Below are 142,275 nucleotides of genomic sequence, written 5' to 3'. Positions count from 1 at the left end.
AAGGTGATTCCTCCCGAAGGGGAAAAAGAGTGAAAATAGCAAGTGGGTTTTCCCAAATTCCTCTATCTTCTACGGTTCTGCTAATCATGGTTACGGGGCTGTCATTGAGAGCAGAATCAAAGACGTATTGGGAGGACGTAGACGTTCTGAAGGAGCTGAAGAACGGACTCGACCATGGCTCGGTGAGTCCAGGTTCATAAGTCCAGAGGTGGAAGAAACCTGCAAAAAAAAATTACAACGAAGATTCCTAAAAAAAATTAACAGCACTGGAAATTCAACAACTTTTTGGACACAGATGAAATTAAAAATCCCCAAAAAAACCCAAATCACGCAAGCCCTTTTGACTAATTAATCAGGCAAAAGCACCAAACATAAACTATCTTCCATTAAACAACATGAAAACAAAAGCCAGATGCCCATTGCTCACAATATCACTTCAATCCAACTCAAATTACCCCACAAAAAGAAATGAAATTGTTTCAAAATCAACTAAGCCAGATGCTAGGTTGTGGGCCGCTGGACCCGATACTCTTAAAAATTTGCTTGGCTCTTCGTCAAATGGACGCTACTAGACCCGTCGGTAATCAAACCCTCTAAAGATGATTAGTACCTTTCTCTCTGCATTCAATTAGACAAAACATTTCTCTTTTTAAGAGAGAATTTGGGAAAACCCATTTGCTATTTTCACTCTTTTTTTCCCCTTCGGGAGGAATCACCTTGAATATGCAGATTTTTTTCCCTTCAATAGAAATCTTCATACAATTTTTTGCTTCTATTCACCTTGAATATCCATCTGTAAGTTCGAACATTCAATTTTTTGCTTTCATCAGCTTCTATGAAGAGTTCCTCTGACGCTTGGTTTCTTTTGTGCATTGTGCAGCTGGGTTTCCAACTTTCCATCTTGCAAGTCTAACGGCGTGAACCCTTAAAAAATCTTTTTATTGACTCTTTGCAAAACGGCACAGTTTTGCATGGACTGTTATGCAAAACTGTGCCGTTTTGCATAACAGCTTCTATGCAGTAGTTTTCACTACCGCATAGAAGCCGGATCCCTAGCATACTTGACTGATATATTATAATGAAAGGATTATGGGACCACAATTGGAAAAGCTTAATTCTCTGCTCATCATATATATGCAACATCATGGTGACTTGACAACCCAAATAAAAGTTACTTAAAAGTTTAAATTGTAAATTTTCTATAATCCAAGCATTTCTCATTCTTTCTTCCCCGTATATTGGATATTAATTATCAATACTTAATACACAGGAAGAGAGAGCTAACCCCCCCTCCAAAAAAAAAAAAAAGGGTGGCCATCTTACATTAGAATCAGCACATCCAATATAATTGACGATCACATTTTCTTTCTTTATTCTTTCTTTTTGCGACCGAAACTTTTAGAGTTGATGAGTTGTGATTTTACTAATCCAACTAACTAATCTAACTGATAACTAAATCAACTAATAATTAGAACGCAGAGCATGTTATAAATATGGAACACACTATACATCGCTTAGCAAACTATAAACAATTTCCTAATTAAGTAGTAAGACATATGGTTTGTGGTATGAAAAAAAATATGTTACATAAATTCTTTGATGTTGCTTCAATTGATAAAGTGAATATGCTTCCCCACATGGTTAGTCGAGTAATGCTACACACACTCTGATTTCTTCACACAAATTTTTCTACACTCATATATGACTTTTAAAACTACCATTGAATTAAAATTTAATAAATGTCCATCACAAATTTAATGATAATTTTGAAAGTCACCCATGGATGTGAGAACATTGGTGTGAAGAAGTGAGGCTTGTTTGGGAAGCCTATTTTTCCCAACTCTACTTTTTTTCTTTCTTTGTTGGTTTGACATCTACTTTTCTCAGCTCAACTCAAAATTTTCAACTAGACTAAAAAAATATCATTAATAAAATTTTAAAAATTCAAAAAAAAAAATCAAATATATATTTAGGGTATAAAAAAAAACTCCATGTAGTATAATTAACAAAATAATTTATAGGTCCCTGTAGTTGGCCTAAATTACAAATCACTCCCTATGATATAAAAAATAATTTATAAGTATTCACGGTAGACCAAAAACAGTTTATTCCCTGAATTCAATTTTCGTGTTAAGTAACTTAACAGAATATGTTACTATGTCACGTCATGCTCAATAAAACGGGACATATGTTATTATTAATTTCTGACTTTAAAAAATAACAACTAGGATTTTTCACATTATTTTAGGACACTAGTTAAGATTACACATCAGCCCTCACTCCAAGTCATACTACTACAATAAATTAACATAATCTCTTCTATCCCCAAAATTTTTCTAGGCATAACTCTCTCTCATTTTTATCTTCTTCGCCACGATTTGCGAGAATTTGACGATCACATCTTCTAACCATTGAAAAATAAATAAAACAACATTCAAGTGAATAAATTGTGACAAAGTTTTCATTTAAATTAAGTTAGAGAAAATTGGTTAAGTGCACCTATAAATTATTTTTTATACCACATTGAATTGTTTGTAATTTAGGCCAATTATAGAGACCTATAAATTATATTTTATATCACATGGAGTGATTTGCAATTTAGGCCAACCACAATGACTAATTTTACATTTATCCCCCTAATTAAATATCTTTTTCAATTCTTTTACGACTTCCTAACACATGGCAGTGTGTGATTAAAGGGTCTTAAATGTTTTTTAAGTGGTTGATGTTGCTCCAATCTTTTGACATATGTCAACAAGTCCTAAAAGAGTTACTTAAAATAAAATAAAAATAAAGTCCTAAAAGAGTTTGAACCCAACTGAAAAATCACAAGAACAAACCCACAACAATTTAAAACTAAAATCAACAAAATAACAACACACCGAAAATTTCCAAACAAAAACACCCATCCTGCCATAGGGTCAAAGCCCAAAAAACTAACCCAGCAACATTTTTTAAAAGCTCAATGAATATTCTTTTTTGACATGAGCTCAATGAATATTCAAGAAGCTTTTGGGGAAAGATTGGAACCCCTAAAGGGCCAACCTGTGCACTTCTCTCTCTCTTGGTGTGAACCCAAAACAGAGGGTAGAGGATCCTCTCCAGTTCAAAATAGACTAAAAAATATTCAGTTAATAACTAAGATCTCTCTAAAGAAATTTTAATGCAATAAATGAGACATCTGCCCTATTAACAAAAAAAAATAATAATAAAATAGTATATATTTTAAAAATTATTAAAAAAAAAACAAAATAATAAAAAATTAAGGAGTTGCTGGCCACCCCCAATGGCCAAATCAATAGAGTGGCTGATCCACCCCCAAGGGCCATCGGGTGGCTCTGGCCAACCCCAAGGGCCGATTGGGGGTGGCCCCAGCCACCCCATGGCCCTTGGGGGTGGATCGGCCACCTCCAAGTGCCAAATCAATTTTTTTTGGCCCTTGGGGGTGGATAGGCCACCCCCAAGGGCCAAATCAATATATATTTGTTTATTATTATTATTATCATTTGGCCCTTGAGGGTGGTCCGGCCACACCCAATGGGGTGGCCAGCCACCCCTTAAGTTTTTAATTAATTTTTAATTATTTTATTTTTAAAATATATATAATGTATTTTTTTATTATTATTAATGAGGCAGATGTCCTATTTATGGCCTTATGATCTCTCTAGAAAGATCTTAACCATTAACTGGATATTCTCGAGTTCAAAATTGACTAGAAACGATCCGGATCCAAAACAGAAGAGGGATGCTTTCTATTTTTTTTGGCTTTGTTCGTACGGCCCTTCCTCCTTGAACGGCATCAAAAAGAAAACTAACGAAAAGTCTGCTTCTATAAATAGTAGGTAAAAAAACAACAATATTTGAGTTAGTTCGAGTTTGGTTAAATCTGAGCCCTTAAATTGTTGTTGTAGTTTTAAACTGGAGCAAATAAGCCAGATCCTTCTCGTGATCACTCGAATTGAATCAAACTTCTTAAAATAACTTAGTTCTAAAATCGTCCTAACAAAACAACAAAGATGGTCGGCCACCCATAAAATGATGCTCATTTTTTTGTTCATAAAAAACATTGATTTTTTTTTTAAGAAAATGTTATTCTATTCCTCTCAATTTTTTAGTGCAATAACTAAAATATTTCTCATTTTAGGAGAAGTAATGATGCGCAACCCCAAATAAGTGGGATAACTATTTTATTCCAAGGTCCAATATTCCACATACCAAATGTGCCATAATGCTCTTTTATTGAGAAAACTATGCATATTTTTTAACAAAATATTTGGTTTCCTCAACTTCAATACAATTGTGGCACAAATTAACCCTTTTGTGCCCACTAATCAGAAGGTGACATCTAAGCCCATCACACTAAACCTAAGCTTAGTCAAAAAAACACAACCACACATGATCATACCAAAATATGAGCCATAAAAATCTTAAAAAACAAATTAAGTTTTTTTTTTTCAAAAAAAAAAAATAGAAGGGGTGGCTAGCGAGCCACCCCAAAGGGAAGTGGGGGCGGTGGCAACCGCAACCCCTAGCCCATGGGGTGACGCACGGCCCCCTAGATCTGGTTGGGGGTGGGTGGCCCGCGGCAAGCCACCCCTAGGCCAGGGGTGGCTTCCGAGCTACCCCCAGCCACCTCAGGGGTGGCCCATGAGCCACCCCAAAGGTGGCGGTGAACCGCCACCACCTCCCTCTGGGTTGTCACACTTGGATTGTTGATAGCCTCTAAATTTGTTTTTTTAATTAAAAAAAAAAAACAATAATTAAACCTAATATAATTAAGTAGTTGTGTTTATTTTTCTTAATGCATTCAATGCTTAGGTTCTTGATTGGGGCACAAATGAGTGAGTTTGTGCTACAACCTTATTGAAGTTATTCCAAAAGACTTCTTTAATATTTCCTAAACCAAAGGAAATCTGAGGGGACCAAAAGTGTTACCTTAAATCTAAGGCTGTACTTTACCTTCATTTTAATAAAATAAAATAAAAAATATGCTTTATTTTTTCTCACTTTTCTTTTTCTTTTTACTATTATTTATTTGAAATTATATTTAAATGGTATAGGTAAAGAATAAAGGAAGGTATCGTGAAGTTTATTTGAATATAAAAACAAAACGTAACTTATTCTCTAAATTTAAGGAAAATCCACGAAAAGCTATTGTAACTAAAAAAGTACTAGCTATTATCTCTACGGAGTTAGATCCTTACAATTTCTTTGTTCAAACAGTTGAGGCGTGTTTTAAAAAAAAAAAAATTATAAGTACAAAAAATTTGTAAGGGAGCTATTGAGGCGTGCTTTTGCGGCTTTGCCTAAGCAGTTGCTCGAGCAAGGGAGCTCCTGCTCATAACCCCTGCCCAAAGAGAAAAGGTTAAATGCTTGGGTAGGAGAGTCCTTGTTCAAGCAAGAGATCTCCTCTTATTGGTTTTGTTCAAAGAAAAAAGAATAAGAGTAATAAACCGTGACCCCAATTGTAAGGGGAATGAGATCCTCTCCATTTTAATTGTAATTTGTTTCATATTATTTAATTATTTTTTTCAAAAAAAAAAAAGTGTTAATATTAACTTCATATAAACCATTAAATACACCAATTAAAATATAAAGTATCTTATTCAAAATTGAGAAAATCCTTGTTCATTGTAGGTTCCTGCTCCAGTCTCTGCGAGCTACCACTAAGTTACTAAACTACCAAATACAATTAAATTAGGTTGGGTTTGGTTAAGGTTGTAATTAGAATCCCCTTATGGGCCCAAATTGCTATGATCAGTGAAGGATTTGTAGATGTCTCGGCCCGTTTGTCTTTCGTTTGGGTGCTTGTAGTAAGAGTCTTAGCCCAGCCAGCCCACCCCATGTGTCAATGAATGCCCAAGCCCAATATATCATAAGCACATAACCTCTCACTTGGTAGTGGCCCAGTAAAAGTCTTAAAATATTAATTAAATAATTAATTTTTTATCAATTTAAGTTTTTGAGTTTTTAAGATAATTTGTAATACCGCACAGACACGTTTGCAGTGTGAGATATTAAGTATTTTTGAAAAGTGAATAATATATATATATATATATATATATATATATATATATATATAAAATTTAGGGTAAAGTTCATTTAACCCCCTCAAACTACCACCACAATGACAATCTACCCCTCAAACTATCAATTGCGACAATTTACCCCCCAAACTACCAAAACAATGATAATGTACCCCCCAATGCTAACAAAATGACAAAATTATCCTTATGAAATTTTCAATAAGACAAAAATACTCTTACAAATTTGAAAGAAAATTAAATTTTAGTATTTTTGTTTTTATTTTAGTAAGGGTAATTTTATCATTTTTTAAAACTTAGAGGTACATTGTCATTGTTTTGGCATTTTGGGGGTAAATTGTTGCAATTAATAGTTTATAGAATAAATTGTCATTGGGGTGATAGTTTGAGGAAATTAAGTAGACTCTATCCTATAATTTAAAATTTAACTAAACCTTTAATTAGTCCAATTGGAATCCCTATAAAGTTAGGATTGCGTATTTGGTAAAGTTATCTGCTTAAAGTATGCGAAGATATTTACACTTTCCTGATACGCATGGTGGGATTTACATTGGGATTAGATGGTTCTTTTAAGGTTCCATCATGCTCTCTTGAGGTTAAAATTTAGTCTTGAAGGACCCATGAGGGTTTTCTGAAAAATTTTGAGAGGCCAAATGAGATATTTATTTTTAGACAGGAAGTTTTTGAAATGATCCTCACACCCTTTTAAAAAATAATTAAATACAAAAACTTTTAAACTTGGAGGGTGGAGCCTTCTTGCTGCTCTAGCATATATGTGGTACTTCTTTTTCAATGGAATTGGATTGAACTTAAATTATTCGATTACAATTCTTTAGAGGCAGGCTCTCCAGATCTGTTTGGACACGTGAATTCCATCAAAATGTCTTTCTTAATTGCCGAGAAATAGACAATTGTAGGAGATTCCGATCCTCTAAAGTTTGGGTACAATTGATAAGAAAGCCCCTTCCCTAATATAAGTATGGATATTATTGAGGCAATTAACACAAATATTGTAGCAAAAAAGTAACTTTACCCATGCAGTTAAAACCATGAAGTTACAACCTCATATATATGTAATGTAGTGTAAGCTATGTAAAGCTATTCAAACTCCCATCTATTACATTCTCTGTACCCGACTTTGAAGTCAACTAACCTCCAACGGTTCCTTCATAGCTTTCCACGTACAAGAGTCAGCCACCCTATTTACCTCCCATGGTCAACAACAGCTATATATTGACATAAAAGTAAGTTGGTCCTTCTTGCTTCCTGATTTGCAGCATGTAATTAAAGATGATTTTGTCTACCTTTTGCGCTTGGACTTCAGAGAGGTCACCGACTGTGAGTTGCTGTGCCAGTTGCGCTTCCTTTGGTTGATGAACCAGTTGTTGATTTGCTTCAGCTGCAACCCTGTCTCCTCTACAAGTTTTGCCTTGTCATCTTCCTGTAAATGTTAGATAGCTACATGGGTCATTGACAAATAACATTAATGGCTGTTTGAAAGCTGATAATCTTGAAAGAGAGTAGCCTTTGTGTGTCATACTTCCTGTTCAAAATCTAGCCATTTGTATTTGGCATTTCAAATGAAGTCTAATGCTAGTCTATTTGGCAACATTTTCGAAAACTCGTTCACTTTTCAAATGCTGAAAACCAGTGGCAGATACAAAGGGGGTGGGCAGCAAGAATATGAACCTTATGATTGTTCAAAATCATAAACAAAGGATGAGATTGATAATTGCTTACAGTTGGGTAAGGCCACTTTGAGTGTTGCTGCCACCAATTTTTCAACACACTAGTTGTGTCACCTGGTAATTTCCCTGCCCTTCTTTTTCTTAGGATCTCCTCCCTGACATCTTCAATTCTTGACTTGAAACCCTGCAAAACAATGTTAGCAAATTGTGATTTAGCCTCGCACAGTAAGATTGTAAAGCCATCAGTCATCACTTAAGTGGCATTTAAAGTATTAATTCCATATTTCAGAAAGCAAAACTCATTGAAAATTTTCCCTCTATATATAGCAAGAACGTTTAAATCACCATTTATCTTAAAAAATTACGTTAATAAAAAAAAATTAATTATTTAAATAAAATTCGAACAACAACAGACTATATGATCGTTAATCAAATGTTGCATGTCTTGTTTAAAGTTTGCACTAATCAAACGTGTCTATAAACCAAGGAAAATTATCTTTAAGGACCATTCCGAACAAAGTTTTAATAATATCACCTGCTTTAGTTCAATCTTCAATTCCTGTCGAACTCTGTCCATTAATGACCTTTCAGATTCTGTCGGAAGCAGCGGACCAAATCCCATCATGTCATGTCCATCAGCACCAGATTGATCAAGAGAGAAATCCATCTGCAGATCGTCCTCATCATCTGACATTGTTGCACCAGTACCTTCACCTAGGCTCACTCCTGGAAAACAAGTCACGCCAATAAGCCATGCATCTTTGTGACCAACTGGAATCATACGATATCTTTTTATCCCAAATTCTATTATGTACACACTTATACTCCAACACTATTTATAAATGCATATTCCAACGTTGAAGAATGTGCACTTGAGAGTATAAGAATGAGAGTGTGTAGCATATTTCTATGTCAAAAAGTTCAACTCATATATTATAACACTTCACGGAAGTAACGGGATTTCATACTTCAAAAAAGAAAATGTAATGTAAGAGGAGTTTGGCTCACCTAATTTAATGGTCATAAGATAAGTTGAATATTTATTGTTCAGAGAATTGAAATATAGAATAGAGCATACCATACTAGTACTAAAGAATAGGGAAACCAGATCAGGACGCCTAATACTTTTAATTATTTTGATTTTAAGATCGCATTTCTTAATTTAATATAGATTTAAAAGCTAAGTTTGAGCCATTTCTAAATTCTAGACTTTCATAAGCTTTTAAGCCGATAGATAACATAAATGGATGTAAAAATACAATTATGCATCTGATAATTTTTTAAAAATAAAATAAAGAAAAAATGTTAGGCCTAGGAGTCACCCACCCTAGTCACGACAGTGGCCGTGAGTGGCTCGGTCATCTCCTAGCCACCCTTTGACCAGGCGGGCTACAAACCCCCCAACAAAGGTGTGGTTCGTAGCTTCTCCTTAACAGTGAGGTGGCTCACCACCACTGTGTTTAGAGGGGGTGACTTGTGACTACCTCATTCAAAGGGAGTGGTTTCCTTTTACTAGGGTGGCTAGGAGCTAACCCTCTTTTAAGGGGCAGCCGTGAGCCTCATTTTCGTTAGGAGGTGGCCACAAGCCACCCCCTTTGTTAGGGGGAGGGGGGGGCGGGGCGGGAGGGAGTGGGCACATTCAAGGGTGTTTGGGAGATGACTGAACCAACAACGGTTACCTTTGTGGTTGGGTTAGGTGACCCTAGGTCCCAACGCTTTTATATTCTTTTTATTATTATTTTCTTATGAGGGGTATAATTGCATTTTAAGAATCATATCTAATATCTCTATTAAACGGAAAGGGTGATGGAGGTATCACATTTAGAATAAATCCAAACTCAAATCTCAAATCTATTAAATTAAAAATTGGGATCTTAAAGTCAAAATGACCAAAAGCATCCGGGAAGCTCATGACCTAATTTCCTAAAACCAGCTATACAAGTATATATAGGTTATGTGAAGAGTAATGTTAGAATGAAGACTTTTGTCGTAGGATATGTGAAGAGTAACATGAAGACTTTTGTCATAGGTTATGTGAAGAGTAATGTCTCCCCCCCTTCTTCTTATTTCTTCAAATGTGATATGGCTTTTAAAATTACTATTAAATTTAGAATGGATTACTATTGAATTTTGATCAAATGATAATTTTAAAAGTCACATTATCTTTAGAGTGATAAAAGAGAAACAAAAGATTTTCTTCTAGCATTACTCTTATATAAATCCTCTCTAAAACAAAGTCTATCTATTAGCATCAAAAGTGTGGTGTGTGTGTGAGAGAGAGAGAGAGAGAGGGGGGGTTACAAAAGGACACTGGTCCATGAACCACTATGATCCATTTTAGGTCTAGGGCATTAAGTTATAAATTTAGGAAAAGCTTTACTTACTCTCATTAGTATATAGATAGTGAGACACTTCAAATTATATTAATTGGAAAGAGTTAACCCACGTAAGTGTATACAAGATGAAACTGGGATATCAAGGTGACTATATATACAGGGAAGCCTAGCTCAAAAGTGACTAGGATCATGATATACGGTATCATAGCCAACTTACTAGTTATCTCATGCTTTGGATCCATATAATACTTTTTTTTTTATTCTAAATTAGGTTCAAAAAAAAAAGCCTCCTTGCAGTTGTACATGAAATGCATAGTTCTTTAATTTTATAATAAAATATACATACTGGTCTCTCTCGTTAGAAAGGCTTTAAATTGTGGTGGTCTTAGATTACCAAAGATATATAGATAGTTTATCTTTCCAATCAGGTCATTGGCATCACCCGTCTTTGATGGTCTAAAAGACAAAAATCTCTACAATTCCTTACCAAAAGTAATAAATGAACTTTTGACCTTAAATTAACTCCTATAAAGAAATCTAAACTTACAAAACTTATAACATTATTACAATTAATCAAATAAATTACTTCGAATGATGCACCTATTGGGCTTCTTTTAGGTGTGCATATAGCCATACAAAAGACCTAGACGATGATGGTACTTTGCTCAAATCATGGCATGTGGTAGAAGGTGTATTTTTCATACCACAAGGCATGATTTATATCTACTTGAGTTCTTTTTAATTAAACATAATCAAAATTCTGGTTGGTGATATTTAGAGTTTTGTTAATAAATTCTACTTTAGATTTGATATTTGTGATATTGAATATTCTTACAATTTGAGGTTATATTTTTCATTAATTTGAAATTTTGATTTCTAGGCTAGCTAGTTTAATAGCTAAAGAAAATGACCACGAACATTTGCCCTCAGCCAATTTGAATAATGAGCTCAGATTAATTGAGGATGATTTGAGTACTTCAAGTGCAGTACTGACATATAGAGCAGAGCATGTAAAAGGTGACCAAGATGTAAAACGTTCCTTGCAGTCACCAAACCTACTATATTATATGCATAGCTAATATTTCTAATCCTTCTATGCAGATTGAAGCCATATGTAGAATGATAGTTTCATACCAAAGGAGCATTGCATCTAATGACATTAAAGTATATACTACATGCGTATATATATAAAGGAGATCGAAAACTAACACTACTAAAAACTATGAAATATTATACTGAAGAAATTGTCAACGATATCCCTTTCATACCTTGTTTAGTACTTAACTCAAATTTAACAATAGCAATGGCATAAATGGTGCCCTCTCTTCCACTCAATCATTTAGATTGGATTCCACTAGAACATAAATACTAGCTGAGTATTGCTATATATGGTTGCTTTCACTTACAAGCTGATATTGCAATCTATATATTCACATCAATTTCTGGATATATATTAAGTTGTTGATGCATACATATAGGTGGTCACATCAATTTGTAATAAGTTTCTTATAGTAAAATTAGTAATGCCCTAAACATTTCCCATACTAGATTAGGATGATCATAAATTTAAGGTCCAAGCAAAATGAAAAGTTCTTTACTTTATTTATGATCCATGATTTCCTTGATTGATAGTTGAAATATATAGCAAGTATTCAATGCTAACTAAGAGTTATCGCATGTAAATAATAACTTCTTGACCGATATAGAAACCAAGCAAGAGTTTAGTCAATGCTCCAATCTGGATGTACGGAAATATAATAAGGTTGCATGCGTCCCTAGGCCCAGACACACCTGGAAAACTCAACGAATTACTCGAAATTTTATGTCAAAAAGTCTTATATATGCAAGCATGGTAATATAATTTTACTTCAAAAAACCATCATCAACAGCCAAAAAGATGGATTACATGCACTATGATCCTCATTAAACACATGTTTTTTTATGATCATGTGTGCTGAATCTCATATGTATATATTGCCATAGTAGTTATAAACCTCATTACAAATAAACCAATCTAAGGCCTCTAAATCTCTAACTTATGAAGAAGCAACAAAGTTCATGCATCATGCAACCTTGGACGGCTTAAAAGTATTATTCGTTGAAACCAAATATTCTTCAATCAACATTATCGGTTGTTGGTGGTGGGAGTACCTTCTTCACCGAACTAACTAACCCTTTTCCAATATATCTTATATAGATATTTTCTGGGGTAGGTCCTACAGCACCCACCTCCGACTCGGACACCCAACTTTGCAAGAACCCCAAAAAACCATCTCTTATCTGTCTACCTACCGAACCCATCAAACATCAAAAGCAAAGAAAGATAATCTCAACCAAATGGTACGAACAAAAAGAAGTGATTTTTCCTGAATCTACAAAAGCAGCTAAAGATTGTCATATATGATACAAGGGTTGAGGAAAAATAATAACAGAAATAAGAAATTGCATTGAGCTAAAAAAAAAAAGGACATACCAGTGAGGGCCTGCAAGGTATTTTCGATTTCACGGCAACCCACGACAGCCTCAACGGCATGGACTCTGACATGTTGCTGAAGCTGTTCTTTGAAGCTACACAAAACCAACAGATATTGTGCCTGTACAAAAAAATAAAATAAAAAACAAAAAACCCTGAAGTTAATTAAACCTCATAAGAAATCAACAAAATAACAGAAATATCCAATAAAAAAGAAAAACAAAGAAATGGGTAAGCATGAAAAGCATCTTACCAAGAAGCTGTCGAGCTCCTGACGCTCATGGGGAGATATGGAATGGCTACGCTGCGAGGCATAGGAGCGCAAAAGATGGTGAGACTGTTGTATCTGCGCGTCGATCAACGGCAACTGATCAATCGGAGTGGCGACACGGAGGCAGGCCACGTGGGCCGACAGGAGCTGCTCATATAGCGGGTGAGTAGCTATCTCCGCCTTGAGCTGGCGGTTGTGGTCGCCGGAAACTCCCATATCGCCACCTAAACCGCCACTACTACCGCCAGCACCGCCTCCACCCATCATTCCCAGGCTTGTTTCTTGTATTTCTATGTCCATAAAAAAATTTAAAAAAAAAAAACGAAAGGGAGAGAGAGAGATAGTGTGTGTAATTTAATTAAATGGGTAATAAAAACGAAAGGGGTTTGAAAAGGAGATGAGGATTATATAGAGGAAAGGTGGGGTTGTGGGTTCAGTTCTCAGGACCACAAAAGAGACTCTTGTGTAGTTGTGGTGTTTGTGTGCGTTTGATGGAGAGGCAGAGAGGAAAGCAGACAGTTTTATCGTTACTGGTGTATATGAAAGCGAGAGAGAGAGAGAGAGAGAGAGACTGTGTATATCGGGATCTGAGACACACAACTTTCTGCACCACGTCTGAGAAAAACAAAGATTTTACATACACAGAGAAAGAGAAAGAAGCAACAAAGACATGAAACAGAGAGAGAGAGAGAAAGAGAGAGAAGGGGAGGGGGGGATTCAAGTTTTGTAGCGTTTTAAAGACCTTTGAGAAAAGAGTTGTGAGAGAGACAGAGAGAGGTGGCTGTAGAATCATTACTATGAAAGGGGTTGGAAGCGAGGTCAGAAAAAGAAACAAGATAAAGCTGCTTCTGTTGTCTCAATTTTGATTGCTTTTTAATTCTCCTTTCCTTTTTTTTTTTTTTTTACTTTTTTTTTTTTCTTCTTTCTTTCTCTTTTAATTTCTTCAAATATTTTTGTTTTAATTTCACATAAGCTTAATTGGCAAGTGGTTCTTAGCAGGAAATGGTGGTTTCAGTCTTTCATATTATCAAAAGGCAAATGGATTCATTTTATACCGATTGACGGTTGACGTAACTTGTCTTAAAACAGGTTATAAGACATCAATATATATATATATATATATATATTAAAAGCACATGCATTTTAGATCGATGTTAGTTTAATAGATTGAATTTAAAAAAAAAAAAAAAAAAAAAAAAAAAAAGAAGAAAGAAAGAGGTACTCTAATGTAATTTGCATATAAAAAAATGAAATTTAAAATTCAACCGACTGTTTGTTTAAGGGTATGATGGGGGCACTCCACAATATGATATGTATGTGGAGCACCCCTTCAATGATTAGAGGGCATATGTAGACTAAAGACATAGCTTTCATTTGCAGTCACTGTTTGAAGTTTGCTGGCTTTTAGTAAATGATCCATCTCATTGCCAATCCAATTTGTGTACTAAAACTAACCTACTTTCTAGCTTAAGTCCACATCTATCAAGATGGGGTCAGCATCTTTCTCATTCCAAACAAGATAAGAATTTTTTTTTTTTTTCTTTTTCCTTTCTTTTAACTATAAGTACTTTGATTAGGAATTTGGATCATATAATCAATGTCTAAATTATTAGTAATTTAAATAATTATTGTGAGAGTTTATCTAGAACTCAATTATCCAAATAAATTTCGAACTGGCCCATCACCTACTGAACAAATGGGTCTCATCTCATATAAACTCTCTCAATCTCTCTGGGTTTCACCTTTTTTTTTCTTTTTTTTCTTTACGTTTTAAGGATTATTTTGAGTTGTTTGGTAATTAAAAAAAAAAAAAAAGGCTGAGGTTGAGCAGTCGATGTTCCACCTCCCCCATGACTGGTGGTCTGTGGTTTTCACTTTTCACCTCTTTTAGGGTTAAGTGAAATTAATGAAGATGAAAAATGTGTGTGTGTGTACGTAGATATATATAAAACGCACCGGTTTGTAAAAAAAAAAAAACATAAATGACAGCCCACCAACTATATGATAGAGGAGTTACGTCTCATGCAGGCATGGTTGGCGGGGGTGGCTGGCTAAACTGCAAGGAATCCAACATGACATCTGATGGGATTGTACTCCTGACTGTCGGATCATGCATTTTCCTACCATCTTTCTTATGATTATTGCATTATATATATATATATATATATATATATATATATATATAAGATGGGATTGTACTCCTGACTGTCGGATCATGCATTTTCCTACCATCTTTCTTATGATTATTGCATTATATATATATATATATATATATATATATATATATATATTCATTATTATATTCAAATTATAAATAAATTTTTTATGATGTCATAATATCATTTTATCATTTTTATGATAAATTGTCACCACATTTTTTAAGCTAGTTTTTAAATTATTACTAATTACCATGTTTTTGAGTTGCCCAATGCATGCATAAAAATCTGCCATTATTTATGAGTTACCAAATTTTCCTGCCACAATAGAGAGGTGCCCCGAATGGCGGAGTAAGAAAATTATTAGTGTATGCGCCAAATTAAAAATATAATAAATACTTTAAAATAAAAATAAGGTAATTTATCGTGCAATATGTGTATTATTAAAAATATATTTATAAATATGTGTCAAAATTGATATATTAACAAGGTAATTAATATGCCCGTGCACACTAATACAAAAAGATAGAAAGACGAAAGGTGTCTAAAAATGCAATCAATGATCTTTTACACGAAAAGAATGAACGTGAAGCTCTCAATGAAATACAAAAGAGAAAACAAAACGTGTGTAGGGACTATTTAACAATCGGTCCAAAATCGTCCTTATACATTATTTTTTTATTTTTTTATTTTTATTTTTATTTTATTTTTTTAACAATTTGTAGGGCTACAACCCATACAAGCCTCCATGTGGCTTTTCCACTGGGTGCCCCACCTGTGTGGTATGCCCTCTAAATAGGTAAGCACATCCACCCCATTGAACAGATCAATGTGGTCGTGCAATCACCCCTTTAAATAGATGAGGGTGATCACATAATACCCCCTTTAAACATGTGAAGGTTGCGTAGCCTTCCGATTGAACAAATAGGGGAGGCTAAGCTGTCACCCCACTAACCCTTCTGAATAGATAAGAGTGTTTATGGAACCACCCTCTTTAAACAAGTCGGGATGCTCATGTGGCTGCCCCACTAAACATATGGAGGTAGCCGCACGATCACCTCCTTTGAACAAGTTAGGAGTACTGACCAACCTTCTCACTCCACAAATGAGGGTGGCCGCATGACTATCTCCTCTGAATAGGTGAGGGTGGCAAGCCACCTTAGTAAACAAATGAGGATGATTGTAACTTGCGCGACGAACCCTCTAGATACATGAGGGGTGACCCTACAAGTACTACCCATTCGAACATTTATTGTGTCAATTTTATTTTTTTTATTTTTTTTATTTTTTTGAAGTAAGAGTAATTTAGTAACTCAAACGCATGTGCAAAGCACTGCTACCATTTTCCATCTCTATTAATTGTCAATTTTAACACAGAAGGCAATTCAAAACATTATGATAATTTATAGGTCCAAGCTACAATAAGTTATAATTTCAAGACTAACCCGAGAATAGAGTGGTAGTTTGGCGGGCAAAACTATATTGTGAAAATGTCAAGGAATAGGATATGTTAGATGTGTGCTAGTGACAGTGGGCCAATTTTGAGGGTTGGTTACAATGGAAACAATTTGTTGGGCATTTGCACTAGAGTCTAACCTAAGCAAAAGAATGAAATGGAAATATTCTTCTTTCTTAACTTTTGTTTTACGTGGAAATATTGTTGCTTTGGGTGCAAGGAATCCAAGCATTATATATGTATTTATGGTTTAATGTCCATGAAGTAGCTGAGAAGCAATGCCCCCTTTCTAGTAATTTTTTGCAATTGTTTCTTGGAAGTGATTTCATAAAGAAAAATTATTAGGTTATGCTAAAAAAAGTCGGTACTCATCAACTTCTATTTAAAGTACTGTCTACTCATTTTGAAAAACTATATTTTATTTTATATTATTTCGTATTGTTTATGTGACAATTTTAACCCATTTTTAGATTAATTCTTGTAAAAAATGTGGTTGGTTGAGACAGCCACAGTGTAATTTAGGCAAAGAATGAGCTACAAGACCCACCTGCTTCGGGCAGCCTAAAGTATGGAGGCCTACTGCCTCCATTTTTGTAGGGTGCCCAAATTATAAGTAATTATAATCCGTTATAGTTTTAATTACTACATTCTCCTTATAAATTACTGTGGCAGTCCACATGATACTGCCATATCAGCGACAATCAACTTTAATTGTTTAGTTGTTGACGTGGTATAAGTATCATGTCAACTTATAAATTAACGTGGTATGTGTCATGTCTTGTAGTAAAAATTATAGCATATACCCTTAACAACATTCTTCCTTGATAGTCAACCCAAACTAATTAAACCCAAAAATTAGAAATTAGAAAAAAAAAAAAAAAAAAGGAAGAAGAAGAAGAAGAGAGAGAGAGAGAGAGAGTCTACTTTTACAAAAAATGAATGATCAACAACCATTTAGTGTTGTATTGGTATCAATCAAGATCATCTTAAGGACGGCAGTGTTAATAGCGTAACCAAATGTTGATGAACATTATTTTCTCAATTTTAAATGAATTGGATAATATTCAATTAGTTATAGTAGATGAATATTTTTGTCTTTTTATTTTTTGAGGGGACAAAAATACTCCTCCGCTATAATGAATTGGATATTATCCAGTTTATTTAAAATAGAGATAATCCTAATTTCAAATATTATATTTTGTTGCTCCTCTAATTCAGAGAAATTTATGCATGCATGTGAAACGTGCTAGTTAATTATTACACATGGGACCTCTCACGACAACTCGGTTCAGCTTTGATAACAATCATTTCCCTCGTGATGAGACTTGTGAGTATACTCCCTTCTAATAAGAGTGTTTTGAATGTGATTCAAAATTGGAAGATGCACCATGTCAAAAGATAAGGTAATTATGTGGCACATGGGCTAGCTTTCTTCTTCTTCTTCTCTCTCACTTTTTTTTTTTTTTTTAATTAAAAGTGGTAGGAGAGGGCAACTAACTATGGTTATTCTACTTAGGTGTGACCGTGGTAATGTTTGTCTACTGCGAATTGCTTAGGAAAGGCATAGACGACAGGAACTGCAGACACTCCCTCAATATCAATTTAGTTATAGCCTGACTTAATCCCACCAAGACATCAGTAATTCTCAAAGCGACTAATACTAATCAAACTTGTATAAGTTATTCTTCATATCGGAGAGGCGAATTTATGCTTTAATACATACCTAACTTCATTGAGTTTTTTTTAAGACCACTTAACCAACGCCACTGATAATACATGGAGTAGCTAAATCAGCAATTAAACAGATTATGAACAAAGGTTTTTATAAATAAATAAAATAATAATAATAATAATAAAGATTTCTAATTGTATGCTTTATTAGAGAGCCCCACGCCCTTTCTTCTTGAGTAGTAATGAAATGTGAAAGTTTTTATTAAAAATAATAAAAAATAAAAAATAAAAAATAAAAAGACAAATTTACAGCTATATTATATGTCACGAGATGGATTTTGTGAGGCCCATATATGGACCAACAAAAGGTAAAACCATCTTATTTACTTCTATAGACCAAAATGGAAAAGGAAAGAAGGTACGTTTCACTAGATGCAATGAGGATTGAAATCAAAGACATCCAATGCAAGGGAATGATCCTTAAAGGCTGCGTTTGGCAATGGCCAGCGAATTTAAATATCAACAATTACTATTTATTAAAAAAATTAAACTTTCAACATTTTTATTTTTTATATTACATTAATTATTTTTTATTACTATTTAAATAAAAAATCACTATAAAACAAAATTTTTTTACTTTTTCGTACTAAACATTCTTACTTTTTTTTTTACAATTTTTACTACAGGCCAATGCTAAACGGAGTGTTGTAATATGGCAGCTATATGTGAGAGTCTGTCTAAATAAGTAGGTTCAAATTATTCAAATATCTGTCTGAACATGCAAATCCTGACAAACTCACAAAAATTATCTTCTTTTTTTTAATTTTTTTTTTTATATAGCAAATAAGGAAATGGCAAATGGATTAAAACACTAAAAATGAGGTAGGTTCCCGCAAAACATACTCAAAAAAAAAAAAAAAAAATAGAGAGTGAGAAATACAAGTAAAAGTATTAATTTGATCATAAAATGACCCGATCCTCTCGATAAAGGCCGCTAAAAGCAATTTAAGCACCAAATGAGAACAACCTTATTATATGTCAACTTTACACCTGTTAGAATCCAATAAGACAGACTTATTGATGAGATTCTATCCTAAAAGAGTTTTATAAAGATGGGAATTTGAGCTTTTTGGTAAGAGTAGAATTTTGCTTTCTTTTTTCTAGAGACAAAAGAAGGGCTTCTCATTTTGGCAGAACATTAATAAGAAAGCAAAGGAGAGAGAGAGGTATTGGGAGTTGGGAGGATTGTCCTTGTACCAGACTTCACAGGACGAAATCCAGTGTCAAAACTTTCTACCTTTACTAGCACATAGAGTTGCTTAAGAGGCAATTCATTTCAACCTTTTTGCTCAGCTCAAAAGTCATTGGCATTAGCTAGAGCCTAGAGCTCATCAGCAGGCCAACCAGACTAGCCTTCAATGTAAACCACCATTAAACCTTTTAGGACTCAAAATTCATATCACTGTTTTCTATGGGGGCTTTTTGCTGTGGAAAAAGAACAATTACAAGGATTAAGATCTTCAACAATTTCAAACTCATTTGCCACCCAAATCTGAATATAAAATTCACATATCCGGTAAGTGAATTTTATATGGATTCTCTTATAATTACTAACAAATTGGTAGAGATTGATCACAATCCGAATTACAAGGCTTATTTGTCCCACACAAATAAATTATGTATTCTTGGTCGTCCGAACAATCCGAATTACAAGGCCTACTTGTCCCACACAAATAAATCATGTATTCTTGGTCGTCCGAACAAACTCCACAGCTACTTCTCATAAACGGTTCGAATTTCACATAAATTAAAACAGTCTATAGTAAGAGAGACTCCTATCCTTTTAGCTAGAGTTCAAATTTGGAAATCAGTGTGGAGTAGGTATTGCACCACCTTTTGGCTCTAGTATTAAAAGAATAGCCATTTAATTAAATAAATAAAAAGGCTCAAGGGGCCAACTTCCATACCCGACCCTCAAATTGTCCAAGGAGCCAAATCCCTTTTGTTTTTCGAAGTGTTAAGAGCAAAACTTGGCATTATCAAAACTCCTAAAACTAGGAAGATGGAATTCTTGTCGTGCACATATACTATAATGCAAGAATGCCAGCCACAAAGACAAATGCATCAACATCATATCATTATATTATCATTGTCGTTTATGTCTTTTTCTTTTCTATATTGGCGCTACCACTCTTTTGGCCGATTTGATTGTTTTTAACTCCTTAAATTCATAAACCCATCACTCCAAACCTGAAAGACTTCAAACTTTTCCTTATTTCATGGTCCAACATTAAGTTTTATAGCTTTAATGGTACACTTTTAAATGAAACACACAACAAAATTTTGACCCGAAATATATCATCTCTCCATTCCACTTAAAAAAGAGAGAATCCTATTCCTAAAAAAAAAATGTTTTGGGTAGTTTAACTTTTACTACAAGTCCCTTACAAACTGATACGGCAGTCTATGTGACACTGTCATATATTAGCCACAATTAAATTAAATTATTTAACAACTAACGTGATAAGTGGTACGTAAATTTACAGACAGACACAATGGTCAACATAACACTGTTATATCAGTTAAAATCAAATTTAATTATTTCTTCCTCCAAATTGTTGGACACATAAATTTTTTTTACTAATCCAATACCGCCATGTGATATCGTTTCCTCAAGTGTTATTTGACTTAAAAAGGTAATTGCGAGAACATTCCATTTGGAGTCTATTAAACTTGAATCACCCTTTGCCTGATTGCTCCAACAGTCCAACCCATTAGCGCCGTACCAACCCGATCCCACTAGGATCCAAGATTTAAAATGAAGAAAAAAAATATGGTAACACTTGGAGTAAGAGAAATGATGCATACTCTCCTACTCACTTTTCCGCTCTCTCTTCGATGTAATACTAAAAATTAAAATTTAATAATAAATCATCCAAAATTTAATAGTAATTTTTAGTGTCGTGTCAGAGAGTGCATTTGAGAATGTAAAAGTAGAAGTGTGGCCCTTTCCATCATCTGAATTTTAAAAAAATAATAATAATAATAATAATAAATAGTAGAAGTGTGGGTAGTAGTTTTCCTTCAAAGTAATATTACTTTTCACATTCATTTTATATGACTAATTTAACATGTGTAACTGTGTAAGGTACCTGTAAACGATTTTGATCCGATATTATTTATCTCACTTTTTTATTTTTTCAACATTTTCTTACTTTTTACATCACATCAATCACTTTTTATTACTATTCAAATAAAAAAAATCACTACAAAATAATTTTTTTTTCTTCATTTTTTCATATCAAACATTCTTACTTTTTTAAAAAAAAAAAAAAAAAAAAAAGACATTCTTACTTTTTTATTACATCAGTCAATTTTTGCTACTAAAATCTTTTAACATACACAACCCCTAACATGAGAAATCTTTTAAAACACGTGTAATTTATTATTACACAATACTTATCCCACAATCCTAATCAACCCTTCAATTTTAATTTTTTAATAAAATAATGTCTAATCTAATAATTAATTGAAATTGGCATATTAAATATTGTAAAATAATAATTTAGAATATAATTTTTTTAAAAAAAAAAAAGAAAAAAGAAAAGAAAAGACAAGGTCAAAACAATGACCTGGATAAGCATACACCTAATATAGGGATTGACCTTGTTCCATCAAAGCAGCTAGCATTAAGCCCTAATGTGTGTTTTGGAAGAGCGTGCCAAAAAGAGGCGACGGCGTGATTTACAAGAGAAAATAAGGTACCCATCGACGTCCATGGTGGGAAGTAGCAGTGGGGTCGCCCTCACAGCTGTAGCCTTGTCGTATTCTCCGCCCTATTAGATTGCGACCTGCCTAGCGTGGTCCCGGAACATAGTCATAAAAGGAAAAGAAAAAACAAAAAACTTGGAGAGGGAGAGAGTGTGTGGTCCCCCCACTCCCACTGCTTGGAGATTATCCGGTGTTTCGCTCTCATGCGGCCCCCACGATCCTGACCTTTCCTTTTCTTTTATCTTCCTTTGATCATGATATTTTATTTTCTTTCAAGTACCACCAAAGTCAATCCAACTGCTAATCACGATTAGATAGAAAAACAAAGAGTTAATAAAACCCCATTTCTCTTCTCTAATTTATTATACCAATTGTTATGGGAAACAATGGTGGCTTGGTTCTCCTGCAACTCCAAGAGAGGTTGGATAAGATCAGAGATTTGTAACTGTTGGGATGATTCTCCTGCTTAAATTTATTTATTTATTTATTTTTATTTGAACGATTCTCCTGCTTAAATTAACAAGAGTGATTATCCATTTCGACTTATTGGATAAGGATCATGACAAGAGCAATTTTATGATGAAGGTTTCATTTGATTTCATGTAATGGTGTATATATATATATATATATATTTATTTTTTAAAAAATTAATTAATTAACATAACAATTTATTAACCATGTGATATTATATACACCGTTAAATATATTAAACATTTAATCATAAAATGGCTCATAATCGTGTTGTCGGTTGGTTGAAAAGAGTTCAATATAACGTGTCGATATCTACACCCTTGGTTGGTTGTTGATTTTAGGCCCTACAAGAAATTAGGTTAGGTTTGATTGGTAGCCATGCCTGCTATTCTTTTTTAGGGCCACCATAGCAACATAGAATTTTGACACAACCTGCACATTGTGGCCTAGTGAATGAGCAATGAGGGTTTCCTAGGGGACAAGTATAGTGCCCGTGGAGTGCAGGCACAGACCAACTAGATTTTTACATTTCGTTGTGCTAACGGCTAAAGCAGTTTAACCTACTATGGAGGTGGCTTTTTTCCTCACAGATGTGGCACGCAAATGTTTGATGTTAAACATGTTGGCCCGGGGGCTGACCACTCCAAAATGTCCACAGCCTCTGGTTATCATTTCACTTCAAATTAAAATGATCTTTTTCGAAATGTGTTAAGCAGACCAGACCACCCCAATAGTACTTTTGGAGGCACTTTGGCCAACCCCAAGAGGTGTGGTGCAACCACCCCCATGGGTGGTCCGAACACCAACTAACTTTTTGTCTATTTTTTTTTTTTTTTTTTTTTTTTTTTTTTTGTGTTAATGTAACTTAGTTTAGACTAAACTGTTTATTTTAAATGAAAGACCTAAATTCCTCAAATTGCGGACCACTAGAAAATTGCAGAAAATCTTAATCCATTTTGGACATCATTTATTAAATGTCCCCCCCCCCCAAACTAACCACTAAAGAGTTTGACACTAGGAAGCATGAACATAGCCTAGGGTTTCCCACCCAATGGCAATAGGGGGATAAACTATTAACCCCGGTTGCATGACGAAAACTGATGAAAAGAAATTTGTCTTGTTTCCCTGCATGTAGCTCCTCCAATTTCTGTTTCAAAAACCACAAGATTAAAGAGTTGAGATATCAGGCAACTACACGACAAGGAATTATGAACACGACGAAGTAGTCAAACTATTACGGTAAAGCTAAAGCTTAGGACTATGGAAGTCGTTTTCGTAATTAAAGGTAGGGCCACAGGCCTAGCTCCTTGTCGACGAGGAAGTTGCTAGACATGACGGATACTGAACTTACAAGGGATTTATGGAAGATGCATGCAATCAAGCTTCTTCTGCTGATCGCCTGTCAAAAATTAAAACCCAACAGAGTTCGTTCGTCAACTTGTCATACCGCATAAAATAAATATCTGACCTGTAATTTGATAGTAACGTTAGTGTAATAAACTTTTGCACGTGCGCATTAGATTGATATTTCTTCTAAACATATCATTAGGATTGATGGCATAGTTGTAAACAGAGTTTGCATAGACAAGCTTGTGGGGGCGGGACATGGTGGCCATAAAGTGGTCCTCCGTATGCGATTCCCCCAACACCAAGGCTATCACACCAAGACCTAACATTATCTTGAATCTTTTCCAGTTAGTCAAGCGGAGACCAGTCTTAATCTGGCTATTATTTCCAAAAGGAAAATAAAATAAAATAAAGTAAATGTGGTACTATATACTTGCATTATTTACAGTAAAAAAAAAAAAAAAAATGTAAAATAACATATACGTCGAATACGGTTGAGTAATAGCATGGAATACAAAGGGACCAACACACCATTTACAAAAAGCTTCCGAACTGCCTGCGTGAACTTCACGCACATTCACATCACAGTACACTTATCTTTTGATTTTGGTTCAGGCTTGGACGATGCGGATGAGGATGAGGACGGGTTCCTGCCATTGTTTCTTGGCACCTGCAAAAAGCCATTGGGTGAAGAAATCCACATATTTTGTTTCCAGAATGGAAGGAGTCCATTTTTCCCCTAATATTCAGTTTTCCATTCTAAAAAAAAATAAATAAAAAACTAAAAAGACAGAAACTTTTCTCTTTTTTAGCTTCAAAACCTAATTCAATGTTATAACTTCAACTTGAACTACTTCACATATTAACCCAATAGTTCACTTCCCAAGGCCCGACAAACTGATGCAACAAAGACCGTGGCAAAGAACTGTTGACAGATGGTCTCAAAAAAAAAAAAAAAAAAAGAATTAGATGGTCGAAAAAATGAATTCTACCTGGGGACCAGTGACCAGCCTTGAACTGCCAATGGATGATTGCTGCTGTGAATTATGACGTTGTGGTTGTTGCTCAAACTCCTCTTGTTGTAGGGCAATTGCCAATTGCAGGTCAGAACTGCCAGAAAGAGGTATAAACATTTTAACTGCAAATTCTAACTCCATAGGCGAATTTTAATCATAATTTAGTAAAAGAAAAAGACTCCTCGGAATAATTTTGAACAGTTGGCCTAAAATATATAAAAAAAAAAAAAAAACAAAATAATCGAGATGATGTTTTGATTTTTAAAATTCACCCCTTCACACTTTTCTGACTATAGTCGAGCATTTCATTATCTCATTCTGAAATAATAAAAATGAAGCAAAAACATTTATTGCAAAAGACAGATAGCAGCAGACTGTGATCCAAAGAGAATCGAACTAAACATCATCCATCTTATCTATTATAAAAAATATTTTCTTAAAACAAAATATTAAAAATCAATGGGTGCACCAGTAATAAAGTTGAGAAAATTACTTTATATTCAAACCCGCTTGAGCTGCACTATCGATGCTGGCAAGATAGTCCTAAAGGACATTCAAATTAGTATCACGGAAGCAACTCTTGATGAGATTACATATACCTTGGGATTTAAGAAAATACATACAGCAGTGCTAGCCATAACATTATGTTCATCCCAAGCATCATTTGTGCGACTTTCTACCTTGAATTCCTTAAAGTTTCCTGTCATGAACAATGTATCCCCATTGACCTGAAATGAAAAGCATGAAAGGAATTATAACTGGGACACTTCTCAAAACAACATCTAACAAAATAACAAGATCGGAACAATTAGAATTTTCAAACTTAAAAGCCCCATTTGCTTATCCTTTTGGACATCTTCCCCATTTAGAATTAAGAGGAAAAAAAAAAGAAAAAAAAAGAAAGATGCACTTCTGGCATAACGGTCATTAATAATGGCACAGCCACTGTCATGCATACATATTTACAAAGACACACAATACATGCAGATGTATGTAAAATAGCTCTAATGGTCAATCAAGAAGTATAGCCAAAGTATTAAACCCATTTCAAAAACAAAACTCTGAGGTACAAGGAAAGGAAAGTCACACTAAAGGATAAGAATTAATCCGGTTTCGGCTAGAATTAAAACAGCAGCCAAACCTTGAACAAATTGACAATATTTACTATTGTGATGCATTGACTCCAGAAAAGATTGCAGAGTAAGCACTTTACCTCGTTTAGTTTTTCCCATACCAAATCAGGCTGATTTATGTAACCTTGGTCTGTAGCTAGAAGATAAAGTTCACCATCAAACTGCAGCAAAAGGAGATTCAGGTATTATTTAAGAATTGATGGTCAGGGACTGTGGAACTTAAAGCTTATAAACACTATAGACGTTTGCTTCAAATTTTCACCATTAATAACTGCAGTCAGCAGTTCATAAGCAGCAAAATCAATGATCAGACCACGTGAAACAAGAATATTCCAGCTCTTACTGACCTTAAACATGGTGCTGAAGTGATTATTACGGAAAAAAACACAAAGTTCACGCTCTTTAAGACCTTCTCGTAAGCAGAAAAGGCTGCAAAGCATTAAAAACAATCATATAGAGAACTTCCAAGTACCCAACATCACAAAACATGAGGATTAAGAAAAAGAAACTAGAAGTTATGTAGTGCCACAGTAAATCAACATACCCATAAATGGTCAACTGACTAGCATTGTTCTTCAAAAAACTACCGATCAGCTCACCTAAAAGCCAATCAAAAAGAGAAGAAGAGTTTCTTTTAGATAAGTTCAAGACCATATTAATTGGACACTTAGAGATAAATCATCCATGCACATATCAAGCATCAATTTCTTTGATATGCCACTAACCTTGTTGTGGAGTGATTTCATCCTTGGATCTTGCATTACAAGCATCTATGGTGCTTTTGTCAGCTTGTTTTGCAAGAATCGCCTCACCTTCATACACAGGTTCCCGGTCCTCAAGTACCACAGTTCTGGAATCCAATATACATTCCTCTCCTTCATATATGGGCTCACTGCCACCAACATTTGAAGTCAAAGCTTTGGAGGCATCTATGTGCTGAATTTTTCCACTAGATAAATCTGAATCTGCATTTGGTGAAGATAAGCATGATAATTCTGTTGTGCTACACCCACCTAGCTTATCTGCAGATTCATGAACATTAGTTGCAACACTGGATTGATTCGTAACTTCTTCATCCCCTCTAGAAACATCCATATGGCTCTCATCCAAAGATGCAGTTCCTCTTCCAGGAGAAAGGGAAAGGGCACTTCCACTTTGGAGCAATGTGTCAACATCAGTATTCTCAACCACATTATTGTGAAGGATATGTTCTTCAGATTCCACAGAAGTTAACTGATCAAGGTGATCTCCCACATCAGTTTTTGAGGATGAGCTGAATGCTTGCCCTGGTAAATTTTCTTTAAATATGACATCACTGTCATTGCTTGTGGCTTTGCAGTCATCTAATACAGATGGTTCCAGTTTATGAAAATTGTTATATTCAGGACCGATACACTTGTCCAATCTATCCACAGAATCTACAGGCATAACCCCCTTAAGATACGCATTTTCATAGGAGGAACTGACAGATAGAGTCCCTCCATTAGTATTGGCTACAAGAGTATCACCCACTGAAGTAGTTGTTTCAACCTCAGACAGATTCAAAGCTCTCAAAAGCTCCGCTTCTTCTTCAAGGTCTCCTTTTCTTACGTTCTGGTTATCAGAGACTGAACGTGGAGACTCATCAAAAGATGTGGCCTTTGAAAGGCATGGAGAAGGAACACCTAGAGTTGCAGTTGTTGCAGCGGCAAAATCAACACAATCTTCTTCAGGAATGTCCTTACATGCACCCTCCACATTTCGTGTTTCCAGGGCTACAAGCTCTCCTGTAAGAGCATTGTAGGACTTTGACCCGATAGCATTAGCGGTACCATTGTCCTGGAAAACGTAGAGGAAAATCTTATTATAAAACAAAAAGACCACAAAGTACATAGAAACTGATATGTGCTTCAAAAAAATTGAAGACATGATCAAGCCCTGTTAGATGATTAAAAACCAGGGACGAACTAGATGCTAAATATAGCCTACTGTGGCATAGTGGCAATGTCCCTTTATCAAATAAGTAGCCATTGAAAAACTATAGATCCCAACTTTCCAAAGCAATAAAGTAGTATACTTCTGTCTACCAATTCCAAACGTGCCTAACAACTGTATTCATCATATATATATATAAGCAAAAACCTTCAAGAGAATAACTTAGAATTAACTTAGAATTACGACAAGTAGCAGTCTAAAATGCTGACAAGTGTCCCTTTAATGTATCCCTAGAATGCTTATATGATATATGACATTTAAGCATAAATCAAAATATATTAGAAATCTAAAACAAATAGGATTTCTTTGGTATCCTAATATTAATAACTTGTGATTAATGTCCAAAAATTAATCACATATTAGCAAAAGTAGTGACCTAAGTTGCTTAAAAATTTGACACGTGGCATTTTAAAATATCGACAAGTGAAACATTTTCTATTTACGAATACACACACAGGGTTACATAATCCTTTATTTTTGGCTAGGTATTTATCAAGAACAAATGTTTTCTTAAATAGTATTCAATTATTCTTTAATAATATTTACAAATACACAAATAGGGTTGCATAATCTTTTATTTTTGGCTATGTTTTTATGAAGACCGTATTTTATTAAAAAATTTTATAAACAATATTAAAGTTAAATTCTTTAATATTATTTACGAATACACAAATTGGGTTACAAAATCTTTTATTTTTGGCTAAATATTTTTTTTTTAATAAATAATAACCAGTCTTATTAAAAGCGTATGGCTCCCCAAGGTACACAGGGAGTATACAAAAGATCACCTAACTAGAAAAAAAAAAGCGAGCAAGGAAATCATCATAACTAATCGACAACGGAAACAGATGTGCCACAGTCCAAAGATACAAAGTGTGAAAACAAGAGGATAAAATGTCCTCCAAAGACCTCTCCAAGTTCTCAAAGTACCTATTGTTTCTTTCCTGCCATAAACACCAAAACAGACACGTATGCACCATCTTCCACACCACAACACTCCTCCGCCTCCCAGAAGACTACCAACAGGCTAAAAGATCAAATACCCGTCTAGGCATCACCCAAGCCATCTCAAAGCGACTAAAGATGGCGTACCACAAAGCAGAAGCAACCTCACAATGAAGAATGAGATGATCCACCGTCCCCTCACTCCTCTTGCACATGCAACACTTGTTTATCACAATGACGTGACACTTCCTAAGATTATCCAATGTCAAAATTTTGCCTAGAGCCACTGACCAAACAAAAAAAGGCACTCTTAGAGGAGCCTACGTCCGCCACACACTCTTCCAAGGGAAACTTCTACCCTCATTGCCAGCCAAAGAATAAAAGAGGGCCTTAACCTTGAATAGACCTCTTTTGGAAGAAGTCCACCACAATCCATCTTCACACCCTTGTCTCACTCTGACTGAATGCAACACCTATAGAAAGGACGCAAAGACTTCCAACTCCCAATCATGTGCCTCTCAGGTGAAACTCACATTCCACTGATTTAAACCTCCCAACATCTCCATATTAGCCGCAACTGAAGCATTCTTCTCACGAGCAATCCATATAAAACTAGAAAGGCTACCTAGAGAACCGAATCTCCACACCACAAGTCATGCCAAAAGCTAATCCTCGTTCCATCTCCCACCACATATCTAGTACAGCCTTTAAAGGTCTCCCACCCTTTCCTGATATTCTTCCACAACCCCACCCCATGAGAACAAAAGTGTGCTTAAAATAGTATTCCAATAAGTGTTTAAAATCGTGAAGTATCATACCTAAAGAAAAAAAAAATGAAAAGAAAAGAAAACTCGCACTATCAAAGAAAATGTTTTGCCAAAGAAAATGAAAAGGCTCAAACATCTTGGCAAATAGAGGATTGTGTCTTCATCGCGCTTTCAATTTCTAGGTGCTGGAGTTCAATCTTCTTTCATTGCAATAGTGTATATTTAGTCTTTTTTTTTTTTTATAAGTAATATATTTAGTCTTTTATATTTGTATTTAGTTTCTGGCGTTTATGGTTTTGCCATGAGATGAATCTTTTAAGCACTTTGCACCTTAAGATTTGTCAGAAGAGAGCAGCAGAGAGATTAAGCAAAACTTCTTTGAGGCCAGGTCTCAACAAAGCCTCAATTCAAAGGTCCGTCTTCTTTCTTTAAAAAAATTATATGAGGTTTTTTTTTAATATTATTTTTTTGTACACAAATATAAGATGAAAAAATCAGAGAGTGCAAATAAACTCATAAAGGTAGGAACAAATTTTCCTCGGCTTAAATCTGAGTTTATTTTTATAATTTGATAGTATCATTGTTTTTAGAAAAGTTTATTTTTTTCCTATTTGTAATGTGTTTTAAGATGTAATTTTATGTGTTATGTATTTGTTATCTGGAAGACGTGGCTTTGGCAACTTAAAGTTTCTTATGAAGAATTTAAGACAAAAACCGAGCTGTTATAGGCTAGTTTTTTTAATAAAACACAAATAAAGATACCCAGCACTCCTAGATTTTCCACTCCTTGTTTACATGGGTGGAAATGCCATTTGGTCCAAAGACCATTGGCTCAACAACTGCAGATATTAGGACCGTCAGGAGAGGGGGGAAAAAACAAGAAAAGAAAGCAACAGAAGCATAAGATCCTAACTAGGTACACTGTTTACCTAGAGTACAGTTTTTTCTGCAAGCAAATGTAAGGTTGTTAAAAGATCCTAACCAGATAACCATTGAGAACCCTTGAGTTATTTAACTCCTACACAACCCAACCCATACCTAATCCACACTAAATGGATAAAAAGGATTCCTAACCATTCCACCCTTGCAACTCCACCACAATCAAGATTACTGTTTGTCCTTCAGATCCTTTCTGATGGTATCACTTGTAGTAACCTAGGGCATCAAGAATTCACATCACATTCAACTAACTATTTACATCCTTCATCATTAGAAACACACTACGCACATCACCAAGTCCTCAAGCTTCATCATGTCAGGACCATCAAGGCCCCAGACAAATCTCTGACACTAGGCAAGATCTCTTAGACCCCGACTATCAAAAATTCACCAACAAATTCTCATGACACTTTTGCTAGCAACTGCATGAGAATATTTTGAAAGGAACATCCAAACCTACAACTTGAATAACACTGCAGTTACAATGTTAAATGAACGAGGCTTGGACTTCAAAATTTAAAGGCACCCATGAGACACACACTTACATGCCAAAAATCAAATTATGTACAAACTAGCATACTCCTAAAAATACAATTTAATTATTAATTGTAATTTTGCATCAATGCATTTCAAGCTTTTTTTTTTTTTTTGAAGACTAGAAACTTTAACTCCACTGAGAAGTTTCCTAACAAACATTTAAAGGAAACTGAAACCAATGCCTATTAGGTTTTCTAAATCCGTTTGCAAATTTTATGAGCTATAATCTAAGCACAGATTTTTTTTAAAACAAAAAAAATTCCCACAATGTGGGAGAGTTGATACAGAATCAAAGAGGCTTTTGATACTGTTTCCTGAGTCTATAAAAATTAAATAGTTTGCTCGTTTCTCAATATTTTAGTCCAGTAGGGAATACAATTAAAGGTATTCTACCTGATACAAGTCAGAGAAAAAAATATCCGAAGCCCAAGAGTTCCCTGCTAAAATTTAAGAGCTAGAGATAAAATCTGATTCAAGGAGATGAGCCATGAACAGGTCACTGGCAACATAGAAGGAAACAGCCTCAGTCTGCAGACAGAAAACATAAATCCTATATATGGAAGAGGAAGGTCTGATGAAACCTATAAGAACCACTAGATAGATGACAACAAAAACATCGTGGTAAAAGCATCACCATCAAAATTCTCGTAACAGCACAAGCGATGACCAATAAAAGGATTATAATGTGAATATATTGGATAACACCAAACTACAAATATATGGTACAGACAAAATTGTAGAAATTCTATTCCACATGGTCAAACCCATTGGCTAAAAACCAACAATATACACCATTAAAATGGCAGTCTCTGAGTAACTCAAACTAAATAGTATTTCTAATGCTAGAAAGTGCAAACCTGTGGATCAACTATCCAGCCGTGATATAGTGGAATGTCCAATAGATCAAATATGGCACACTCTCGAGTAAACTCAAAATCATCTATTCTGCAGGTAGCATTAACGTTCTGGTCAAAAATACATAAAGAAAATGACAATAAAAAACAGGTAGAAGAATGAAAAATCGGACCTCCTGAATTTTATATTTACATCAATGCCAGTTGCAAGTCGAGGAAGTAGATCAATTGCGTCAGCAATGTTCTGTTGTTGATTTTCAACATACCCTGCATCCTTATTCTGCAATATGATAAGAAATATGGTTAATTCAAATTACACCAGTAAATAGTAGAACCATAAGTGACCGAGAAACAAAGATATTACATTGAAATTACTGTTGGAATCAATTAATCTTTCAGCAACCAGTGAAAGCAATTTCTCCTGTGAGACTTCCACTGTATCTGGACTCAAATTCAAGTTATTCTTTAGCAGAAGAACATTACCTGCAAAAACTCCAAGTGTAACCCATCTCATTCCCAGCAAATACTAGCAAGAAATACCCAAGAAACCTCAAATAATTACTGGCACAAAAGCCAATGCAACCCCAAACACCATCCCCAATCCAACTTAAAAAGAGAAAGATATAAAATAAAGGCAAGATAAGCGTATAAACTAAGCACATGATCTTTAAATAACATGGAAAAGTAACAAACTCGTCCAGGCACGCATCATGTAACAGAATTATTCCCAATAAGCTTCAAATAATGGAACTGTTGACTCTATACTCCATCACTATTCCAAATTCTTTCAATTCCAAATTCAAACTGAAACAGTATTAGATGACGTTGGAGGATCAATTTTTAAATTCCAGTATAATATTTGATAGGAAATTCTAGATTATGCAATTTAGTTGACCCTTGTATAGTTGCCAAGAAACCAAAAGAAAAGAGGGACGGAGGGGAAAGGAAATTTAGAGCTCAATGTTTTCTATCATTTTAGATGTATAAAATGATAAATCAAGAAAACCAATAAAATATTTGAAGTTGGCCAGTTGAGAGGAGAACTTAGTTATCTTGGTTGACAAATAACAAAAGAGGCTAACTTCAACTCAAAGTATGTTACCATACTTTCTTTAAAAAAAAAATAATAAAGAATTTGGAAAAGGGAAGTGAGCAAGAAAGAGTGGTGAAAGAAACAAAGGTGCTAAATATTAAAAAATTAAGACATTCCAAAAAATTTAATGAATACAAAATGTGCAATTTCAATTGTAATACCAAACATCTATCATCAAAGTATTGTTCAAATTTTGATCCTGAATAAAAAGAACAAGACCCGTTAACTGAAAAAAATTGTAGAATGCTAATGAGGTGATAAAATTGCAAAGTATTCATATTGATTTGCAATTCTTATGTCAAAACAATCTTATCACAAGATCTATTGTTGATAATAAGACCTTCCAAACTGCTAAACAAATGAGAATGATGATTAACAAGGTCGGCATGGTTTTTTTCATAGATTTTATTATAAGACTTACATAAACCAACATGATATACAAGGATTAAAAAAATTATGAATCCATTTCGTTGCAGAACAAAAAGAATCAAAAGTACAAGAATATAACTAATCCTATAACTTTCATAATCTGGAAGCAAATGGAACTAAAACCCGAGCTCTAACCTTGTACGCCGATATGGTTTAACTAATTAAATTGTTCACTCACTCAGGAATTTTTTTAAAAAAAAGTTTATGTAAGAATCAAAATTTTCTTCTATTTTCCTAAGTTTTCCCAGCAACAAAGGGGAGAGATGAAAAAAATCTACAATAAAGAAGCAACAGTGAGTTGCAGTAGAGAAAGAGAGACAGAGAAAGATTCGCTCAAAATAAGTATAATCTGACCTAATAACAGAACCTTTCAATCCAAAAATCAAAATAGGTTACAAAATATAATTTTATTTTTAATTTTTAATTTTTTGATAAGTAAAATAGGTTGCAAAATATAATCATATTGGATACCATTTCTCAACTGTGAAGCTCCCAAACAACTATAAAATTCCAACATTTTGTTTGCCAAGAAAAACTAAAATAAATATATACTTTTGACATTTATATTTCACAATCACAAACAAGAAGTCCACTCAACTATGCCTAACAAAATGCAGCTAATTTTCACTTTCTTGCACAAAAATAAAATAACAATAACCAAACATTGAAATACTCAATTTCCTCTATATGCTAAGTTATCTCATCAAACATACAGATTAATAAAAATAAAAAAAAATAAAAAATAAAATACAAAGAAGAAGAAAAAAAAATAGCAGAAATGAGAAGCAGAGAGAGAACAAAACTAAAACTGTTTTTCAATTCTAACGGTAAATGAAAAACAATTATAGCTACATTTAGAAGTAATCACCCCCAAATTGCCAGAACATCCAAGAGAACAATAAAAACAAAGAAATTGTCGAACTGGCCCTATGTTTGGTTACTCGGAAAAGTTAAGTAACAACCTCAAAAACTATGATTCCAAATGCCAAAATTTCACCTCTAACTATGCCTAATACAACTATTTGGCCAGTCAATGGGAAATACTTACTTTCTTGGAAAGCAAAAGAACATTTGACATAACTTGCAATCTTACTATTTCTCCTTGACCTTACTTAACTCAGCTATTAAATGGACAATAAAGAAAATCCGCAATCAAGAAGACAACAAATAATAAGCGGGTGCGTGTGTGTGTGTGAGAGAGAGAGTGAGAGAGAGAGAGTCATAAACCCTAAAACAAGACAAAACTTATAGCACAATCTTCAATTTGAAAATATATCCAGACATGATAATTAGAACAATCAAATTTTTATTCTCAGTACAGAATTTCAACAATAAACCAAAAAATAATCAGAAAACTATTGCATTAAGTATCCAATTAATCATTTCTTTTCACATTTGGTTGCTCAGAAATCGTAGGAAAAATAAAAGGAAAATCAACATCTAAAACTTCCAATTTGGACACCACCTAACTATCCCTAGCAAACCATTCCCCTTGATTGTCACAGAATTCTCCACTTTCTCGAAACCAAAGCAAAATCAAACCTAACATTCTAAACCTAGTAGCACAATCTCCAATCCAATAGTACATCCAGATAAGATAACTAGAATGATCAAATCTTGATTCTCAGTAAAGAATTTTAACAAAAAACCAAAAATGATCTGAAATTTATTGCATCTAAGGGTCCCACTAATCATTTCCTTTCACGTTTGGTTGCTAAGAAACCGTAGGAAATCAAAATGAAAATCAAAACCTAAATCTTCAATATCAAACAGCGCCAAACGGCCCCTACCACAACCATTCCCCTTGACTGTCACAGAACTGTCCAAATTCTCAAATTCTCAAAACCGAAACAAAACGAAACCTAACCTTCTCGCTCCAGTTTCTCGGCAAAAAAACAAAACGAGAAAAGACAAAAACCCTAGCGGAGAGAGAAACAGAGAAAGGAATAGGAATTTACAGATGGCGAGAAGAGGGCAGGGGCCATTGTCGTTTTGTAGGACGACAGGGGTGGTGCGTCCCAAGAACTGAATGAGCTTCGTCTTGTGCACGCACTCCTTCACTTGCTGCTCCTGCGGCTCTTCGGAGGGAGGAGTCGACGACGCCATTTCTGTGAGCGATTTGGCTTTGAAGAGTTGTTCGCGAAGCTCCGGTCCACTGAGTCGGTTTCTGTTTCGGTTTCGTAGGCAGCGAAGCGAATGAATTGGTCGTCAGAGAGAGAAAAAAAAAAAAAAAAAGCAAAACTTATAAAAGCAGGCCGAGAGAGGGAGAGGTAGGAGAAGCGAGTTGGTGATTATGTGAAATGCCAAGGTGTAATCTCTAGTTATATATGAACGACATTAGTGTGATTAGTGATTTTTTTTTTTCTTTTAAAAAAAAGTAGAGAAAAATAAATGTAGTTATTCTATCTGGGCATGATCATAGTAGTATTTATTTTGTTAGGAAGCCGCATAAGAGGAGTTTATAGCACTCCTTCAAGTTCGGCTGAGTCATAACATGACTTAACCCCTCTTATAAGAGTAGAATTCTACAACAAAGAGACTACTTGCAAGCATGAATCTTATGAAGCTCTTGAAATATTTGAAGTTATCATGTCTTTTATCTTATCCTAAAGTAGAGTAGTTTAATAAATATCTTAGAGTTATAGTAGTTTAATTACTTAAGGAGGCTTAACTAATTTCAATTGTTATCCATTAGTTATCGTTTATATCTTTATATTTTCAATGTATCTTTATTTAAGGACGTTCAATCAATAAAGAATAAATCAGAAAATTAATCTCAAACCTTGTGTTTGAAAAGAGTTTTAGGTTTTCTCAAAATCTAAAAGGTTTAGGTTCCAATCTAAGATCTAGGTTCCCTTAAAACCCAAATTCTATCACCGTTATATATTCACATAACAACCTCACCAAAGCATCAATGGAAACAAAGGTGATTTACACTAATCGGGCATAGTAATATTAAATATAAGGAAAATAGTAATGCTAAACATCACCTTATCTCCATCCTTCGAATATTATAGAAAACCATGTTATATATGCTTTGAAAATAGAAGAATAATGAGGTGATGTGTATCATTACTCTAAGGAAACTGCTAGTCATCCTCCCATTTTACTTTTATTTCCTTACTCCTACGTGTCACCACATCAATCCAACAAAAAACAAAAAAAATTGCCCAATCTCTAGGATTGGTTGGTCACTCAGACCAAACCTCCAAGGGTGATGACACCACCTTTAGAGCCCACAGAAGTAAGGAAAGGATGTAATACAACGATTGGTTTAAAGAAGGATTAATACGGATCGTAAGTTTTGTAATTGAACTTAATCATGAGCTCCTTATTGCTCTAAGTATATGTTTTTTTTCGTAGAGATAGAGTCGTAACAAGTGCCAATTTTTTTTAAGCAAAATGGTGACCAAAAGTGCCAAGATTCATAATCCATGCAAGTGTCGTTCGGACAGGAAGAAAGGTCGTTCAGACGCTCAAGAATTCTACATTTCCCAAGTGCCTCGTCAACAATCTCATTTGCAATCCCGTCCGGACGAGATCGAGAAACAAGAATTGCAGAGAGCCTCGTCTGCAATCTCGTATGCACCCCGTCCAGACGCCCAAGAAAGAATTTTGCAATGCGTTCCCGAGATCTGCCCTAGCTCTGTCTGGACGGGACTTCTCCCCGTCCAGACGGCCATGTCAAATATCCACATTCGGCTGTGTTATTTGATCCCTGTCCGGATGGCCTATGCTCCCACCCGGACACCGCGTACCTGTAACAGTCTTAAATGGTTTCAAATTGTGTCCTAGATCTAGGGATTGTGGGGCTATTATAAATACATCTCTATAAAAAGAGATAGGTATGAATTTTCACCCCAGAGAGTTCGTCAGAGGTTGTGCTAAGAGAGATCATATACGGTGAGCATTAAATTGAATATCTTATAGTTTGAGTTATTTTTTTGATAAATCTACGGTTAAGAAATCTATCAGAAGGGTCCGGTAAAAGAGAATTACGTTGAAGAAGATTGTGAACAAGCAGACGAGTTATAAGCTTGTCGATCTTATAGACCCAAGGTCTTGCAAAGGGTTATAAGTATTCCTAATGTCTGTAATTTCTGGATAATCTTTTGATAGTGATTTCCTAAGGTTAGCTGCCCCGGAAAGGTTTTACTTTTAGATCTATTTCTAAAATATTTCATCTTCGTAACCAAAATATCTATGTCTGCTTCTTTATCGCTTTACATATTTTGGTGTTTGAATTATTTATTGCTTCATAGTATTAATTCCACATAAATTGTGATAAACAAGTTTTTTGGAGTCGGCATAGCGTTTTTCAACACTCAATGAATTCAGTGTACCCAAGGTGTCAGCTACATTTATCATGTCTCAAGATCCTGTATCTTCATTGATTACAGTTGATATTAGTGTATATAGCACCCATGCTTATAAAAATAATAATAATAATAATAATTAAAAAAAAAAAAAGGCTTATAGAATTCCTTGAAGTTAATTGTTGTGATTTTTGGGATAGATTGTTGTAATGTTTCACTTTTATTATAATGTTAATCTTTTTGGAATTTCTAATGCGTTGATAGTAGCTTTGTTGGTGAACTTTGTTGAAGGAATTTTGTTTGGATTGTCTTAATGTTTTATTTATGACTTTCGGTTTTATTCGTTCTACAAATTAGTCCAAATAATTTTTGAGACATTATTCCATCCAAGTAATGAACTAATTAAGCAAAAGCTTATACACAAACAGGGCAACCTTTCAACATTGCAAATAGCTAGAGAGTACCTTGAAATATTATTTCTCCTTATGCTAACTGTTGAACCAATTTAATAGAAAAGACTAAAAACATCTTATTCATTCTAGCTTAATGATTTGAGGTGGATAAATTCAAACTTGAAAAATAATTTACGAAATTTAAAAAGGGAAACCCTTTTTTGACATTAAAGAAGTTTTTTTCATTAAACCTAACATATTTGTGTTCACACCAAATATCATATATTACAAAAAATGTTTTTAAAAAAAAATATATTTTACGAACTAATTATTCAATTTCAATATCTCAACTTCTACTACACAACACCAACACAAACACATCAAAGTCTTTTGTTTGTGCGCATGTGAACTTTGTTCTCTAATTGCTCAAATTTCTTCCACTAATGACCATTCAACAGAAAATAAGAAACCTACAAAATAAAGGGAAAATAACATTAATGGAGAAATATATAATGTAACGACCCAGGGAAAAGCGCTAGCCACATCTGCGCTATTACCCCAAAAGGACTAGTCAATTTGGAGTTTCCCTAGAATTCATTATAAAGCCCAGTTTCACCTAGTAACTAGGCAATGTGGGACTTAGCACCCATGACTATCTTTATAAACTACCCACTCTATGTGGGCTTCTTCTCATCTTCCCAATATGGGACCGGGTGTTACAAACTCCCCATCTTAAATTCCTGACGTCCTCGTCAGGGCTACGTCATGCAGTGCTCTAATACCACATGGCCTGGCGTTAGTAGGTGGCTCTGATACCACTTGTAACGACCTAGGGAAAAGCGCTAGCCACATCTGCGCTATTACCCCAAAAGGACTAGTCAATTTGGAGTTTCCCTAGAATTCATTATAAAGCCCAGTTTCACCTAGTAACTAGGCAATGTGGGACTTAGCACCCATGACTATCTTTATAAACTACCCACTCTATGTGGGCTTCTTCTCATCTTCCCAATATGGGACCGGGTGTTACATATAAAGGCCCTCTAAACTGACAGCCGTTTGCGAGTTGGCCCTCAAATGTTCTAACGGTACTAAAGTAGCCCAACAAAGTACCAAAATGTGTCAAAGTGGCCACTTCGCTAGTCAGCCCCGTTAGTTTGGATGAAAAATGTATCACGTGCCGTCCATGTGATTTTTTTTTACTTAAACTTACAAAAATGCCCTTTTTGGAAAAACACTCTTAAAAATCACCCTCAACCGACTTCGTTTGGCATGCCTAAAAAAATACCCATATATAAACACATCAAAAGTCGCTTCTTTTGTTTGTGCGCATGTGAACTTTGTGCACTAATGACCATTTCAACAGAAAATAAGAAACCTCCAAAATAAAGGGAAAATAACATTAATCAGGTTAGAGGATCTGCATTAAATGTCAAAATGTAACTAGAAATTAAACTGTCACTAAAACTATCTTTCCCTGGAGGAGGAATATTATTCTTAGGAGGAAAAAGAGATATCTTCTATGGACTTCAACGAGTTGACTCAAGTAGTAAGAGAGTCTTGATGGTATTTTCATAAGTCTAAGGTTCAAATTTTCTTGTGTGCAAACAATTCCTTAGGATAAGCTAAAGTATTACTTGAACGGTGTAGAAAAAGTGCTATCCCAAAAAATGCAGCATGCTCATATATATTCTGATTAAGGACACTAAAACAGACAATTGTGTTTCTATATATTAGTTACATGAAACAGAAGAAACACAGTTCCCACATTGGCAAAATTGCCTTGGCTTGGCTTGTGGATTTGGCACATTTATCAGGCCATACAAATATAGAATCCACTTACAAAAGAGAAAAAGAAGCAAGGAAATCTGACCATAGACATATACTTTGACACGAGGACCACATAAATAGACAATCTGGGAAATGTCATGGCCAAGCAGGACTTTTCCATGAAGATAAATTAACACGTGGATTGATTAAATTCTTAAATCTAAAAGGAAATATGGTCAAGAGATTGTGACAATAATTTAGGGGCCACTTGGGCTGAGAACAGAGTGGATTTATGGGCTTAAAATGCCACCTTCCACATGTGACTATTTTGCTAAATTTTTGTAGTGTGGCCAAATTTTGTTGGCATTTTCGGGGCGTCGACAATTTTTTCTTGACATTTATTTTAAGCACCAAAAAACCGATTTTCAAAAAAAAAAAAAAAAAAAAAAAAAAAACTCTATACTTTTATTATAACGCCAACAAGGCAACAAATTAATAAATGCCGAAATTTTTTCTAGACATTGATTCACTAATTTTGGTGTATAAAAATTGTCAGAAGTCAGTGTATTTTTTTGTAGTGTGGAATATTTGGGTAGGAAAAGATGAACCGTTTGTACTCAGATCCATTGACAAATAGTATGCTATTTTGAGAAACTCTCCCGGTAATAAGTCGCTTTAAGGAAATTCTTAAGTACTTGGACAAGTATTAGGGTGAGTGTTCGACTCCGACATTAGGAGCTCCAAACTTGATTAGTATTAATTGGCTTGATCTTATTGATATCTTGATGGGGTTGGGTCAAGTTATGGCTTAATGGACTTTCAGTTTTTACTGCCTATGCCTCGCTTGTTCAGTTCTCAGAGAGCAAGTGTTACAATAATCATGCCCAAATAAAGTAACTATTTTGATTGCTCTCTCCGACCTTTATAATTAAAAAAAAAAAAAAAAAAAAAAAGAAGAGAAAGAGAAAGGTCTACAATAGTTATTTATTGACTGTTTACATCCCAAACAGTCAATAAACGTCCCCTCATAATCACTACTAGCAATATGGCTTTTTTGTGTACTCATTCCAGCTCAAGCAACTAAGTTTTGGATCATGTGGACATCTCTACAACAGGACAGTGATTAAAAGGATAAGTTTGCAGTGCCCAATTGTTGAAAATATTGATAACAATGCCTCGACATGTTTGCAGGCTGCAGTCTCCATTGTATCTGCAGTCTGCAGATAAGCCTGCAAAAGCAATGAGTGCTATTCGATCCTCAAATTTGAGTTGCTATTAGATACAAAAAACTTATTATCTCTAAGACGACAACAACAATGGCATTTCAATTTTCAAACAGATAACTTGGTTTTGAATGACAGGACCAAATTTACACTAATCAGGTAACTGTCATGACAAATTTACAATCTGAGAATCCCCATAATTCTCAAACACCAATTATTTTCAGGAAATAAAGAAATCAAGAACATTATATCTTTTATATAGCAGTGAATAGGCTGAAATGAGAGCCAATGACGGTGGCTTGAGGGTGTGGCCTGTGGGTTGGGTCTCAGGTGAAGCCGAGAGAGTGAGAGACAAAGATGCAAGCATTCGGGGGGGTTTATACCAAGAAGGAGCCAAGGCGGAGGAGACAGGTGTAGGTGGATCTTGTGGTTTTTGTTGAATGGGCAACAATATGGTTGCCGATGACAAATTGTTTCATAAATTCAGTGTTTTCATGTCCATTATATTTGATGTTCTAAACTAAAGTGTCAAACTCCTATCGGAGGCTAAAAAAGAGTGGATTTACACTGATGCCTGATAGAAGTAATTCGCAATATTTATGTACAATTTTGAAAGCATATTCATTATCTCATTAAAATTTGTTCATTTCTTGGTTGGAGCCAATCTTTTAGGAAATTGAATTTTGGGCATATAAGGCGCCACTGCCACATGAATACTTTCTTGGAAAGTATATGTCTTTTGGCCCTTTATATATATATAAAGGGCCAAAAGACATATACTTTCCAAGAAAGTATTCATGTGGCAGTGGTGCCTTATAGAAATGACATTGTCTTTGAAGGAATCAACATCACGCTTCTCTACCTCATGCTCTGCTTAAGAAGATTTTGGTTCATCTCTAGGCATTTTTCCACTTTGTTATCAACATGTTTATCACTCAGTAGTAATTGATTTGATTTGTTCAAATCAATCTAAATAAATATATGTTCAAGAATACATATTTTGAAAGATTAAAACACTATTTTGTGAAGAAAAAGAAGAACATACAAGAAATCCAAATGCCAAGAAATTATGTATACTATAAACAAAATGAAAAAAAAAACCCAGATTGGGGGCCTCCTCATAGCCTAAACCAACCCATGAAATCGATGGAAAGCAACTTCATCTTCTTTGATTTTGTAGAATGCCAGTCGGTAGAGCCTCCACCTTCTCTATTTTCTTCTCTCCATCTTTTTCTTATGTTAGAAACACAAAATAAGAAGGAAGTTTTATATGGAACTCGCCCAGATTTTCAAGCTTGGATTGCAGGCCAATTTTGATAGAATTTAGAATGCAAAAATATAAAGTAGAAATATAAATAAGAGAGACAAGATTAAGGTAGTTCGGCAATATGCTTATATTCACATACTAAAGCTTTATGACAACATTTAGTTTTTATTGAATGATTTAATAGTACATAGAAGGCTTCAATATATAGAAGCGAAATGGAAAAAAAACTCTCATACATTAGCAATGTGGAACAAGCTCACATATTCTCTAACAAATTTTAGCATAGTAAAGGTTGAAATTAGGAAAAACATGTTGTATAATTTTGAATTAGATGTTGAATGGCTCCAATTTAACCTTAATCCGATGCTTGGATTGAAAGATATGATCAAAATATTGAGACATGTACAGAATGATTCTAAGTCCGAAAGTAAATTAGATTCGATTTTTTTCTTCTCATTTTGAACGCATATATGTATATTCTCTACTTAATGCTTTCAACATGTATTTGGCAGCTATGACCTGATTCTTAGGTTTTTGTTTCATATATTTTCATTCTAGACCCACATCACAATCTTTTCTCAAATGGTCATCACCGAAAATTTAATTTAGGCACGATTTTTGGGCTTTTGTTGACTAGAACGAATAATCTCCAATCTATTGCATATATAAGAAGATAAAAATTGTAATTATATATAATCCAACACATTTACAACCTAGAAAATATAATTTTGGAGTAAATATAATATCAATATTTCTTGATTATTAGAGTTTGTTTGGCTGGTCTTTTGAGAGCTTCAATCAATATGTTAGTTGCCATCAAGTGGCACTTCGTATTATTTTAATAGTATTAGGTTTATTATGTAAGTGACTTCATATTATATATAAAGTATTCTATTTAGTTAAGATATGGTATTGAGATGGATTTATATAGGTGAGTTTGTGGTTTCAAAAAGAAAAGAAAAGAAAAATACATGCAATTTAAGGGGCGTGAATCATAAGTATGTGGTAGGTCATATGAAATATGGGATTATTCTCTTTATTGACTTACTATTTAAGTTGGGATGTTACACTTTTAGTGGTGGTCAGTTGTACGCCGGTAATGGCCATGACAGTGAGCCTATGGAGGTAGGGGTCGGCAACTAGAAAGATGATTGCACTTTATGTAGAATTTATCATTAAAACTCGGTTTACAAGGGGAGGGTGTCCAAAACTTATAGACACATGGTTATTTGTAATATACCATAACACTCTATAATCGACGTCTACAACAACTTACTCGATTGGTAGTCCTTTAATTTCTCTTTTAGTGGATTCAGCCACATCAATATTCAATTACATACTTAATACTATGCAAATACATGTATAGTACAAATATTTTAATTTAGCCAATAAGTCACAATCTCCTTAACTCAACCGCAAAGCCCCAATCCATTCCATCACATACTCGACGAACTGAGTTCAATCTCATACTCGATGTAGTGCGGGCTATGATATCAATTTGCAAAATGAGAGTGCCCAAAGCCTCAAACCTTTATTATATACATAATTAAGACTTAAGACACATGTGAAAGAGTTAGGGCATGTTTGGGTGTATGTTTGAGGGGCTTAAAAGTGCGTTTAACACTCCAAAAAGTCCGTTTGAAAAAAAAAAAAAAAAATACTTATTTGGTAAAAGAAATTTAAAACGCTTTTAAGGGCTAAAAAATAATCAAAACGCACTTTTGGCAAAAACTTAAAAATGAAGCTTTTACCAAAAAACGTCTTTTAACTTAAAAGCTCTATTTCTCAAATATAATCCCAAACATGTTCTTAGTATTAGTATTGTAACAGGAAGAGCTACACATTCCAAATTTTCTTCTCAAATAATGTGTCACTATCTCATGAGATTTATTATTTTGAGAAGTGTGTTACCAACTCATAAAATGATGACTTATCATTTAACAACCAACTTTTGAAACAAAAATTTGGGATGTTTAGCGTTTTTCATTATTAACAAGTAACAAGGAGAGAGAGTTTGAATTTAAGCCCATATTTGTTGAGGCGGGAGATTTTGAGTAGTTTTGTTAACAATAAACTGTCCCCATTATTGTACCCGTACTTTAGGATAGTAATTGGACGGAGGTGAATCTTGTTTGCCGCGCCCGCCCAGAATAAGATGAGATCACCGGAAAATGGGAATCCCAGATATGCGTGGGTGCGCTTGGCGCATGGGGCATGGCAGAAAAAGTAGCATTTTTGGGCGTGTGAGGAAGAAAAAGTAGGTGGCCAGGAGGAGGGACCACTGTCGACGCAGCTCACCACCAACGTCGAGACTTGAAAAATCTGCAGATCGAATAATATCTTTTTTATTTTTACTTTCTTCTCTCATTAATCTTCTGTTTTGGTTTCTTCCCCCCATAAAGGACTTTAAAAAACAGTGCACATGTTCCCACTGCATGCTTCCTTCCAGTTCCAGATAATATTAGCTGCAGATCATTCATTGCAACAAAATCGGTCAAGTCTTTGGTCTTCCGAAAAAGCTATCTCCAACCCAACCTCACTTGTATACCAGACAATTGAGAGGGTGCTATTGCCTATCTTTTATTCTGTAGCCAGAATCTTAAAAGCCTAAAAAAGGCTTCAAATGGATCGTTAAATGAATAAATAAAGGTAAGGAGTTTAATGCATCTTCATCCACTTTTCTCTTTTCCAACAATTAATAATTTTTTTTTTTTTTTTTTTTTTTTAAATGACCCTTGTCTCCAAAATTTAATGTTCATTGTTAGAACAGTTATCGGAACGGGTTGGCGGGAGATAACTCAAATGTTTAAGTCAATATGAACGATAAAAATAGGTATAAGAATATGAGGGTTTATAGACGGGTTGCCATTGGGCGATGCCGCGCGAGTATTTGGATTACTAGGCCCAACATTCATCATGGGTTGAACCTCAAAGGGAAAGAAATATCATTCTTACACATGCTTCTTCCCACTAAGAGCATTCTCAATGGAAGAACCAAATGTTATTTTTATATAAAATGACTCTTCAAATGTTTAAAAAGTCCTATACATTGGATTAGCCAAAAGAAAATGTAAAATAGATATTTGATTGGAAGAGCTAAAAAAAAAACTAAATGTAGCAGCACTTTTTAATGGAGTCATTTTATTTTTTATTGTTTCTCTCACCTGTTTTCTCTTTTTCCCAAATCTTTTCCTACTTTTCTTTGCATGTTCTCGTTTTTTCAAAATTTTTTCTATTTTTTTTCTCACATGTTCTCTTTTTCCAATAACTCACTTTTAATAATATTTAAATGATATAGATAAAAATATAGCTAATCGGATGTGGATGCATTTAAAAATTCATTAGCTAAACTAGATAAAAGTAGTTTTGAGGAGCTATTTTACATAAAAATTTGGCTCCTCCATTGAGAATGCTCTAAATAAGCAGTATAGTTGTGGCACCTTTCTCATGTTACCATGGGCTCATAGTTAGTATTGGGCTTATCTCCCTTCATCCCATCCAAGAATGGAATTCAATCAAGAATCTGGACCATTACTTAGGGGCTGAATATAATTCTAAAATAAATTCTTCTAGGTCTGCTCTCAAAAATATGTGAATGATATATATATATATATATATATTCTAATTAAAAAGGTAAGCAGGAGAGATAAATTGTAGCTATTCTACCTATGCATAACCATAGCAGCATATACCTGCTGAGAACCGTATATGAGGGGCCTAGACAGTGGGAACTCTAAGTGCTCCCTCAAGTCCGACTAAACTATATCCTGACCCACCTCCATTAGGGCATCAGTATGACTCAAGTTGACTAATACTATTAGAATTGAGAATTTTCATTTCGGGAGTCGAATTCTCGCCCTAGTACATGCTCATAGCAAAGTGTAAATAGTCTAAGGTTTACTTAATTTGTACTTGTGCTAGACCATCCATTTTTTTTTCCTAATCAATACAAATTTTAAATTAAAAAAAATTGTTAAATACTTTTTACCATGGGACAAATGTGAAACTAGTTAAATTTTCAAATCAAAACGGGGAGAAGAAAAATGACAAACTATTTATGGCACACTCATCAAATGTAGTTTGTTGATCTTTTAAATTCCTTTATACGTTCTTTTAGGAGAAAAATGAAAGAAGAATCGAGTTGAAGAGATTGACTCAAAAGAGAGAGAGGCTCTAACCTCTCTCTAGAAAAATTTTACAAATTTAGGTTTTTTTCTTCTTCCATCTCCTTGTGAGGTTTTTCCATGGTGGAGATATGGAGTTTTTCTCCATTCTCCTCCCTCTTCTTTGTTTATATTTTCAAGTTTTGTTGTTTTTTTCCTGTTGTTTTTGTTGTTGTGCACTCCAACCAGTCCAAGAGCTCAGACCTCCTTCATCCTCTCTGACCAGCCTCCACTCTGTTGTTGTCTGTTCACCACTGTGCAGCGCCGCTCACCTCCTCGAAACTGGTTGGGTTTTTAAATCTAGTTTTCTCAAAACTAGATCTAGCCTCTTCGGTCAGTTTCCCACCATCACGCGTCAACTCACCTCGTTTCTCGGCTTCTCAGCTTCCCAACGCCACCTCCTCTGGCCAGATCCGACCACCACGTGTCAGCGCGTGGATCTCACCTTCCGGCGCGTCTGCGCCACACTCCTACCAGTGTTTGCCAAACTCCGCTCCCCGGCCGTTGCTACTGTTTTTTGGTCTTTTTGTTACTTTCCTGTTGTTCTTATGTACTGTCGTATTTTGTTGCTTTTTGTGTTTTGTGGGTTACTGTCTACTTGCTTTTTATTGGTTTGTTTCTTTAGTGAAGACTTTTGTAACTGAATTTGTGTTGGTTCCTCTCTTTACAATAGTCCTAGTTACGAACTCTAGTAGTACTTTTATCGCTTTAGCCTCCTTCCGGCGGTTGTTGTTGGTTACAAGTGAGGGTTCAGATATGTAGTGTCCCAGAATTTTCAAAGCTATTTAAATAGATTATTTTGATAATGATGTTATTTTAATATCCATTGTAGCTAAGGATTTTAATTCTTGGGAAATTTATGAGAGTGGTAATTAGAGAATGGTAATTGGTGAAATAATAGGATAGTAAATGGTAGGTGTAAGGATGGTAGAATAAGAAGGTAGAATAGTATAGGATAGGTAGAATAGTATAGGGTAGGTAGAATAGTATAGGGTTGGTGAAATAGTATAGGGTTGGTGAAATAGTAAAATGAGGGTATAATTGTAAATTGAAGATAGAATGAGGGTATAATTGTAAATTGAAGGTAGAATAGTATAGGGTTGGTGAAATAGTATAGGGTTGGTGAAATAGTAAAATGAGGGTATAATTGTAAATTGAAGGTAGAATAGTATTTGATTTTCTCCTATAAATAGAGCTCTTCTCCTTCACAATTTTCACCACTCATCTCCTCTCCCATCTCTTGCATATATTCTTCCTTCTTCCGCTTTTTACTCGATCTTTCTTCTTTCTAAGAGTGTTTACTCAGAATAGAGAGAGAAAGGGCGAGACCAAGCGCTACAAGAAAGAAAGAACACAAGAGATAGCGGACTTTAGAAATTAGTTTCAAAAGATATACTAGTGGTGTTAGTCATATTGGAGCAACTAGATTCCTTCATACCACTTTTAGCTTCAGTCTAGAGGTAAGTAAATTCACTACCCCTTCTAAAATTACTTCATGTCATGCTATTTATATATTCTTGTATTAAATTGTAAATGATTATTTTATTTACGTATTATGAAGTTATGTTGCATGCATGAAGGATTTCTAAAAGAATTATCTAGAAAGTTTCTATTTGTTTAAATGCTTTCTAAGCACAACAAGTTTATATTTGAAAAAGTTTTCCATTTTGAGAAAAGAAAGTTGAGAAATGATGATGATTATAAGAAAGAAAAATGATGATAAACCCTCCTACATGTTGCCCTAAGATGCATCAAAAGAAGTACAAAGAAAAGTACAAGAGATGAGATAAATGTTTATGAAATGAGGGCACATGTATGGAGGAGAGTATTTTTGGCCCCAAGATAAGTAAAGATGAGAGTTCGGTACCGATACTCGGATGGAGGCGAAACCACTGAAGGAGGCTATGCCAGAAGGTGGTATTCCATCAACTAGACCGTTGAGTGCACCAAGAAAGAGTTAATTGACGGTCGGGCATGGCTGTGGCCACAGTTCAGTGCCATGGTCACAAGGACCCGCAACCCTCGTGCACAGGGGTAATAGTGTACATGGGCCCTATTATGAGAAAATGATACTATATTTTCAACGATGATATGCTATGATGATTTACAAAAGATTATTTATAATGATGCATTATGATGATGATTTATAAAGATGATTTACAACGATGATCTATTACTAGATGTAATAGTATGTATATGTTACGGGAGATGCAACCGTACATACAGATATTATTATGGCTAGAATTATATTTATTTGTGAAAACGATTTTCAAAACTGAGAACAAGGAGTAAAACTATTTATGGTTGTGGATTTTACTTGCTGGGCCCCCTTTGGGCTCATTCAGTTTTATTTCTTGTTTTCAGGTAGAAAGGATGCTGGAATAGGAGGCCGGAATGGGGTGGGAATAATTATTAATTTTCAAAGTCTTTTCATATAAGTTATTGTAATGATATGATATTCCGTAACTAAAATCTAATGTTTTCTAATTCCGCTTGTAATAAAATCTCTTGAAAGAAAATGTTTTACGCATTTATTGTATCTTTTAAAATCAAGTACTCTGATAGACCTTATAGATCTTTGCAAGAATTTTTGTTGAAAAAAGAAGAAAAGTGGCAAACTCAGTCTTAACGGACTGGGGATGTTACAAGATAGGTTCACCTTAATCTGTGCCCCTTTTGCTTTTGAAACCGCCTTGCGCGGTCCCTTGAGAAAACCGGGTTATTTGTTTGTCTTATTTCCTATATTTTGTAATTATTTTCGTACTGTTTTAGTTTGTTTTTGGTCTATTGTTGAGAAGCCCACCCCTTTTCGTTTTTAGGATCGTCCCCACTCCCCTCCTTCTTCCTTTTGGATCAGGAGTGGAAATAATCATTCCATGTAACCCCTTCCTTATTCAATTAGAAAAAAAAAATGATTAATTTTTTTTCCTATAAAAATAAATACTTTGGAGGGAATGATTAATTGGAAACTGTGAAAAAGAGAAGAAATTTTAATCTTATTTTCATATTTACAGAAGACCATTAACATTGTGGCCTAATAATTTATTTCCATAGATATAACGGATTGAAATTGTATTCTTAATTAAGGTTAAGACAAAAGATGCGATCACAAATCCAATTATGCAATATTACATAATTAAATGTACGATAGTTATAAACGTCGTTAAAAATCTAAAAACCCTGAAACTTTCTTGCTTTTAAACCAAGAACCTCACTCTCACTCTCAGCACCGCTAGTATCAGTCTTCCGGCCACCATCAAACCTTTACAACTAAATTATTAAAAAAAAAAATCCTTTACAAACTAACAAACCCATTTGCTGGTTTTTCAGAGGAAAAAAAATGTTAGAAATTCATGTAAATTTTATAGCGTGTTTTTTGGCACATTTAATTTGTTTGATAATACTTTTTTTTTTTTTTTAAAAAAAAAATCTTCCTAAGATAAAAACATCAACAACCAATAAAAAAAAAAAAATATATATATATATATATATATATATATATATAACACTCTAGCTACTACTTTTACATATATGTCATATATTAAAAAAATAATAATAATAAAAAAATAAAGTACATATAAAAACATTAAAGAAACTGTATTTTCGGCCAATCTTAGTCCGCTCCTCGTCATCACCAGTGACGCGACTATGAATATTACCCCAAGAAAGTAGAAAAGGAGAAAAGCAAATGCCCCGAAGCAAAACCACAGAAGGACCATAACAATGTCGAATAATATCTTCCATCACCGGCTGACTTGTCAATATATGGTTGGTCCAGATGTCGTTTCATTGTACGGATGCCCCAACAATCTCGTACGGACAAGCCATTCTTTTTCTTTTTACTCCACGAGGGAACATCCTACGGTGCCCAACCAGTGCTCCAAATTTCCCTGCAACTTTGGGTTCCAACCTGTCCAGGTGTAACTGGCAACCAAAAGGCGACAGGAATGTTCGACGTTTTTTCCCTCCACACCCACACGCCCTCTCTGCCGCCTGTGCAGTCACCGAGGAGAGAAGTTGTCGTTCTTGTTTGTCCACGTTGCGTGAAAACACGCGATGGCACCGAATTTCCATGCCTCTAAAATGAGGTTCCTTAATTGGATGGTCCAATTACGGGTTCATATGTTTTTGGCACTTATTCCTGTTTTTTCTTTTTCTGGGATGTGTCTATTTTTGCCCTTGTGGTTACCCAAAAAAGAAAGAGATTAGGTTCTTAGCCTTACTGGCTTTCTTTATTTATCTTCTAGGGTTCTTGTAGGCTTCTAGCTCAGAAAGAAAACAACAAAGGAGTGGTGAGATTAAATCAATCAATCAGTCACTCAATCAATCTTTCTGTTTCTTTTTATCCAAGCATTCTCGTGTAGGGTTTCTCAGATTTTCTCAGTCTATCTCTTATCTCCCTGAAATCTTCCACTAATTTGTTTCCTCTTTTTTGGTGGTTTCTCTGCTGATATTTCCTTAACCCTAAAATCCCTTTCTATTTTTAGAAACTGTATCTGGGTATTGCACAGCAGTTCATCAACTTTGGTTTTAGATCCAGATTTTATCCGGTTTCAGTGATCAGAAAAATCTACCGTTTTCTTTTCTGGGTTTTTCCTGGAATCGGCTTTCTGCTTCTCTGGAGGTGCAGCAAGAAATGGTGAGGGGAAAAACTCAGATTAAGCGCATAGAAAATGCAGCAAGCAGGCAAGTGGCTTTTTCCAAGCGAAGAAATGGGCTTCTTAAGAAGGCCTTTGAGTTATCAGTTCTTTGTGATGCAGAAGTTGCACTGATCGTTTTCTCTCCTAGAGGAAAGCTGTATGAGTTTGCCAGCTCCAGGTATGTTTTAGATCATTAATTCTTTGCTTTTTTCATTTCATCAATATTCAGTTGATAAATTCATGGATCTAGAAACTCATCTTGAGCATTTCTTTTTTCTCTTCAAATTTTCTGGTCAAATATACTCATCTTGACTACTATTGAACCTTCCTAAACTCTTTCTTTATGTTTAATTTTGAGTTATTTATAGAAACAAATAATAATGGTTTAATAACAACAATATAAGTTTGGCTGTATTCTGATTTCTCTGTATAATTAATCTTTTTTTTTTTTTTTTTTAATTATTATTCCTAATCAGACAATACCTAATTTTGTTCATGTGTTGATTTACCTGCTTGACCGATCATGGAGATTTTCCATTTTACTATTGCTCTATTCCCCCAATTTTTCATCTACTTATTTTCTTGGGCAAAGAGAGAGAGAGAGAGAGAGAGAGTTAAGGGCTGAGAATATATATTTTTGATTTGCATTTTTCATCCAAAATATATATATATAGCTTTGATCCTAGTCTATAAATGATGTAATTTGTTTATGCAAATGGTTCTTGATAACAGATGACTGACAAAATATATGGAATCTTTTTGATTATTATAGAGGTACTTCTGACTTCTGAGAAAAAATTTTCTGCTTCACGCTCTTACTGTACTGGTAATGTTCATTTTGTAAATAGTACGTCTGAAAAGTATTGGAGGCCTCTTTCTCCAACACTCTACCTATTGATTTAGGTTAACCTTGATGTTTGTGTTGTACTTGTTTCTTTTATTTTAACCACATAATTTAGTTAATATGGGTATATTAAATAATTAAATCAAGTGAACAAAAAGTTATGTAGATTCGTATCCTAATATTGCTATTAATTAATTATAATGGACCCATCTCTTTCTTTCAAGCCTTAAGACGTGTACAGAATATTTAAATGTATATGAGATTATGCATAGAGCTTAAACTGTTATGCTTCAGATCTCAAACTACTATAATTTTATGCTTCATCATTCATCAAATCACAGGCTTGATTTGAAAAAAGAAAAGATTTACCAAGGCATTTAATGGGAAATAGATAATACTACTCAGATTTGCTCATACACCTTTCTGAGGATCGGTTTTGGAGCTAGAAGTGTCTACAAGTATTCTGTTGTTTTTTTTATATTCATTTCATTCATGGTAATTTGGAAAGTTAAATGCATGCACCTACATTCTTGATTGAGACTTTGACTAAAGTGATCATTATAGAGATTTGTCACTTCTTGCTGAAAAGTCAATTTGATTTTTGTTTACATGTTCTCTCTCTTTTTGTTCCTTCTGGTTTAGTACTATGTCTCAGAGTACCTTGCTCGGTACATGCACCTTGTCTTTTTATTACACTTTATTTCTCTATAAATATTTCAAACAAGGTAATTTGATTGAAACAAAAAATGTAGTTGTATTGGGCATTACCAACAAAGGGCGTATCATTTATGGAGTCTGCTAAGAGTAGACTTTGTTGCTTTCTTTGCTTCTACTTCTCTCATTTATTTCGTTAGAGAGAGAATCATTTATGGAGTCTACCAAGAGTACATTAATATATATGTTTGGATACTAATCCAATTCAAAAGTTTAAGCTAATGGGTTTGAGTCCATTTATATATATTAAGCATGCAGCCTGTAGGAAGATATTATGGAGTTTTAGGAAAAAATAATAAAATCAATTAGTCAATTTAATCCTATGCTATATGTTGAATGCATAAAAATCTGCGTTTCCCTAATCTACACAAACATAATATTTAGAAGGTAGCAAAAATGCATTTCGAGCACATTGCAAGTCCATTCCTTCTAAGCAACCAAAAGCTTGAGGCTGTTTATTAAGATACCAGCAACATAAAACCCCTTTACAAGAAAATGCTTATTACAAACAGAGATTTCTACTACCAAAATTAAAGAAAAACCCAATGACCCAAGGGCACAACTAAATGTTTATTGAAAGGTTGTAGTAGTTTTCTTTTATAATGATGAAAATCCAGATGATGGCCATGTGACTTTGGACACGTTTGTTGCATGGGTTGTTAATTTGTCTAGCATTACTAACTTTTGTGTTCACTTTTAGGGGAAACTTTACAAAACTTTCATGAATTTTCACGCGTTTTGAAATTACCTCCCTAAAGTTCAAAAATTCTAAATTTAAGGAATCGAACTTTCAATTTTTTGCTGTCCCCCCTTCATTAGGATTTTTTGGTTAAATATTGTCAAAATTTCTAAAATACCTTTTTTATAATAAAATAATTGCAAAGATTTAGGCATAGGTATTTTTGCAAATTTTGTTAAATCCTGACCAATGCCTGAATCTTTGCAATTTTTTATTATAAAAAATATGAGTATTTCAAGAATTTTGACAAGATTTAACTGAAAATTCTAATGGAGGGATGACATTGCAAAAAATTGAAAGTTTGATACGCTAAAGTAAGATTTTTTTAACTTTGGGCGGTAATTGTAAAAGTGGTGAAAGTTCAGGATGGTTAAGTGAAGTTTTCCCTTTCTTTTTAATATCGGACCTACTTTTAATTGCTTATCAAAACATATGCAAAGATGGTGGAAAAGGAGAATCATATCAAATTGTAAATCAAATTAGTGTATATAATTTATCAAGTGTACTTTCATTAGGAAAATCATTGGGGTATTACATCTTTTACTAAAATTTTCTTACAAAATCACGTGCCAGTCGTCATTTTATGGGAATTAGTGTCATGTGGACTGCCGTGTAACAACTCCCATCTTAGAGGCAAATGTAGTAAGTGTCACGTATACTACCATGTCAATTTATAAATGTGCATGGTAAGTGTTAGGTGGCCGTACACATTTTACTTGCTTATGAAGTAAGTGCCACATGGATTGTCATGGCAACTTGTAAATGAATTGTAGTAAAAGCTGTAGTACTCCTAACAATGCTGATCTTATTAACAATAAGTGATTTATTTGAGATTTGCTTTTATATTGTTTTCTCCTATAAGTGAATGCATCTATTTATGAAAAATGTTATATACCATACTTTTATCCCACTTTACCGATGCGTAATCAGCTATTTTAAAAATCGAAAAGATATAAAGGGTGATTGACAGTACCACATCAACAAAGTGGGATAAAAGTATGGTGTATAGCATTGCTCTTTAATTATTTATAAAAAAAAATAAAAAAATAAAAGTAATTAATCTTCCCCATGGTGTGAACTTGCTAATCTTCATATTTAAATTTCATTTTACTTGAAACTAGATTAACTAAAATGTAAGTTTAAAATTTGCAATTCTTGATCAAAGTGGCCAGCTAGCTATCATCAGTTTCTAAATCTTAAATCACCATAAGATTTTCATCATGGTTAGAAACACTTTCACTAGCCAGCCAGTCAATCACAGCCCTCAATATCATGATATCGCTGGGTTTTCATCGTAGATCTGTCACTCTTACTTAATTAGGAGCAAATAGGCTGCATGCCTCCATCATGCAAGTATCGGAGCACTAAGTTTGACTAATCATTATTTATCTCAAAAGTATAAATTAAGAGGAAAAGGCTAAGTTTGTTTAACTATTATTTATCTCAAAAGTATAAATTAAGACGAAAATGTTAATTTAATATATAAGTTAATTAATATTTTAACTTTTCATTTCACATGTGAGTTCAAACTCCCCAAATGAAACTCAACACGTAAAAATATTTAATTAAAATTGAAAGTAAATAATGGAAACAATGTTCGAACTCAACGCTTAACAAAGTTTTGGAAATATTCAGAATAAACCTTTTAGCCTTAACAAGAAAGTTTTGAAAAGCATTATTCAAAGCTTTTTTGCTTTTTGTTTGGATGAATAACCACTAGAATAATTGACCTATCATAAAATGCTTACATGTAGTAATAATTTAAGAAATGATTGTGATAGTAGTTTGAAAGTAAAGTACTGTTTTAGAACAAAGATTTACTCGATTTTCATAAAATAATACTTCATGCTTATTTACATGTTACTTGAAATTCAGAATGCAATTTCCTTCATTCTACAGCCAAATTTGGTGCTATGTTAATAAAAAAGAGAGGTCTGCACCTTTGGAATGAGTTTCTATTTTATTCTTAAAGCTTTTGCTTTTGATAATTTTAACCCCAAAACTCGATGTGAACCATTTATATATATATATATATACTGTGTGTGTGTGTACTAATGAAAGTTGTTTTGATCGGGAAATGCTCCATTCTTCAGTATAAGCAAGACGATAGAACGCTATCAGAAGAGAGCCAAGGATCTGGGGCTCGGCAGCAAATCTCAAGAAACCACCCAGGTTTGCCCTCCATTTGCATTTGCTAGATCGAGGAGATAATTAACCTTTAGCTTGCAACACAAAAGTATAAATCTCTTTAATTCTTCAGAAAAAGGGCATTATAATACTTTAAAGATCTCTTCTAAATTGCTGGAGTACTTGTAGCTAGCCTTTGTCATCATGGCAAATTCTTCATAAATTTCTGTAGCACACTTCATATCCCCTCACACATTCAAGTGTTTGCATAATGCCACCATAACCAAGCTGTTTAAAGTAGTTTATGGGTTTACCCCTTCATTCCAATATCCAAATTTGCCTTGGTTTTTTCCATGAGAATTTGGGGGCAGAATTAAAGTAGATGATATATTAATGTTTTAATTTGTTTAATGTTTTTGGCACTCTATTATACGTGGATGATATGAGTGGTTGCAAATTGCAATTAAAGAACCTTCATATCATCCACATAAAAGAGTGCCGAAAACCTTCATATAAGTGATGTCTAATTAACTTTAAATTCAAATATGCCAAAATAGAGAGAAAACAAAATGTTAAAAAAAAAAAAAAAAGAAATCACATCAATTATATGTGATAATTGTACGTGATTTTCTTCCAGTGAATAAAATATCTGTACTAAACTTTTCAACAATTTCTTTCTCAATGCACACAACCAAATAATCTGCAAGGAGATCAACATCTAGTTTATTTCTAAGTCTTATCTTCACAATGTCCATAGCTCTCTTAGAAATTGCAAAAGAAACCGAAAGGTCAAATTACACTAATTATTCTATCAATCAGATAATAAACTTTTAATTCTCTAGTTTCCAACACTGCTCCACTTCTAAAAAAACTATAGATAGTTTTGTACATATATGGATCATGAGGTGCGCCATGCTAATGGTTTTATACAAGAGTATTGCTAGGGTATTACAACTTTATTATAAGTCTTTTACAAATTGACGTGATAATTCACTTAGCACTTACCACGTTAGTTACTAAACAATTAAATTTGACTGTCAAATTTGGCTGCTTAATTTTTTGACCCATGTTATGTCATATGGCACTCATGTGGATCGCTACGTGTTTATAAATAGATTGTAGTAAGAGTTGTTGTATCTTGAGCATTTTCCTTTACAATATTGAAAAATTAATTGAAATTCTTCCTATTCAGAGAATCTTGAGCATATAATACCGTATGCATTTTTTAATTGACCCATGGTTTTGCCATTGACATGGAAGTGCAAATGATGGTGTACAATTGAAAAACGCCTGTGATGGCTATCCAAGAAATATAGGCTTTGTTTGTTTAAATAATTCTCCTTCTTGATTTTTTTTTTTTTTTTTTTTTAAATATAATAAAAACATTTATAAATAACTCAAAACATATTGACAAACGGAGCCATAATCTTTGCAGATAATGGTGTTAAAGAAACTGTATAATTATATGATGATGCTAGGAAAAATGATATTCAGTTCTGGTTATTGGTTTTGCATGCAGCATCCGAAGGACGACGCTTTAAGCTTGGCAAAGAAAATCGAGCTTCTTGATGCATCTAAACGGTTTGTGAAAATCAGCATTAAGGGCCTTAATTAATTTATAGCTTATTTTGTTGATCACAATTACGAAGATCTGTTTGTACTTGGAAACTTGAATATATTGCAGAAAACTCTTGGGAGATGGTCTGGAATTATGCTCAATTGATGAGCTTCAACAGGTAGAGAACCAGTTGGAGCGAGGCCTTATTAAAATTAGGGAAAGAAAGGTAAATATTATATCCATCTTCAAATATATTATGAATAACTTTTGATTAGCAAAGTTTTCATTCAAATTGAGTTGCAGAAAATTCTTAGTTTAATAGATCGGATTAAAAGAATTTTCTCCAACCCAAAATCAAATTATAGTTCTGCCCCCGCCCCCGCCCGGCATGTTTGATGACATTTTTATGATATTGTTAAATCTTACTCCTCTACGTATTGCTAAGCAAATCTTTGCGTGCATGCTCAGAATCAATTATTCAGGGAGCACATTGAGCAGCTAAGGAAGCAGGTAAAGATGTAATATTAGTAATCTATGTTTTGTACTCCACAATTAAGTTGATTATTGTTGTTGACATTTTCTGTTGGCTTTATTCAGGAGAGATGCCTGCTGGAAGAAAATATTAAGTTACGTGGGAAGGTAACCTCTTTCACCCTACTTTCCCTTTTAACTTCAATTTCATTGACGGAAAATCTACAGCTTTTACTACAAAGTTATTTACAGACTAATTAGATAATTTATAATTCTGAGACAGTATTAATACATAAGGATTGGGTTATCCTAATAACAAAAACTAGTTGAAATAGTGTAATATCAAGTCTAAAAAATGTACGCGCATGGTACGTGATTGAGATTCCGTCTATTTTAACGATCTGGGCTAATAGATGACGTGGTAGTTGAAGAGGGTTGAGTGTGATAGGTGACAGTTTGTAGGAACAATGTGTAAATAAGTGGTAATTGAAGGAGATTATTAAGTGTAATTAACCCAAGAATTTTGTATGAGTTGTAATAAATATTGTAAAATTGATATGTGCAGTGTGGCATGCCACTACCACTCCCTTCAAGTGAACAGCAAGAAGTGCTTCATGGAGGAAGTGTGGAGGTGGAAACAGAATTGTTCATAGGGCCACCCAAAAGATGAAGTTGATTGGGTTGTAAATCTAGTTTACCTTTGAAAGTTGAAACCTACACCAATTAGAGACTTCAATACAATAGTCATGAATGAATTGAAGCCTAATAAATTGTGTGGAATCTAAGTGCTCTGAGAAAAAGGAACTTGGGCCATATATATATATATATATATATATGAATATTGACATGTTGTTGCTTGTCTTGCCAAACTACTAGTGTAGAAGAGCAGAAGGAGGGAATGCTTTTTGTTTAAGTAATCTTTTTCTCCGTTACTTTCTGGTTGAACTAGTGCGTATGTCTAATGTCTATGTAATTTTATGGACATTATATTTGTTAACCTACTTTGTTTTCTGTATTCTTTTTGTTAATAGTAATGCTATAGACTATACTCTCATCACACTCCCATTTTATTGGGTTGATGTAGTAATAATGTAATATCTATCAGTCCTTAGATTTTTTATTTTATTTTATATTTTTTTAACAATGATTGATCTACGGGTTGATGGACATTACCACATCAGCCCCCAATGGGATAGTATATATCATTCTTTTTGTATAGTAATGCTACATACTACACAAACATCCTACAAATATTCTACAAATGGGATGTGACAGAGACTAGTAGCTTTTGGAATTTTTTTTTTTGTTAGCAACATCAACTTTGAAGGATGTTCGTGTAGTATATAACATTACTTATTATTATTATTATTAGTTTGAAGTTCTCTCTTCTCAAATACGTTAATAAATAACTTTTTTTTTAAAAAAGCCTTAATTTGTATTCCTACTTTGTTGTATGAACATTTTGACAAAACATGAATACCTCTTTCAGTAACTTAAAAAAAACCTGTTTCAATAAAAAATTATGTAGTATTACATCACAAATGCATACTATTTTCTTGCAGCGTGTGAGTTTCTTTAAGGAACTAAGGATGGTGTTAAGTATGCAAGACAGCAGGAGAAGCTTTTGATGGTCCATGCTCTAGGAGGATAGTGTCTATAGAATATAACTAGTCGCTTTTAATCATTATACTAATCATGATTCATGAACAATCAAATTAATCCTATGCACTACATTCTTCCATTCCCTAAAATCACCATAAAGGTTATTAGAGTTTAGCCTTCGTATTTTGGATTTCTTTTCTTGTTTTCGGTTCTAATTGATACCAATATATATATATATTAAACAAAGGTTATTTTTATTTTTTCTAAAGTTTATGATATTGGCAACCCATATAAATTTATTTAAGCAAAATCCTGTGATAAAAAAAAAAAAACCATGCAGTCTCTACTCTTTTTTAAATAAGGAAAAATTAAATTTAGTCTTTTAAGATTTCATGAAATTTCAATTTAGTTTCTATGTTTTTAAATTCCGACAATTAGGTTCTTGATTTTTCTCGGGTTTCAAATAGGTTATTCCATTAATCTATCATCCAATCAATTAACAATATATTACGTCAAACCAATCAATTAATGTTACGTGATTCTCCTTTAATACACGACATTCGTCGAAACAAGACATAAGTCATTTAGATGCTTAGGCCAGTCAAAATCATTGAAAAATATCTTTAGAAAGATGCATATTTTTCTTCTTGTTGTTGGTAGTAGCACGATGACCTAAAAGTTAGGCAACTTGGAGGAACCTTGATTTTTCTTTTCAAATTTCAGGACGACAAGGAAGTGTGTTAGAGTGGAAATACTGAATAAACTACAAAAACGTCTCTATTGAATCACTCCAATTGATGCAAGAAAAGTTTTTTTTCTTCACATAATACAAGAAAGAAATGATATTCGAATTTTTTTGTGAGTCTTAAAGTTGTTTGATAATAATTTCATAAGATGTTGACCTGTTTTTTTTTTGTTTTTTTTTTTTGGAAAAATATAAAAAAGCCCCCCCAAATTACCAGCCGTTTTCGATTTAGCCCCCTAATGTTTCAAAAGTGATAAAGTAGCTCCCCAAACTATCAAACTATTGCATTTTGGCCATTCCGTTAATCAAAACCGTCAATTTGGACGGAAACTGCAAAATGATGTCGTTTTGTTATGAGTAAGTTACTACAACGCCCTTTTATGAAAAAAAAAAAATTTGGAAAAAATATAAAAAAACCTTCCAAACTACCAGCCGTTTTCATTTCAGCCCTCTAATGTTCAGAAAGTGATAAAGTAACCCCCAACAAAATGACGTCGGTTTGAATTTTCGTCCAAATTGACGGTTTTGACTAACGGAGTGGCCAAAATGTAATAGTTTGGTAGTTTGGGAGGCTAGTTTATCACTTTTGAAACATTAGGAGGCTAAATCGAAAACGGCTGGTAGTTTATGGAGCTTTTTTATATTTTTCCTTTTTTTTTTTTTTTAAGAGAAATGAATTAAAAAGGGGGGGGGGGGGGGGGGGCGCAGAAATTGTCGGCAAAAGGGAGTTATTATTAGTAATTTTATTTTCATCAATAAGGGAGTATTTACGAGTAACCAACGTTTTGATTCTCTGAGTCTATCTCATAAAATACGTGAAAAACCGTGTAAAAAAAAAAAAAAAAAATTACAACGATAAATATATATATATATATACAAACTGCATTTGGGTTTTTGAAGAGACCTCGTGAGTTAAGGTCCATGAAGAAACAGAGAGGAAATGAGCGAGACATCTTAAAAAAATTAGCAAAAATATATGTTATACTAATGAAAAATTATAAGATTTATTAAATTACTTTAATATATATATATATATGAACCATATGAAGGAAAGTTGTGTGCGCGATGATAATACGGCCTTGTTTGGTAAAAGGGTTGGAGTTGGCTTAGATACTATTCATCACCATTTCTAAAAAAAATCAACATCAAAATATTCTAACTTTTTCACTTTTTATATCAAATCATTCACTTTTTATTATTATTCAAATAAAAAAATCACTACAAAACAAAATTTTTTCACTTTTTTATACCACTTTTTCATTTTTTTTTATAGCAAACATTATTATTTTTTTTTTCACATCAATCTACGTCAACTACAGTGTCTAGACTAACCCATTTACCAAACACCACCTTCAAGTCTCTCGTAACAGCGTAAATCCTATTGAGAATGGGCCCGATAAATAATATGAAGGAAAGTTATGAATATGTATAAGATTTTCTCTAACATAATTTTTGTATTATTATGTGTATTATAAACATTTTCACTAACTATTATGTGAGAGCATCTCCACCGGCTCTTTCAAAATGGCCATATAGTTATATTTAGCATTTTCCCTTAAAGTTTTCATCCATTTTACTACAGTAGACTTTCATAGCATCTTGTAAAGATTTTTTATTATTTTCTCTGATTTTTTCTCTCCTCTCTCCCTCTCATCCCTCTCGCCCTTCACTGAACATCCACCATCTCTTGAAGCCACCAAGCCGTCCGTTGCCCACCCACCGCCACCGAGGGCACGAGCACCTCCACCACCAAACTGACTCCGCCGCTGCACCTTCTCCATCTCCACCACCAAACTAGATCGTCTACATCAACATTTACCGTAGAAAAATACGCAAAACCCACATACCCAATTCAATTCCTTCACTCAAAACATACGCCCAAAATCAACAAACCCGATCGAAGAGCCATCCCCAGCTTTATCTTGCTCTTCTCCAACACCATACAAGAGGACCCTTTTGACCCAAACCCACTTCCTCTGTTCAGATAGAAGGCCGTGAGTGAGAGTGAGAGAGAGAAAAGGCCAAGCTATACATGAATTTGGTTCCAAGCTCTGGTTCTATTCTAGAGAGAGAATATGGGTGCCTCCGTGAAGGAGAAAGGTGAGAAAATAAAATAAAAAAATATTATTTAAAGGGAATATCAAATACTTATACGTTTAGTTAAATTTGTTATAACTAGTTTGTAACTTAAATATGTTAATACTTATACACTATAATTTATACTATTTATACTCAAACACATATATGACCAAGCTAACAAGTTAAATCGAACTTATTTAAGCTATGTTTCGTTTAATAATCTTGCATAATTTGTATTTATGATCAAATTCTTTATTAAAGAAACAGAGACTGAATTGAGTTTATCCGAGCGAACTCAATCCTATTCACGAGGCTCGTGTTTTTAATTAACAACCCTAGTCTTGGTTTTTTTTTTTTTTTTTTTTTTTTTTTTTTTTTTAAAAAAAAAACTATTCTGTTTTGTTTTTCTGCCAGTCTCTCTGTCTCTCTTTTTTTTTGTTTGGTCTTTACTGTTTTCTATTTTGTTTTTCCTTATTAATTATTGGTCTTACTCCAATTTGTGATCCCTATAAGCTACTCGAGAGCGACAACTCTCTTGGAAGTAGATCACACACTACATGTGATGAATAGAAATATTTAGATATTAGATGGGGATTTATATTCTCTATAATTTTCTTTAAATTGAGATTTTTAAATTCATAAATCTCATCTATTCATCTCATCTACGCGTTTAAAATAAGCCAGAGATATGCTAGAATCTAATTAAAACTTCATATTTTACCTATAAAAGTTCATGTGGCAAGATGGATCTGGATCCACTGAAATTCTTAGTGAAATTCTAGCTTCTGAAATTTTAGATCTAGGCCCTTCACTTTTCATCCAAGGGTTATTGTTTTGCCACGTGTTCCATTACTAATAAAATAATTGCCACATCATCTTCTTTTTGTTATGTCTTTTTCCCTCCACAAAAAAAGAAAATGATGTGACATCTTGCCATGTAAACTTTTATGGGCAAAATGTGAAGTTTTTATTAGATTTTATCATTTCTCAATAAGCCATGTTTCAGCATTTAATGAGAAAACATGGCTTATTAAATTATCTGAGGGTAGCTTTCTCATTAAATTTTCTTATTAAATGTTGAAACATAACTTATTTTAAACGCTTAGATGAGATGAACAGATGGGATTTATGAATTTGAGAATTTCAAATTTAAAAGAAATTCTAGGGAATCTCAATCCATATGATCGTATCGTATTTTTCACAATAATTACATGTTTCTCGAATTATTTTGGTCCAATCATCAATGTTAAATGTGGTGTCGGTTCAATTCAAAAAAATAAAAATAAAAATAAGGTGTCGATTCGGATTTTTTTTGTTTTTTTGTTTTTTGTTTTAATGAGGAACCATACTAGGGACTAAGGGTGTCAATCCGGTTCAGTTTTCCGGTTTTTTACATATACTTAATTACCTAAAGTATATGTGTGTATATATATATAATTTTTTTAATATATATATATATATATATATATATATATATATATATTAAATTAATATGTGAACCGGGTTACTCGATTTTTAAATGAGATGGTAAAGGCCCGAGCCAAGAGTGGAAATACCGAAAACTACAAAATCGTCTCTATTGAATCACACCAATTGATGCAAGAAAAGGTTTTTTTTTTTCCTCATAATACAAGAAAGAAATGATATTTGAATTTTTCTTTCGAGTCTTAAACTTTTTTGATAATAATTTGATAAGATGTTGGCTTTTTTTTTTTTTTTTTTTTTTTTTTTTTTTTTATGTTAAAAAAAAAAAAAAGAAAAAAAAAGAGAAGAAGTTATTAGTAATTTAATCTTCATCATTAAGAGAGTATTTACGAGTAACCAATGTTTTGATTCTCTCAGACTCAGAGTCTATTTGGATGTGCGTTTAACACTAAAAAAATATGTTTGAAGAAAAAGTATCCGTTTGGTAAGAGAAATTGAAAGCGCTTTTAAGGGTAAAAAAAGAGAGGCAAAAATGCACTTTTAGCACTTTTTGACTTGAAAGCTTTATTTCTCAAACATAATCCCAGAGATACTCTCGGTCTATCTCATAAAATATGTAAAAAACCGTGTAAAAAAAAATTAAAACGATATATATTTATATGTACAAACTGCACTGGGTTTTTGAAGATTTCAATTCACAAGCAATGAATACTCTAAACGAGGTAATTAATCATTTGTCGCGGAGATCTTGTGACATGATGATCAAGTCGCATCGCAGAGGTCCAATGACTAGAATAACCTTTTCCATATATATGCCACAAGTTTCTCTAGGGGTTAAAATAAACCATATGAAAAAAAATAATAAAAAAAAAAAATTATGATTATGTATATTATGTATATGATTTCCATTGACATAATTTTTGTATTAACTATTATGTGAATGGTCACCAGAATTATGCTTACTCTGTTTCAAATACTTAAACATGTAGTTAACTTTATTATACTAGTTAGTAACATGGTACACTAATACTTACACACTATGATCTTATATTGGCACAGAATATTACTATCTATACTTATTACTTACACACGAGCTAACGAGTTAAATTAAACTCATGATTTGAGCCATGTTTACGGTCATTAAATTGTTTAATAATCAAATATAACTTTATGTTTACGATCAAATTATGTATTAAACATATTGAAACCAAATCAAGTGAGCCCAAACTTGTTCGCGAGTGAGTGTTTTTATTTAACAACCCTTGGGTCATATCTTTTTGTTTTTTTTTTTTTGCTTTTCTGCTTCCTCTCCTATAAGCTACTCGAGAGCGACAACTCCCTTCGAAGTAGATCACAAAATAAACGTGATGGATAGAAATATTTAAATATATGATTGTATCGTATTTTTCACAATAATTGCACGTTTCTCTACTTATTTTGGTCCAGCCATTGATGTTAAATAAGGTGTCGGTTCTGATTTTTTTTTTTTTTTTTTTTTTTTTTTTTTTTTTAATTTTTGAATGAGGAACCTTACCAGGGACCCCAATCTTGTCTTTTTTTTTTTTTTTTTTTTTGCAGATACTATAGGTATCAAATCCTTCATCAAGTATCAAACCATAAAAAAAAAAAAAAAATCTTTCATCAAGTACAATGTCACTGACCAGTGATAATTAATATGTTTGTTAGTGTTTTTGGATTAGTTTTTTTTTTTTTGTTTTTGGTTAAAAAATGTAAGTGTTTGATGATGGAATTTAATGGGATATAATGTTTATTTTTTGGAAAAATTTCTGAAAGTCTTTTAAACTTTCACGCGTTTTAAGGAGACTTCTCAAAATTCAAAAACTCTCAATTTCACTATTCGAACTTCTAATTTGATGCAATCTACCCATTCTGTTAGGTTTTAGTGCTAAACATATGTTAAAATGGATAAAATGACATTTATATTCCTAACATTTTTATAAAATTATATATCTACCCTTAATTCCACATTAAAAAAAAATAGCATTTATGTATTTTTCATAGCCTCTATTAAGATTTAACGTCAAATCCTAATAGAGGGAGTATATTACATCAAATTAAAAGTTTAAGTGTATAAAATTAAGAGTTTTAAATTTTAAAAGATCTTTTCAAAAGGCGTAAAAATTCAAAAGATCTATGTGAAGTTAACCCTCTTTTTTTTTTTTTTTTTATTTATTTTTATTTATTTTTTAATAGAAAAAATAGACGTACAGATATTTTAGTTATAAAAAAGTAAGATGGTTTTGTTTTTGTTTTGGTAGTAAACCTCTCATAGCACGCCCGCGTTGTGTTTATGTCAATTGAAGTGGACTGGTTAGTTGGTAGAATTTTAATGCCTCATGCTGACGTCTTCACCACTAAGTCAACCTCTGCGGGTTAACCTAACCATTAGTTGTCAATCAAATTTGTTGCAAGCAAACTAAGGGCCAGTTTGGCAACCCATTTTGAGTTTCCTCTTTTTTAAGGTCTGCTTCTCTCTAGAACTTGTTCTGAAGTAATGCATGCATTTATTTTATGTCATATGCTGTAGAGGTGTTTTTGTTTGTTAAGCAATAAGCTGTGTAAGTGCGGATTGTATAAGAAAACGGATTATTCAGCTTTGTACCAAACGGGTAGTTTGGTACGATACCTTTAATTGAATTATCCTTCTGCACATAATAGAGAAAAGAGATGGCGTGTAAGGCAAGAGAGTCGTTGAAAGTGGTCTGACCACTCCAAATCATTCATTAGGAGTAATCAATCTCATTTCGTGGCTAAACGGGTGGTTCGAATATTCCCAATAACCACCAGCTCTTATGAGTTGTAACTTGCAAGCCATGCCTTTCAGGGGCAGAACCACTCTGGCTTGGAGGGGTCCCCAGCCTCACACTTTTTAGCATAGTAGTAAAAATAATCATTGAATCTAAATTTTAATGATGAATCAAAATTTTACTGACACGTTAGAAAGTGATCGTGAGAGTGAAATTTATATATATTTTTTTCATTCTTGAAATTATTGCACGTACGATTACGAATTTGAGTAAGACATAGCAGAACGGTGCATGTGGGAAACAAACCTACGTGGAAGCTGCAAATGTCCCCCACGAGTCAATTAAGGGTAGGAAATCTATAAACCGAAGCAACCGCAATTTAAGGGAGAGGGTGGCAAGACACTCACGCATGAACTTCCTCCAGAAGCCCCCAAAAGCTGCAAAGTTTTCAACCACGCTGAGCTAACAAGCAAAGCAAAAGCCCAAAGCAAAAGCAAAAGCAAAAGCATACGCACGGATTTCATTTTCAGAGTCCTACTTTTAAGGGATTGTGAAAATTATATCACGCAGTTTCCATATCTGGGTGCCCGCAAAGATTGGAGCTACAGGGAACGAGTCCAAGCAGGTCTCTTAATAGTTAATAGAGATACATGGGAACTTTGGCTGCTGCTCCTGTGCTCCCATCAAAGCTAAAACAGTCTTCACTCTTTCTGTACAGAAAAGGACTCAAGAGGAAGAACTTGGCTATTGTTCCTGTAAGAATCTTTTTTTTTTTTTTTTTTTTTTTTTTAATTTTTTTTTTTTTTTATTACCAGGACATAAAAAGGGGTTTCTATTTGTTTGATTGGATCAGGTCGCAAGGTTGTTTGGGCCTTCTATATTTGAATCTTCAAAGCTGAAGGTACTGTTTTTGGGAGTGGATGAAGAGAAGCATCCTGGGAAGCTTCATAGGGCTTATACCCTTACACATAGTGATATTACTTCTAAGATCACTCTTGCCATCTCTCAGAAAATAAACAACACTCAGGTAATCCTGATCTCTGAGACCCATGTGCTAAAAATTGATCTTTTAATCCTTTTTTGAGTATCAATAGGAAAGGGGAACCATATGTGTTAGATTACTTATTTAGCAAGGAGAAGAGGTGCCTGTTTACACCAAAAACATGCTATTTAAGGAAAGGTAGATGTGGATCTGTTCCTATTCCTAACTAGAAAAGGCAAAGTGAAAAAAAAACATAAAATTTTGGGGGAAAAAACAAAAACAGAGGGGAAGCAGGGGATTACAGAGGATTACTAGAAATATAAGATTGCTGCTAGTATGTTCTTTTATATGCTTTTATCATGTATGTTTTGAGAAGCTGAAAGAGGGAAATTTTTTGAATTTTAATTTCAGTTGCAAGGGTGGTACAACAGATTACAAAGAGATGAAGTGGTGGCAGAGTGGAAGAAAGTGCAGGGAAAGATGTCCCTCCATGTTCACTGTCATATAAGTGGGGGCCATTTTCTTTTGGATTTGTTTGCTAGGCTTAGATACTTCATCTTCTGCAAAGAACTCCCTGTGGTAAACTTCTTATATATTAACATCTTAAATGATTCCCTAATTATAAGTAAGATTTTTGATGGGGGATTTGCATGAACAGGTATTGAAGGCCTTTGTTCATGGAGATGTCAATTTGTTCAACAACTACCCTGAACTGCAGGAGGCTCTGGTTTGGGTTTACTTCCACTCAAACATTCCGGAATTCAACAAGGCGGAATGCTGGGGCCCAGTCAAGGAGGCTGCAGCGCCAACCAGTGGGGGTGGGGGTGGGGGTGTGGGTGGGGTCCAAGTGGACAAAATGCCTGAGCCCTGCCAAGAAGACTGCAGCTGTTGCTTCCCACCATTGAGCTTGATCCAATGGCCAGCAAAGCTTCCCCATGAGAATGAAGAAAGTTTTGGGGCCCAGCAGCAGCAGCAGAGCTTTCAGCAACATACTCGATGACGTGTCTCCTTGCCATTCATTAAGCTTTGTTTTATAGCGTATTAGCGTATGAAAAATGTGTGCTCATTGTAAATACAAGCCTTCTCCTTTAGAACCCCAGCAGTTCATAATAATTAATATTATGGTTGGGGTTGGTCCTCGAAGTTTCCTTTTTTGGACGCAACCTTTGTGCTTTGTCGGCATTGATAAAATGCTATCTGTCCCATTGAGGGCTGTAATTGTATGGTTGTGTTCTTTACATTGTTAGACCTATAATTGTATTATAAATCTCTTACAATTGATTGAAGACTGCTACAATTTCTTGACATGTGTTGTCGCGTGATTGAAGACTATTACAATTTGTTTTCTATTTTAAGTGGCCAATATTGCTTCAGTCACATGTTGTCACGTGTTAATAAATTTGTAAGAACATTTGCTTAAATAATAATCAATAGGATAATAATAATCAAGAATATAAAATTCTTAGTAAAATAGGATATAAGTGATATAGATATATTTGCTTAAAATATACAATAGCACCTTACATGCTAGTTCACAAATTTAGGCTATACACAAGCTTCTTACAAGGATCATGGCTAGGTTGTAATACCAATTACAAAAAGAAAATGACTTGAAGCAAAAGAAAACTCAAATGACGATCCTTATAAAACACTCCAACCATATCACATTTAATAAATCTCTTGATGCTCCGCTACAAGATTTTGTTGCTATTTTATAATAAAGCAGAGGATAAACTGACAAACAATGAAGCGTCTTTATTTTTTGTAAAGAAAGGTTCTTAACTTAACTTTTGAATAAAACAACGTTTATTATTGTTGTAGCTAGCCTACAGAATCTCTGCTTTTTACAAAAAGATTCACCATGCTTTTCACATGCTTTTATCTCATGCTTCAATATGGTTGATAAGGGTGATATACTCTATGTCGTTTAGTGAGTCGAAACATCACACTTGATGGACCAATGATAACAAAATCCCTCTATTATTCTATGGATGAATGATGATAACAAATCCCTCGGTTATTCTATCGACTAGAAGACATAATGGTCTCAAAATTGACCTTCCTCATTAATCATGAAAAATGGTATATTCAATCACCAACCAAGTGATTTTTCCAGTTTTTCAAGCTCTAATAGAATGATAATGTCAATTTCTTTCTTTGATTAAGATTTTTCATGTTTTTTCAAGCTCTAACAGCATACCGATGGTGTCAATTTCCTTCTTTGATTAAGACATTCCTCGCTTATCAAGTAAAGAATCTGAAATGGGAAAAATATTTCACCTTTCTCAAGAACAAGTTCAGCAAGATGGAGTGTAGGAAAAAAATTCTTCCAACCTTATCAGATTTGGTAATCTTCCTTTGTTTTCTTACCAAATAAATAAATAACTTTCTTGGACATTGCTCTGTGGAGGACCATATTGGATATATTGTAGTTAAGAAACCTGAGAGTTTACACTGTCAGAAGTGTCTAAACAACATGGAGCCCTGTGATGAGTAGATAACAAGCTATTTTTTCCCCTTTGACTTGAGTGAACCAACATGGTTACCACCCAGATTTTGATGAAAAAAAAAACAGGCTCAAAACAATAGGCCTAGAGTTGTTGCAGCTCAATAGAGAAAACCACCCACTCTCCTCTCCTCATAGAGACATTGATGTAAAAGAATTTAAGTCATTTACAAATATTACAAAAGCATGCTACACCATTATGGTTAAAACATGCTAGTATTCTTCCTTCTTAAATATACAAGGGAGCTGTTAAAACAATTAACAGCTCCCCTCTCAACATACTAAAACCTGTTGAAGTGGGAAAAAGACCTACAAAACATTCAGGTTGCAAGAAACCAGAGATGTTTCCATTGCTTCCAGTCACATCTTAGCATTGTTAGGTCTTCGCAAATTCTCTTCCCAGTGTGGTTTGGGTCAAGCAGACCCATTTGAGAGCTGTCAATAAGTTAAAAGGCCTGCAATTAGGGGCAGAACTACATTGAGGCTTGAGGGGGCTTTAGCCCCCGGTGCCCACCCCCAAAAGCTTCAACGTGTTCTCCAATTTTTTTTTGGTTTTGCCTCAACCTAAAATTCTAGTTCCGCCCCTTCCTGCAATAGTTAACGGATTGTAGTTCTTCCAAAAAATGATGCTCCAATCTCGCTGTCCCTACTCTGCATTAACAATTACATTCATATATGAGTTACTTTTATCTCCATTAGGAATAGAGTTAAAGGTACAAAAAATGCAGGGCAAAAGGCATGAAACCACTAGATGCAATAAGGGATATGACCACTCTTTTGTTTGCGAGTCGAATACAAATACTTGGTTAGTTCATATTGGTACCACACTAAGGTGCACCAGCCATTTTCCACTGGAAAAGAAAAATAGTTAAAGCAACATACTCACCCATGTCTTTCTCTTAAAAATTATTCGTGTGCCACTGTCATGTGAACTAATGTTGTAAAAAACTGTACAAGAGGGGATATCTATCGGAATTGAGAATCAGTTCTTAAGGTGAATTATATGTATATCAACTATACTCAAACCAGGTGGAGGAAGACAAAACTTCGGACCAATATGACAGGATGAAAACTACCAACTACCAAAAAAGTTTGGATTCATCTAATAAATCATTTACCTGTGATTTAGCGGAAGGAAATACATTCCAAAACCTAAGTGTTTCGTCTCCAGCTCCTGTGACAATTGTCTGAAAGAACAATGATTATTACTGTTAAGAAAAGAACAAGCATAAACTTGTGGGAAATAAACTTGCATAACTGGCCTTTTTTTTTTCTTAGCTAGATTGCATTAATAAAATAGAAAAAAAGAACGGAGTGGGGGACCCCAACAAAGATATAGAACAGTCAGAATAAAGGAGAGGAGAAACTGCCCGTCCATCAGGTGAAATGGCAAGGTAGAGAACCGGCATAAACATATGGGAAATTAACTAACATTACTAGCTTCTTTTTTCTTTTTTTCTTTTTTTTCCTAATAAAGATTGCATTAATAAAAAATAAAAATAAAAAAAAAACAAGTACTACAGGAGGGTTGGGGGACCCCAACAAAGACCCCAAAGCAATTAGAACAGAGGAGAGGAGAAACTACCTGTCCATCAGGTGAAATGGCAAGATAGAGAACTCGATATGTATGGCCCGTAAGAGTTGCCAACTACATCAGGAGACAAAAATCGAAAATTTAAAAAAGAAAAGAAAATAAAGAAACTGATAAGATATACTTGCATCACAATACATATACTTTGTACCTTTGACATGGCAGGATACCTCCAAACAATTATCTGGTTTTGCGAGTATCCATGTGTGCTGACAAGTTCATTGACATTCTTCGACCACACAAGATTGCATACCTAACATATGTACAGTGGATATCAGTATATCCCAAATAGAGAGAGAGAGAGAGAGAGAGAGAGAGAGGAGTGAAGTGGGGGTTGGGAAAGGGGAAGGGGGAAGAAGGGGGGATAGATCTATTCAATTCCATATAAAATTGTTTCTATGAACTGATTTATATTGTCGTTCTTATTAATTGTTCCTCATCAATAAGTGCAATATATCCAGATGCAACTTGAAGAAAGATTTAAGGGGACTGACTATATATGGCATTATGGCTCTATATACATATATAGACTGAGAGGAGTGAAACACCTTACTAGCATTGATGCAAAATTAATCACATTTAGGTGACGAAAATGTGAACCCCCACCTTTTTTTCCCCCCCTCATCTTATCATGTGAAAATTAATTGGAAGCAAAATCAATTATTCAAGAAAATAAAAGCAGTTGAACCATTTATTAAAGATCTAGCACAGTTGAAATAAACGAATACCAAGGTTTGTTAGTTTAAGCCCTCTTATTGTATGACTAGTATAGCTGGAAAATAATACAGTACCAAGGATGTTCTCCTCGTAATGCTAGTTTGCACATGCATAGGTGAGAATCCAATGCCCTAAAAACCTAAAGGTTCCTCTGGAAGCATAGTCTACGGAGGGTGAATCAGGGCCTAAGATCAGGCCGAAAGGCATAATCAATGGACAAAAGGTGAATATTCCTGTACTGCCCTAACAATCATCTATAACATCCAATTCTAAAATCAAACCTGCATACCTGCTCTCTTTCACTTATTCAACCCTCCAAAGGGGCAAATGAATCTTTCAATCTACTACAACTATCAATTCAATATCCTTGAGAGAAGAAAGTGGAAAGACAACTAAAAGAAAAGATTCACCAATTCTATGTGTATGCCAGACCCAATTAAAAAGGAAGTCAATATGGTAGGAAAAAAAAAACTGAGAAGCAGATTACCTGGCTTCCAGTATCAATGCAGCTCAAGTGTGAGTTTGTGGTTGTATTCCAGAAACGAATACATCGGTCGGCAGTTCCTCCCCCAGATGCAAGAAGTCCATGAACATGGGGAGACCATGCAATAGCTTTTACTGCTGCTGTATGCTCAGAGTATCTCAACACGGGCTGAGTTGAATTTTGATTCCAAACAAAAAGCTACATGTATGTGAGACAAACTGTCAGTCAAGAATGCAGGAAGACTGAACAAATACCTCTCATATGCGATTAATCAGAGAAAAACAAAAAAAGAAAACAGAAATGTCATCACATACTCTATTATCATTGCCGCCGGATGCTAATTCACGATTATCATAAGACCACTTTAATCCGCAAACCTAAAATTCAATCAGTTGACCTTTAAGCTGGGGAAAACATATTAAATACAAAGAGAGAAAATCCATGAACAGAAGACAATGAACGAAATGGAAAAAAACAGCAGATATACATTGCAATTTTAACACTCATGAAAACTAAAGAAGATGTATCTGAAAGCAAGATAAAGATGCTGAATGAACTCCAAAAAAAAAAAGAAAAAGAAGAGATTAAGCTGAACAATATGTTAAAGAATTTGACCTCTGACTTGTGTCCAGACAGTTTACTAACAAAATCTCCTTGAGCACGCATATCTCGTTGGAAAATACTCTTGTCCCGGCCACCGGAAGACAAAAGAGTTGAACTCCAGGCTAAAGCCCCAACACGTAACCGATGACCCTCCATAGTTCTTACCTTTTTACAGTGAGATGCATCCCAAAGCTACATAGAAGGATGTTGAACACATGAGCTAAATATGGCAGGTAGCACCTTTTATGCCAAACATCTATGAATAACACAAGATAATAGGAAGAATTTAACTTGAACAGTAATGGTAAGAATACATTGTACTTTATGAAACAGAAAAAACAAATCAAGAAGAAGATGACAGCTTTAGTTTCTTCACTTTCCAGAATCACAGAAGAGAGCAGGCCTAAGAAGCCCCCTTGCTACTCATGATGGCCATGTTGGTGCCGGTGAGTTGAGTCACTCAAGGCTCCCACTTACTCTTGCAAGTTCTAATGTAGCTCTTCACAAGCTTTTCATCAATGATCTAAGTGAACCCTACATAATCAACAATTGCATCTGCAATTGTTTATGGTTTTCAAGTTCACTAAAAAACTTTCAATTATAAAATTTGATGATTACATTCTCCATCATAGTTTCATGACAATCACTCCTTTAAACTATCTTCCCAATTGATAAAAAAAAAATAATAATAAAAAAAAAAAAAAAAAAAATTACCCCTTGTTTAGTTAAATAAGAAGCACATCCAAAATTAAAAACAATAGGTTTGTATTATCTACACTGCCTCTAACCTGGACTTTTCCATTGCTGGTTCCAACAGCAAGATGTGTACCACGCTGAGCCCAACCTACCGAACAGACACTGTCATCAATTCCCAAGTCACATAACTTGGTTACCTGCGTGGAGCATGCCAAGACTTATCAAACAACGCCATCAATTTCAAACTAGTGACATTGCAGCAGGATTATTTGCCTAAAAGGAACATATTCTAGAAACAGAAGAAAAAAAAAAAAGAAAAAAAAAAGCTCACCTTGCTACTGCATGCATTCCACAAGTAAACACAATTTCCCAACCCCACCGCCAATACATTATGCGAAGACCAGTCAACTAAATTGAGATAAAAATCGTCTTGCAATGCCGGTGCATCCAAAACCTACCGAAATCACCAACATCTACATAAACCCCACAAATCCCAATACACAAAATCCACCATTAAACACAGATAACAAATTAAACCAAGAATGTACCTTATAAGGCGACTTTGGAATCTTCCGGGGAGCCTTTACCGGGCAATGATTAACCCCGGCAACGGCATCATAAGACTCCAGTGGACAAATGGAGTGAAAGGGCCGGCGAGTCTCCGTCTGATACCGGAAGATATTCCGGCTTGGTGGGTTCATCCAGTCGCTTCTGTTCTCGGGCGTGGCAGGTGAGACAACGCCAGATTCAGGACCAAAAAGCACAGAGCGAAGTAGCCTGGAATAGACACTGTCCTCAGGTCGCTCCGGAGGGAGGTGGAGGAGAGCAAAGTTCGAACCCGTCCTGGACGGGATGAACCTGTCGAAGTAGATCGTCCTTGACGGCGCTCGGCGGTGGTTCACATTGATCAGGCGTTCTATGTTGCGCGAACGGGCTAGCTCCTCATCGGACCTCGTCGGATCAAGATTCAGCTCCGATGACTCACTGGGCAATCTCTGAACCGTGGGATTGTCCATACAGAAACAAACCCTTTTGAGATTTGGGGAGATTGGAGGAATTAAATCACAGACAAAACAAAGTTTTTAACCGTTGAGTGTGTGTGAGAGAGATTGACAATTGAGGTTGTCTCCCACTCCCGGATGTATGAGGATTTGGTTCTTCAGAAGTCGGTCGGAAAATTGAGTTCCTGACAGGCTGCGGTTATCTTTCCCGGGAAATCTAGCTGATTCGGGAAAGTTGAGACCAATTGTTATATATAATAATATATGTATCCGTGTTGGTCTGGGCCTCAGCTATACCGTTGGCACTATCGGACTTCTGAGACTTTTGCTGGGATTTGAGTTTTGGAAGCCCATTAACATATTTTGTTTTCCAAAAATATTTGAAAATTTTGTCAGATTATATATGTATATATAGTTAACTTTTATATAGCTATTATATAAGGACATAAATTTCTTCCAAACCGGTTAGAGGAAATATCCTTCAAACCACATAAAATGGTGTCCAGTGTCTAAGAATTTAATATGCACATTAAATATTAAAGGTTATTAATAGCAGTTTACTAATTAAGGTTAACCCCCCTTTTTTTTTTTTTCTTTTTCTTTTCTTTTCTTTTGGTTAAACATGAGACTAACGTTATGTTTTTTCACCAAGGTTATAATTAACGTTAAAAACTGATATATATAAGTTGCATTCTAAGGACCACACGTGACACATTGAAAGGACTAAGTGGAATAATTTGAGTAGGTTGTAGGAAGTCAAAGTCCATTAAAACTAAAAGTGATGAAAAAACAAGAAAAATTGAAGTGTAAAAACAAAGGAAAAAAAATATATAAAATTCAAAATGTTAGAGAGATAACTGAATAGAGATTAAAATTAATCAAAATATTATTCAAAATACGAAGACTCAATTGTTAAAATATCAAGAAGAGTACCTTAATATGATCGCATATGCTAAAAAATCCCTTCTTCTCCTAAAGCAATAGCCTTTCAGCCGTATATGCAGAGAACTTGAGAAACAGAGAATAGAGAATAGAGAAAAATGTATGCTTCTGATATGACTTATCAACTTCACCTTGTTTAGGTTTACTAAAATTTTCTAACCTTGTTTAGATGTGATTTATTTATTTTTCTTCTTCTAAGCCAACGTTAGCTCTTTACTTCTTTTTTTTTTGGGTTTTTTATCTAATCTGAAATTAAGTCTTCAATTTTTAACGTTAATTCTAACCTTGGTGAAAAAACAAAACGTTAGTCCCATGTTTAACAACAAAAAAAAAAAAGGTTAACCTTAGTTAATAAACTGCTATTAATGACCTTTAATATTTAATGTGCATATTAAATGTTTAAACACTTAGAACCATTTTGTGTGGGTTTAGGGTTTAGAGGATATTTTTGTCCATTATATAATTAGAAATTTAGAATGATATGGTAGTGAAAATATTACTGTCCTCAACTTAGTGGGGGATTAACGATCCAATACTCGAACCTGCGATGGTGGAGAAATGGAGTAATCCTCTCAGTGGCAAATACAAGGTGAACTAGGACATCGCAATTGATTCAAAACAAAGAAGAATGGGATTGGGAGTGGTTATCAGGGATGATAAAGGGGTTTGTTTCTACAGCTCTGAGCCGACCCTTGGAGATCATACAAGACCTAGTCACGGGTGAAGCAATGGGAGTCCTCGGAGCAACTGAATTCTGTAGGGATCTTGGGTTTATGGACATTATTTTGGAGGGAGATTCCAAGCAAGTTGTTGAGGCTGGTAACGCGCAGGGCTCCATTTGGTGCAAGTATGGGCATATTATTGGAGACCTTCTTGAAGTACTGAAGACTTTTCGAAGTTGGGACATCAACCATGTTAGAAGGATGGCTAGCGAGGCTGCTCAAGGCCTTGCTAAAGCCACAATTAGGGAGAGTAGTGATAAGATTTGGACAGAAGTGACCCTTAACACCATTTTTTATGTTGTTACCCTAGAGCATTTTGCTCTTGTTGTTTAGAGTTTTTAGCTCTAAATTTTTCCATTGAAGTGAATAAATTGAATTCTCATTGATTTAAAAAAAAAAAAAAAAAGATTTGATATTCAATATTCTCTGCCTAACTGATAGATCTCCGAAATATCTCTATTTTCCTTTATATTATTCTCTAATATTCTCCTAATATTTTCTATAATTATAATGATTGCATATTATTACAATCTCCTTATTTTAGGCATTGTTCTATAATATTATTTTCTTAGAATAAGCTGCAATACGCTATAAAAGATGTAGATGTCATATGTCAATAAAATCAATGAAAATTTTATTCTCAAACTATATGTTTGTTAATTTAAGAAATTAATTTATCTTGTTACGGATTTAATATTTAGGTTCGTAACAAAAAATTAGCGCTTAATTTTATTTGTTTACAAATATGATTCAAATATTAATTTTCACTTATACATCATTAAATTGTATAAATTTTTTTTATTATATATATATATATATATATATATATATATATATGAAATAGGTTGCCAAGAGGTAGCTCAATCGGCTGAAACCGCGCTTAATAAAGCAGAGGTCACTAGTTCAAATTCCTCTCCCATTTTTGTAAAAAAAAAAAGAAACAGGTTGCGAGTAATGTGATACGGAAAATCTGATTTGATTATAGGCGGAAACATAGTTAATTGTACATGTGACAAAATAGCTAAAAAGATAGTAATTGAAAAATGTGTGTTTTTTTTTTTTTAAGTAGGAAAAATATGTATTGGCTTAATATATTATAAGTCCCCGAGTCAACCCACCAAAATTAAAATCTCCTTAAGTATTTTTTTTTAATTTTTTTTTTCCACGAAAATTTACTCTCTAGATCAATTGAAATGCTAATAAAATTCCTACCATCAAATTTTCTAACCCCCGTTAGTCCCAATCAAAACGTATCGTTTTGCCACGTTAGCATATTAATTTTTTGGGGAAATTTCAGAAAACCCCCCTGAAGTTCCAGCCGATTTGAAAAACCCCCCCTGAATTTCCAAAGCTCTCACTTAGACCCCCTGAACTTTAGTTTTCTCTCACTTTGGACCTCTTTAACATTAAACTACGTCGTTTTGGATGTTTTATACCCATTTTACCCTTCCCCAAAACTATGTCGTTTTGTGTCCTAAAATCACAACACATATCCAGCCCAAAACGACGTCGTTTTAAGCATAATTTTTTTTTTTTTTTTAATTAAAAAAAGTAAAATATATATATATATATATATATATATATATATATATATAAAATTAAAAATAAATAAATAAATTTAAAAAAAAAAAAAAAAAAAAACAGGGGGTGGCTTCAGCCACCCCTTGGCCAAAATGGGGTGGCCGGACCACCCCATTTTTGGCCAAGGGGGTGGCTGTAGCCACCCCCTGGCCGATCTGGGGGTGGTCGAACCACCCCCTTAGCCAAAAAAAAAAAAAGGGGATGGGGTGTTTTTGGGGGTGGTCGGACCACCCCCAAGGGGCTGGGGTGGTTTCGGCCACCCCATACCGGCCGTATGGGGTGGCCGAAACCACCCCCAGCCCCTTGGGGGTGGTCCGGCCACCCCATATGCACCCCTCCCCCCCGTTTTTTTTTTTTTTTTTTTGCCCTTTTGGGGGTGGCCGGACCACCCCCATGGCCAAGGGGGTGGTCCGGCCACCCCCAGACCGGCCAGGGGGTGGCTCTACCACCCTCTTGGCCAAAAATGGGGTGGTTCGGCCACCCCATTTTGGCCAAGGGGGTGGCTGAAGCCACCCCAGTTTTTTTTTTTTTTTTTTTTTTTTCTCTTTTCTTTTCTTTTTTTTTTAAAAAAAATTTAAAAATTTTAAATTTTTTCTTTTTTAAAAAAAATAAAAATTAATGCCTAAAATGACGTCGTTTTAGGCTGGGTAATTTTAGGACACAAAACGACGTAGTTTTGGGGAAGGGTAAAATGGGTATAAAGCATTCAAAACGACGTAGTTTAATGTTAAAGGGGTCCAAAGTGAGAGAAAATGGAAGTTCAGGAGGCTTAAATGAGAGTTTTGGAAATTCAGAGGGGGTATTTCAAATCGGTTGGAACTTCAGGGGGGTTTTCTAAAGTTTCCCCTAATTTTTTAAATTATTGGGATTGTAATCAAATTAAGGGGATTTGATTATTATAATTGCATTTAGACATTACCCTATAAATAGAGACCTCTGTATTGTAAACAAATAAAGTTAATGAGGACAATGTAACCATTAAGGGTATTCCTAGTGGTGAACGTAGGTGTTTAACACTAAGCCACCCGTAAGTTCTTTGTGTTTATTCTCTCTCTTGCTTTCGCTATTATTTCCGCATCATCATTCTTTCAACATGGCATCAAAGCCACTTTCTTATGGCCCTCAACTTCCTTGACATTTTCCGGCGTTCACTCCAGCGATCTTTCTATTCTAATTGTTCAAGCGCCGCCACGCTCTCCGCCTACACCTTCAGTCTCTTCCACGCCTTCAGTACAGCACAATTTGGAAAAGCAATCCCAGAATGAAGCTTGCAAGGCACAGATCTGCTGATCTGTAAAAGACTCATCACCATAGTCAACTGCACGCGCCTCCACGCGCCGCCAGAAGCTGCTGTGGTGTTGCCCACGCGCCGCCGCCTTTTTTCGATAACCCAGGTTGCCGGACCATTCCATAGATCTGCAGTCGGTCATCCCATATCCGCCAAGAACGCCGCCATATCATCTCTGATGAGCCCCTACGCGCCGCCCAGAGTTTCGGTAGTTTTGCCACTGCCACTCCGCCTTAGGCCGCCACGGTGGTCCGTTAACTTCGATCAGGCTGCCATTAGACAGATCTACTTCCCACGACTCCAAAACTGGCAAGAACACCTCTGTCCAGCGCCGCATGCACCCTCATGCGCCCTCACAAATGCATGCGTTAGATTCCTGCGCTCAGGCGCCGCCAGCCCTTCCGCGCGTGCACCACATGTGCTAGGGTCTTCAGACTGCCACGTTAGCCCTAACGCCACATCAGCCCTAGTGCCATGTCAGCATAGTGACACGCCATCCTAGTGCCGTGTCATCACATCTACCAAGTCAGCACCACTGCCACGTAATCTTGCATTGATTGTTGACTACTGTCAAAGTTTGTTGACTTTTATGTTGACTTTTAGAGTTGACCAAGTGTTTTCCACTTAATTTTTCGTCCTGATTTCAAATTTGTGGTCTGTTTTTGATTTTGGTATTTCTATATGGCACAAAATGAGATTCTTAAAAAAAAAAAAAGTTCGAGTGACCACATCATGTGTGCCATGCTCCTGTCAGATTTGGTGCGTCGATTTGATAACCGCTCAAGTGGGCTCAGTTTCTTTTTATTTTTGGCCAAAGTCGGCCCTTTTTATGTTTTGGCCCTAGTCAGCCCAGGCCCATTGTCGACCATTTGAAGTTTGGCTCATTGTCATCTTTGGCCCGTTGTCGGTCCCTTTTGAAGTTTGGCTCATTATCAGCCCTGACCCGTTGTCGGTCCCTTTTGAAGGTTGGCTCATTGTTAGCCCTGGTCCGTTGTTGGCTCCTTTTGAAGTTTGGCTCATTGTCAGCCCTAGCCCGTTGTCGGCCCCTTTTGAAGTTTGGCTCATTGTCAACCCTAGCCCGTTGTCGGCCCTTTTGATTCTGCATTCACGAGCCACCTATTGCCGTCGTTGGCCGCTCGCCAACCTCTATTTCCTCCGGCAACCTCCACCATCTACTACTCGTTCTCGGTCTTTGCCACCGTCGTCATCATTGTTTCAGATTTCAAACTTAAGCTTACAAAATATTCCACCTTGAGTTTGAGGGGGGATATTAGAACATATGAAAAATATATAATATTTTCCATATATTTCATAATTAGGTTAATATTGAAATATTCTCTATTTATGAGTTGATTATAATTAAATATTGGGATTGTAATCAAATCAAGGGGATTTGATTACTATAATTGTATTTAGGCATTAGCCTATAAATATGGACCTTTGTATTGTAAACAAATAAAGTTAATGAGCACAATGTAGTCCTTAGGGGTATTTCTAGCGGTAAACATAGGTGTTTAACACCGAGCCACCTGTAAATTCTTTGTGTTCATTCTCTCTCTTGCTTCCGCTATTATTTCCGCATCATCATTCTTTCAATATTTGCTATTAATGTTGTATACTTGTGAGCTTCTTCCTCTGATATACAGACTAGTGACTGCTGAAGTGGCTTATTGCAGGAACTACAATCATTTTCCTAAAATTGGCCTTTTTTTTTTTTGTGTTTGGGTTAGGTTGTATATTGACAGGGATTCAGCATACCTGTTTTTAACCAGAAGCATCGAGAAGTCAAGAGAATTACTTAGCATCTTGAAAGTTTTTGATTCATAGGGGTGGCCCCCCAAACCACCTAGGATAGGCCAAGATCTTGGGTGTGGTTGGAGGTTCTTGAAATTATGTCAGGTGGGTAGCTATGGAAATTGAGAGAGGAGGTTGCAGAGGTTGTGGGGAATAAACATTTCACGGTATCTGTGATGGCTTCAAAATCTAAAGCTGGTGAAATGAAGTTTGAATTCTCATCTGGGTTCTCAGCTAATTGCCTGTGGAGCTGAAAGTTGTAGCCGGAAGACTCTGACTGCTCTGCTATTGCCATGTCTGCCGAGCCTCCATTTGGGTCTTCTTGTTCTGCTGCTGCAGCGCTAGAATTACCCATTGGATGCCATGGCGGTAGCTCAGCTAGCTTGTCAATGGCCGACTTGGCCTTCTTGATAAGCCAGTCCACGGCTTTGCTAGGCCGTTGACGCCACCCTCGACGGCAACCACCCGTGGACGCGCTCTCTCTGATTTTTTTTTTTTTTTAAATTAATAAAAAATTAATATGCTAATGTGACAAAACCGTATGTTTTGATTGGAACTAACAGCGATTATAAAATTTTGACGGTAGAAATTTTATTGACATTTCAATTGATAAGTAAATTTAAAAAAAAAATTAAAAAGTTAAGGAGATTTTAATTTTGGTAGGTTAACTCATAGACTTATAATATATTTACTATATGTATTTGATAAGAAAATGATATTTACTTTTTTTTTTTTTTTTTTTTAAATTATATTTTAAAAAAGGCATGATAAAGGGGATGCATAAACTGGCATTTGAATGGGTAGATAATTGGCATTAAAATCAGCATTATCTTAAAGGAACTTCTACATTTGAGATAAGGGAAAATACAATAATATACACAAAAAAGAGGAAAAAAAAACAAAACAGAAAAAACAAAAAGTATTCTTCCTTCTCATACATAACAAGTACCCTCTTAAAATATTTAGCAGCTCATGTCTACATACAAAAACCTGTTGAAGTGAAAAGAAAGATGTACACTTTTATCTCACCCTGCTCATGCGGCCAATCAATTTTTTCTTTTTTTTTTTTTTTATTTTTTTTTTAAAAAGGATTGATTAGCACTGCTACATCACAGGATCAAATAATAATGTAATTTTTAACATTATTTTTAATATATTTCTCAAAGTATTTTGTAGGTAAAAGACAATGTACAAAATACTCAGGTTGTCAGAAAACAGAGACGTTCCATCACTCCATATCTTAGGAGCACTGTTAGCTCTTTGCAAATTCTTTTCCCTTGGATCAAGCAGACCCACATGAGAGCTGTCTTTTTTATTTTTATTTTTCTTTTTTATTTTACTTGAGAGCAGTCAATAAGCAAAACTGTCTGCAATAGTTAACGGATCGTAGTTCTTCCAAAAGGTTCAACAATCTCTGTGGCCCTGCTCTGCATTAACAATTATATTCATATATGATCAGTTGCTTTTATCTTTACTGAGAAGTGAGAACAGAGAGTTAAAGGTACAAAAAAGTGCAGCTAAAAAGCATGAAACAACTAGATTGATCTAGTTTCTCTATGTATATATATATATCTTATAGACAAGAGGGGATATCTAGTGGAATTGAGAATCAGTTCATGTCATGAGTTATATATCTATATATATCAACTGCAGTCAAACCAAGTGGAGGAAGACAAAACTTGAGACATATATAACAGCATCAAAACTACCAAGTACCAAAAAGTCTGGATTCATCTAATGAATCATTTACCTGTGATATAGAGGGAGGGAACACATTCCAAAACCTAAGTATTTCGTTTGCAGCTCCCGTGACAATTGTCTGAAACAACAATGATTATTACAGTTAAGAAAATAACAAGCATAAACATATGGGAAGTTGACTTATATAGCTGGCTTTTTTATTATATGAAAGGATTAGTATCATTAGAAGGAACGAAGGAGAAACTACCTGTCCATCAGGTGATATGGCAAGATAGAGAACTTCACCTGTATGGCCTTTAAGCGTTGCCAACTACATTAGGAGACAAAAATCGATTTTTTATTTTTTTTCTTTAAAAAAAAACTGATAAAATATACTTGCATCACAACACATGAACTTTGTACCTTTGACATGGCAGGATACCTCCAAACTATTATCTCGTTTTGAGGGGATCCATGGGTGCTGACAAGTTCATTGACATTCTTGGACCACACAAGATTGCATACCTAACATATGTGCAGAGGAGATCAGTATATCTCAAAAAAGCAGATAGAGAGTGAAGGGGTGGAGGGGAGAATCCTTCCAAAGGGAAAATGAATCTTTCAATCTACTACAACTATCAAGCAGAAAATAGTTTGAATGGATCAACTCCCACAGCACAAACTAGTTTGCCTTTATCATCTATTAGAGGCATCATTTGATATTATCAAAAGAAACTTAGACATACATACATTAACTGCTAGCAAATGCAGAAAAGGAGATCGCTATTGTGTAGATTAATATCCTTGAAAGTAGTAAAATGTTTCATGGTACCACTTAGTTTCAGCATCATGTGAAAGAATTTATATATATATATATATATTAATTTCACAAACATCTAAATTACACCCCTTCTCTGAGGGATCAAGAGATCAGAAAAACAGAAAAAGAAGAACCTCATCTTTCTATTCTTTATCCTTGGGACAAGAAGTGAAAAGACAACTAAAAGAAAAGATTCACCTATTGATCCAATTAAAAAGGAAGTCAATATGGCAGAAACAAAAAATGAGAAGCAGATTACCGAACTTCCAGTGTCAATGCAGCTCAAGCTCAAGTGTGAGTTTGTGGTTGTGGTTGTATTCCAGAAACGAATACATTTGTCTGCAGTTCCTCCCCCAGATGCAAGAAGTCCATGAACATGGGGAGACCATGCAATAGCTTTTACTGCCGCGTTATGCTCAGAGTACCTAAGCATTGGATGAGTTGAATTTTGATTCCAAACAAAAAGCTACACGCATGTGAGATGAACTGTCAGTCAATAATGCAGAAAGAATGAACAAAATACCTGTGAAATGCAAACAATCAGACCAAAAAAATAAAAAGAAAGAAAGAAAGAAAGAAATGTCATCACATACTCTATTATCATTGCCGCCAGATGCTAATTGACGATTATCATAAGACCACTTCAGTCCACAAACCTAAAACACAATCAATTGACCTTCAAGCTCGGAAAATTCCATGAACCGAGACAAAAGAATATTAAATAGAGATAAAAAAAAGTCCATGAACCGAAGACGATGATTAAAATGGAAAAAGCAACAGATATCTATTTAGCAATTTTAGCATTCATGAACACTAAAGATGGTGTAAAGATGCCGAGTAGAAAAAAGAAAAAAAAAAAGAAAAAAAAAGGACAATGGAAAATACAAATCTTGATTCACCAGAAGTCAAATTAAGCTGAACAAGATGTTAAAGAATCTGACCTCTGAGTTGTGTCCACAGAGTTCACTAACATAATCGTGTTGAGCACGAATATCTCGTTGGAAAATACTCTTGTCCCGGCTACCAGAAGACAAAAGAGTTGAACTCCAGGCTAAGGCCCCAACACGTAACCGATGACCCTTCATAGTTCTTACCTTCTTACAGCAAGATGCATCCCAAATCTACATAGAAGGTTTTTGAACACATCAGCTAAATATGGCAGGTAGCACATTTTATGCCAAACATTTAAGAATAACACAAGAAGATAGGAAGAATTTAAATTGAACAGTGATGGTGAGAACAAATCACACTTTATGAAACAGAAAAACAAATCAAGAAGAAGATGACTGCTTTAGTTTCCTCACTTTCCAGAATCACAGAAGAAGAGCAGGCATAAGAAGCCGCTAATTAAGGGCTGGTTGCTGCTCATGATGGCAATGCTGTACCAATGAATCAACTTAAAGGAGATCACTCAAGGCTCCCACTTACTCTTGCAAGTTCTAATTAATGTAGCTTTTCATCAATGATCTAAGTGAATCCTAAATAATCAACAATTGCATCTGCAATTTTTGAAGGATTTCAAGTTCACTAATTAAAAAACCTTCAATTATAAGAATTGATGATTACATTCTTCATCATAGTTTCATGATAAATCCTACTTTAGTCTATCTTCCCAGTTGAAAAAAGTATTACCCCTTGTTTAGTTAAATAAGAAACATATCCCAAAATTGAAAACAATAAGTTCTTATTATGTACACTGCCTCTAACCTGCACTTTTCCATTGTTAGTTCCAACAGCAAGACGTGTACCGTGCCGAGACCACCCTACCGAACAGACAGTGTCATGAATTCCCAAGTCACATAACTTGGTTACCTGCGTGTAGCATGCCAAGAAGCATCAAACAATGCCATAAATAGGAACACAATCATGAAATGGTGCAATAAAAAACAGAAGGGTAAATTATGTTTTAACCTCCTAAAACAACTACCCCAATTGCACTTTATACCTCAAAAATACTGACTCACAACAATTCGAACTTATAAAGTACCAAAATATTTTAAGTTACTATGTCAAATTTGACAGTTAGTTTGGATGGAAAATGTCAAATGTGACTAGCACATGCGTTTGAACCATTTTTGCACTTGTTTTGCATGAAAATGCCCCATTTTGGTAACTCCGGTTAACAAAAAAAACCTCGCACAAAGGAGTGGCCACATAAACACCCCATATGTGCTGTGTTTTTAGGGGTGGCTGCATACAACCCTAATATAAGATAGAGCCATAGAGGGGTCACCCTAATCTAACCTAGGCTAGGCTGTGTGGCCTCTCTCTTATGTTAAGGGGGGCTGCGCAACCGTCCTGTAAATTTTTTCTTTTGTAGAGGTAAATACACTTATGGTGGAGTACTAGTTTGGGAGAATGTGTACTCATATATATATATATATATATATAGAAAAAAGAAAAAAAGAAAAACTCACCCCGTCACTATTTGCATTCCACAAGTAGACACAATTTCCCAAACCAACCGCCAACACGTTATGCTTGGACCAATCCACTAGATTGAGATGAAAATCCTCTTGCAATCCCGGCGCATCCAAAATCTACCAAAATCACCAATATTATCTACATAAGTCCCACAAATCCCATACCAATTAAACACAGATAACCAAATTAAATCAACGATATACCTTATAAGGAGACTTTGGAATCTTCCGGGAAGCGTTTAGCGGGAAATGATTAACCTCGGCATCGTCATCGTAAGACTCCGGTAGAGAAACGGAGTGCAAGGGCCGGCGAGTCACGGTCTGATACCGGAAGATATTGCGGTTTGGTGGGTTCATCGAATCGCTTCCGTTCTCGGGCGTGGCCGGTGGGAAAAGCGCACGGCGAAGTCGCCTGGAATAGACACTGTCCTCGGGACGCTCTGGACTGAGGTGGAAGAGAGCGAAGTTCGAACCCGTCCTGGACGGGATGAACCTGTCGGATAAGATCCTTGACGGCGCTCGGCCGTGGTTCGGGTTGACAAGGCGCTCGGTGTTGCGCAAACGGGCTAGCTCCTCGTCGGACCTCGTCGGAGTAAGATTCAGCTCCGACGACTCGCTGGGTAATCTCTGAACCGTGGGATGGTCCATTGAGAAACCCAATAAGAGAAAACACAAACCCTTTTCAGATTTGAGGAACTGAATCTCCGAGAAAACGAATTTTTTGACCGTTGGATCGATGTATGAGGATTTGGTTCTTCAGAAGTCATTCGGAGAATTGAGGTTTCCTTTGCGGCGAGAAAGCATTGTCACGTTGTTGAGATGAGCCTGTCTTTTTCCGATCAAGCTCATCTTTCCAAATCCTGAGGTTGTCGTCTCTGTGAAGAAACAGGTGAAATCTGCACTGAAGCCAGAGAACCCACTAGAGAATGTGTTCAAACGGGAGACTAGTCCACTGCTCTGTTTTCTGCTGCTGAAGAAGCATTATGGTTCCCGTCCTGACAGGCTGCGGTTACCTTTGCCGGGAATCTAAGACTAAGAGTTCGTGTGATTCCATCGGGTGCGATGATGATTCGGAATCTGCCTATTCTTTGCTCGGTCTGTCGACTCTGTCCATGTACTTGTTTAGCACCCGAAATTTGAGTTGGTCGAGGCACAGGGATAAACTTATATAAATTAATTCTAATTTATTTAAATGTATTAAATCTCAAAATTCTAATATGTTATTTTATTTTTTTGTTTTTATACGTCCACACAAGAGAAGAGAGGGAGAAATGAAGATTTATATAGTGACTTTTACTTCATGAAGTATAATTTATAGTCTATTGAGCTACTCCTTTAATTTTGAGTTGAGTGGTTAGGTCGTGTAAAAAGTTATTATTTTTAAATGTCGCTTGTCGAATTTTGGTCACATATGTTAACTAAAATCTAATCAATTTAATTTAACGGGAATTATCAAACACTACTAAACATGAATCACTTGTCTTCTTACTACATGCAACGCTAAGAACTCATTAAACCACATTCCTCCTTCCTCGGATCAGTCATTATTGACTAGAGGATCTATTTTTAGTTTTCCTAATTTTCTATTCATTTAATCAGTTGGTCACTAGTTCGATATCAAAATATTTCACAGATTTTGTTATAAGCTCAAAGTGGTTTAAAGAAGTTGATAGTGGAAACTAATAAGAAATTTATATATATATATATATATAATTTGTGTGCCTTTGATTCGGTCAAGCTTTGGCAAGAGAAAAGAAAAGAAAAGAAAAGAAAAAAGGTGGGACTTGGGTGTGAGTGGGTCACATGCTGGTGCCCTACTGCATGTGGGTCAAGACGCGTAGCTTTGCATTAAGAAATTAATCGTCGAACGCGTTTAGTGGAAGAAAAGAAGAAAAAAAAAGTACATTATTTCTCGAGAGGAGGAGCACTAGCGGAGCAAAACAAATGAATTTTAAAAAATTTTTAAATTGATGCGGCAATTGTGAGTGACAAATAACCCTTACCACATCAGTTTAAAAATTTTTCTGAGTTCATCTGTTTAATTCGTTACCACTTTTTCATTAGAAATTACAATACGTGTAAAATGTAAATACTCGGAAACATTGGACTTCTCTTTATTACCTGATATGTTTTGCACATTTCAACAATAATTTTATTATTTATACTCTTTTTTATCAATAAAATAATAATTTATATGTTCCAGCATACAATATACTAACGAATATGATTTGTATTATATTGGACAATATTTTTAACTGAATTAATGAACGTGTTTTTATAAGTCCCATTCTCTTTTTAAGTTATATATAATAACGACATTGTTTAACTCTTTAAACCCTTTAAAGGCATTTAAAAAATATTTCAATAATTGAATTTGAGCTTTTATGAGTTCTCGTGTTTTTGTTCATGATATGGATAAGTAAAATCATTGAAAGTTGACTCCAATTAGTTGGGAAAAAAAACAAATAAAATTGAATTTAGTACGGCAACATGCATTATGGTTTTGTTGTCGGTCATGGTACGTATATGCATGAGTTTCGCTAGCTTCGAGTGAAAAAAAAAAAAAAAATAAGGTAGAGATTGTCTTTATTAAAAAAATGCTAAACTTACAAAATATTTTATATAAAAAAAAAAAAAAAAATCTCACAAAATGATGTGACGCATTTCTAAAAAGATAATTATATTGTTTATATATTTGAGGTGATAATTTCAACAAATTATTAGATCAATTTTTGTTAAAAAATAAAAAATAAAAATTGAGAATTAATTAAAAGTGACACGTCATTATGAAATAATTATGAGGCAAAATGTGCACAGAAATTGCTGCATGTGTCTCCAAGTGCAAATTAATCATCATCAGCGTCTTTCCATTTTGCCATCGACAGTGGTGGCAAGCTGGCAGTTGTGGTCCCCAGCTACCGGCATGTTGCCGCTGTGTCCCACCTCCGTCCCTACCTCTTTCGATTAGCAGTACACATGAATTAGAAAAGACAGGAAAAAAAGAATAAAAGAGAGAGAAGAAGATCGGAGGCGATCGAAAGAGAGAATTAAAGATGTAAGCGAGAGAGATGCCAAACACTTTAACCTTTTTAAAAATTACATTTTCAAATTGTACATCTATCTCTATTTTTAATTGTACTTTTTGAAATCTCAACCCGACTCTTATTTTTTATTTTAACGTTAAAACAATTTTTTTTTTTTTTTTTTGGATAATACTAGACATTTCAATATTTTTTTTTTAAATTCTTTTTTTTTTTCAAAAGAAAAAATGTTAGAATGCCTAACAACCTTTTTTATTAAAAAAAAAATAAAATAAAATAGCTATCACTTTAAACTATTTATTTTCATTATTTCATTTAAATATTCATTTTGAAAGATTTGTTTATTCTTTATTTGAGAGAAAAGAGAATGTTGAATATTTTTAATTTTTAATTTTAATTTTTTTTTAAAAAAAACATTTGGTGATGGTTTTGAGCATTATAGCGGCTTACCAAATATTTCAGCATTTTGGTGTACGTTTGGTCCCATTTTAGCATCTTGGCTATCCAGCTGGATGAGAATGTTCTAAGGTCTCGTTTTTTAAGGTTTTATGTGACCACTGATTATTATTGTCGTTTTGAGGTTTTAGAATGATGATTTAAGGCTTTAAGGTAGTGAGAGTTTGTTTATTTTTGTGTGTTAAATATTTAGGGTTTGTTTTGGTTGAGGGCCAATTTTAGAGGACCTGCATGTGCGCCATAAGAGAAAAAGAATCCAAATCGTGGGCCAGCAACAAAAAAATTGTTTTAAGAAAGCAGGCCCACGAAGACAACTCCTAAATACATAAAAGATGTAAGCCTTTGAATGCCCAAAAGACCACGAAAAGATGACCGGTATACGATCATAGACATTAGACCCCCCACACTAAAACAACTATATATGTACACTCCAAAACCGGATTTTTTTTTTTTTTTTTTTTTTTTTTAAATTTTTTTAGGGGGGGCGTTTGAACCTATGTAAATAAATAAATATAGATACATATAATCTCTCTATGTAGGGGTGAAATTAGGATGATCGATCGATCGATGGACTAGGTACTTAATCAATCGATGGACGGTTACAATAGCTTGTGTTTTGACAATAGTGCCCTTTTGATAATGTATATAGTTTGTGGGAGTTATGAACAATGTAATTATGTTAGTGGGTTGTATAAGTTGAGTAAGAGATGTGTTTAAGTTATGAAAGAAAGTATTGAGACAAGAGTTCTACAGGGTAGCTCAATCGACTGTGAATTACGCCTCATGAAGCGGTAGTCACTAGTTCGAATCTCCTTCCCCCTCCCCTTATATGGACATGTCAAAAAAAAAAAGTATTGTGACAAGAGTTACAAGTACACAATCAAATATATCAAAGAAAAATGTAGCTATAAAAAGGCTTTGATGTGTGAAAGTTTGGTTACATTAAAAAAAAACAAAAAATTATATGGCATTTCCACTGCTTTTTTTATTTTTAAGGAAAGTAGTAGTAGCGCAACATAAATATTGTAAAATAATGCAAATATCCTGCGGGGCGTTGAAAAATTAATTAGAGACTTGATTAAAACTTTTTACATCATAAATTAAATTGAAATTTCTAATATTTTTTAAAGACCAAAATATGGGTTATCCCTTTAAGCTTTAAGGTTTCGTGTCTTGGTTTTCATTCTAATATTAAATAGAGAGAATCTTATTGTTAATCAACACTTAGGTGTTAAAGTGAGATGGGTCATGTAATGGCCCCTGCAACTATTTCTTCCTTCTACTAGAACAAATCATTCGTGTTCTTTTTAGTAAAAGAGGCATTTCTTCTCCATTTTTCAATTCTACTTTATTGGGAAGTTCCGTTGAGATGAAAGGGACCTAGGTCTTGTATGAGTTGTTTATTTAAAATGAACGGTGCCAATGGAAATGCACTTGGTTAAAGTACTTGTTTGAGTAAAATAATTATATTTTTTTGGGTAAAGTTCACTTAACCCCCTCAAACTATTACTTTAATGACAATCTACTCCCCAAACTATCAATTGTGATAATTTACCCTACAAACTACTAAAACAATGACAATGTACCCCAAATTTTAACAAAATGACGAAATTACCCTTATTAAAATAAAAAATGATAATAATTTTTTTTTTCTTCAAATTTTAAGGGTATTTTTGTCTTATTGAAAATTCTATAGGAGTAATTTCGCTATTTTGCTAGCATTTGAGGTAAATTGTCATTGTTTTGGTAGTTTGTGGGGTAAATTGTCGCAATTGATAGTTTAGGGTGTAGATTGTCATTGCGGTGGTAATTTGAGGAGGTTAAGTGGACTTTACCTTATTTCTTTGGAGAATGAGAGATTACAATAGCTTCTTTCGGATAGAAGAAACTACAATAACTCATTTCATGTAGGAGAGTCCACAAAACTCCACTTAAGACGGGAGAATGCCACGTATTTACTAATATTTTTCTATGATTCCTTTAATTACAACCAAATAGTCTATAAATATACTACAATTGAATAACACCTAAAATGATAAACTATAATCCTAATTTAAAATAATCTAATCTTTTAATCATAATTTCCAAGTCAACATGAATAAAATTTGGATGGAAGAATATCATGTTTTTCTTCATGATATTATTGTTTCTTCGGAAGTTGTATGATTTGATCATTATGGAAAGCCTGAAATTTCATATTAAAAAGAAAATTCCAACTCAACCCATCTCATCCTAACCGTATCATGATAACAAATAAAAAAGAAGGAAGAAGGGTCATCATATGGTTGTTGCAAACTTGGGGTGGTTAAGGGGTTGGTTCGGCCACCCCTAATGGCCGTTTTGGAGGGTTGGCCGAACCATCCTCTTTAGCTAGTTATAAGGGGTTCTTCAACCACCCGAATAATCACATTTAAAAAAAAAAAAAATTATTGTCACAACTTGGACTATTCATTTAAAATGAACGACTTAGATGAGAGGTGGGATCTCAATCTGGCACAAAGCTATATATTGCATAATCCTTCGAAGTAGAAAATCTCAATTATGTAATATTAAAAAAATTCAATACAAGCCACGCTATGGGAGGTTATTATTTGCTCCCTCTCACTTCCAACCTAAATGATGGCTAATGACATATCTGCATCTTCAAGCATCTGTGTTATATAATTGCCTTTGACAAAGTAAAGAAATGAAAAGTGGGAGTCTTTGTGTCGAAGCATGAGATGCATGTGACGTTGCCTTTTGTGTAGAAAGCAAACAACGTAGAAGAAAGTATCTTTTTCTTCAATTTTATGCACTTAATTGATTTCTTACTTTTTTTCAGTGAGTTGGATCCACTTCCCCTTTACTTTAGTTTTGTATATAACCCCTAATTTTACAACATATATGGACATTTTGTTTTTCTCTCGGAAGAATTTTCTTTAATTAACTTATTAAATTAATGTGTTCAAACTTGCTTTTTTAATACAACATGTAAAAATTACATATATTTTAGACACATATCATGAAATGATATAATAGCCATTGGATCAACCCTAGCTAGTTAAAATACAAACTATCCAACGACTATTACACCTTGCCACATAAGCATAGTAAAATAAAAGTGGGATAAAGATGTAGTATACAACATTGCTCTTTTAACAAATGTTAATTTAAGGGTTAAAGTGTGATTTTTAATATTACTTCTTTCTGATGCTGATCTAGTTTACTTTCAAGAGTAATACTAAATATTACACTCCCATCTCACTAGCTTTTGTTTTTTGTTTTGTTTTTGTTTTTTTTTTTTTAGTTTTTTTTTAAACAATGATTACGACACTAATCTAATGGGATGACACTAGAATATTAATATAGGTATAGTACCGCATTACTCTTATCAATTCTACTTTGTTAATTTCCCAATGAGGGTAAGAAATTGTGAGTTTTGACTGATGAAAGCTAGAAGATGATCGAAGTTTGTTTTGTAAATGAATTCGATTTGGAACATCTAGCTCCTAATAAAAAATAAATTCTACAAACATCATTAATTTTTTCGAATTGAAGAAAAAAGAATAATGAATCATCAGTGCTGACAAACAGATTTGTCCCTCTCCCAATATGTGGAACCTATGCTTGAATTTGTTTTTATCTCATAACCAATACCTTTCTCTTTTTTCAGCTACTCTTACAAAAGAATAATCAGAGACACAAATGGACAATTCCACGAGGAGGAGGAGGTACGTACTCATGCTCAATTGCAGGCAATGTTCGAGTTACAGATGCTGTAGGAGCTCTCACATGTCCAACCATGGAAACCTGCAAAGCTTCTTCTTCATAGGCCCTTCTCTCCATCTCTTCCATTCTTGACTTCTTCTTCACCTTGACAAACAATGCCACCAGAAGCAAACCCAAAAGAAAAGCACCCAATGCCGCCCCGACGGAACTTCCGACCGCCACTTTCCACCGGCTAATCTTTCCCCTCAACTGCCCTGGCCGGGGGGTCTCAATGACCAATCCAAAATGGCCATGCCTTGTTGCTACACATACATTAGGTGATACCTGATTTGCTAGTGTGACTTTTCCATCACTCTCAAAACTAGCACAATATGGCATAATTCCCTGCATATTGCTCAACTTTGTAGTGTTGCTGAAGTCTACTCTGATGGGTTTTGCTCCTGCAAGAATTCCAAGCTCAAAAGAGTTGCTGAAATTCACATTGGTTCCAGCATTATAAGCTAGAAGGCCTAGAATAGGAGACACAAGTTGGTATCCTGATAGATCATAATTAGCATAGTATAAGGAAGACCAATTGGATCCCAACTTTTGCCTAACTACCATGACTCTCTCCACACATGGATGCACAGTCACACCAACACCCAGATGAAATTCCCTAACCTGTGCACCATATCTTCGGAGGCTGCCGCATCTGAATCTCACCGTGTCGACCCTGATGCCAGAGAAGTTTGCTGGTAAATGTACAGTGTGCAGTATTCCAGTCCTGAAGTGTTGGTTGTAGGACTTAAAAGTGTAGTCTCTGATGTAAAGATCAAGAAGATGGGCTGATTGAATTCCCTGAGCTTCAGCTTTTTTTGATGCTAAGGATGCCCATGAAAGGATTATCAATGTGATAATAGAGAAGAGGGAGCCCATGTGATGAGATGAGGTTGGTTTAGAAGACATTGGATAAAATGTAGTAGTAGTAGTAGTATGGTGTTCTCTGTTTTTCTGGGGCTTGAAAATGCAGTAGCATGGATTTAACTTCTAAATTTTCTGGGACTGGTCATTAAAAGAAGAGCTTGAAAAGTGTGATCACTAAATCTAGATTAGCTTCTTTTCCTGCAGATGTAACGGGACTACTGAGGTCACAAAGAGAAAAGTTTAGACTGTTGGAGAAATTTATATGGCAGAAAAAGCTTTGATGGATTGAAGTCTGAAGAGTCAGGAAGCAAAAGGAGAGAAGAAAGTTCTTTTATTGTTTCTATACCACGTTAGGTGGCTGTAAAAGTTCCTGGTAAGAAAAGGTTGCCTGTTGTTTTAGATGAGGTAGGGCTATCATGAAGAGCTAGCAAAATGAATCTTCTACTGCTGGACTGCAGCATAGTTTTGCTGGTTTGCCATAGGATGTAAATTTTGAGGTGTCAAAGGGGCTAGCTAGCTAACTAGGATCATATGGCAAAGGATGGGAGATATGATTTTGGGGGCGTGGGCTGATGATGATGATACTTCATGGCAAAAGGGAATGAAAAAGAGGCTTTGGCGTGCTTAGAGAAAGAAATGAGGACATTGTATACCCTAGGGGCACCATCACCCTACTTGTGTTTGATGACATGTCTGCCACTTGACCAACTTTGTGGGTCTCATGTTAGCTACCATTGTATTCTATTTGTTTTCCCTTTTAATGTGTCCAAATTTTCACATGGGGCATTCAAACAAGAACCATTTGGAAAAACAAATTGTCCATTCCTTTAGTACACCATTCATTGGTACCTTACAAAGAGCACTAATTATGTCTTGTGACTATTGCATCACAAGACTAACATTGCTAAAGACAGATTAAGAATGGGTTTGGTTCTACAATTTTGGCCCACAAAACACCTGTTTTTAAACAAAATCACCAAATGCGTCTAGTTTGGGAGTGCGTCTGAAAAAAAAAATGGCGGTTTGAAAATGTAGAAAAATTTATGTTTTCAATACGCATGGGGATGTGTTTTAAAAAGCATACGATTTTAAAGGCCGAACTGTAATTTTACAGAACAATTACCTGCGTTTTAAAAATCATGTATTCATTAACTATATTTTGAAATCATTATTTTTTCCAATCGCACATTTTGAAACAGCTAAATGAATAGATGCTAAATCTTAAGTAAATTTTTTTTTTTTTTTTTTTTGGTGCACTAATTATAACCAAAGAGAAGTTTGTTTGATGAAACAATGGTATATTCTGAAGATTAGTTCAGAAACAAAATGATATGTAACACTTACTATTTTGTTTTTTGTCTAATGCTTTAGACAATCTTCTTGTTCAAGTTTTTGAGTTGACTTTAGGAGGTTGTACTTGAATTTGTGCAGGACACAAAGGGAGATAAATCAGGCAACTCTCAGTCAATCCTTTCATTCCTATCAAAGATAGTTAATAAGATTAACATGAAAGTAGTGATCCTAATATGTATTGGCATGAGCTTCTGCTCTCATAGCAGCAGGTGAAAAATACAGAGTTTTTGTGAATTCATGAGAAATATCACATATAAAGACATGGAAAGTCCTCCATAAACGAAGTGACAAACAAAAAAACTGCAGTATACTTTAGAAAGATCAGAAAGAAGAGCTTGTAAAATCAGTGGAAGTTGACATTTGTCTTATAACTGAGCCCAACATTCCAGCTCGCAGGGGCAACATTCCATGCAATTATGGTCTCCTTGGTTGAGTATGAGGTGATCTTGAAGGAAAGAGATTGACCTCCCAGAGTTGCAAATGCTTGGTATGAAGCTCCCCAGTTGTGGCTCATGCTTATCCACCCTGTTCTGCTCCCCTTCACCCACATTCCAGATATGTCTCCTCCACCTGCAACATTCATCACATACACCAGCAACCAGTACCCATTTCCTTGGAAGGCGAATCGAAGCCCTCCTGTCCTTTGGCATGGCACTCTACAAGAATCACATGGAGCTAATGAACAAGTTTTTTCCAGGAGATTTATGTCTAAGATAGATTTTTGGGTTCATTACATTTACCCCCTCTAGCTGCTATCCTTAATGTCCTCAAATGTTTTAATTTTTACAATGTTCTCAATCTGTAATGTCTCTCTTTCGCGATTTAAAACGATAAAAAATACCCTTCACGAAAAATTATGAAGGATATTTGTCGTTTTAAGTCGTGAAATGTAGAAATTGCAACCCGGGGCACAATGCTTTCTCCTAGTTTTTTTTTTCCCCTTTACTTTTAGTATAGTTGGTTTTGGCATTTACTTTTAGAAAAAAATGCAAAATCAATCCATGTGGTTGCATCAATTTACAATAAGTTGATCATAAACGACATAAATGAAAAACAACTCCCCCCTCCCAAACGTTCATTTGAAATTTTGATCGAAAACTATCATAAAGCCACATAATCAACAATAATAATACGAATGTGTCTTATACTAAAAATAACAGAATATAAAAACAAAAAGAAGAATATAAATTACAAAAAAAAAAAAAAAAAATCTATTAGGCAGACGGACCACCCTAATTAGCCAAAGGGGTAGCCAAACTGGAAAAAGATCCTCTCCATTTCATTTGAAATGGAGGGGATCCATTTAGTTAAAACAAGATAAAATAGAGGGGATCCATTTAGTTAAAACAAGAGGATATTTTTGTCCAAAAATTGTTTAAAATATTTGTATTGGACAAAAATGCCCTCTTGTTTTAACTAAATGGATCCTCAATGGAGAGGATCCAGGTCCAGCCGAACCGCATTCCAACTATTTAGGGGTGGTTCAACATAGTTTAGTCAAAATTTTCAACAAAAGCTTAGAATGAAAAGTAATTTATTGCTTACTATAAAGAGTTTTAAATTAATTTTTAAACCCTAAAAAAAATTATTGCAAATTAATACAACTCTAATTTTACATTTTTGGGAACTTTATAATATTTGTGATGGGTAATAAGTCTAATTACCTGCGGTACATGACAGGGACAATGCCAGCCTTCCACTGTGCAATTTTCATGAAAGCAGGCTTGGACATGTCAAAGTGGGTTCGAGGTGGGTTGCACCACCCGCCGGCGTTGGAGTCCTGAGACCAATTTGGCGGGCAAAGGTTCGTCGCCGTCACGGTGGTGAACGGCACCTGTGAAAAGCACCATTTTGATTGATAGCACTTAATCTGGTAACAAGTCCCACAGGCGTAGCCATTGTTGAACAAAGTTGAGCTCAAGGCCGCCGTGTCTGTTCCGTAGCCATTAACAAACAGATTACCATACCCACAAGCTCCTCCTGTGAACCCAATTCAGAAAACAGACATCAATTTTCCATTATTCAATTTAACTTTTTTGTACTCCTCCCAAGATATACAAAAGGATAACATTTTTCTCTACGAGATTCGAGGAAATTCTTTCAATTTAATCTATTAAATTGGCATCAGTGTTTTTCTTAGAGCATGTGATTTCACTGATTTGTATATATATTTTTAACGCATATGAGATACATGTTAGTTTAATAGACTAAATTGAAAGAATTTCTTCTAACTTAATTTGAAATAAAACTTTATTCTAACCAAATTAAATCATGTTTTTTCATTAGAAGATATAATGGCTTTGTTTATTAAAACCATTCTATTTCTCTCTCTTTTTCTTTTTTCTTTTCTTTTCTTTTTTTTTTTTTTTTAAAAAAAAAAACCAAAAACAATCTACAACATAAAACATTTAAAATTGATTTCACCTTTACCTAATATTACTAACAACAAGAGCCAATTTTTACCATATAACCCATACAGAAGAAGCAAAATAACTTATATGGTCAACTCATTTGGTTATTAATATTACAAGATCCGCAATGCATTCGAGTTCTCACTCTACCGATACATGGTTTTATGGTTAGAATTGTGTATCTGAGGTTTACCTAACAAAGATATGGGTCATAAAGTGGCCGTGTCTTAAAAGAGTTTCATGATTGTTTTTTTTTTTTCAAAAAAAATAAAAAAATAAAAAATTGCATGATATATGGTGATTTTGGTCTTCACCATTAACAATGCATTAAAACTCGGATTAAAAAAAATAAAAAGTAAAAAAAACCTAAATTTCCCGTTGTGATTGGATCAACGAGAAAAATTTATTTATTTCACATTATGATTATTCATTTTTTTTTTTTTGCTTAAAGTAAAATGATGAATATATAAATATATATAATGATGTGAATATTCAGTACCCATGGTCTCGGCGGCAGTCTCATCGCCATAAAAGGTGGCGTGGGCAAGCTGCCATGGGCTCGGTCGGAAGATTACAGCAACTGTTGGTTTGCTGCTGATGATCATTGCCAATGTCGATGCCATCAAGAAGAAGCTAAACCTCCATAATTGCAGGGAAGAAGAAGAAGCCATGGTTCCTTTACTGACTTTTGCTAGAGCTCCCTAATGTGATTTGCATATTGACTTGTACGTGCTATCTTATATAAACGTCCAACAACAATTCCAAAAGAGAAAACAATTCCTTCGTGATCCTCACGAAGATTGAGTCTTTCAACTTAAATAATAAAATTTCCAAACAATATTCGAAAAAGCTTACATTTTTTTAATTACATGAAAACTATATGATTGAGATGACTGACCATTATAATTATTATTATAGTTTGGAACGTGGGGGCAGGTTTTATAACCAAATTCAAATAATGTTAAGTACGTAATAATAAATTTGTTATTTGATTTGTCCAAATTTCAGAATTAGGGGTGCAAAATGGATTCTATTTACTTTTGGACAAAGTTTTTCAATTGACATTTGTTGCTAGCTAGATTAGATGATTATATTAAAAAGGGAAAAATACAGAATCGGTTCATGTGGTTTACTTGATTTGCAATTAACTCATTGTTGTATTAAAATGAATTCAGAAGTACTCCTGAGGTATGCCAAAAAAATAATTTAGTCTTTACAGTTAAATTTCGTCGACGAATTTAACAGATTCCGTTAATGTAACACTTAGTTAAATTTTTTTTTTAGAACACTTCAGAAACCTCTGAGTTTATTTTGATACCACAGTTAGCTCATTGCAAATCAAGTAAACCACAATGACTAATTTTGCTTCTTCTTTTTTTTTTCCTATTAAAAATAAATGTAAGAATGACATATTCTAAGAATAAATGTCAGTTTAATATATTGTTTTAGAAAAATTTCATCCGACCTAGTATAAAAGATTTTGTCTTTTATGATTTTAGCAATTGAATTTCATATATGTTTGGGTGGTGGAAGTTTTTTCATTTTCTTGTAGAAACATTGAATTAAGCACATACTAAAAACATTGGGTTGACCAATTTAAATAAAACACCTAAAAGTCTTTTTTTTTTTTTTTTGGGGGGGGGGGGGGGGGAGGGGTTAAATAAACTTCAAAACTCTATTAGTCAAATTAAAAGAACATAACCAAGCATTGACTAAAAGTAGAAATTATAAATTATTGTGCGCCTAATTATGATTAGATTTTGAATTAATCTTGTCGGTATTTGTCTTGAGACTCTTGACGGTGCTATAAAGTATTCAACTTAATTAAAAGCATGCCCATCTTTTAATACACAACAATTGTATCAAATTTCAAAGTTGGAAGCAATCTTTTATTTCTTGAGGCTACCTAAAATCATGAATATCAATCGGTTCGATTTATGAAGAATGTTCTCATATAAAAATTTCTGAAACTTTTACATATATCAAAGTTATGTTTTTCTCCTCTTGTGCTAATGCAGAATTTTGCACTGCCGGACTAGATAGTAGGTACATGCAAAACAAGAGAAAATCATTGCGGTAAACCGACCTCCAAAGGGCCGGCGGAGTGCCTCAAATGGTTAAGTTAATAATGATCTTGAAAGAGAGATTTATGGTCTGTTTGTAATTGCGGTTGTAATAAGTACAATTTTAAAAATTGCGCTTTTGAAACCGTTACTTTTTAAAATTGCAAAGGCATTTAGTAAAACATGTTAAAAAAAAAAATACTTTTTTTTTTTTATTAAATATTTGTTATGCAAAATCATGATTTTGGTTTAAATTTGCGCATTTTCAAATAAGCATCCCTAACCTGTTTATAAAAAAATTGCAGATCCTTTTTCTATTTTAGATTAAGTGATTTTTAAATCTCAATGCCAAACACTGTAAGTTTTGTGATATCTTTTAAAAACGCAAATTATTTTTACAAAATCGCAATCTCAAACACATCCTTAATAAAGACGATTAGTAAGTTTTGAAAAGCATACCTAGTTATTTGAGTGGAGCCATTAGTTATTTATGTCCATGTCATCCAGGAACATTATATAGAGACACAGACAGAATTTTCTTGTTGCCTGTCTGCTTTGTTCTGCATCCCTAGCTATCTATGCCTCTATTATTAAGACAGCTCTTTAATGGTGATATGGTTGCCAATGTGCACATTATAAAGGTATGAACGTGTAGCTACCACTTTAGATTATCAAAATTTGAACGCATTTCAGAAGTGAAATATTAAAGTTGGTGGAAAGGGCATATTAAATCTAGGGGGAAAAACTACAAATATTTTTACTTTAATGAGATTCCTCCTAATATGTAGCCAAGTATTCCTTCACATAATTCATGAAGGGAATAATTATTTATAGCATTCGTGCAAGGGCTGATAAAATATATGGGATCGTCAGATCGTGCAAATATGTAATGGGAGTTTGGAAAAGAAGAGAATGGAAATTAAGAGAATTATTTAAGAAGGAATAGATGATTATTGCGGATATATATATATATATAGACCGCAATAATCTCTCGAAGACGGTTATTTTCAAGCATATTATTAATTCAATAACCATACACTAAACGCTTGATTTAAGGGACTTGCAAGGCATGCAAATATAAACGCATTAGAGAAAGGCTCATCGAAATACTGATAGAAGTAGCTCCAATGCTTAAGTTACAACTGAAAACTGTTGAAAGGGCAAAATGTTGGCCTAGGGAAAAATGTGAGTGTAATTGGGTAGTGTGCTTCTTTTCTACTTATATATGTCATGAGGTCCTGTAAAGCGTGGGCTCTCTCTCCCACTTATTGGTTTCGATTGTGGGTGGTTTCTTCTGAGGGTACTGGTAAAGTTATTCATCCAAAATAAAATAAAACAAGGAAATCTTGAAAAATTACTGAGTTGGGGTGTGCAACATATTTGTGTGGCATAGGAGTGGCCCAACATTTTATGCTTTGTAGCTACACTAAGGACAAGGCTTATAGAAAGTACTAACGAAATCTTTTAATATAGAATTGAGATTCCCTGTTATTAGAAATTCGAACAGTCTAATAATATGAAATTCTCATCCTTTAAGACATCCTCTAAACGATGGATTGGAATCTCCAACTATGGATTATTACGTTAGTTTGTATGAAAAGTACTCATAGTAAAAGTTGTACTACTCTTGATGCTACATAAAGTAATGAATAGAGGACTCCTATTAGCACTACTACATTTCCTATCTCCCAATTTCCTATCAGCACTTCTCCATTTTCATAACAACCAAAAACCACAAAACTCGTAGAAAGAAAATGCTTTGGATACTATAATTTTTATTATAACATGTTTTACAAATTGATGTAACAATTCATAACTGATAAAATGATTAAAAATATATGATTGAAAACGTCATAGATCGAAAAAAAAAAGAAAACATCATAGATCGAATTCCCATTGTCTTGAAGTGGAGATAGCTTGTGAATCAATACCATGTACACATATAAAAGTCTTATAATTATAGTCATCTTTGGCAAACTGGAAAGGTAAAACATGTGCTCAGAAGTAGAACAGGCACAAAAAAGAAAGAAACAAAAAAGGAATTAAGTAAAGCATGATGTTACAGATTGCCTTTCCTAAATAGGCCTCAATTGTCACCATTTTCAAAAACCATTGGTGTAAATGAATCAATGGAAGTTCACATTGGCCTGATAAGTCAATCCTACATTCCAATTTGCAGGGGCAACATTCCATGCAATTATGGTCTCCCTGGTAGAGTATGAGATGAGCCTGAAAGAAAGAGATTGGCCTCCCAGAGCAGCAAATGCCTGGTACGATGCTCCCCAGTTGTGGCTCATGCTTATCCAGTCCGTTTTGCTTCCTTTCACCCACATCTGAGCAATGTCTCCGGCACCTCCAACGTTCATCACATACACCAGCAACCAGTACCCATTTCCTTGGAAAGAGAATTGAAGCCCTCCAGCCCTTTGGCATGGCACTCTACAACAAACACATGGAGCTATGAACAAGTTTTCCCAGGAGATTTACTTCTAAGATATATTTTTTCTTTTTAAAGGGGAATTAGTGTTGTTTGGTTTAGCGGAGAAAAAAATAACGATTTCCAAATACAATCAATGAAAACGTGCTTTTTTAAAATGGTTCATACAGCTACTCTTTCTCTTTTTGATAATTTTGACACAATTTGCAAATCTAACACAAACTTAATATGAAATTAGTGAGTTAGAATGGAAGGGTTTTGACCTGTTTAAATAAATGAATTAGGTTAGGGTTGACTTATATAATTTTATATCTATCCCTCAACACGATTTAAACTTGACATATGACATAAGGGCCAACAATTTTTACTTTACCTGCGAACGCGACATGAACCCAACATGAAATTAGTGGATTAGAGTGGAGGGGTTGTTTGGTCTGTTTAATTAAATGGGTTAGGTTGTGGTTAGCCTATATAGTCAGTCTTATACCCATTCGTTAACATGACTTGAACTTGATAGCGAAGACAAATTGCCACCCCCAACTAAAACACAATTCAACCTTTAAAATTACGTGTTTTTAAAAGAATAATGTTATTCTTAACACTCATTTATCACATTCATTTCACATCAGCTTACATTAAGTGTTTTAAGTATCTTTTGATTTTGATTTTTTTTTTTTTTTTTAAGTGGCTAATCTGATAAGTTACTTATTACACATCAAAGTGAGTGTGATAAATGAACGTAAAGAGTAGCATTACTATTTTTTAAAAATACATCCCCTTACCTGCTACCTAAAAACATTAATTTTTTTTCCATGTTTTCAAACTCTCATTTTATTTTATTTTTTTTCAAAAAACATACTCTCAAACAAAATACTTTCTATAATTTTGTTTAAAAACACTTGTTTAATTAACCTATGAAGAAACAAGTAGTACTTGTTATATACCTGCGGTACATGACAGGGATAATGCCAGCCTTCCACTCTGCAACTTTCATGAAAGCAGGCTTGGACATGTCAAAGTGGGTTCGAGGGGGGTTGCACCACCCGCCGGCGTTGGAGTCCTGAGACCAATTTGGCGGGCAAAGGTTGGTCGCCGTCACGGTGATGTATGGGACCGATCCGTAGCACCACTGAGATTGAAAGCACTTAATCTGGTAACAAGTCCCACAGGCGTAGCCATTGTTGAACAAAGTTGAGCTTAAGGCTACTGTGTCTGTTCCGTAACCAGTAGCGAACAAGTTTCCATACCCACAAGCTCCTCCTGTCAACCATAAATTTATGTATTTTCCACATTAAAATTAATAACAGCATATATATATATATATATTTGTTTGTTTGTTTTTTATTTTTTATTTATTTATTTATTTTTATTGGCAACCAAATCAAGAAATAACCTTTGATTGTTAAATTATTTTCCTTTCGACTTTTGTTTTGTTTTGTTTTTTTTTTTTAATTTTCGAAACAAAAATATTAACAAATAACCTAAATCACAAAATACTCACAAAACGCTTATAACTATTTTCACATTTATGTCAAATTACAATATTTTTTTCAAACAAAGACACAAAAATGCCTTAAAAAGTATTAACAAACGATTATTAGTTTGAAATTGACAGCATTCATCATATGATCGAGATTTAAAATTTGTGCATTTAATAGAGAAATGAACACTATCAAGTTCAAATAAAATTGAGAAGATCATTTAGCTACTAAAGGCCATACATGTGATGTGAATAATGTAACGTACCCATGGTCGCGGAGGCTGTCTCGTCACCATAAAAAGTTGCGTGGGCGAGCTGCCATAGGCTTGGCTGGAAGGCAGCGGACGACTTGCAGCTGATTGCCAGTATAGAGGCCATCAACAAGAAGAATCTAAAGTTCCATGATTGATCAAGGGAAGCCGCAGCCATGCCTGGATATGACGTCTCAGGATCACCTTCGTGATGATGATCACTTGGTGCAAACAATATTATGCCTAGCTATATTGACTTCAACATGCTAAACTTCTATATATATATAATGCCCAATAATAAGCATTATTAAAGAACAATCTGGCTCTTCGTGGCCCTCACGAAGATAGCCGTCGAGCTTAAAAGAATGTTGGAACAAGAGTTTTGTGTTTGTTATTATTAAAAATGGATTTGGTATCTCCACATATGTTTGCCAAGGGAAAATTCCTTAGCCCTTAATGGCTGGGCATCTCACTTTGCCATTATTAAATTTTTGTGGCCTAAACTTGGGGACGTGCGAGCATGTATCAACAAGCCCTGAGCTCTCTCCTAAACTGCTATATATATATTAAAATTTTGACATTAATTGCAAAATGTTAGGTTTATTGGGGGAGTTAATTGTCCTCGAATTATAAAAGTAGTCATTAGTGATAAGTTTTATTTCCATTGTTTATTGAGAGATATAGAGATCCCTAATTATAATTTTGCTGTTTGAATTGTTAGTCTGAGATCTGCTCAGATAAATAGTCCCATACGGGTTCGCCCGAATTGCTAGCAATTCAGATATCAAATTGTTGGATGAGCTTTATAAGTAATTTTAGGGAGCCTCAAAACTTGACTAGTCCTTTTTGGCTTCTCTCTCTCACTTTTTGTTTTGTTCTTTCTTTTGAGTAATTCTCATATTCACGTTCATCTATTACGGATCTTTTACATCGGCTGATATGACATATTTTAAGTTTTTTTTTTTTTTTTTTTTTTAAAAAAAATGAAAAAATCGCTCAAAACATGTAATATAAAATGAGGAAGAATGAAGAATATCATTACCGTTGCTCTCACAATTAGTAAAAGATGAGACAATCGTTACCACTTTTTGGAAAAGCAGTCAAATGGCTGACTAGTCCAATTCCAAGGATTAAGGACTGAAATAATTAATTTGCTTTAATGATTCCAGCACTCATATTTAAAGTAACCTGTGGTAACAACGCGCACATCAGGTGGTTGGATTTTTTCAGATTCCAGGTATTCGGTAAAAAAAAAAAAAAAAAAAAAAAAAGAGAAAAAAAGAAGAAGAAGAAGAAGAGGGAGGAGGAAGTATGCCTTTATAAATGACTCAACTTGAATCAGAATCAGTTAAAGGCATGCTCACTAGATAAAATCATAGGTAAGGCTAAAGAGTGACCCGGCCCGAAAGGTTAGTGGGAGTCTTCAATACTTAATTCAAAAAGATATATATATTTCTTTTGTGGTCAAGAGGTAATTCAATCAGTTAGAACCACGCCTAATGAAGCGGATGTCACTATTTCGAATCCTTCTCCCCCCTCTTGTGTGGACATGTCAAAAAAGAAGAAGAAGATATTTTTAGGAAAATCGGAATACAGAGAGGGCAAAGAATTATTATGAATTGATAACTAATCTCTAAAAGCGACACGTGTCTTTTAAGCTATTAAAAAAGCACGCGAGAAACACATGGCATTAAAAAAATATGTATTTCTCACATGCTAAAGACACATATCACTTTTAAAGGTCGGTTTGTAGGAACTTTCTTTCTCTTAGAAATGTGAACCATTGGTCCTTAAGTGGTAAGCAATTTGGAAAATGGAGAGTAATCCGACAGATACTCCCATTCTTATACTCCCAAATGAATCACTATTGTCTTGAGGATGAATCACTACTAAATTTTAGCGTCATATCATGGTGTGTGTGCATTTGAAGGTGTGAGAGTAAAAGTGTGTACAGAGTAGCATTACTCGACAACAATCATTTTCCTCTAATCCAGAGATCAATAGTAGAATTTTCTGTAAAAAAAAAAAAAAGAGAAAAAAAAAAGAAAAAAGAAAATGTAGTGGCATTTTGGGGATTTCTCACAACTCTGTTAGAGTTTTTTGTAAATTTCTAATGGAGGAGTGAGATTACAAATTTTATAAAGTTTAATACACTAAATTGGAAATTTCTAAATTTTATGAGATATTGTAAAAACAATAAAATTGAAGTGATTAAAGTGAAGTTTAGGGGAAAAGAGGCTTGCCAAAGGAAAGCCCATTGATAAGCCCATATAGTACAAGAAATGTAAAACATGAATGAGAAACGCAGAGACGCAAGAGAAAGGTAATGGACAAGAGAGGCAGAGACGCGAAAATGGTTGCAGCCGCTCAACCCCAGGGCAGACCCAATTCGACCAGACCCCTCCCGCCACCCGAGGGTCTTCAGTCCAGGGCACCACCCCTAGCTCGCCCACGCTTCGAACCCGTCGATCGCGAAAAGGTCTCTCTCTCTCTCTCTACGCTTTCTCTTGGGTTTGTTTACAGCAAATAGTAATTTGGAGTTTACTATGACACTGCCGATTATGTTAATTTATTTGTATAGATCTCTATTGATTTCTTTCTTTTGCATGAAAAAATGCAGACTTGCCCTCTGTTGCTCCGAGTTTTCACCAAGGTATGGGAAAATTTTATTCACTACCGTAAAATTGATCTTTTTCTGGGTGAAATGTACATTTTTTCTGTTCTGCTGATAAAAGCTGAGAGCAGAAGAGAACTAGGGAACTGAACTATGTTGCTTAGTGTTATATTACCAGTTGTCCCAAATGCTTAGGTGGATAGGAAAGGGTGAATTTAACCTTTAAATTGCTAGTTGTGCCAAAAGCTTAAACTCATAGTAAAGGGTGGATTTAACCATTCAATGTTTTTACAACTTTTGTATTTTCCTAAAGAGCTCCATATGGGTTTTGTAATGGTGAATCAGGCACAATATTAGAGCAGCTCCATAGTATAGTTTTCTGTTGTTAGTGGGCAAAAAACTGATATCGGCTTTAGGAAAACCTGAGCCAGAAATATCTCTAATACGAAAGAGATGAGCTTCATTTGAGTTTTTGGTATGAAAATAGGAGGTTACTCCCATAAAGCTACTGATTTGCAGGTTCACTCACAAAAGTCTCTGGCTGCTTGCTGACTAGAAAATATGTTTGAGCTTGCTGGCTTGCATTTAGGGTTTAGTCAGTTGACCTAGACTGCCAACCAACTGTGCGAGCTGTGTGTTCAAATTACTCCTTTCTCCCTATACAAGGAATGATGTCTAGACATCTTTGGCTGTCAAGAGTCAACTATTGTTGGTAACAAATGACAAGCGATGCGTAGGATCAGTACAAGGTTTAGCAGATAACCCCCTTTTCTTTCATGAAGTGGGTTTCTGAAGTCAAAATCAATATGTATCAAGGCACTAAACCACTTAAGTAGCTCACCCTTCCATCACTGTTTATTCTCTCCTCTTCCTTGGTGTTCACAAGCATTTGTGGCCTAATCACTTGATCATTTGTTCACTTTGAAGATGGAAGCATACAATGCCCTGGCAACCCTGCCATAGTTAGTGCTTCTTTCTTATTGCTCTCAACCAAGTGGCATCATGAGACTATTCTACCTTAGCATGTGAATCAGCATGAAATTATTGGACATTGGACTATATCTAAAGCCATCATTGACACTAGGTCGAGAACTTATTTTCATCCTTATGGATTGTCAATGTTTGATAATCTTTGGGCTCTTTGATGTAGTATGGTAGAAAGGTTATCTTGTTCCATCAACTATGACTCGAAAGGTGGTAGTGCTAGCTGTGGTAGAGGCAAAAGGAGGGTTTGATTGGTTCTTTACGAAGCCCAAGTTGTTATCATAGATGATTGAATGAGGGGACATAAATGCTTGAGAGCCAGGAGCCTGCTAAGACAGTGGAAGACATATATTATTTGTTTGCAGGAACCTAAATTGGAGTTTATTTTCAGTTTGTGTTGTGTGTAGTTTGTGGGGTTGTCAACACGTGTTTGGTGTTGTTCTTCAGCTTCTACAGGGGCCTCTCTGGTGGTATCTTGCTTATGGGGGATAGGAGGGTTATGGAGAAAATCGAAGAGTGTGTGGGGTAGTTATCTCTTGGACTTTCGCAGGTGTATACGAGCCCAATTTCGATTGTGATAGAAGGTTTTTATGGGAAGAATTTGCTGGCTTGCTTAGTTGGTGGAACTTGTTGTGGTGCATTGGGGGAAACTTTAACGTCACTTGATTTCCTAGTAAAAGATGGGTGAAGTTCATTTTTATCCCGTTACAGTGGAGTCCTAACTTTATTTTTGATCAGAGTCTCATGAATATTCCCCTTGTAAGAGGTTCTCGTATGTGGTCAAACAAGCAAGATCCCCCCTCTTGGTCAAGAATAGATAGGTTTCTCCGGAATGGGAAGCCTAGTTTTATGATTTGTCTTTAAAAAAAATAAAAGATTGCTTAGACTTTGCTCCAACCCTTTTCCTATTCTTCTTGATTGTGGCGGCTTTTAGGGTGGTAGAAGATATTTTAAGTTCGAGAATATGTGTTGTAGGCTGAGGGCTTTGTAGATAAGGTGATACAATGGTGGTCTTCTTATCGTTTTCAAGGCTCGCTGAGCTTCATTAGCTCACAAATTTAAGGCTTTGGAGCACTGTATGATGTGACCCCGAAAGGGACGTCAGGAATTTAAGGGGAGAATTTGTAATACAATGTTGCTGTGGTTTGTATATTTTGTGTACACTTCCCTTATATTAATGCTATGCCTTTTTCACTTTTTCAATGTATAAAAAGAACCGTCTTTTGTTGTTGGATATGTGGAGTAGTGTGTTTTTCATCTAAAATGCTGATTTTACTAGGTTTACATATTCTCTTTTTTGGAAAGGTTTTTTTAATTAGTTTGGGTTTAACTTTCTGCAGATTGGAAGTCATCATAGTGAGGAGGATTTTGCAGTGAGGGGAAAGGAACCCAAGGATGAGGTTCAAATTTATACATGGAAAGATGCAACACTCCGTGAATTGACTGATCTCGTATGTTCACCCCCCCGATCCAACCCTCCCATCTTTCATTGAATTAGATGTTTTATTTGTTCTCTAGATGATTTTAGTTATTTGTCAGGTTAAAGAGGTTGCTCCAGAGGCCAGGAGAAGAAATGCTAAACTATCTTTCGCTTTTGTATATCCTGATCAACGTGGTCGTTTTGTGTTGAGAGTGGTACGTGCTACTTCTTTCATGTAGCTGGTCATACATGTATGTGTTAGTGCAGTTACAGTAAGACCAGCAAAGATATTCTTGCATCATCTGTCATTTATTTGCACGAATGTGCTCGCAGTCTGCTTACAGAGTAATTTCAGTCCACTGATTGATGTAAATTTTGATCGCTAATTTCGGCCTGGGTTTTATAATACTGATATTTTCCCATAATTGGTCCTTTGAAGGTGGTATCTAATTCTAGTAGACTAGTGATGGGTGGAAATGGATAAAAAAAATGAGGTGCAATTGAGCCTTTAGTCATAATTAATAATACATTGGCATAGATGTACCATGCACATGTACTGAGAAGTTTTTGTGGTTATTTCTATTAACTTTCACGTATCTTGGTCTCCAAGGGCATGACACATTTTGTTTATGGATGAGTAGGTCGGGATGACGCATTCTTATGGAAACGGCAGACGGCTAGACGACAGCAAGTCATTGGGTGAACTTAGCTTCCAGGTAAAATAAATTACCCATATCTGTATCCATATTCATGGCATGTATATTAAGTCCCATACGGATGAGTTGACTTGTTTTTATTTTGAATATGTAGATTGGAGATTACTTAGATGTGGCAATCTTGTAGAGGAAAAGGTTGGTGATGCATAAAGTGGCTATGCTGTTGTTCTGAGATTGCATCTTTGCCAGACTGACTTGAGAGGTGTTGCTACGCATTAGGTTTATTGATCCCATCTGTATGAGAACGTGTTTAAAATATTTGAATGCTTTAACTTTTCCCGGATGCCTTGTGGGAGCTGCATTAATGTATGATCTTAGAATGTTGAACTCTATAATATAGTTTGATCAAACATCCTTGGTGTATCATTGTTGGTACCCGATTCCAGGTGTTTTCAGCTGGCAATTGTTCAACTGTCTGAGACATTGAGCCCTGATTATAGCGCAATTGTCCTACTGTCTCAGACATTGAGCCCTGATTATAGCTTCCAGCACAATGTTTGTGAGGACCAGCTTTTTGCTCGGCAAAAGAGAAAAAAAAAAAAAAGATAAAAGCCAGAAAAAGTAGCTTTCCTATTTAATGGATTGCATTATAGAAATTGATAACTTCTAAACTTAGAATAAGAGTGTCATGATGTGATTGGAATTGGGTCGGGATCCCAGCAAATCCCCAGTTTTTGATGGCAGGCAATTTCTTACAATTGTGAGAGCATTCCTAGCAGATATCTAACCATTTTCTCTAAGTTTAAAGATCTAAATTATTTTTTGATTTCCTATCCAAATATACTTCACAACAAATTCCCTTAGTATTTTTCTATATCATTAAAATATTATTTTTATTTCAAATGTATTTTTTTTTTCTTGAAACTCTTATGCTTTCTCTCTCGTCTCTGTCTTGTCTGTCTCTCTTGTCTCCGCTAGCTAGAAATGTTGTTTCAAAGGAAGTTGTTGTTTCGGTAGTAGAAGAAGGATTTAAATGATTTCTGAATGAAGGATATTTCGATGATTTTGCAAAAGCCTATTTATGAATGAAACATACCATTGTGAAGGTATGGCAAAAACCCATTTTTGAAGGTGGGGCAGAAACTCATTTTTGAATGAAGGAGATGTCTATGATTTTGTAGAAGAAAGATATGTTGGTATGCGCCGTGTGGAGTGGTGGGAAGTTGGGAACGTTACCAAAATTTTTCCAAGGATGGGGCTATGCAAGTATGAGAAATATACTTGCTTGAAGCATTGAACAAAGAAGAAAAGCGAGGAGAAAAAGAATGCGTCGAGACTCGAGTGTGAGAGGAAAGAGATAAATTTTATAATTATAATAATGTATTGGATCGCTACAGTGGAATCCAATTGTATTCCAATGTAACAATTCTAATGTTTATGGTGTGAGAGGAAAGAGATAAATTTTATAATTATAATAATGTATTGGATCGCTACAGTGGAATCCAATTGTATTCCAATGTAACAATTCTAATGTTTATGGCTAATTTAGGAAGTCTGTTGTAGGTGACTTTTTGTAATTTTTTTAACATTTTTCCTAAACTTAGGAAAGGAAACTACATATACTGTGAATGCTCTAAGAGGCTTTTGATGCAGCGTATCTATCCAAGTAGTTGCGTGAGCACTCGTTTGGGTAGATATACGTCATGCTCGGACAAGTGAGTCCCATCGGGAGAAACAAGTAGAAGTAAAAAAAGTTGCTAAAAAATTTAGCATGCAAGGCTTTTTATAATTAGGATTTTCATCAAAGTTATGCAGTTCGCTCTTCCACTTCCACCGAATAAACCTGTATTTTGTGTACATTACGAGCATATGGATAATTACAAATACACATTGACACGCAACTAACAGTTGAGTAAAACACCTGCAATTTTTTTCCCCTTAACAAACGATGACCCTTGAGTATATACAATACGTGAAGCCCTTCATCTCCAACTTCATAGGTTAGTAACTGTTGTATTGCCTTAAAACTGGATTGATCCTGCACAAGTTTGAGGATTATATATACTGAGCTGTTTCAGTGTCTTGGCTTGATGGCAATTAACAATGATCATCTACAAGCATCATTTTCTACGCTGGATATTTAATTTACTATGAACAATCGAAGCAAACAAGCATTGAAAGTGGAAAGAAAGATAGATTATGGATTTAGAAGGAACCCATGCAAATTAGGATCAAGAATGGCTACAATCCCCTGCTCAAATTGTAGCCATCCCAAATGCAATTAAGAGAGGCTTCTTATAGAACCCACGAGCCCGTGCAGACTTTTGCTGCTTGAGGCTTGCTAGGGGATGTGGGCCCCATCAGGGGCCTCCCGGCCCTACAAATTAGGAAGCTGAATGAAAGTGGGCCTAAGCCAGAACTAGATCCCATAGTCCAGTCAGCCCTAATTTGCAGTTGGTCTTCTGCTCAATTGTCTGACCATTTTTAGGAGAAAACTGAAAGTTGAAGTAGACATGAAGTATGTTGTACCTCCAATCAAGCTTGGCTTCCTTCTGGCAATGTAATCAAGCGTGTTTTTGAGTCATACACCAGTTCAGTTCCACAACTGAGACAAAATTGAACTTGAAACAGTTAAAAACAATGGGATACAAACCTGCCTCTTTCACAAATCATATCCAGATTACTGCAGGAATGTATATGAATGTAAAATCACAGGGCCAGTCAATTCATGCAGTCCACAAGGATCTTTGCACTTACTTGGAACATTTGACACTGTTGCTGGTGCCACCACTAGAAATTGACAATATGGTGCCAAAGAAGGAGAGATTCTCAGTACCACAATTGGGACATGGGCCCTAGAAAAGAATATTATTTTAGTTGCAATATGGAACAACATCATGGGATAGAGATCCCCAACAATTTTGGGGTTCGGGTTGTTAGCAATTCGAACAACAAATGAAAGAGAATTAATATGAAGTCCATCTGCCCAAATAAGTTTTGAGCTATTCGTCCACCTATTTGAACAGGTAGGCCTCATAGGAACTTTCACATTTGCTGTATAAATTACTAGCAATTCAGATAGCAAATTATTAGGGATCTAGATCCAACATTATAGGGCTGTTCTATTTATCTTAGAAGAGATGTTGACAAATACACTACCTTTAAGATCAAAAAATCCTTCACAATCACATTTGTAAGTGATAGAGCTAGCCAAACTATGAGGGGCACAGCAGCAAACCATGTGAAAATGAAGCTGAATGGCTCGGGGAGCTGCAATTCAACATTATACAAAAAGAGCATGCATTGTAAAGTTTTACCTAGGAAAGTTAAAAAGTAATGGGTTATTGTAGGACAAGATAATTCATGAACGTTCTTCCCTTTTGGATTTTAGCATGGCTGAGAGAAAGAAAAAGGAAAAGAGAGGGGCATTTTGAATTTTTGAGACCTATAAGCATTCTTGTTTCCCAAAAAGACTAGAATTTCTGATGTGAAAACTAAGTTTTCTGACTTTCTGAGTTGGCTGGTAATTATTGGGAATAGTTCATAAATAATCATTGAATTTGAGAGTATAAAGCAGCGCATTTCATGAAAATGAGGGGGTTATCAACACCCTACATCTTCTACAAGAATGTGTGCAACACACAGACTTCCGCTCCCAGTAATCAAACCAATTTAATATCCTTATTGAACAAGGTATATGACTTTTCAAAGTTCAAAGAGGACCTGATCAGTCCTGACATTTATTTCAAAATTTTGAGATGCACGGTTTGTGGCTCACTAGGTTGAATAAAACGAGTGCCGCTAGTAATGCTACAACTTTTACTACAATCTCCTTATTGGCTGATGTGATTTTGCCATGTCGATGCCACATTAATTTGTAAGGGGCTGTGGAACCCTAAACATTTTACGAATAAAAAAAAACCGATGTGGTCGTAGTTCCATAATTTATGTTTTGGATTATTGGCCTAGCTAAATTTGGGACAAATGCACAAAAATTTAGTAAGTCACTATTGCTGACTGCTGAGGAAGAGCTAAAGAACATGAGAAAGTGTGAGTTCTTTCTTCTTTATTTTTTTTGTGGTTAGTCCTAGAACTGTGTCTATTGACTTTAACGCTTCATCAAGACAAGTAAAATGCAATCTCAACTACATACCTCAAGCAGATATGTAATTTCAAATCCAGTCAGATCATCAAGGAAGAAAAACCTGGTGGGCACATGCAATACAAAATTAATTTGTTATTAGATAAAATATATATATACGACCTCATGACTAGTAAGCAACTGTAAGATCAGAATCCCTTATGTATAGACCTTTACCGTTATTGTTGTTGAATCTCAATCATTTACAACCAGTAGATGAAAGAAATAGAAAAAAAAAAGAGAAGAAAAATAAAATAAAGATGATCACATGTCTTAGATATCCATAAGTATCCAAATCGTTTACAACTAGCAGTGAATAGTAGCTCTACAAAAACAATAATTAATCTCAGAGTCTCACAGATAATTCTGTGAGACAGTTAGCATCACATGAATTTTTAACCTAAATTATTTCAATAAACCATGTTACTTACAATCCTAACGCAACAACCGTCGCTGGGACGTTCAACAGAAGCATCTTCAAATAGTCAACTGTCAAGTCACTGTAAACCTGTGGGAAGAAAGTCAGTCAGTACAATTAAGCCAAGATCTGCTAGCTATATAAAGAGTTATTTGCTGAAGCACCAAATCAAAGTATAATGAAGTAATCTAATAGCAAGTGTATCCCTTGGTAGATAACTTTTAACAACTCATGCCAAGGTAAATCATTTTTGCAGAGAAGACTGGAGACTTAAATACTAATTAAGTCAGGACTCCTACTGAATTAGTGCATCAATGCACCTGATCTGAGCAGTTGATTCAGTGATATTAGTCCCACGAGATTACTGAAGTTAATATTAAGATCCTAGGTGAGTAGGTGGCATCTGATATATTTGTGACTAAACATTGCAGTCTTCACCACTGCAATTTCCAAAGTCCTGGATGGTCTATATGCACATATGCACAAGCAGAAAATGTAAAGGCAGAGCAACTATAGATCAACACTTACCTTTCTACTTCGGAGACTGCATCGTGGACCCTCAACTACAATGTCACTCCCTTCAATCTAAAAAACAATTAAGCCAATAATCAAAATAACATTCAATCAGAAAACTGATACTGCTTACTTAGGATTTACTTCTACTCTTTTTTCTACAATAAAATCATGAAAACACCAAAGAACAATTGCCATTGGAGTGCCTTATATGCCCACTTAACTCTTTCTGAATAAAATTCAAACAAATATTTTCTACTTTTCTCTTTGCCAATGGATGATTTGCCAGGATATACCTTTTGTGAATAATGTGCTTCAGCCATTTCAACAAATTTTAACTACTTGCAATATAGAAAGTCAAGAATTTGGTTGCTGACACGACAATGCAGATCATATTGAGGTAAGTTTCTTTCTTGCCACATATAGAACTTATTTTTCATGCTTTAAACTGTAAAAATTAGATACTCCTACAGCATAATACCAATCACACCTTGGTAGATTCACAAGCAATCAGCTACTTACATATCCTAAGAGGAACTAACCAGGAACATTCTTTGTTTATTCATAATGCTTCTCTGCTCTTTGTCCGAAAGTTTCTATCCTTCCTCAATTAGAGACTTGATCATTTATGTTAATTTATATCTGCACTACTCAAGCACAAACCTTTAGCCTCAACTTCAAATTATCATACTCTTCATTGGTCAGAATTGGTTTCCCAGCCACATAAGCCATTGAAGCTTCAAGAAACTTCTGTTCATCGGAACCTGGATTACGTAATAAACCAATAAATTCCTATTAGAGATTCACATATTGATTAATTCAAAAACATATAACTTGAGGCTCCATTGATAAAGATGAGTCTGTACTTAGCATGACAACGCTGCTTCCTTCCCACATTAATTCTTCCTTGAGATTATCAAATTCCTCATTCGACATTATAGCTTTTCCCTCATAATAGAATGACTGTAGGACATAACAGAAACAACAAATGTGCAGATCAATTTTGAGCATGAAATGGAAAGGCTAACACATTTGTTCTATCCCTTGTTTGGTAGAATTATTATGGATCATATAGCAATACAATAGATAGCAAAACAATACTTGTAGGGCTTGAAGAAACTCTTGTTCAAGTTCACCAATTGACTTTTTCCCTTTTTGGTCTATGCTACAATATGGCAGGATTTTACTGTCGACGATATCAGCTCCTTCAGCCTGGTCTGAAAAATTAAAAGACAAAAAAGAGTCGGCACATGGATTTTCTCATTGAAACCAAGCAACAAGGCAAAGAAATTAAAGCACTTCCTAACTAATATTATCTAATGCCATTAGTTAACAACTATACCCTCAACTAAATGAAAATAATCCTTAACTGTTAAATCACCAGAATTTAATTATTTAATTCGGAGTAAATATAAAAAGGAAAAACCATGACTAATTTTTATTGTCACGTCGTGTCTCAGTAGTATATTAATCTACTCTAACAATAGTAAATTAAAAATTTTAATCCACACCTTGTTGGTCAGCAGTGGCCTTGGTGGAAAGCAGCAAAACTCGGCGTCGAAGGCACACATGCCTTCCATTGAACTGAACCGACTGAACCCTTGCAGAAGAAGATAAAGAAGACACAACAGAAGAAATAGGAACCAAGGGTCTTTTAATGGGGGCTGTGTGTAAACGAGGGGATGCTGAAGTGAAGGATAACTTGCTAGCCATTATGAGAGCAAGGGTGGAGCTGAAGAAGAAGAAGAAGAAGAAGAAGAGGTATTACAATGGTGGGTGTGGAGCTGCTGATCGAGGGGTTTGATGGTCTTCAGGTGGGGGGGTGATTTTTGATGATGATGATGCTGATGCATTGGGAGTTTTCGTGGGGCTGTGTTTGGAGGGAAAGAAAGACAGCCCAAAAGATAAGGCAACGGGTGAATGTGTGGAGGGAAATGCAACGGCTGTTTGGTGTTTTTTGTTTCACAAATGTTTTGGTCTTGACAATATCTGCCACGTCATCGCTTTGATTGTTGTTTATATTGGTGGGAAATCTTGGATGTCTACTATGGTTGACATGTGGATGGTTATCACGTGGGCATGTGGGTCCTACCGTCCTTTTTATTTTCCAGATTTTTTGTTTATTGGGCTTTTTGCTCGGGTTGGTTTGGACCAAGGGTTGTAGTGGGCGTTATTGGGCCGAGCCTTCACATGCTTCTTTTCCGGTCCATGTTTAATGGGAGCAACATTATTTAGCCCATAGTCATATATATATATATATACAAAAGGAAAGCCCATTGTAAGGATATATGTGTGTGATTAAGGCTAGAGATTATAACTAATTGATGGCAAATCATCCAACCCTAAAAATAATTGATGTTAATAATTTGTCTATATATATATATATATATATATATATATATATATTCTCCTCCAAATTTAATAGATCAACCAGTACATTTATAGGATCCACCGTTGACTTATGTAAGGTCCATATAAGTCCACAAATTTAATGATTGATTTATAAGATGAAATAAGTAAAATATTGGCAAAATATTGATAACAATAATTTTCTATATTTGTATCCTATATTATTGATGTAGGAACCAAATCCTCTCAATGTCAAATGAACTTAATAAAGAGGATCCAATTAGTGCAAATTTGAAGGGTAAAATTGTCATTTTATTTTTTTTTGAACAATTTTGCCTCTCAAATTTGCACTATTTGGATCCTCTCAAACTCTCAATTTCAAGCTCTACTGATATTAGGATGACTAGAATCCTCTCAAATGTGATGTAGCTTTTAAAATTACCAATAAATCGAAATTCAATAATAATAGTCTCAAATTCAATGGTGATTTTTAAAGCCACAATACATTTGGGAGGTCTCTAGTCATCTTTAAATCATTACTCCTACTGATGTGGTAGTCCCAACCAACCTTTAAATTTTTTGCTTTTAATAAGGACTAATCCAAGGGTTGATTGAGACTGCGATATCAATATTGTGAATTAGTTGAAGGATAAAAATATAGTCTTTAGCATTTATCTCTATATATATAGAAGAAGAAGTGATGGAAGTTTTTCTTACACGTCAAACTAAAAATTAATATATTAAATCACTAATTATTCTAAAAATTTAAGGTTTTGAGACAAATGATGCTTCAATATCGTATCAAAACAAGTCTTAAATTCGAACGTTATCTCTATCATTCACCTCTATTTCAATTAAATATTTCACATATTCAGTCTCATTTATTAAGAGAAAGTGTAGGCCTTATATATATATATATATATATATATATATATATTAATTAAATAATTAAATTTACTATTTCTACATACTCAAACATTTGAAATAAGTAGGCACTTTGTCATGGTAGTCCCGTTAATAATGTTCTCACTGAGTAGCTCAATCGACTGTGAACCACGCCTCATGAAATAAAAGTCATTAGTTCGAATCTCTCTCTCAACATTCCCTTGTGTGAACATGTCAAAAAAAAAAAAAAAGTTTCGTTAATAATGCACCAATTGATGAGTGCGGATTCACGTTAAAAAAAAAAAAAAAATTGTATCACATGGAAAATTAACAGATGGCCCAATAGACTAAACAAACGTACACCAGAAGTTCAGAACAGCGCAACACATGCAGGGTACAAAACAACCGAAGAACCAAACTACCTACCTAGGAAAATATCATCAAAGAAGCCCCAAGAGCTAAATAACTAATCAACTTTCTAAGTTTCTATTCACACAAGTCACTAAAAAAAAATTTATTATTTATTTATTTATTTATTTTAGGGAAGGAGGGGAAGAAGACAATTACATCAACACAAAACAAAGAAAAATGGTCGGACAACTCGACAATAAGCTTCAATACAATTGGATAAATATGAGAAAATATAAATTAAAAGATAATGTGCCAAATGAATGACATGGCCATATAGATTCTTGACACAAAAGCTGAAAGAGTGGCCGCCATTTAAGGCAGCTTGAGATGGCGTAACAGAGACGATGCGACCAAGAAGCATGAGAAGTGACAGAGCCCTCGTGGTGGTTGCAATGATCACCTTCCGTGTAGTGGGTGGTGCTTATTGGGAGAGAGTTTGTGCAATTTTGTTTTGTTTTTTTGGACGTAGTTGTGCCACATGAGCAGGTAAGGAGAATGAATTGAGATTCAATGTCATTACAAGAATTTTATTTATTTGTAACGGACCGTTAGTAACATGTCAAGGCTGTTAACCATTTGGTGACATGTTAAAAGTAACACATTAACAAAGTTTTTAGTAATCACCACATGGTGACGTGGCAAAAATTAGTGAACAGTTACCACGTCACTAATATTACAGTTTTTTGTAGTGTGTTCTTTTTTTTTTTTTTCCTTTTGGAAATTTTTTTCCGCATTCATTAATAATTTAATTAATATTTTAATATTCATCCTTATACGTGTGGAATATTTAATTGAAATAAAAGTTTAAACTGTGAAATATGGTTCAAATTGATAACTTTTACAGATGAAATAAATAGAATTGAGGAATGAGATAGCCTCAACTTTAGGCCAACTTTTTTCTTATTTTTCAATTTAAAAAAATAATAAAATTAAAAATTAAAAAAGTCTAAATTTTGGGTTGTCGGAGGAGGCTGGGTTCCACATAGACTTTTTTACATTAACCATCAAAGATTCAAAATTGGTAATGATTTATTTATATAAATAATTATTGTGAATTTCAACCTAACCAACTTTAGCCCTCTGGAAACTAAGAATATTCTACTCCAATCACTACTACGAGTCAACCACCCCACTCAATTGATGGCAGGTAAGCTCCACCACAGGTCCACATTAGGGTCCAATATAGATTTATTATTATTATTTTATTATTTAATAAGAAAAGAAGAAAAGCAGAAAAACCCTTTAAATAAATTGATTCAACCTTTAGAACATCTCTAACAGCTTAACTAAAATACTTATATTTAATTATTATTGCTCTATTTTTAGCTCCAACAGAGTAACTTGCCATTAGCTAGAATATCTACATTGTTACAGTGAATAGCAATTTGAGACTATTCACTGTAGTATGCTAGATAAATAAAATATTGTTTATTTTTTTCTTTTGTTTATTGTTTATTTATTTCACATCTTTTCACCAAACATTTTTTATTTCTTCTAAACACCGCTTCACATTTGCTACGCCTCTCTCTCAAACATAAAATTTCTTCATACAAAATTTATCTCTCTCGCTCACAAAATTTCTTCACACAATTGGATGAAAAAATTGAATGCAGAAAAAATTTATTTCATGGAAATACACGGATGGAAACAAATCAATTGCAGTTGGATGAAAAAATTTATTTATGTTATTAATTTTAAGAATTAGTACTTGCATGTGAGATAAATGTTCCTTATATGTGTTTATTTTTGTTTTTATGAATGATTTCTACATATGTGTTTGTTTTTTCCTTTAATTAAGTGTTGGTAATAATATAATAAAAAAAGAATAAGAAATAATATTTTAAAGCAAGTAGAGAATGAAATAGAGAATCTGTTAGAGTGTGTAGTGAAAAAATAATAGCTAAAGTAAAAAATTGTACTTTTTCACTAAGTAAAATACCTAACGCTGCTGGAAATGCTCTTACTAGGCTTAAATAAGAAGCATGTGGAATACGTTTAGGATATTAATTAAATTATTAAAAAAATTATTTTTTATCAGTTTAAATTTTTAAGATAATTGGTAATTTAAGGAAAAAAAAAAAAAAAAAACCCCCTACGTAACTCGTCGATCTTTCTGTGGGCATTCACTAAACAAAAAGTATCCATTAATTAAAATTAGGGAAAATTACAGTTTACCCCACTAAAGTTGACAGCGTTTTTCAATTCGAACATCAAAGTTTTAATTTTTGTAATCCACCCCCCCAAAGTTCCAAATTTTTGCAATTTGACCAATTGTATCCACAACTTCCCATATTGCCCATAATTTTTATTTTTTATTTTTTATAAAAAAATTAAAAAAAAAAAAATTCAAGGTGGCCGTAGCCACCCTTTTGCCCATCTGGCCATTTTTGCACCCCTAATTTTTTTTTTTCATAAAAAATAAAAAAATATAAAAAAAAAATCAGGGGGCAGTATGGGAATTTTGGGATAATATTGGTTGAATTAAAAAAAGTTGAAACTTTGTGGGGGTAGATTGCAAAAATTGAAACTTTGATGTTCGAATTGAAAAACGTTGTCAACTTTAGGGGGGTAAACTATAATTTTCCTTTAAAATTAAGGTGCATGGCTCTTCATTCTTCCTAGTGGTATAAAAAGTCCTGGATTTATAGAATTTCAAACCCTTATAATTATAGATTCCTTTGAAATAAACTTTGTGGAAAACCTACCATCCCTTCTATAGAGTTGATCTCAAAATTAACAGGAAATTAAGGTCTTCAATTCTCCTAACTTTTGGCATATATAATTAAAGCCCAAGACCCCCAACTAAAGCCTCGATATGTATATATAACCTCCCAAAATCAAGTGGGCATGAAATAAAGGCAAAGAAGTAGGCCAGGGATGGAGAAAATGAAAAGAAAAACAGTAAGGCAGATAGAACTGCTGACTGAAAGTTGCAGACACGAGTGACCACCTACCACCTCATTCTTCCATATTCGTTAAACCCTCCCGCCAGCCCACAGATTGGGGAACTGGGAACATAAAGGTCAAATTTCTGGAAAGTATGCATGTTTGAACCCTCTAAAAAACACATGGGTTGTTTGACATTGTTATATGCTGGTTTTATTACAGGTAGCGGTTATTGGTTATAAACACTAACTGTAATCACCTAGGCAGTTAGTAAAATTTACTAATCGCCTCTGCTAACTACTTATGCGGTGGTTAACCAGCGGTTAGCGGTTAATAATCTTAATAACTGCTAACAGCTTTCTAAAACAAAAAAAAAAACAAAAACAAAACGACTTCATTTATATAGTAATATGATAATACCCTACTACATATGACATCATTTCTAAATTTTTATATATATTTAAATACAAAAACAAAGTCATTTCATGTATATATATATATATATATATGGATAAATGCACAATTAGTCTATATGGTTGCCCTAAATTACAAATAACTCCCTGTGGTATAAAAAATAAGTTATAGGTCCCTGTAGTTGACCTAAATTACAAACCACCTCATGTAGTATAAAAAATAATTGATAAGTCCTTGGGGTAGACCAAAATAACATTTTACTCTCTAAAATCAATTTCCTTTACGTAACTTAACAAAATCCGTTACTTTGTCACGTTATACTACTATAATAAATTAACCTAATCTTTTCTATCCCTAAAATTTTACTCAGTGCATAACCCAAACTCATTTTCATCTCTCTCACCACGATTTGGGAGCATTTTGTCAGAATTTGATGATCGCATTTTGTGAAGTGGCTGAGAAAGATGAAGATGAGGGAGGGTTACGCACGAGGTAAAATTTTGGGGACATAAGGTATTAGGTTAATTTACTGTAGCAGTATGTCGTGAAATGAGGGTTAATATGTAATCTTAGATGGCGTCGTAAAATGATGTAAAAATCCTAATTTTTATTTTTGAAAGTCTGAAATTAATAATAACATGTGTCGCGTTTTTATTGGTTATGACATGGCAAAGTGACATATTTTGTTAATTACTTAACCAAAATTGATTTTATGAAGTAAACTGTTATTTTGACATACCTTGATGACCTATAAATTCTTTTTTATACCACAATAGTGATTTGTAATTTAGGCCAATTACATGGACTTATACATTATTTTTTACACCACATTAAGTGATTTGTAGTTTAGGCCAACTACAATAACCAATTTTACATTTATCCCATATAAATATAATATATATTATATAATATACATAAAGGTATATTATATAATATACCTTTATATAATGTATATAAAGGTTTTTTCAAAACCTAAAACTGTTAACCGTAACTGTTTAGGCAGTTAGCGGTTAGTGCTATTAGCGGTTAACGGTTAGTGCGGTTAGCGGTTAGCGGGTGATTAATAACCGCCCCCTTTTCACCACGTTAGGCGGACAATATCTCACACCCATCTCATATTGGTTGACGTGAAATGTTATAAATAGTTTTCTATGTCATCTACATAAAAGAAAAAACCACGTCAATCTGTGTGAAATGAGTAAAAGATTAGGCATCATTACTCTATTTGTAATAGGTTTAGCAATTCAAGTTCGTATACTTTTTGATCCATAATTAATAGAAATTACACTCCTGAACTTTCAATTTCAATCAATTTATCCAATCCGTTAGTTTTAGCCATCAACTTCTAATGAAAATGCCTAGAAAGACCAAATTACTTTTCCTTTTTTCGTTTTTTTTTTCTTAAAGAAAAAAAAAAAGAAAAGGAAATTAAGGGTAAATTTGAAATTTTTTTTAAAAAAATTAGGAGTATAATGTCATTTTATCACTTTTAATATTTAAAATCTAACGGAGAGGGTAAATTGATTGAAATTAAAAGTTCATGGGTGTAAATTGAGAGTTTTTAAATTTTAGGGGGGTCTTCTCAAAACGCACGGTAGTTCAGCGGTCTAAAGTAAGGTTTCTCATAGAAATAATTAAATGATCAATATAACTATATAAGTAAAGTTTTTTTTTTTTTTTGTTCATTGGACTCACAAAATAAGATTATTACACATAATTAATTAATGAAGAAAATTGATTACTTGAATGATTATGGACAAAGTTTTCCTCCAAATTGGGTTGGAAGAATTCCCTTCAACCTATTCTATAAAAGTGATACGTGTTCATTTTTTTAATAACATGTGAGATGCACATGAGTTTTTAATAAAAATTATTCTAACTTTGTCCATACTATTAAAAAAATATGTGCATCTTTCTATTAAATAACCCTATATTATATGCAATAATATAGGATTATTTAATATTTGGAAAAGACATTTCAATAACCTAGTAACTTTGTATTGCCTAGGTTTTTTTTCTTTTTAAATACCATAAAATATAGAACACTATCCGATGAAAGCTACTCTCAAAAGGATATGGATGATCATTTGCCTTGCTTTAGTGGTTAAGTGAGTAGGGGCCAAGAACTCTCAGGACCCCACTGCCCAATTGTACGTGCTCATGCTAGCAAATTAATATATATAATAATGTGTGTATATATATTATTCTTTCTAAATTCTAGGAGCCATTAATAAAACCTTTTACATTTTTCAAATGGAGTACTATTGCTAAGGGCACTACAACTTATATTCTAAGTTTCGTGACAATTCAAGTATTGGTTACCATGTCAGCCACTAAAGAATTAATTACCTTATAAATTTTTTACTTAATTTTTTTTTTGGTAATTTTAATTTAAATTCATGAATTATCATGTAATTTGCCAAGCCCGTAAACTTCAAAACCTCTCAATTTAAACCCCTGAACTTTCAATTGAAGTCAATTTGAACATCTCTGTTAGATTTTAAAGGTTAAAAGTGAGACAATGACGTTTATGCCTCTGACTTTTTTATAAAATTCTAAATTTACCCTTAATTCCAAATTAAAAAATAATAAATAAATAAAAATGAAAATCAATGATATTTTGGTCTTTTTATGTATTTTTGTTAGAAGTTAACGGTTAAATCTAATGGATATGTTTAAATTGACTGCAATTGAAAGTTTAGGGATTCAAATTGAGAGATTTTGAAGTTTAGGGGTGCTTGTCAAATCGCGTGGTAATTCAAGAGTCTAAAATAAAGTTACCCCTTTTTTTTTTGTCAGTAAGATGCTGTCACGTGAATTTGTAAGAAGATTGTAGTAAAAGTTGTAGTACCTCAAGTATTTTTCCTTCAAATGGCATCACTCAAAAGAATTTTCAAGGACCAACAGTTTATTTTCTATTATACTTCAAGTTGGATCAAATATTAGAGATTTTATATTTATTTGTACATTCGTTCGATACGATATATCTTTAATTGATAGGTCGTGTGTACACTACAAGAAATTTGCTCATTAGCGGCGACCCAAAGTCGCCGCTAATGAGAAAAATGTCGCCGCTATTGATCAATAGCGGCGACCCTTGGCCGCTATTCAGTTGCTGGTAGTAATCCGCCACTGATGATCAATAGCGGCAACATTTCGGGTCGCCGCTATTGATGGGTCAATAGCGGCGACTTTTAGTCGCCGCTAATGACTTTTTTTGTTGCCGCAAAAAAAGCTTGAAATGGGCCGAGTGTCGCCGCTGATGATGGTCAATAGCGGCGACAAAAATGTCGCCGCTATTGACAGTCAATAGCGGCGACCATCTGGGTGGCTGCTATTGACTATCAATAGCGGCCACCTTCTAGGTTGCTGCTATTGATAATCAATAGCGGCCACCTTCTAGGTCGCTGCTATTGATAATCAATAGCGGCAACCTAGATGTCGCCGCTACTTAGTATCAATAGCGGCAACCTGGTAGGTCGCCGCTATTGATAGTCAGTAGCGGCGACATCTAGGTCGCCGCTATTGATAATCGTAAAAAAATAAAAAAATCATTAGCGGCGACATTGAGGTCGCCGCTAATGATATTAAAAAAAAAAAAAAAAAAAAAAAAAAAAAAAAAAAAGGACCTGCTTATAATAGATGTTATTATATAACAATTATGAGAATTACATCAAGCCTATTTATAGTCAAATCGCTCGAGATAACTAAAGTTAATTGGTGCAAGCATTGCATATATATGAAAGGACAAGTGGATTCAAGGATTCACTTCTTATCATGAAACAAAAAGTGAAAAGAGGGAAACAACAACACAAAATAATGACATGTTGGGGACGTCCGGACAATAAGGTTATAATCAAAAGTAAACTCATGCCAAGTCAATCAAACTAAACCACCCAATCCAAGGCTTGCCTTTGAATTGTGGACCCTAAGAGCAACAAACCTTACATATATTGAAGGGTTTGACTCCTCACCTATGAGCACAAACTATGTCCAAAAAATAATAAAGGACTTCATCTCATCAAGCAAAGGAATAATAGGTAAACCATTAAAACAAGTTGGTGCAAGCATTGCATATGGAAGGACAAGTGGATTCAAGGATTCACTTCTTATCATGAAACAAAAAGTGAAAGAGGGAAACAACAACACAAAATAATGACATGTTGGGGACGTCCGGACAATAAGGTTATAATCAAAAGTAAACCCATGCCAAGTCAATCAAACTAAACCACCCAATCCAAGGCTTGCCTTTGAATTGTGGACCCTAAGAGCAACAAACCTTACATATATTGAAGGGTTTGAGTCTTCACCTATGAGCACAAACTATGTCCAAAAAATAATAAAGGCCGAATGTATATGTTAACCTATAAAGGCCGAATATCTTGTCATAAACCATAAAACCACACATGTAACAGGTTTGGTGACTATATTCCTCATCACGCCATTAGTCCATACTAGAGTACATCTCGGACATGTAACTAGTTTAGTGATTATATGTCCCCACCAAGGCAAAAAGTAGTCAATAACAAAATCTGTCTTGTATAATGTTGTCGATATAGTAAACTACTTCATCTTCAAAAGAACCTCCATATAACAGCATCTGTCTCATTTGTAAATATTTACTTCTAGTCATAATTACTAAAATCTGAATTCATATTTAGGTTCATTTCTCTGCAGTTGGGTTTTTGTCTAGCTGAAACTTTACATGGCAAATCCACTAGAGCTACAGGTTTAGATTATAAAGTTTACAGTAGTGCAAAGAGTGGTATGCAAGTATGCATGCATTGAGTATCTAAATAGCTGCCTTTTCTGTCACAATTCTCAAGTTTTTTTTTTCACTTTTACAAGCTCACTCCTAAGAGCTTGGGTACAAGATTGAAGCTAAGGATGCATAGTTACATGTGCAAGCTAATAATTTTTCCCTAGACCACATGATCACACGGAAGACAACCAATATTTTGCTAAGAAAAGTTTAATATTCCCAGATCGAAAAGAAAATACTCCATTCCCTTCAAATAAAACTTCAGTCAATTTAAATGAACTCAACAAAGACAATAAGATATAAGAACCATAAAGTTTAATCTGACCGCTAATCCATTGAAAATGGGGTATGCATTCCCTTTAGAATCCCTTCTGGTGTTATGCCCAAGAACGAAGAAAGTCCGGATGTGAAACTTCTCCTGTCTAATGCACATACTTTCAACAATTTTGGCACACAAAGGATAGGAATAACCCTCCAACTTCGCACCACTTTTTGATCTAGTCCTAGAATTAGCATACTGCATAGAAAATTCAACAGAGTCAACTTCAGTTATTCTGACTCTGAGTGCATAACTACATCTCTGGAAAATCAATAACAAAGTAGAGGATCCCAGTCAGACATTAGGAGAAACATCTTCAAAACCACCGACTAGATGCACCTGCATGAGGTATTATGCAAGAATTTCAATCCATGAAGAAGTGATCAAGGTGAATAGAAGAAATCATCATTGAGAAACAAAACTTTGGGGAAATAAGGAAGAATACCTCCAAGTAGGCATCCAAGTTCTGACCAACAACAAGTGATAACATCTGAGAGAGGCCCATATCTACAATATTTGGAGAATCCATATGAGCAACCGAGGTCCTGCATGCAAAAAAAAAAGGAATCAAAAAAACAACACGAAGCACAATAAAATTTGATCGTAGTTCATAAAATCTCCTACAAATTCTCTATCCCTGATATGATCAATTCTTACATTCCATTTTGCTTGTTGCGTATAACAATGCCCACACAGGTTGTTGCTTCATCAGTGCCAACAAACTTTTCATGTGAATAGGGAAAAAAACATTAATGTTAACTGAAAGGAATTAGGAAAGAACAGCTAGAGATGTGGAGATGAGAATGAGAATGCTAACTGGCACTGCAGTGCTCTGTCTAGTATCTATTAAATTAAAATGTTATCATCATATGACAACATTTAAGGTTATTAAATAAAAATTCTATTCATAAAACCTCCAATTGAGTATCTAAAACTTAAAACTGGAGCCTTGTAAAAATTTAGTCAAAGGAAAGTTTCTATTGGCAACAACCTGGAGATTTAGTCAGAGGAAAACTGGAGCCTTGTATATATTAAGTTAAAATGTTATCATCATATGACAACATTTAAGGTTATTAAATAAAAATTCTATTTCATAAAACCTCCAATTGAGTATCTAAAACTTAAAATTGGAGCCTTGTAAAAATTTAGCCAAAGGAAAGTTTCTATTGGCTTTAAGAAGATTAAATCTATATATATCTTTCAGGTGGTTCACACAAAGAAGGTGGGTTTTGAGAGAAAGAAAAAGAAAAATTAAAATAAGGTTTATTGCAACATTACCGAATGTACAATAAACATCTGAAAAATTTGTTACTTGCACTTCCAAAATAGGATCATTTGCCTCGTGTGCAGAAGATTATCAGAGGACTAGGAATAACTACAGAACATTCAAATGAAAAAAGTAAAAAACAGCCATTAATTCTTCAAATCTTGAACGTGCATGAATGTGGTCGCCTGTCCACAAAACTTGGATAGGTACAAGAGTAGCCAGAGACTACATAAAGCATTAAGATAGTCTTGCTTACTTAAGTACACGGCATACAACAATAAGCTTTCACCGAAAAGATACCCAGATTAAATGGCTGAAATGAACAGATGGTTCAGATTCAGTATTAAGGTCTATGATCCCCAAAATTGAGGTAACTCCTTGTGCATGCTAATACAAGTTTTTTTTCTTTCATGCATATGGATGACCAAGATATTATACACACAACCAATTCTCTTAAGCAGGGTCAAGAAATTCATGTTGCTAAAGGAATATCTTGATCCAAATTTGGGAGAGGAGAGAAAGACTTCACAATTTGAATGACTCCATAGAATAATTAGGCAGAGAAGCATGTAAAGGCTTACAATGCACTGTCATTCATGTCAGAAAATCACAAGTAATTTCCCAAGGAAATTAAGAAACAAACATACATCGACTAGTGCAGGATCTACAGTTGCATATTCTCTTTGGAACACATAAACCCATTTACTCTTTTTTGATCTCTCCTGGCTAGACTCTTCATTGACTGAGAATTTCCTCTCAGGGATGGCCTTGAGAGCATTTGAGACAGATACCAGAGTGGAGTGTTCCATCAAAGCAACCAGGGCATTACTTCCCTGTTCATAAGCACAAGAATTTTTGTCCATTACCTATTCACAAAATATAACAAAGAAATTCTGCAAGCATGTCAAATAATACGCAGGATGCAGAGTCCTTCAGGAAATATTTCTCTATGAGAAAAAGTGATTATTTAGAATTTCATAGTTGCTCATTACACATCCAAAATGATGAAACACACATCTATTACCAATCTCCTCTAGTACAAGAAAGTTAGGCCACAATCTCAAGAGATGTTCAATTTTACACAAATATGCGTGCTTGAAGGCATGCACGGGTCAAGTACACTCAGCTTGCCACTATTCAAGTTTCTAAACTTGATAAAAAATGGGAACCACGAGAAAGGAGATATGCTATATGAGGCTCCAAACTTAACATCAAGCATCTAGGCAATTTTCGACATAGAAGTTGACATTGAGTATGTATCATTACTGGAGACTGAGCTCAAAAGCAATGACATTGAGTAATAATTTTTAAATACAAGAGTATAAAAGGATATTTCACCTATACTTCGTCTTATTTAACCTCAAATCATAACAATAAGGTGACATCGAGTTTTGATGCACTAAAAGAGTTTTTAAAAGTTTAGAAAATGATTGCGTAAGTTCTGTTCAAGAGGTTAAAGTGAAGTTTTTTACTACCACTACGGTTCCAACTCATACAATAAGCTAGCAACTCTATAAACGCATAATGTAGCCAAGCATTTAAGTTGACATTTAGATGTCATGCTTGTCATATAAAACGGATATTTGTAATTTTATAATTACAAATGGTTTCATTCTATAAATTTTACCTCTGTCTTCATTGAGGCTTAAAAAAGATGTTAGTTTCTGCAAAGTGAAGTTATCCATTTTCAGACAAAGTGAAGTTATAAATCTTATAAATCTGCCTCAGGTGAAAAAATCATTATAAATCTTTCAACGCAAAAATAAACAATGAAAATGAAGTTCTCTCCCCATTTTGCAATCTAAACCGTTTATTTTCAGTTTCGCTGCAAGCAAGCCAAACTGAAAATACGGTAAATACCTATAAGCTAAAGGAGCTAATTAATCACTCATAAAGAGGACTTATTTAGTGCCTAGTGGAGTAGCTTAACCTAATTAAGGTGAATTGCTGTTACAAGTTGTAAATTCAACTTGTATTAGATTATCCAAAAGCTATTACTTAAAATTACATTATTCAATTGACTGGCAAATTTAATATAATTTGGTCACATTCTAGGTTTGTTGGGTTTAATGTCAGAACCTAATTGCGTAGGTGAATAAAACAATAACACAACGGACAAGTATTCCCAACTAAACATTGTTGAAATTCTCAATCATGATAAAATGGTGACGAAATAGTTTTATTTTAATATATGTATATATATATTTTTATGAGCTACCGCCCGTTGAATTTGGGCCATAGCTTTTGCTGATATGGCTGTATATATCACCATCCCTAAACAAGTTGCCTGACAACAGCACCACCACCCCCCCCCCCCCCCCCCCCTAAAAAAAAGAGAAAAAAAACAGTGTTATTTGATGGCTGTATTTGGGCATTCTTATGTTTGCTTTAATTTGTTCATATATTAATCATCTTCATGACAGAGATAGCAAGACAAAACTGGCTACCCTATGAGTGCACCTAATATATCCTATGCCATACGTACAGCCATAGGTAGTTTTTAGTGCTAATTTTGGATGGATTACCAAGCTTTTTTTTTTGAATTATGTTAAAGAAAATTCTTTAAATTTTATTTATTAAATTAATATTTATCCTTAGCAAATATGATTAATCTCCCATGCATGATGTCAGTTTAATAGGAAATTTCTAAGATGGAATGGTAAGGCTGAATTAAATGGCATCAAGATAGATGTGACTGTGCATGCACATCACTATCCCTTACAAAGATGGCTGACAAGCATTAAAAATAAATAAAAAAATAAAGAGAGAAAAGCGTATAACTGTTATTTGATGGCAACAATTCATTGCAGTTTGGCATTTTTATGTTTGCATCCCAAGGAAAATGGATAACTTCACTTTGTCTGTAAATTAATAAATTTTAAGCAAAATGGATAACTTCATTCTATAAATTTTTATGTTTTTTAGCATAGCAGTTTTTATAAAGGAATTCACTACATACAATCCAAAAGCTCAACAACATCACCCCATATTCCATAATTTTACCACTAAAAACAAAATAAATTACCCAGAAATAAAACAAAAGCAACAAACTAATTTTATATCACTTTCAGCTATTTTCAATCATGATAATCCAGATGAGCACGAAAAGAAGAACTACAAAGCTGTTTCAGAAAAAGCCAAAAAAAAAAAAAAAACAGAACCACGCCAAAACTACTACAAAGGGGATAACACCATACAAAATATCCGGGAGTAAATATCCAATTAACCAAAGAAAATATGATCAAGATATAGAAGCCCTTTTCATATGCATGTACAAAGCTGAAAATCGAAGCTTCAGAACTTACGTGTTGTGAGAGATGGTGAAAACCCAGAAGCCAAAAGCCTGAGAAGTCGAAGACTTCGTACAAAACCCAATTCATCAGCTTTTAAAGGACCAAAAGAAAGATAGGAGAAATAAATATAAATAGATAGAAATTGTCACAGCCCCAAAAGAAATCCCCCTACCAGACACCTAAATTAGGTCAACCCCTCTAATCTTCTGCCCCCAAAAACCACCCAGCTGTTCACAGACAAACCCAAAAAAGTTGCTAAAATTTTTCCACCCTTAAACCCACCAAGAAGATTCCCAAATTCAAACCCTCAAGAAACACAAGGCATCAAGATTCAAAGCCACTCATTACCATTAAAGAAAAAGGATTCAGATGACTATACCGGAGAGAGGTACGCCGGAGAGAGATCGAGCTACCGGAGAGAATTGAGTGCGCCGGAGAGAGAGCTGCCGGAGAGAGTTGAGTGCGCCGGAAAGAGAGCTGCCGGAGAGAGAGAAACGTTCGCCGGAGAGAGAGAGAGAGAGTGAGAGTGAGAGTGAGAGAGTACTGATGGGAGGTCTGAAAAAATGAAAAATAAATGCTGAAAATAAAACAGAGCTTTCTAAAACAGAGCTTTCGATGAGGGATTTTGATCCAAAAAAAAAAAAAAGAAAAAAAAAATAAAACATGTCTGAAAATTTAAGAAATCGCGCCAATATAAATAGCTGGCGCCAATTTTTTATGCGCACTCATTAGCGGCGACTAAGTGAGCTCAATTATTTTTTTTTTTTTTTTTTTTTTTAAATTATACTTACAATTTTGGGTAAAGTCCATGTACCCCCCTCAAACTACCACCCAATTGACAATGTCCCTCCCCAAACTTTTAATTGTAACAATGTCCCTTCCAAACTACCAAAACATTGACAATGTCCCTCCCAAAGCTAGCAATAAGACAAAAATACCCCTATAGATTTCTCAATAAGACAAAAATATCTCTATAAATTTTTAAAAAAAAATTGATTTTTTTTAAAAACGAAAATTTTAATTTAAAAATAATATTTAACTATTTTTTAATTTAGTTTTAAAAAACAAAAAATTTCATTTTATTAAGCGAAAATTTTATTTTTTTAAACATAAATTTTTATTTAAATAAAATTATAGAACAAGAATAAAATAAAATAAAAAAACGAAAATTTTCAATATTTATAAAAATAAAAAAATCAAAATCAAAATTTTTAAAATTTTTTTCTTATAAAATTGATTTTAAAAAAAAAAAATTGGCCAAGTTTGGATTTTTTTTTGTTAGTTTTAGATTTTTTCTAAAAGTTTTAGTATTTTTGTTTATATTTTACTATAGGTAATTTCGTCATTGGGGGGAACATTGACAATTTTTTGTAGTTTGGGGGGGACATTGTCACAATTGAAAGTTTAGGGGGGACATTGTCAATTGAGTGGTAGTTTAAGGGGGTTATGTGGACTTTCTCCTACAATTTTTTAATTTTTATTTATTTATTTATTTAGAGTTTTTTTAAAAAAAATTTCTCTTGTAATATGTTTTTATTATTATAATATTAACTAAAAATTTCCGTTTAATAAATTTTTATGATAAAGATCATTAAGTTGATATTTATCTTATAATTAATTATAAAATAATACAAAATTCAAAAAGAATATAAAATCAATATAACTAAGGCACTAAGATAATGTAAAAAGCTTACAGTTCAATTGAGTATTCGATTGAACCTTTAATTGTATCCAGTTTGATCTATCAATTGATTATATCACAATCAATCAAACTAATTCATTAAGATCGATCGGATGTTTGATCGAATATTTAATCATATCACGATCAATCGAACTAATTCATTAAGAGTGATCGGATGCTTAATCGATCATTTGATCATATCACGATCAATATAATTAATTTAGTAGGATCGATCGGATGTTTAATCGATAATTTGATCCTATCATGATCAATTGAATTAATTCAGTAGGATCGATCGGACATTTGATTCTATCTCGAACAATCGAACTAATTCATTATGATCAATCAGATGTTTGACCGAACATTTGATCCTATCACGATCAATCGAACTAATTCATTATGATCGATCGTTTGATCCTATCACGATCAATTGAACTAATTCATTATGATCGATCGGAGGATTCGATCAAATGTTTGATCCTATCACGATCAATCGAACTAATTCATTAGGATCAATCGGATGTTCGATCAATCATTTGTTCTTATCACGATCAATCGAACTAATTCACTAGGATCGATTGGATGCTTGATCAAACATTTGATCCCATCACGATCAATCGAACTAATTCATAGGATCGATGTTTGATTGATCATTTGATCATATCACGATCAATTGAACTAATTCACCTGGATCGATCGGATGTTTGATCAATCATTTGATCCTATCACAATCAATCGAATTAATTCACCAAGATCGGTCAATTGTTCGATCAAACGTTTAAATAAGAATAAGAAATAGAAAACTTCAATAATAATTAATAGGAGAATTTGTTTTCTTTAAAAGAAAAAAATAAATATTGATTTTTTATATAAAATAAGAATAGAAAATAGAAAAATAGAAAAAATTCATCAATAATTAATATAAAAGAAATAATGACATATTATCGGAGGATTCGAGGTGAATTTTTGGTAAATAATTTTTTCTATTATATATGTAGGATCAATAGCATCGCCCCAATATTTATAATTTTTTTTTTTTTTTTTTTTTTTTTTTTTTGTGGTGTCAATAGCGGCCATCCCTATAGTCGCCGCTATTGAGGAATCATTAGCGGCCACTAAAAATGTCGCCGCTAATGACCCCTTAATAGCGGCAACTTTTGGGTCGCCGCTAATTAATTCAAATTACTTTTTCCCGTGTCAATAGCGGCCACCAAATAGTCGCCGCTATTGAGGGGTCATTAGCGGCCACTTTTTTAGTCGCCGCTACTGACCCATTAATAGCGGCAACTTTTACGTCGCCGCTAATTAATTGAAATTACTTTTTCCCGTGTCAATAGCGGCCACCCAATAGTCGCCGCTATTGAGGGGTCAGTAGCGGCCACTTTTTATAGTCGCCGCTACTGACCCATTAATAGCGGCAACTTTTGAGTCGCCGCTAATTAATTGAAATTACTTTTTTCCCGTGTCAATAGCGGCCACCCCATAGTCGCCGCTATTGAGGGGGCATTAGCGGCCACTTTTTAAGTCGCTGCTACTGACCCATTAATAGCGGCAACTTTTGGGTCGCCGCTAATTAATTGAAATTACTTTTTCCCGTGTCAATAGCGGCCACCCAATAGTCGCCGCTATTGAGGCGTCATTAGCGGCCACTTTTTAAGTCGCCGCTACTGACCCATTAATAGCGGCAACTTTTGGGTCGCCGCTAATTAATTGAAATTACTTTTTCCCGTGTCAATAGCGGCCACCCCATATTCGCCGCTATTGAGGGGTCATTAGCAGCCACTTGTAATAGTCGCCGCTACTGACCCATTAATAGCGGCTACTTTTGGGTCGCCGCTAATTAATTTTAATTACTTTTTTCCTCTGTCAATAGCGGCAACTGTAGAGTCGCCGCTAATGACCACTTATTAGCGGCGACTACTCAGGGTCGCCGCTGTTGACTCTCATTAGCGGCGATCCTAACGTCGCCGCTGTTTGGTGTATTATTAGCGGCGATAAGGGTGGCCGCTATTGTTGTTTAATAGCGGCGACCCCGCAGAGTCGCCGCTAATGATGCTTAATAGCGGCGACTTATAGTCGCCGCTATTGTTGTTGCTGCTAAAGAAATTTTTTTTTGGTTTTTAGTGTCGACTATTAGCGGCGACCCAGATGTCGCCGCTATAAATGGATCATTAGCGGCAACTAAAAAAAGTCGCCGGTAATGACCCATCAATAGCGGCGACTTTTGGGTCGCCGCTATTTGTTTGGTCGCTAAAGACCATATTGCTTGTAGTGGTATAGATCTTTCTTTGCTAGCTATTAAAATAAATCACCTTCCATACTGTTTGGCCAGCAAGAAAATAATAATTTTTTTTTAAAAAAAATAAAAAATAATCACGTTTTCATTCTGGGTAAATTATGCACATAGTTGTAATTTTTTCATGCAAAAATTGTGATTAGCTATAGAACTTTCTTAATTGGTCCAGAACGTATATGGGGCAACGTGCATAGGTGAAGCTCAGAATTTGGTCAGCTGAAACGTGCAATTTTTCTGGGTAGTTGGCATGCTTTGAACTCAATATATATATATATATATATATTATGGAATCTATAAAACTGAAAAGTAATTAGTTTTTGTTTTCCTAAAAATAATAATAATAAAGAATGGAGGAGGGAGCAAATCTACTCCCTCTCCCTCTATTTCCCGCTCCTAACCTCGAGGATAGGGTTTTTGGTGACCAAATTCCCCCTCCTCTTCTGGTTTTTTCTTGTTTTTTTTTGTTTCTTGTTGCTTTTAGGTGTTCTTCGACTAAACCAGCAACTTCAACCTCTTCCACCGTGTTGTGCTGCTCATCTCCTCCTTGAAATCGGTGGGGTTTTAGATCTAGGTCTTCAAACTTAGATTTGCTCTCCTCAACCGGTTTTTGCTTCGCCACGTGCCAATGCTACCGGCTAGTGCGTATCGTCTCTTTCACCCTAGTCGTTGCTACTACTTGCTGGTTGTTTGTTTGTGTTTTTATTTTTGAATAAGAGTTTTCTTTTCTCTAAATCTGTCATCATGAGCTATCTATTAGGTAAGAAGGATTAGATCGGTGTGAGAGAAATCACTCATGCCCGAAAAATAAAGGTTGAAAAATATAGCTACCTATGTCTTAGATCTAGTCTGCCTAAGAGCAGATATGTGCTTTAACCGCAGCTGTACATAGGTTAGCGAAAACGTTGAGGTCATAGATAATATGTAATTGTAAGATCTGTATTGTATCATGACGTTGTAACCTCATAGCTTTGGGCTATGATTTTTCAGAGCTTTTATGCTCTTTGATGTAAGAGCTTTATGCTCTTAATCTTATTATCAATGAAATTCCAAAGATTCTCGTTTTTAAAAAAAAAATATATATATATATATATATATATAAAATGATGATTTGTATTATATTATTATGTAAAGAATATGAGGAGTACTTCACATCCTAAATTTTCTTCTTAAAAGTTAGTTTCTAAATGATGTGTCACCATCTTATAAGATTTATTATTTTGAGAAATGTGTCACCAACTCATGGGATGGTAACACATCATTTAAGAATCAACTTTTAAAAAGAAAACTTGGGATATATGTAACATTTCTCAAAGAATATTGTGCAATGATTCTCCATGGTTACTTTAATTCTGATTTGTAAAACACTAGCAACTTTTTTCCTTATTTTGTCAAGTTTACTTTAATTCCATAAAAGTGTTGCTGGGTATTATAATTTTTATTATCAATTATTTATAGGGTATTTGTATAATAAGTCCCTGAGTCAACCCTCCAAAATTTTTAAATTTCTAATTTTTATTTTTATTTTATTTTTTTCAAAAATTTACTCTCTGAATCAATGAAAAAGACAATAAAATTCATGTCGTTAAAAATTTTTAATAGCCGTTAGTCAAATTCAAAATCAGAAACCTACAATAGCAAAGAACCAGAAAAATCAATACGTTTAAAATCTAAGACAAATAACAGAAAAATCAGAAAAATTACCCATTAGAGTATACGATGTCCATTCCCCAAGTGGATTAAACCTGAAAAATCAAACCAAACCAATCAGAAAAATCAAATCCAGAAAATTTTCAAAAGCCCAAACCCAGCAGCAAAAAAAAATTCCAAAATCCCAAACTCAGCAGGGAAAAAAAAAAAAAAAAAAAAAAAGAAAAGAAAAGAAAAGAAAAGATGTTCTCTTCTCTTTTTCATTTTCTTCTTATCTTCTCTTCTTCCCATATGGGGGCGGGGGACATGTTAAAAAATCCTGCACTGTAGACACGTCACTAATCCCATACTTTTTCGTAGCGGATGTTGCCCTGTTAATCTGTAATTGTCACAAAATGGTCCAATATTATGTAATACCTCACTCAGCCACACATAATGAACAGCATTCAACCATAGTTGAAAAATTCTTCCACTTTCACGCACTAAAGTCAGCCCTAAAAGGCCCCATGGAGTGAAGATAGTCATATACATTCTTATCAACCAATCTTACTGTTTTTGCTATTTTTGCTCCCTTTCTGTTTTTCCTCCAAATTAAGACCATAGCTCTTTCTTCGCCTCTGTCGTCCTTTCAGCCACACTTCCCTCGGACATGACTTGGAGTCCAATTTTTGGCTCTTCGTAGCCAGATCTACTCTCCTTCGTCAGTTTCAACCACCCACCCGCGTCTCATATTTTTTTCTTTGCCGCTTTGCTTTCATCCGAAGAGACATGAACCTCGAAAACCTTTTTTCCGCTTTGATTTGAGTTGAAGGGTTTTTGAGGTTCACTTTGGTTGTTAGAGAGTCCACTTCTTTTTCGCTGTTTTGATTTCACATACCCATTCCTTATTTGCTAAAAAAAAAAAAAAAAAAAAAATTACTAATAATTAATTTTTTTTTTTTTTAAAGAAAAAAAGAAAAGTATTTTAAAATGATATAAAGATGATGAATATTTCTTACGGGTGTTAATTCGTGTTCGTTGTGCCAGGTTCAGATTGTATCGATGCATACATATATATAAGTTAAGATAGGTCAACCATAAACTGGCATTTTCAAATAAACGGATTAGATCCTTCAACCTAACCCTCTAATTTAGTGTTAAGTTTGTGAATTGTATCAACAATTATCAGCCCTACATGTCATGAGTTGGATTCAGGTCGTGTTGAATCATTGATATAAGACTACATAGGTCAACACTAACTCGACTCATTTACTTAAATAGATAAGACCCCTCAATTCCAACCTGCTAATTAATTTGTGTTGCATTCGTGGGTCATGTAAAAAATTATTAGCCATAGCTACTATTTTTTAGTTGGACATAAATTTTCTTTGAAGGAAATTTCATACAAACCAACTTTGATCTAAAAATGATATGTGTTCCTTAGCATATGAGAATCACTTTTTTTTTTTTTAATAATATTTGCTTCTCACATACTTTTTTAATAATAATAACAAAAAAACATCTGCTTCTTACATGTTTAAAACAAAAGTGTTACTTTTTTAAAACTAGTATGTTGGGTGGAGCTAGCTAATCTACTTGTCCTTTGAAAAGTGTTTTGAAAAATATTTTGAGTTTATGCCACATTACTAAGGTCTTGTCTTTGAAAGAGATGTTAAAAAAACAAAAGAATATGAAAGAAGACGTGGCATGTTGCTGACCTTACATATCAAAATTGTTGCACCGCAATTTCTTAAAAATTGCCGTGGATCCTGATCCGTTTGACTCTAAAGTGGTAAGTGGCTAAGTGCCGATTTCCCCGTGCTTTAACCTTCTAGTCAAACCCTTCCTCGTGCTGCCGTACCCATTGAGTCTGGTGGGTGAGCTCATCACGTGAGCTACCATAACACTCGTAACTTTCTTTCTCTTCTGTGGTAGCTCTACTCTACCCGGCTACCCCCCATCACTGTAATATTCTAGAGGCCTTAAACCCTTCACGTACTAAACACTCTGTTCTCGTTTACTTGGCAGTTTCTTGAAACATATTGCTATAAAGACCCCCCAAAACCTTAACATTAGAGCAAATATTGCAGGAGAGAAAGTGTTTGAAAGAAAGAAAGAAAACTTTTGAGAGGATGGTGACTTCAGTTGCTCCAAGAGTTGAGAGCTTGTCAAGCAGTGGGATTCAGTCAATCCCAAAGGAGTACGTGAGGCCTCAAGAGGAGCTAAACAGCATCGGAAACATCTTCGAGGAAGAGAAGAAGGAAGAGGGGCCGCAAGTTCCGACCATAGATTTGCGGGACATAGACTCCGACGATGAGGCGGTCCGGGAAAAATGCCGGGAGGAGTTGAAGAAAGCGGCGGTGGAATGGGGTGTCATGCACCTTGTAAACCACGGCATCTCCGACGACCTCCTCCAACGGGTGAAGAAGGCCGGAAAGGAGTTCTTTGATCTCCCGGTGGAGGAGAAGGAGAAGCACGCTAATGAGCAGGAGTTGGGGAAGATTCAAGGATATGGCAGCAAGCTGGCCAATAACGCTAGTGGCCAGCTCGAGTGGGAGGACTATTTCTTCCACCTTGTTTATCCTGAGGTCAAGCGTGACATGTCCATCTGGCCCAAGATACCCACCGATTACATGTAAGCCAGCCACATGTGTTTAATTCTCCATTTTCGATTGCGATTAAAAAAAATGCAGTTAATTATTTTTTTTAAAAAAAAGTAGTTTAACTTTTAAAATTATACGTAATTCATTGTTTGTGATTTAAAAATGCCAAAAATACCACTTTAATTTAAAAAAAAAAAAAGAAAAAAAAAAAAGAAAAAGAAAAAGTGAGACTGAGGTTACTATATATAACTTTTGCTATAAATGTTTTATAAATTGATGTAATAGTTCACATAATACTTACCATTTCAGCTACTTTAACCCATATTATATATGTCACATGGCACTTGCATGAGTTTATGAGGGAATTGTAGTATTCCAAACATTTTTATTAAAAAATAAATCAAGGTTAACTAATTCGTTTTTTTATGGAGAATATTCTACTTGTCGTCATTGTTTCTAAAGTCAATGAAATAAATTTAATCAAAACCATAAAAATGAATTTTCTCCGTTAATTGATTGAGATCTGTAAAATTCTTCTTAAATTTGAGATTCTCAAATTTATAAATTTCAACCGTTCATATCATCTAAGTATCTAAAATAAATCGTGTTTCAAAATTTAATGAAGAAGCTACTAACATCCTCTTTAAATTTGGATTAATGAAATAAAACTGTTGTTTATTTTAATTTCCCAGTGCCAATTATGATTAATGTGACATTGAATGCAGTGAGGCAACAAGCGAGTATGCAAGGCAACTGAGAAGCCTAGCTAGCAAGTTGTTTTCTATACTATCCCTTGGCTTGGGATTGGAAGAAGGGAGGCTAGAGAAGGAAGTCGGCGGCCTGGAAGAACTTCTTCTCCAAATGAAAATCAACTACTATCCCATCTGCCCTCAGCCGGAGCTCGCCCTCGGCGTTGAAGCTCACACCGACGTGAGCGCGCTCACTTTCATTCTTCACAACATGGTGCCCGGCCTGCAACTCTTCTACCAAGGCAAATGGGTGACTGCGAAATGCGTTCCCAACTCCATCATCATGCATATCGGCGACACCATCGAGATCCTGAGCAACCGGAAGTACAAGAGTATTCTTCACAGGGGGCTGGTGAACAAGGAGAAGGTGAGGATCTCGTGGGCGGTCTTCTGCGAGCCACCCAAGGAGAAGATCATCCTGAAGCCGCTGCCGGAGGTTGTGTCGGAGGAGGAGCCGGCGATCTTCCCACCTCGCACCTTTGCTCAGCATATTGAGCACAAGCTTTTCAGGAAGACCCAGGATGCTCTTGACTCTAAATGATCATGAGGCTGGTTTTCGATCGATCATCCTCTTTGTTGTCAATACGTATCTTTCATTCATGGCTCTCTGTGATGTTTCTTACTATGTATTGGTTTTTGAGGCTTCTATTGTGGCGGGTGTAGGGCATTAGTTATGGGGTTGTCCTTTGCTTTTGGCCCAACTACTCCATCTACTTTTAAAATAAAAATGATATTCATCTATCATATGATTGTGGGTCATATTGCTCTTCAAAGTATTCCTTTTAGTGAAATGATAAAGATTTAATTCAAATAGATCTCCAAGAGTACTCTAGAGTGAGTAGATGTTAAAGAGTTAGTCTCTATGTAGGCAACAAATTGCTGGGGATCTGGACTTTGAATTTTTATATTATTTATGTGATGATCCATGGTTGAAGCGTTAAAAACTTAAAATTATAGTTTATTTCAAAATTTACACCGATAGGAGATGATAAGTCTAATCATTTAAATTACACCCTCATCCCAATCAATCATTGCTAAAAAAAAATAAAAAGCTAATGGTACTAAGCCCAGTGTTATAGGGTGTATGTAAGTACAGAATCAGCATGATTTCCTCATCTGGAAAGGTCAAAGTATAAACAAAAGGAAAAACATGTTAGCCTAGTTTTTAAGGCTAACAATAAACACACATATAAAATTGAGAGAGATTCAACGGTTAGAGAGAGAATTGATGGAGAAATTCTTACACAAGAAAAAGTGCCAGAAAGAATCTAAATACTAAAAATAATGGGGAATATATCGTACGTACAAATCAGATAATATATAGAAATTAAGGAAAAAAAATGTTGAGAAAAGAAACCCGGCCAAAATATCTCAATCAAATATTTTTAACTGATGAAATCTAGAACTTTCCTGGAAATTCCGGATCATGTGAGGCCAACTGTCAGAGGGAGAAAACAAGAGCGGCCATTCAAAGAGCTAAATTAATTGACAGCTCACAAAATATGAACAAAAAGATGGATGAGGAATTAAAGAGATCACAGGGAGACAGACGACTGATGAGGAGACTTTAACTTTGAGCCATCCTTTGGCCAAATTAATTAGTTATGGGGATTGTCCTTTGCTTTATATATATATATACAACGTCTTTTTTTTGTTTGTTTAAATATATATAAAAATATATAAAAATCTAAAAATAATGTCTAGTAAGGTTTTATCATATTCATAAAAACGACGTCGTTTTGATTTTTTTTTTTTTTTTTTTTTATAATTTTTTTTTTTTTAAAGTGGTTAGCAGTTATTAAAGTTATTAACCGTTAATTGTCAGTTAACTGCATAGGTGGTCA

At 34.5% G+C, this 142,275-nt stretch overlaps 13 protein-coding genes across 17 annotated transcripts; 4 read left to right on the top strand and 9 right to left on the bottom strand.

The window, feature by feature from the left end:
- Positions 1-7,008: 7,008 nt before the first annotated feature.
- KNAT7 (homeobox knotted-like protein) lies at positions 7,009-13,566 on the bottom strand. 2 transcript variants are annotated; one of them, XM_059585635.2, is made up of 6 exons: positions 12,795-13,566; positions 12,542-12,662; positions 8,268-8,458; positions 7,785-7,916; positions 7,349-7,485; positions 7,009-7,270 (listed from the first exon to the last, which is right to left on the bottom strand). In XM_059585635.2, the coding sequence occupies exons 1-6, from the start codon at positions 13,110-13,112 to the stop codon at positions 7,261-7,263; spliced, it is 909 nt and encodes a 302-aa protein (XP_059441618.1). In that variant the 5' UTR covers positions 13,113-13,566; the 3' UTR covers positions 7,009-7,260. The 2 variants fall into 2 exon arrangements, with proteins under 2 accessions (XP_059441618.1, XP_088370389.1); XM_088514263.1 differs by having other exon boundaries at positions 7,009-7,485; positions 12,795-13,563.
- Positions 13,567-23,992: 10,426 nt separating this feature from the next.
- Positions 23,993-35,620, bottom strand: LOC132174815 (FAM63A-like protein (DUF544)). Its single transcript, XM_059586501.2, has 12 exons — positions 35,330-35,620; positions 32,214-32,332; positions 32,023-32,129; positions 31,853-31,940; positions 26,559-27,651; positions 26,378-26,432; positions 26,181-26,262; positions 25,914-25,994; positions 25,324-25,428; positions 25,194-25,243; positions 24,677-24,794; positions 23,993-24,354 (listed from the first exon to the last, which is right to left on the bottom strand). The coding sequence occupies exons 1-12, from the start codon at positions 35,475-35,477 to the stop codon at positions 24,262-24,264; spliced, it is 2,139 nt and encodes a 712-aa protein (XP_059442484.1). The 5' UTR covers positions 35,478-35,620; the 3' UTR covers positions 23,993-24,261.
- Positions 35,621-50,623: 15,003 nt separating this feature from the next.
- LOC132176502 (agamous-like MADS-box protein AGL19) lies at positions 50,624-58,589 on the top strand. Its single transcript, XM_059588734.2, has 7 exons — positions 50,624-51,317; positions 55,530-55,608; positions 57,083-57,144; positions 57,248-57,347; positions 57,590-57,631; positions 57,719-57,760; positions 58,158-58,589. The coding sequence occupies exons 1-7, from the start codon at positions 51,136-51,138 to the stop codon at positions 58,260-58,262; spliced, it is 612 nt and encodes a 203-aa protein (XP_059444717.1). The 5' UTR covers positions 50,624-51,135; the 3' UTR covers positions 58,263-58,589.
- A 7,986-nt stretch (positions 58,590-66,575) lies between these two features.
- On the top strand, positions 66,576-68,498 carry LOC132175288 (protein STAY-GREEN homolog, chloroplastic). Its single transcript, XM_059587174.2, has 4 exons — positions 66,576-66,966; positions 67,065-67,238; positions 67,605-67,772; positions 67,852-68,498. The coding sequence occupies exons 1-4, from the start codon at positions 66,862-66,864 to the stop codon at positions 68,191-68,193; spliced, it is 789 nt and encodes a 262-aa protein (XP_059443157.2). The 5' UTR covers positions 66,576-66,861; the 3' UTR covers positions 68,194-68,498.
- Positions 68,499-69,804: 1,306 nt separating this feature from the next.
- LOC132175398 (B-type cell cycle switch protein ccs52A) lies at positions 69,805-75,023 on the bottom strand. The gene is made up of 10 exons (XM_059587342.2): positions 74,339-75,023; positions 74,122-74,244; positions 73,883-73,987; positions 73,107-73,286; positions 72,806-72,868; positions 72,495-72,689; positions 71,442-71,543; positions 71,285-71,347; positions 70,818-70,886; positions 69,805-70,350 (listed from the first exon to the last, which is right to left on the bottom strand). The coding sequence occupies exons 1-10, from the start codon at positions 74,804-74,806 to the stop codon at positions 70,297-70,299; spliced, it is 1,422 nt and encodes a 473-aa protein (XP_059443325.2). The 5' UTR covers positions 74,807-75,023; the 3' UTR covers positions 69,805-70,296.
- A 7,174-nt stretch (positions 75,024-82,197) lies between these two features.
- Positions 82,198-87,162, bottom strand: LOC132174789 (B-type cell cycle switch protein ccs52A). Of its 3 annotated transcripts, none has more exons than XM_088514279.1 (10): positions 86,246-87,162; positions 86,036-86,158; positions 85,326-85,430; positions 84,560-84,739; positions 84,212-84,274; positions 83,878-84,084; positions 83,222-83,323; positions 83,067-83,129; positions 82,869-82,937; positions 82,198-82,545 (listed from the first exon to the last, which is right to left on the bottom strand). In XM_088514279.1, the coding sequence occupies exons 1-10, from the start codon at positions 86,687-86,689 to the stop codon at positions 82,495-82,497; spliced, it is 1,407 nt and encodes a 468-aa protein (XP_088370405.1). In that variant the 5' UTR covers positions 86,690-87,162; the 3' UTR covers positions 82,198-82,494. The 3 variants fall into 3 exon arrangements, 2 of the variants coding, with proteins under 2 accessions (XP_088370405.1, XP_088370406.1); XM_088514280.1 differs by having other exon boundaries at positions 82,198-82,540; XR_015911690.1 differs by lacking the exons at positions 82,198-82,545; positions 82,869-82,937 and having other exon boundaries at positions 83,883-84,084.
- A 5,945-nt stretch (positions 87,163-93,107) lies between these two features.
- Positions 93,108-94,434, bottom strand: LOC132176410 (uncharacterized). The gene has a single exon (XM_059588603.1). The coding sequence runs from the start codon at positions 94,189-94,191 to the stop codon at positions 93,211-93,213; it is 981 nt and encodes a 326-aa protein (XP_059444586.1). The 5' UTR covers positions 94,192-94,434; the 3' UTR covers positions 93,108-93,210.
- Positions 94,435-95,845: 1,411 nt separating this feature from the next.
- LOC132174370 (expansin-A7-like) lies at positions 95,846-98,584 on the bottom strand. Its single transcript, XM_059586036.2, has 3 exons — positions 98,413-98,584; positions 97,167-97,482; positions 95,846-96,158 (listed from the first exon to the last, which is right to left on the bottom strand). The coding sequence occupies exons 1-3, from the start codon at positions 98,582-98,584 to the stop codon at positions 95,846-95,848; spliced, it is 801 nt and encodes a 266-aa protein (XP_059442019.1).
- Positions 98,585-102,102: 3,518 nt separating this feature from the next.
- On the bottom strand, positions 102,103-104,322 carry LOC132174371 (expansin-A7-like). The gene is made up of 3 exons (XM_059586037.2): positions 104,160-104,322; positions 103,358-103,673; positions 102,103-102,415 (listed from the first exon to the last, which is right to left on the bottom strand). Exons 1-3 carry the CDS (start codon positions 104,320-104,322, stop codon positions 102,103-102,105), a joined length of 792 nt encoding a protein of 263 aa, XP_059442020.2.
- Positions 104,323-106,433: 2,111 nt separating this feature from the next.
- Positions 106,434-110,310, top strand: LOC132176739 (histone deacetylase complex subunit SAP18). Its single transcript, XM_059589024.2, has 6 exons — positions 106,434-106,623; positions 106,765-106,797; positions 109,083-109,193; positions 109,282-109,377; positions 109,804-109,878; positions 109,973-110,310. The coding sequence occupies exons 1-6, from the start codon at positions 106,471-106,473 to the stop codon at positions 110,003-110,005; spliced, it is 501 nt and encodes a 166-aa protein (XP_059445007.1). The 5' UTR covers positions 106,434-106,470; the 3' UTR covers positions 110,006-110,310.
- A 1,253-nt stretch (positions 110,311-111,563) lies between these two features.
- Positions 111,564-116,827, bottom strand: LOC132175863 (PGR5-LIKE A). Of its 2 annotated transcripts, none has more exons than XM_059587939.2 (11): positions 116,402-116,827; positions 115,992-116,107; positions 115,757-115,853; positions 115,554-115,654; positions 114,906-114,962; positions 114,391-114,467; positions 113,972-114,023; positions 112,978-113,088; positions 112,576-112,673; positions 112,348-112,423; positions 111,564-111,882 (listed from the first exon to the last, which is right to left on the bottom strand). In XM_059587939.2, the coding sequence occupies exons 1-10, from the start codon at positions 116,601-116,603 to the stop codon at positions 112,354-112,356; spliced, it is 981 nt and encodes a 326-aa protein (XP_059443922.2). In that variant the 5' UTR covers positions 116,604-116,827; the 3' UTR covers positions 111,564-111,882; positions 112,348-112,353. The 2 variants fall into 2 exon arrangements, with proteins under 2 accessions (XP_059443922.2, XP_059443921.2); XM_059587938.2 differs by having other exon boundaries at positions 111,564-111,856; positions 116,402-116,826.
- Positions 116,828-126,823: 9,996 nt separating this feature from the next.
- Positions 126,824-131,947, bottom strand: LOC148586759 (protein N-terminal asparagine amidohydrolase-like). Its single transcript, XM_088514188.1, has 7 exons — positions 131,856-131,947; positions 131,489-131,566; positions 128,831-129,016; positions 127,574-127,638; positions 127,362-127,461; positions 127,217-127,255; positions 126,824-127,114 (listed from the first exon to the last, which is right to left on the bottom strand). The coding sequence occupies exons 2-7, from the start codon at positions 131,561-131,563 to the stop codon at positions 126,878-126,880; spliced, it is 702 nt and encodes a 233-aa protein (XP_088370314.1). The 5' UTR covers positions 131,564-131,566; positions 131,856-131,947; the 3' UTR covers positions 126,824-126,877.
- A 7,093-nt stretch (positions 131,948-139,040) lies between these two features.
- Positions 139,041-141,172, top strand: LDOX (leucoanthocyanidin dioxygenase). Its single transcript, XM_059588063.2, has 2 exons — positions 139,041-139,714; positions 140,408-141,172. The coding sequence occupies exons 1-2, from the start codon at positions 139,212-139,214 to the stop codon at positions 140,970-140,972; spliced, it is 1,068 nt and encodes a 355-aa protein (XP_059444046.2). The 5' UTR covers positions 139,041-139,211; the 3' UTR covers positions 140,973-141,172.
- Positions 141,173-142,275: the final 1,103 nt, after the last annotated feature.

Source organism: Corylus avellana, chromosome 3 (assembly GCF_965113065.1).
Source record: "Corylus avellana chromosome 3, dhCorAvel1.hap1.2, whole genome shotgun sequence".
Taxonomy (NCBI): Eukaryota; Viridiplantae; Streptophyta; class Magnoliopsida; order Fagales; family Betulaceae; genus Corylus; species Corylus avellana.
The sequence above is the reverse complement of the archived record's forward strand: the minus strand, read 5'-3'. Positions and strand labels throughout refer to the sequence as shown.

Excerpts from the sequence above, each read along its gene's own strand:
- KNAT7 (XM_059585635.2), bottom strand. The coding sequence starts at position 13,112 with ATGGACATAGAAATACAAGAAACAAGCCTGGGAATGATGGGTGGAGGC. Across the intron at positions 12,663-12,794 it reads AGGAGCTCGACAGCTTCTTG|GCACAATATCTGTTGGTTTT; the intron begins GTAAGATGCTTT and ends TTTTTTGTACAG. Across the intron at positions 7,917-8,267 it reads TGAAGATTGAACTAAAGCAG|GGTTTCAAGTCAAGAATTGA; the intron begins GTGATATTATTA and ends ATTGTTTTGCAG.
- LOC132176410 (XM_059588603.1), bottom strand. The coding sequence starts at position 94,191 with ATGTCTTCTAAACCAACCTCATCTCATCACATGGGCTCCCTCTTCTCT.
- LDOX (XM_059588063.2), top strand. The coding sequence starts at position 139,212 with ATGGTGACTTCAGTTGCTCCAAGAGTTGAGAGCTTGTCAAGCAGTGGG. Across the intron at positions 139,715-140,407 it reads AAGATACCCACCGATTACAT|TGAGGCAACAAGCGAGTATG; the intron begins GTAAGCCAGCCA and ends CATTGAATGCAG.
- LOC132174370 (XM_059586036.2), bottom strand. The coding sequence starts at position 98,584 with ATGGCTTCTTCTTCTTCCCTGCAATTATGGAGGTTTAGCTTCTTCTTG. Across the intron at positions 97,483-98,412 it reads GACTGCCGCCGAGACCATGG|GAGGAGCTTGTGGGTATGGT; the intron begins GTACTGAATATT and ends TTGGGTTCACAG. Across the intron at positions 96,159-97,166 it reads GTCCCTGTCATGTACCGCAG|AGTGCCATGCCAAAGGACAG; the intron begins GTAATTAGACTT and ends TGATTCTTGTAG.
- LOC148586759 (XM_088514188.1), bottom strand. The coding sequence starts at position 131,563 with ATGAATTGGGTTTTGTACGAAGTCTTCGACTTCTCAGGCTTTTGGCTT. Across the intron at positions 127,462-127,573 it reads CGCAACAAGCAAAATGGAAT|GACCTCGGTTGCTCATATGG; the intron begins GTAAGAATTGAT and ends TTTTGCATGCAG. Across the intron at positions 127,115-127,216 it reads TTGAAGATGTTTCTCCTAAT|TATGCTAATTCTAGGACTAG; the intron begins GTCTGACTGGGA and ends TTTTCTATGCAG.
- LOC132175398 (XM_059587342.2), bottom strand. The coding sequence starts at position 74,806 with ATGGACAATCCCACGGTTCAGAGATTGCCCAGTGAGTCATCGGAGCTG. Across the intron at positions 73,287-73,882 it reads CCAGCAATGGAAAAGTCCAG|CTTTGGGATGCATCTCACTG; the intron begins GTTAGAGGCAGT and ends CCTTCTATGTAG. Across the intron at positions 71,348-71,441 it reads GGTATCCTGCCATGTCAAAG|TTGGCAACTCTTACGGGCCA; the intron begins GTACAAAGTATA and ends CTCCTGATGTAG.
- LOC132175288 (XM_059587174.2), top strand. The coding sequence starts at position 66,862 with ATGGGAACTTTGGCTGCTGCTCCTGTGCTCCCATCAAAGCTAAAACAG. Across the intron at positions 66,967-67,064 it reads AGAACTTGGCTATTGTTCCT|GTCGCAAGGTTGTTTGGGCC; the intron begins GTAAGAATCTTT and ends TGATTGGATCAG. Across the intron at positions 67,773-67,851 it reads TCTGCAAAGAACTCCCTGTG|GTATTGAAGGCCTTTGTTCA; the intron begins GTAAACTTCTTA and ends TTGCATGAACAG.
- LOC132175863 (XM_059587939.2), bottom strand. The coding sequence starts at position 116,603 with ATGGCTAGCAAGTTATCCTTCACTTCAGCATCCCCTCGTTTACACACA. Across the intron at positions 115,655-115,756 it reads AAGCAGCGTTGTCATGCTAA|GTTCCGATGAACAGAAGTTT; the intron begins GTACAGACTCAT and ends TACGTAATCCAG. Across the intron at positions 112,424-112,575 it reads AACAGTGTCAAATGTTCCAA|TTGTGGAACTGAACTGGTGT; the intron begins GTAAGTGCAAAG and ends ATTTTGTCTCAG.
- LOC132176739 (XM_059589024.2), top strand. The coding sequence starts at position 106,471 with ATGGACAAGAGAGGCAGAGACGCGAAAATGGTTGCAGCCGCTCAACCC. Across the intron at positions 106,798-109,082 it reads TGCTCCGAGTTTTCACCAAG|ATTGGAAGTCATCATAGTGA; the intron begins GTATGGGAAAAT and ends AACTTTCTGCAG. Across the intron at positions 109,194-109,281 it reads TCCGTGAATTGACTGATCTC|GTTAAAGAGGTTGCTCCAGA; the intron begins GTATGTTCACCC and ends GTTATTTGTCAG.
- LOC132174371 (XM_059586037.2), bottom strand. The coding sequence starts at position 104,322 with ATGGCTGCGGCTTCCCTTGATCAATCATGGAACTTTAGATTCTTCTTG. Across the intron at positions 103,674-104,159 it reads GACAGCCTCCGCGACCATGG|GAGGAGCTTGTGGGTATGGA; the intron begins GTACGTTACATT and ends TATGGTTGACAG. Across the intron at positions 102,416-103,357 it reads ATCCCTGTCATGTACCGCAG|AGTGCCATGCCAAAGGGCTG; the intron begins GTATATAACAAG and ends TGTTTGTTGTAG.
- LOC132174789 (XM_088514279.1), bottom strand. The coding sequence starts at position 86,689 with ATGGACCATCCCACGGTTCAGAGATTACCCAGCGAGTCGTCGGAGCTG. Across the intron at positions 84,275-84,559 it reads TCTGTGGACACAACTCAGAG|GTTTGTGGACTGAAGTGGTC; the intron begins GTCAGATTCTTT and ends ATTGTGTTTTAG. Across the intron at positions 83,324-83,877 it reads GCATTGACACTGGAAGTTCG|GTATGCAATCTTGTGTGGTC; the intron begins GTAATCTGCTTC and ends CACATATGTTAG.
- LOC132174815 (XM_059586501.2), bottom strand. The coding sequence starts at position 35,477 with ATGGCGTCGTCGACTCCTCCCTCCGAAGAGCCGCAGGAGCAGCAAGTG. Across the intron at positions 32,130-32,213 it reads ATTCCAACAGTAATTTCAAT|AATAAGGATGCAGGGTATGT; the intron begins GTAATATCTTTG and ends ATCATATTGCAG. Across the intron at positions 25,429-25,913 it reads TATGGGAAAAACTAAACGAG|GTCAATGGGGATACATTGTT; the intron begins GTAAAGTGCTTA and ends TTTTCATTTCAG.
- LOC132176502 (XM_059588734.2), top strand. The coding sequence starts at position 51,136 with ATGGTGAGGGGAAAAACTCAGATTAAGCGCATAGAAAATGCAGCAAGC. Across the intron at positions 51,318-55,529 it reads TATGAGTTTGCCAGCTCCAG|TATAAGCAAGACGATAGAAC; the intron begins GTATGTTTTAGA and ends TCCATTCTTCAG. Across the intron at positions 55,609-57,082 it reads AATCTCAAGAAACCACCCAG|CATCCGAAGGACGACGCTTT; the intron begins GTTTGCCCTCCA and ends TTTTGCATGCAG.